Source organism: Gopherus evgoodei, unplaced genomic scaffold, assembly GCF_007399415.2.
Source record: "Gopherus evgoodei ecotype Sinaloan lineage unplaced genomic scaffold, rGopEvg1_v1.p scaffold_66_arrow_ctg1, whole genome shotgun sequence".
Taxonomy (NCBI): Eukaryota; Metazoa; Chordata; order Testudines; family Testudinidae; genus Gopherus; species Gopherus evgoodei.
The window spans coordinates 5,033-145,847 of record NW_022060087.1 but is presented as its reverse complement, the minus strand read 5'-3'; the positions used below and the strand labels follow the sequence as shown (position 1 = coordinate 145,847).

The following is a 140,815-nucleotide window of genomic DNA, read 5'->3' as shown; positions in this document are numbered from 1 at the left end:
TGTGGCTCCAGAAGACCCTCCGCAGGCATGCCTGCGGGAGGACCACCAGAGCCGCGGGACCGGCGAGCAGCAGAGCGCCCCCCCATGGCATGACGTCATGCTTGGGGCAGCAAAATGTCTAGAGCTGCCCCTGCTCCTCCCACCAACTAATGTCCTGGCTGCTGAACTTGCTGCACCAAGGACTATGAAACTACCCCTCCATAATCTTTCAGCAAGGCCTGGCTGCTGACGACCATGTGCATCAACACGTGATCAGCAGCCCTCACCTCAAACCTCATGGCTCTGCTTGCTCACAGCAGGCCATGACAGCATCCCAGGTTCAAAGGTGTTTGAATCACTGTGATGGAGTAGGGACTGTCTGTGTGGGGAGTGGGAGAGCAGGGGAGGACTTTAGGGGATGGACGATGCCAGGGCCTGTAACCTGAGCTAGGTAAGGGAGGGGAAAGGTCAACACCTTTGCTCGGGAAGGGGACAAAGGAAGGGAGCGGCAGGAGGGAAGCAGTTGGAGTTTGGGCTTGGGGCTGTGTGGGCGGAATTCAGGGTATCCTAGCTAGGTTCCAAGCACCCTGAAAGCCCAGAAGGACTCGGTGGAGGGGTCCTGACTGTGCATGCAAGCTCTGCTGTAACCTGTGTTCCTGTTGTCCAATAAACCTTCTGTTTTACTGGCTGGCTAAGAGTCACTGTGGGTCCCAGGAAGAGGGGTGCAGGGCCGGACTCCCCCACACTCCGTGACAACTGGTGGCAGCGGCGGGACGTACTGCACCCCGTGGACGGCGCTTCCTGCAGTAAGTGACTGGGGAGCAGTAAAACGAAGGGGTGACTAACCCCTGGGAGTGTGTGCCCAGTGAGAAGGACTTTGCAGTAACAGGGTCCCCCAGGGGATTGCAGCGAGCGGTCCCAGGGGCGAGGAGTCTGCAGCTCGACCCTGGCAGAGAGGTGGTGACCTCACGAAGGGCTGGTGCACTAGGGGTCCCCCTGGAAACCGTGGGGAGCGGCGAGCACCCCGGCCTGTGAGTGGCCAGCAGGAAGATGTATGCCAAGCGGCGCAAGTGTGACCTGCTGGAGCTATGCAAGCAGAGGGGGTTGCGCCCGGGGAGATGCACCAAGGACCAGCTGATTGCCCAGCTGGAGCAGGGAGACCGCATGAATGAACGGAGCCCTGTCTCTGAGGGAAGCAGCCGAGCAGATGCAGCGCAGGCACCAGTGTCTGTCCCCGCTGGGAGTGGTCAGCCAGCGGACGAGGGCTTCCCGAGACCCCCCCCTCCTAGGCGTAGGGGAAGGGCGGGGAGGAGCCCAGTGTATACCGAGGGCACCGTGACACCCCCGGCCAGCAGGGGATCTGCCCAGCGAAGCTCACCCCCCAGCAGGGGATCCTCCCGGCAACGCTCGGCATCCGTGGAGCGGACGCGGCTGGAATATGAAAGGGAGAAGCTCGAGTTAAAGAGGCAAAAGCTGAAGGAGAAGGCGAAACAGCGTGAACATGAGCTGGAGGAGAAGGAGAAACAGCGTAACCATGAGCGGGAGGAGAAGGAGAAACAGCGTAAACATGAGCTGGAGCTGGCCCGGCTGGCAAACAGTGGGGCCCCGGCTGTGGTGAGTGAGGGGGGACCCAAGCCTACAAAGAGCTTTGATAAGCACTTGCTGCCCCGGCGTAAGGAGGGGGAGGACATAGATTCCTTCCTGACGGCCTTTGAGAATGCCTGCGAGCTGCACAGGGTTGACCCTGCAGACAGGATCGCAGTTCTCACCCCCTTACTGGACTCCACAGCCGTGGAGGAGTACAGCCGACTGAAAGGGGTGGAGGCAGGGGACTACGAACTGTTCAAACAGGCCCTGCTCCGCGAGTTTGGGCTGACTCCTGAGATGTACCGGAAAAAGTTCCGGAGCCAGCGTAAAACCCGTGAGGTCACATACCTACAACTGGTCAACCAGGCGCAGGGGTATGCCCGCAAGTGGACGGCTGGGGCCCAAACTAAAGAGGACCTGCTTGACCTATTCATACTGGAGCACCTGTACGAGCAGTGCCCGTCCGACCTGAGGCTGTGGTTGATGGACCAGAAGCCGGAGAACCCGCAGCATGCAGGCCAGCTGGCCGACCAATTTGTGGACAGTCGGGCAGGGGATGGCCGGGAGGAGTCTCGAAGGAGCAGGCTTGCCTCAACGCAGAGAGAGAGTCATCATGGGACCTCCCAAAGGGGGCCTATAGAGAACCCCCCCAAAAGGGGAACATCCAGTGGCAGGTCCCTCCGACCCACTCAAGGGGACCCACGAGATATGGGCTGCTATCGCTGTGGCCAACGAGGTCACATAAGGGCCCAGTGCCCCAAGCTCAGGGACAGACCAAGCAGACCCAACCCGCAGAGGGTGGACTGGGTAAAAACCCAATCGGAGGAGGGGCTACATTCCCAGGAAAGGGGGGCTGGCAACATACCACCGGCGGATGCTCCAGGTTCCGGGTTTTTGGTTTACCGGGTGGGCGCGGGGCTGCCCCTCCGGAAAGAGTGCATTGTTTCCCTGGAAGTGGATGGGAGGAAGGTCACTGGGTACTGGGACACGGGCGCAGAGGTGACGCTGGCCCGGCCTGAGGTGGTGGCCTCAGATCGGATGGTGCCCGACACCTACCTGACCCTGATGGGCGTGGGTGGGACCCCATTCAAGGTACCCGTGGCAAGGGTACACCTGAAATGGGGGGCCAAGGAGGGCCCCAAGAATGTGGGGGTACACCAATATTTGCCCACTGACGTGTTAATGGGAGGGGACCTTGAGGACTGGCCTAGTAACACCCAGAGTGCCCTGGTCGTGACTCGTAGTCAGAGTCGGCAAAGGGCACTGCTCCCCGACAACGGGGAAGGTACTCGACCCGAGGTGCAGGACCCTAACCCAGGGAGCAGGGAACGCCCAGGGGCACGGTTCAAAGAGGCTGCGGCCTCAGACCCAGCCAGCAAGAGAGAGCCGGTCCCCATCCCTGTCCCAGCTGCTGAGTTCCAGGCCGAGTTGCAGAAAGACCCCTCCTTGCGGAAGCACAGGGACCGGGCTGACCTTAGTGCGGTACAGACCATGAGGAGAGGTTGCAAGGAGAGGTTCCTGTGGGAGAAGGGGTTCCTGTACCGAGAATGGGCTCCCCCAGGGGAAGTAGAGTCATGGGGGATCAGGAGGCAGCTGGTGGTTCCCCAGAAGTTTCGTCACAAGCTGCTGTACCTGGCTCATGACATCCCTCTCGCAGGGCACCAGGGAATCCGGCGCACCAGGCAGAGGCTGCTACAGAACTTTTACTGGCCTGGGGTCTTTACCCATGTCCGACAGTACTGCCAATCCTGTGAGCCCTGCCAGAGGGTGGGGAAGGCCCGGGACAAGGGGAAAGCGGCTTTGAGGCCTTTACCCATCATAGAAGAACCTTTCCAGAAGGTGGCCATGGACATAGTGGGACCCCTCAGCAAGACGACCCGGTCAGGGAAGAAATACATCCTGGTGGTGGTGGATTTTGCCACTCGCTACCCCGAGGCGGTGGCCTTGTCCTCTATTGAAGCAGACACAGTGGCAGATGCGCTGCTGACAATTTTCAGCCGGGTGGGGTTCCCCAAGGAGGTCTTAACGGACCAGGGGTCCAACTTCATGTCGGCCCTGCTCCGGTCCTTATGGCAGAAATGTGGGGTCCAGCACAACTGGGCCTCAGCGTATCACCCCCAGTCCAACGGGCTGGTAGAAAGGTTCAACGGGACGCTGAAGATGATGCTAAAAACATTTATGAACCAGCACCCGCAAGATTGGGACAAGTACTTACCTCACCTGCTGTTTGCGTACAGGGAGGTACCCCAGGAGTCTACCGGGTTTTCACCTTTCGAACTGTTGTATGGAAGGCGGGTGAGGGGGCCCCTAGACCTGATGAGGGACGAGTGGGAGGGGAAGGCCGCTCCCGAGGGAGAGTCAGTGGTGGAGTATGTCCTGACCTTCCGGGAAAGACTGGCCGAGCTCATGGGCCTGGCCAGGGAGAATCTGGCCCGAGCCCAGAGGAGGCAGAAGGTCTGGTATGACTGCACAGCACGAGCCCGTGCCTTCGCCACCGGGGATCAGGTGATGGTTCTCATCCCCGTGAGGAGAAACAAACTCCAGGCCGCCTGGGAAGGGCCCTTCAAGGTGATCAAGCAACTGAATGAGGTAAACTATGTGGTGGAGCTGTCAAACCGGGCACATCACCGTCGGGTGTACCATGTGAACATGATGAAACCATACTATGACAGGGGGAGTGTGGTGTTGGCCGTGTGTGGACATTGGGAGGGGCAGGGAGATGACCCCTTAGTAGATCTATTCCCTGGGACAAAAGCTGGTTCCCCCCTGGAGGCGATTCCCCTCTCTGATCAACTGACCCCGGGCCAGCATGCTGAAATCAGAGGGGTGCTGCATCTGTACCGACAGCTGTTTTCCAACCAGCCTGGACGCACTAATTTGACTGTCCACCGGGTGGAGACCGGGTCACATCCCCCTATAAGATGCCCCCCTTTTCGGGTCACTGGGAAAACTGCCCAGGATCTTGAAAGAGAGGTCAGGGACATGCTGGCTTTGGGGGTGATCCAGCCGTCTTCCAGCCCTTGGGCCTCACCAGTGGTGCTAGTCCCCAAGAAGGATGGGTCAATCCGGTTCTGTGTGGACTATCGAAAGCTCAATGCCATCACCGTATCTGATGCCTACCCTATGCCCAGGCCTGACGAGCTCCTAGACAAGCTGGGAGGTGCTCGGTACCTTACCACTATGGTTCTTACCAAAGGCTACTGGCAAGTGCCGCTGGACGCAGATGCCAGGCTGAAATCGGCCTTTATCACCCCTCTGGGGCTCTATGAGTTTCTGACCCTGCCCTTCGGCCTCAAGGGAGCACCGGCCACCTTCCAGCGCCTGGTGGATCAGCTACTGAGGGGGATGGAGAGTTTTGCCGTGGCGTATATTGACGACATCTGCGTCTTCAGCCAGACCTGGGAGGACCACATGTCCCAGGTTAAACAAGTCCTGGACCGACTCCAAAAGGCTGAGTTAACAGTAAAGGCGGAGAAGTGCAAGGTGGGGATGGCTGAAGTATCTTACCTGGGCCATCGTGTGGGGAGCGGCTGCCTGAAGCCGGAACCAGCCAAGGTGGAGGTGATCAGAGACTGGCCTGCTCCCCAAACCAAAAAGCAGGTCCAGGCCTTTATTGGGATGGCGGGGTACTATCGAAGGTTCGTGCCCCACTTTAGTGCCATAGCCGGCCCCATCACTGAACTGTGCAAGAAGGGGAAGCCAGACAAGGTGATCTGGACTGAGCAGTGCCAGGAGGCTTTCCGGGCGCTGAAGGAGGCTCTGGTTAGTGGCCCAGTTCTGGCAAACCCAGATTTTGACAAACCCTTTATGGTGTTCACTGATGCCTCAGACACGGGACTGGGGGCAGTGTTAATGCAGGAGGATGAAAAGGGGGAGAGACACCCCATCGTGTACCTGAGTAAGAAGCTGCTACCCCGGGAGCAAAGCTACGCGGCCATCGAGAAGGAATGCCTGGCCATGGTATGGGCCCTTAAGAAGCTAGAGCCATATCTCTTTGGGCGACACTTCACCGTATACACCGACCACTCTCCCCTGACCTGGCTGCACCAGAAGAAAGGAGCCAACGCCAAGCTCCTGAGGTGGAGCCTGCTCCTGCAGGACTATGACATGGACGTGGTCCATGTGAAGGGAAGTGCCAACCTGACAGCGGACGCGTTGTCCCGGAGAGGGGGCCCTGAACTTCCCCAGGTCACTGGGCAGAGTGACCCCGCTCAGTTCAGTCTCGAAGGGGGGAGAGATGTGATGGAGTAGGGACTGTCTGTTTGGGGAGTGGGAGAGCAGGGGAGGACTTTAGGGGATGGACGATGCCAGGGCCTGTAACCTGAGCTAGGTAAGGGAGGGAAAAGGTCAACACCTTTGCCCGGGAAGGGGACAAAAGGAAGGGAGCGGCAGGAGGGAAGCAGTTGGAGTTTGGGCTTGGGGCTGTGTGGGCGGAATTCAGGGGATCCTAGCTAGGATCCAAGCACCCTGAAAGCCCAGAAGGACTCGGTGGAGGGGTCCTGACTGTGCCTGCAAGCTCTGCTGTAACCGGTGTTCCTGTTGTCCAATAAACCTTCTGTTTTACTGGCTGGCTAAGAGTCATTTTGGGTCCCAGGAAGAGGGGTGCAGGGCCAGACTCCCCCACACTCCGTGACAATCACAATAATAAATACTCTGTTTTTTTAGCTTTCCTCGTGAATATGAATTGATAGCTGAACCTCAGAACTCGGGGTTGTCAGACTAAGGAATTTAAGGGACTTATTACCTGTGCTCCCATGAGTAATACATGCTAGAACCAATCGCTTCTCCACTTTCCATAGTAGGCAGGCTATATGCCACCTGCGTGATGAGGTAACCAGACCCGATGAAGAAGTTCAGAGCTGCTCACTTATTTCTATTCATGTGGCTGTTTCTGGGTGGGTATAAAAGGGCACCCTGCAGCTATGAGCATGAACGTTATTGGTTGCGAGCTTTAGGGTAAGTGGTGTTGACAAGTTTCTGTGGTTTAAAATGCAGAACTGTGGACACAAAACATTTAATTTCCTCTAACTCATCAGCCTTCTTCCTTGTTCTGACTCAATCTTGTGATCCCTCTCTCATTGGGTTGTCTCTTCAAGACCAATACAGTAACTAAATTCCTGGGTGGGAAGCCTGATCCAGAGTCATTGTGACAATGTACAATGCTGGTTGGAAAAGCAGCTGTCGCAATAACTCCAGAATTTTTGTTGCTTGTGGTTCACAGAAGCCACAAGAAGCATGATTTTCCTTTCACCCCTCTCTGCCAATTGCTATGGTAATACAGTCCCTTAGAATTCTCACTGCAGCTGCATCATTGTTCCTGTGGCAGCCTCTTAACCACAAGTACAGAACCCTGTCTCTCCTACCACATACACTACCCACAAAGAGTCAGGATTATAGCATTGCTGGAGGACTTATGAAACCTAAGGCTGCGGCAGCATTTCCATCCTAAACACCTATCTTTTATAAATATATAACCTAAAAAGAAAATTACCTTTTGGCTTGAAATTTTTCAGTCCTATGTGAACTTTGTGTGTTCATTATTATACAGCTACAGAAATGTCTGTCATGTTCTTTGGGGTTTGGGATTGTTTATATACTGGTAATAAAAAAAAATCTAGGTGACATTATGGGTCTGAATCTCCTCACATGCACACTGGAGATACTATATTGACTTCAAAGGAGTTTCTCCTGGTTTACGTCAGTGCAAACAGCAGAAGGAGAAAGAGCATGAAAAGCCAGGTTACAAGTTATGGAAAGGCTTGGCTGGATACATGTGTGTTGCTGCTCACCAGCTGCTTAGGCATCATCTGCACAAGATAAGCCTAAACCTCAACATTTGTATTTAGAAACCTTCAGCATCTGCGGTATTTGAACTGGGGCTCAGGTCCACCTCTAATTTAAGTAGCTATTTGCGGGGGTGGTTATTTCATTAAACAAAGGAGTCACACTGAAATCTCCCTCTGCTGAAAAACTTAACCAGAACAGGCTCTCACGGGCATTTTCTATCACTAATGCCAGCACTCCCTTTGGTTCCACCCCATCTCCTTGTATCAGTCAAACATGAAACATCTCCAGATATGTGAAAGACAGGGTGGAAAGCTTTCCCTGTTTCCCTACATGTACCCTCATGCCCAGATGCCTCAATGAGCCTCACACTCATGCCATGCTCCTATGAAAGAAGAGCCTAAACTGCAAAGTTTGTGTTAAGATCAAGGTCTACAAAGCTTGGAGGTGCTCAGAGCTGCAGTGGAGATAAAGACCCATCTCTATCCTCTATACCCACCGTTATGTGCCCCACAGATCTTTGCCCACATACACAAGATGAAGTACCAGCACATGTAGGTCAAAGAGTTCTCTAGTTCAGTGGTTCTCAGCCAGGGGATGTGTACCCATGGGGGTACTCAGAGGTTTCTACGTGGTACTCAAATCATCTAGATCAGTGTTTCTCAGCCTGGGAGTTGCAGCTCCCAGGGGAGTCACAGGATGGGTTATGGGAGATTGCAAGTGCAGGGCTGGCATCGGGCTAGCAAACAGGGCTTCAGTCATAGGCAGCAGGGTTTAGGCTTCAAACCAGGCTCAAATAATCACAGATATATAAGTACAATAAATATATTCTAATAGAATTATTTTATTTTTAAATTTATTTTATTGTGTAATTATATGGTAAGAATGAGAAAGTAAGCAGTTTTTCAGTAATAGCATGCTGTGACACTTTTGTATTTTTAGATCTGATTTTGTAAGCAAGTAATGTTTAAGTTAAGTGAATCTTGGGGTTTGCAAGACAAATCAGACTCCCGACAGGGATACAGTGTTCTGGAAAGGTTGAGAACCACTACTCTAGTTCCTCAGTGGAAACAAAGAAAGCCTTATGCCCTTGGATTCCTATACTGGTGGCTAGCAATTCTCCCTCCTCCTTCTGGTGCCCTCACCAATATTCAGCTCTCAGTCACATCTTCCCCAGGCAGGCTGTGGGGAGTTTGTTCTTCTTTTCCCTTTTCTCCCTAATGTGGAATTACCTTTGTTTCCTGAACATTTTCCCCTTTTGCTACCTGAAAACAAAAGCTCAGCTTCAGGATAGCAGCAGGGGTGCAATTTCTCTGCCTGTTTGTGGTGGCAACAGCTTCTGTGCTTATTCAGAACAAATTCCAGAACTAGAGAGTTTTAGACCCATTGTCCAACTTTTCTGATAAACAACAAAGGAACAGAGAAAATAAACCAGTATCCAGATGTTCTGTTTCTTTTCTAAGGTCTAGTTTGCTGTTTGGTGGAAGTCTCTTAACTTCAGATTCATGCCCCTACATCTGTGACTAGAACACAGGATTGAATTACGTTTCCAATAAATGTACCACTGACTCACTGGGTAACTATTTAACCTCTCTATGCCTCCGTTTAACTTTGTTAACTGGGGATAATTATGCCTACCCAACTTTGTAAAGCATTTTGATATTTATAGATAAAAAGTGCTATTGAAGTGTTTTATGTTGTGCAAAGACATTTATAGGAAACAGGGCTACAATGTGATGCCAACAGATAAATGCTAACAAATCTTAGGCACTGCAGCGACTTTAATTCTTAGGAAGTTCCTGGCACTATAAAAGTTCTTAATACAACAACCAGGTTGCTTTTGAAACCAATTAAATTCATTCATGGTGTCTCCATCATACAGTATAAAATAGTGCCCAATAGAAGTTTATATCAAATTTTTAATCTGGATTAAGTGTCATATCCTTCTCATGTTTTAAATGTGATCTCCCACACTCAGGTCTCTGAGCTATTCTCTGCAATTATCTGAATATCAGTGCCTCCAATCTCAAATTATTTGGATTATTAGTAGAACTTTCCATAATCAGGACATATTGTACCCAATTCAGTTTCAGTCCTCATTAAACTCTTAGTGGAAACATCACACCAGAGATCCTAAAATCCCTGATCTCCTCTCCCATCTCAGCCACTCAGAGGGGAGAGGCATGTACTTTGACTCACTCTGCTGCCAACTCATTTCTGCCTTCCACACCTAGCAGTTTCTGCTCAACTCTCTGTTTCAACACCAAACCCAGGCTCACTAGCAAGACTTTTCTAAATAAATCACTTCGAAATGTACAAGCCAGTGGGTGCAGAGCCTGAGGAAACTGAACATTTTCAGAAAGGAAAAACTCACTCCACAGATTTATTGGAACCAAGATCATTGCCAGGAGCTGTGGGATACATAAACTATTGAAAGTTTGGGTAAAGTAGTAAATATTTACATTTGCATATTTCTGAATTCACATACCTAGAGCCAGCAGCTGTATCGGAGCCTGCTACTATAGCATTGGAAAAACACAACACATCTGGCTGTTAGACATAGATTCAAACCAGAACCCTGCATCCAAGCTAAGGTGACCAGATAGCAAGTGTAAAAAATTGGGACACGGGCTGGGGAGTAATAGGTGCCTGTATAAGAGAAAGCCCCCAAAATCAGGACTGTCCCTATAAAATCAGGACATCTGATCACTCTAATCCAAATGCAATGAACTTTGGGAAAGTTTGAAAATTAAATTTGCAATTCAGGCCTATTCCAAATTTCTTCATGACTCCAAAAGGAGCTGAACTAGGAGCAACAATTCTGCACTAGCAGCTTCTTCAGCTAACTTCCTTTAATTACTAATTACTGCATGACCTTTACCAAACAGAAGTAGTGAGGGACAGATGATTAAACAATGAGAACATTATTTCCCCATTACAATCCCATTGTTTTCAGTTATTTTTCTAGAGGAGGAAGAGCAGTGTTCCAGGGGAGAGGAGGAGGAGGAAGGATAGCACTAGGGAAGGATTGTTTGACTGCTCAGATTTCATTCTTAGCAAATCTGCAACTCCTAACTATGTAGACAGAATACAAGCAACATTCCCAGGAAGAATCTAATCCCCATGTGAGGAACTCTGCAAACAGTGGTTCAAGTACACCAACAATAGGGAAGCGAGGTAGGTGCCCCTTATTTCAACTCAGCATAGAACCCAGGAGTTGGGACTCCCAGCCTCATGACTTTAACCACTCCGCTTTTCTTATTGTATTGGTTTTGTTAAAGCACAGAAAGCAGAATCCTGAGCATTCTTTGGGCAGATGCCCACAAAAAGGAAGTACAAGGATTCTTCAGAAATGGATCAGCTTCTACAGTCACAACAACATACAGGGAGTAATAGACACTCATGCCCCATAGACATTTAATCTCATAAATAGTCCCTGTCTCTCCATTTGTAGCTGAAGCAAGATTATAATTTATCCCTAGAGCAGAAAGCCTTTTTATTTGCACCCAGCACTAAGATCTCCTACAAGACAATTGCTGCATCTCCTTATTGCTTTTCTAATTAACAGCTGTACATCCAGTGACTGCATTAGAAAAAGTTAAGTGCTAAATTGCAGAGCAGCCCCTTCTATGTTTCCTATTAACTTTTCCCATAGGGAAAAGCACTGGGCTTTTTATAAGAACTTTTTTCCCAGCATGCCACCCCCAGGGGTAGGGGGCAGATCTTTTAAATGTGGCAGAGCAGCACAGCTGCTGCTCTAAAGTAGTTAGCTGTTGCATCTTCCTTCCAGAGGAGGTGAATATTCTTAGGTTCCAGGGGAGACAGCATGGTATGTTCCTGAATTGCATTTACTGTTTTAAACTAGGAAAATACTGGGTTCTTTATCTTCAAACAGATTTTTTTATCCTAGCACTCTGCTAGCAAAAGTATTTGCCTGAAATACAATGCTGCTCTTAAGTAGGATCTAACTCTTCACCTGTGGTGTGGAAGGCTGTGGTTTGGGTTCTGTTAACAATTAACTTAGGTTTAAACAGAGACTGGGAACGGTTGGGTCATTACACTAATTGAATCTATTTCCCTATGTTAAGTTCTCCTCACACCTTCTATGGGTCATCTCAATTATCACTTCAAAGTTTTTTTTCCTCCTGCTGACGATAGCTCATCTCAATTGATTAGACTCTTCCAGTTGGTATGCATACTTCCACCTTTTCATGTTCTCTGTATGTATAAATATCTCCTGTCTGTGTGTTCCATTCTATGCATCTGAAAAAGTGAGCTGTAGCCCATGAAAACTTATGCTGAAATAAATTTGTTAGTCTCTAAGGTGCCACAAATACTCCTGTTCTTTTTGTTCCTGTGTGGTGTAGAAATTACCAGGTGATGATAATAGCCAAAGCTGCCATCATCCAATCTGAACTGAATCAAGCAGGCCACCAGGATGCAGAATAGTCAGAGCTGGTATGGGCTAGCCTGAGAAGAGGCCCTAATGAGGTCTGCTAGTCACAGCTTGCAGTAGGACCCTGAGAGGCTCCCCAACCCTCTGAAAATAAAGTTTTCTAAACTTCTGCTCTCAAAATTCCCAGTCTCCCCTTCAGTACTCTTGCTGAACTAGCCTCAGAATGAAAGAGCTGTAGTTAGTGGCTCAGGCATGGGACTAAGTACTAACACTAGCATGTGATAATCCTGGTTCTGACAATTACTATGCTGTAATGTGGGGATAGTTAGTTACCTCCTCACAGAGAGGTTGTGAGAATTAGCTGTTTAGGAAGTTCTAAGAACAATGTTTTTTGTGGAATTGACACTGACAGTGAGGGATTTGCAGGCAGCTGCATCTCACACATTTTCTTTTTGCAAGGAAGAAGCAGAAGAAAATGCAGTTTTTAAAAGGAGAAGAATGGCCATAATGACTGAGCAAGTATTCCTTACCCCTACCACAGGAAGGGTGTGACAGGAGAAAACTTACACTCTGGTGCCTGGGGTCCACTAAGCTTTGCTATTCCCTTCTAAGTGAGAGGGAGATTGTATTTCTCAAATTGAGTAACTCACTGCTTGCTTCAAGTGACCCAAAGGAGAAATTGAAACCTGAGCCCCCTGGAAGGTAACTACTACACACAGGAGGAGGATAAAAAAATATTAAGGATTTGTTTCCAATCTCCCAATACTAGCAAATCCATAACGAAGATGGACACTTCCTCCTCCATTTACCTCAGTGCTAAGTTGTTGCAGGACTACATCAGTGCCTCAGGGTACGTCTACGCTACAGGATAAATTCGAATTAGCTTAAACCGATTTTATAAAACAGATATTATAAAGTCGATTGTGCGTGTCCACACTAGGCACATTAATTCGGTGGTGTGCGTCCGTGGTCCGAGGCTAGCGTTGATTTCTGGAGTGGTGCACTGTGGGTAGCTACTGTAAAATAATGAGGCCAATAACGCCGATTTGCATCCACACTAACCCTAAATCGATATAGTAATATCGATTTTAGCGTTACTCCTCTTGTTTTGTAGGAGTACAGAAATCAATTTAAAGAGCCCTTTAAATCGATATAAAGAGCAGTGTAGTGTGGACGTGTGCAGGGTTAAATCGATTTAATACTGTTAAAATCGGTTTAACAGCGTAATGTGGACCAGGCCTGAGAGTAATAATGCCATCTACCTCTTTTAATTTCCCATGCACTTTATAAAGATTATTTAATTAAACACTGATGGGGGAACAGAAACAGATGTAAAATGACTTGTCTAAAGTTGCATAGCAAGTTAGTGCTGGGAACAGAACGCAGGAGTCCTGACTCCCAGCCAGTCCCTCGAGCAACTAGATGTGAGCCAGAAGTAGAATCTAGGCATCCTGATTACTGTTCCCTGGGTTAACCATTAGACCCTTTAATAGTGAAAATTACAGTGATATCAGCAACATGTTAGTGTAACAGCAAAGTTAAATAAGGAGCAGATGCCTTGAACAGAGAAACAAATAAGACATCATCTACACCACAGTACAAAAATAAGCAGCAGAAACCAGTGGATGCCCTAGGCGCCTGCAGATATAGGAGGATAAAGGAAGAAGATGCCTCAGCTCTGAACTTTCCTCCCTTTATAAGTTTTATAAACTTCTCCCCCAGAATGGGACTTTTAATTGGAATAAATACTGACAATTCCTTACCTTCTGCTTCATGACATCTGTAATAACATACATTCTACGCATGCACAGATACCTGTCTCCATATGTGCAGCACCAGTACAATGAGACCCTGATCCTGACCGGGGCTTTTGAGCATTACCCCAGTACAAACAATAAATAGCACACTCTTTCAGGTTGGGGATTTACCATTCACGCTGGTGATGATGGCTGATGTGGCAAGCTGGATAACTTCACAATTCAAAGCAGGATACTTGCTCAGGAGAGAAGAGATGGCCTGCAGCAAATCTGCCAATTTAGCTTCAACAGCTTCTGAAACAACAGCTCCTGAAATAAGAATAGTAATAAACAATTATAAGTAATGAAGGTTATTTGTCTAAAAAAAAAGAAAAGAAAACATCCCCATGATTTAATACTGAGGGATAATTAAAAAAAAAAGGTGAAAGGGGAAAAATTGATGACCAGTGTTTCATTGCATAATTTCCCCCCTCCCTTTCCACAGTAAGTATCTCTCTGCCCCGCAGACATAGCTAAATCCCCTCTGTGGGGGCACTGACACCTTATTGTTCCTACACACAAGTGAAGCATGCAAAAGAGAAAATAATTAACATCCAAGAGAAAAGCATTTCCTCCATATGTGAAAACTTCAATGTAGTAGGTGGAATGGAGTCAGGAAGCAGATCCTTGGAACCTGACCCAAATCCAAGGTTTGCCCACACCTTGAATAGTGGGTGTAGTTCTGCTCACTCCATCTTAAAAAGATATATCAGAACTGGGAAAAGTATAGAGAAAAGCAACAAAAATAATAGGGGGTATGGAACAGCTTCCGTACAAGGAGAGATTAAAAGGCTGGGACTGTTCATCTTAGAAAAGAGATGACTAAGGCAGGATATGCTAGAGGTCTATAAAATCATGGCTAGTGAGGAGAAAATGTATTAAAGTGTTATTTACCCATTCACATAGCACATGAATCAGAGGTCACCCAATGAATTTAACAGGCAGCAGGTTTAAAACAAAAAATACTTCACAAAACACAGGTTCACTGTGTGGAACCTGTTGCCCTGGGATGCTGTGAAGGTCAAAAGTATAATGGGTTAAAAAAAGAACTAGTTAAGTTCATGGAGGGTTGGTCTATCAATGGCTATTAGCCAAGATGGTCAGGGATGCAGCCCCATGCTCTGGGTGTCCCTAAACCTCTGACAGGTAGAAGGTAGGTCTGAACAACAGAGGATGAATCACTCCATTGTTACCCCATTCATTGCCTCTGAAGCATTGGGCACCAGCCACTGTCTGAAGACAGGATACTGGGCTAGCTGAACCATTGGTCTGAACCAGTGTGTCCATTTTTATGTTATATTCTTACGCTGAACAGCACAGGTCCTAGCACAGATCCTTAGGGAACCGATTTAACCTCTTTCCATTGTGAAAACTGACTGTTTATTCCTACTCTTTATTTCTTATCTTTTAACCAGTTACTGATTCATAAGAGGACCTTCCCTCTTAAGAGTCTTTGGTATATGACTTTTTCAAAGGCTCTCTGAAAATTCAAGTTGCTTTATCACCTGGATCATGCTTGTCCACAAGCTTCTTGACACCCTCAAAGAATTCTACTAGACTGGTGAGGCACGATTCTTGCAAAAGCCATTTTGACTCTTTCCCAACATAACGGGTTCCTCTATGGGTCTGATAATTCTGTTCTTCGCTATTGTTTCAACCAATTTGCCTAGTACTGAGGTTAGGCTTACCGGCCTATAACTGCCAGGCTCATCTCTAGAGCCCTTTTAAAAATCACAGTAACTGTCCTCCAGTCATCTGGAACAGGGGCTGATTTAACATATCACTGTTAATAGTTCTGCAATTTCAGATCTGAGTTTCTTCATTATCCTTGGGTGACACCGTCTTGTCACGGTGACTTATTACTGTTTAATTTATCAAATATGCTCCAAAACCTCCTCTAATGACACCTCAATCTGGGACACCTCAGATCTGTTACCTAAAAAGAATGGCTCAGATGTGGGAATTTCCCTCACATCCTCTGGAGTGAAGACTGATGCAAAGAATTAATTTAAGCTTCTCCGCAATGTCCTTTTCTTCCTTGAGGGCTGCTTTAGCACTTCTATCATCCTGTGGCCCCACTGATTGTTTGGCAGGCTTCCTGCTTCTGATGTACTTAAAATTTGTTTTGCTGTTAGTTTTTGTGTCTTTTGCTAGTTGTTCTTCAAATTCTTTTTTGGCCTCCCTAATTATACTTGATTTGGCAGTGTTTATGCTCCTTTCCATTTTTCTCCATAGGATTTTACTTCCAATTTTTAAAGGACATCCTTGTCTCCAACCACCTCTTTGCTCTGATTAGTCATGGTCCTCTTACTGTTTTTTTCTTTTTTTAATTTGGAGTATATGTTTAGTTTGAGACTTTATTATGGTGTTTTGAAATAGTTTACATGCAGCTTTCAGGCATTTCACTCTTGTGACTGTTCCTTTTAATTTCCATTTAACTAGGGTCTTTGTTTTTGTGTAGTTTCCCTTTTTTAAATTAAATGTGGCTATACTGGGTTTCCTTGATATTTTCCCCCATACAAAGATGTTAAATTTAATTGCATTATGGTTGCTATAACCAAGAGTTTCAGCTATATTTCCCTCTTGGACCAGATCCTGTGCTCCACTGAGGACTAAAGAGTTCCCTCTTCCCTTGTGGGATCCAGCAGTAGCTGCTCCAAGAAGCTGTCATTAATGGAATCTAGAAATTTTATCTCTGCATCTTATCCTGAGGTGATATGTACCCAGTCAATATGGGGACAGGTGAAATTCCCGATTATTTTTGGGTTTTCTCTTTTTGTAGCCTCTCTAGTCTTCCTGAGCATTTCACAGTCACTGTCACCATCCTGAGCAGGTGGTCAGTAGTAAAATCCTACTGCTATACTTTTATTATTCAAGCATGGAATTTCTGTCCACAGAGTTAAAGTTTGATTCATTTAAGATTCTTTTTTACTATATTTGACTCTATGCTTTCTTTCCCATATAGTGCCACTCCCGCACCAAAGTGACATACTCTGTCACTCCTATATATTTTGTACCTGATATTACCATGTCCCATTGATTATCATCGTTCCACCAAGTTTCTGTGATGCTTCTTATATAAATATTCTTGTTCAATACCAGGCACTCAAGTTCACCCATCTTAGTATTTAGACTTCTTGCGTTTATATATAAGCATTTATAAAAATTGTCAATATATAGTTCTCTGCCTTCATGTGATGTAATTGAAGGAAACTCCTTTTCATTTGACTGTTTCTCTTCAGTTCCTACCTCTATTTTATTAACTTCCATCCTCTCTTCTTCACTAGGATATAGAGTATCCCCTTTAGTAAATCCTCCTCTAAGAGATGTCTTGTACTACACTGTTTGCTCCTGCACACCTGTCGGCTTTCCCCCATGCTGATGTGATATGCCATTAAACAAAGTCACTTTGCCATTTAGCATAAATGTAGATAGGACCCTCCCTGGATACCATTCATCCTTATGCAGGATATAGTTAGACAATGCTGCTGTTAGCAATGCGAGCTAGATTTTCAGCATCTGCTTCCTTTTAGTGGGTGTTATTCATTGCAGTCACTAACACTACTGTTTAGAACGGCTGTAAATCAGATTTTTCATCCACCAATAATTGCAGGTGCCATCTATAGCACTTCAGTGCCTTTTCTTTTCATTTGATGAAGCAACTGGGTTCTTATTTGCAGAAGTGCTATAAAATGTGCTTGCAGTTATTTATAGATGCAATAAATATGGGTGCAATTAATACAAATAAGAGTACACATTATTAAGTGCCTGCTAAAAAGGGAAGTAGGCATTGAAAGTCTGGTCTGAAATGTCTGAGGGTCATCTGACTTCATTGTTTTTTATATGTAGTGTACCAAAGAATGCTGGGTGCTTTATAGAACAAAGACCCTGGGTCCTGTCCAGACCTTTTCAAGTCCAGCCCAGACTTGGTAGGAGGTTAACTTTAATGTTAGCCTTTCTTGTGAATGAACAAACATACATAAATTTTAGACATTTACCTTCTCTTTGGAAAAGCTCCCGGAGGCTCTGGAATTTGCCATCGATGTTCCTCAGATGTCCAGTTACATGCAGCAGCTTGTTGGTACACAGGTCCATTTGACCAATGCAGTTACCAGAGGTAGGTTTCTGGACTGAAGCCCAAACAGCGGTCAGGAACCCAGAGTCATGCTCAGAAGTGAAGTGCCCATTGTCTGGTGATTTGCCTCCAATCTGAATGTAACTGGCATTGTCCTGTACTCCTGTCCGACTCATGGTAATATTAGTAAGCACAGAGCAGAACCTCTTAGTCACAAATCATGTTTTCTGGTACACATTTCTGGAGTCCTACAAACTTCTGCACAGCTTTCTGTCCCTAAAATAAGTGGAAGAAACATTCTCTACAAAGCCTCAAAATTCAATACAAAATGCCTGGAATAATTGAGGATTTGAGATTAATTCTCAAGAATCATTTCTGTGATCATTTATTTAAATACCATTTTCTATTTCTGTTGCTGCTGCCTTTTGACAGTCTAGCAAACGAGACTGTAGTCACTTCAAATGTGTTGTAAATACCATTACGAAAACTCCTCCTGCATATTTCAGCAAATGGAGATGCAAGTTCAAGAAAGACCTAGGCTTTCCTCAGAGAGACTGATATCAAAGTGAAACTCAAACATCCACATGCAGCAGCACTGTGTTTTCATGTGGGCTCTTTTAGTTAAAGTCAGATTCTTTAAAAGTAAAAGTATTTGTGTTCAGGTGCACTGCTAGAATGTTGTGAGTCACCTTCATTCTCCTTCTCTTTTTAAGTCAGGGGTGGAGAGGAAACAAAAATGACAACCTGTTTGAAAAACCAGTTTGCCGAATGTCCCACGTGTAAAGGCACCTTGCTCTTGGCTGATAAAAATGGAAAATCAAGTAGTTGTCCTGACTCAGTCCCTTGTGGTCCCTTGTGCAGCAACAGCTCTTGATGTTTGCAGCCTCTGAACTCTCCTGATACGCCCCTCAGTCTGAATCCTTTCAGAGGGCACCAGTCCTGGAAGTCTCACTACCGTGTTCTCTGTGTGGGATGAGTCTCTCAAACTCCAGATGAGTGTCAGGCTATGTGGATTTTCCACATTCCTGCTGGGAGTTATGAAATCACTCATTTCCCAGAGTATCTATACCATTTATAGGAGAAAACTGATCCTGCTACTGCTCTTTTGTTAACCCCTTTACTACCTGAAGATCTGTAAACTGCCTTCATAGTAAAAATTATTAGCAAATTGAATTACACAAGAATAACAAGATATTTTATAGGAAGATTAATGTATAGTTCAAAAAGGAATATGAGTTATGCAGACAAGCCAGTTTGGAAAGTTTGGAAAATGAATTGCTCAGAAATGTACTATTACTTGTATTATGGTAGCACCTAGATGCCCCAATAAGTGATTGGGAAGGCCAGTGTGCACTATACACACATAATACAAAGTTTAGTTTATATACATATTCACTCAGATAATACTCAGTATTTTACATAGTGCTTTTAAACTTAAAAAAGGTTTACCGACATTAGGAAATCAATCCTGGCAACACTCGTGATCTGGGTCAGTCAGATACTATTGTTATCCTCATTTCATTGATGGAGAATTGGAGGTGCCGAGAAGTTAAGTGACTTGCCCATGGCCACAGATGTAGTGAATATTAGAGCCAGCATTAGAATGCAGAAGCTCCCTGCTTCTAATCCTGTGCTCTAGCCACTAATGAGCACTGCCTCTAATAGAGTACTTATATGCTATGTGTGCTGACAATACTAAGCTTCTGTAATAATATATTTAAAGTATTCAGTGAGCACTATATAGGGGTACAAAGCTTACTCATGTTTATGCCTCTTTAGTTTTCTCCCTCTCTACCTACTGCTTTTCTCATCATACTTCTAGACTACTGTACTGTCTTTTAAAAAATGTAGATATCGAGACCTATTTGTACACAGTGCTAATCCAGTGTTGAAGGACTTACCCAAATGTGGTTTGAGCATTGGCCTGCTAAACCCAGGATTGTGAGTTAAATCCTTGGGGGGGCCATTTAGGGATCTGCGGAAAAAATCTGTCTGGATGTTGGTCCTTCTTTGAGCAGGGGGTTGGACTAGATGACCTCCTGAGGTCCCTTCCAACCCTGATATTCTATGATCTATGATAACACTCCATCTTAGTTATACAACTATTTCATACAGCATTCTTCATCATTTATATTACCAATAATATAAAAAAGCCTGTCAAATGGGTGCACTTTAACTTTGAGTATGTGCCCAGATCCTTGTTGCACCCTCAGTAATTGGCGCTGTTGGGACTTAAGCTTCTTTTTGGCCCACTGTGGAAACACAGAACTAGGCAGCTCTGGATCTGACATCTGTATACAGCTGGTGACTTCCTTCACAGAGTTTTTGTACCCTTGTTGTCTTTCTGGATCCTGGATAGCTTGACTGAGGTGTTGAGTAGTTGGATCTTGGCATCACTTGCAGTCACACTCTTTCCCTGGAAAGCCCCCATTAGCCAAACTTAGCATGAAAGTGTCTTTCCCAGTAACTTGTGTGAGCTGAACTCTAATTATCCTGAGATGACCTAGCACAACACGACACATGCTCATGCCCATGTGGCTCAACTACCGTAATCCCGTTTTAGCAGGATTTGCAGCCAGGATTCTCTGCTGTTTTGAAGTGGGTACTGGGTGCAATAGCATGTTTGCTCAGTAGGTGGAGCATCCACAGACAATTCTATACCTTGGCTGCTGTCTAGAAAGTGGCAGGTTAATTTAAAGTTGTCCCTGTGCCTCGGGTTTCCAACAGTCCCTTATTACAAGGGACATCCCTTATTTTTCATCTCTGTACGACAAGATCAGGAGTAGCCGAAGGCTGCAAAAAGCAGCAGGAAATACTCCTAGTGAACGTAGGTGAGTTCTTCTTCTTCTTCATAATAACAATATCAGGAGGAGGGGTGGGGTGCTGAGAAACAGTGCCTTATTTCTGAAACATGGTGTTGGCAGTGCTCCAGGCTGTGCCAGAAAAACTCATTAGCTAAAGTGGCACTGTTCACTTACATCACACTTCTCTCTGAAAACTGTGCCCCTGCTATTGTCACAAGTAACTCCTCAGAGCCTGTAACAGAAAAAGGTTAGACCAAACAAATGACTTGTCTCTATTTTTCAGCATGCCAGCACTTTGCCTTTTGGCAGGTTCACTTTTCTTTTGTATAGTTGTTCCATTTCCCCTGTTGTACTCGTGGGTCTTTCAAAAAGTAAGGTAAGAAAGATTTTTTACCAATAGGAAAATAGGATTGTGAAAGCACAAAAATTAGCAGACGGAGTCATGAGTGGGTACAGCATTTGAAAATGGTTATTACTATGTTTTTAAGCTGACGTGAATTCAACTGGAGAGTGTCCTTTCAATAGCATCACAACGTTTGGTGTATGGGAAGCACTATCAATGCTAATTAGTAGCCATAACACTAATACTGGCAGTCCTTATATAGGTAGGTGTGTGTATAAAACCATTATCCTTTTCCTCCTCCCATACGGTAATATTTTTGTTGATTTTTAATTTAGAGGCTTTTAAAATTATATTGGTATAATCATCTGTTGTATTGTTGTACAGTGCCCTAAGTTAACTTGGTACATTGCTTTATTTGAGACTTGGAGTGGATTGGGAAGTCCAGTATCTCTCATCCAAAAGCTACTTTATCCCAAATTATTGTCTTCTGTTTTTATTTTTATCTATTTATTAAGCATCAAAGTTCTGTACAGAACACAGTAAATGTCCCAAAGAGAGTGAACTGGCTGCTGAACATATTGTTCTCTCAAGTAACCTTTAACCTTTGAAATGGTGAAATGCTCTGGCCCTACTGATGACCAGTTGAAAAATAATAAGATGCAACAGGTCATTTACACAGACTATCAAAACCCACATGATATTCTCTTTCATTATTTTTCTCTTTGTATCCTAGAGTATTAGAAATATAGCAAGTCTACAGATACACTCCTTTTACAGACCAGGCAGGACTGCCATAGTGTTAGAGATGAGGGTGGCACTGGGTCCCTTGCAGCCATTCAGTTTACATTTTTCCTCCTCTTTTCCTCTTCTACCTGCCAGTCTTGCTATGTAAATAGAGGGAGGATTAAAAGAGAAAACTAGTTGAACAGGCTGGTCCTGCCTTATGCCTCTCTCTGGCTTCACTAGAAACACACCTTCTTTCAGTTCTTCCATTTATTCATTCAAGCTATTTAAACTGGCCCGCTGGGCAATTTAAGAATATAAAATCAGGCTGAAATGCAAGATTACTGGGTTTTATTCCTTGCTCTTCCATGAGTTTATTGTGGTTAGATCACTTAGGCCAAAATTTTCAAACCCTTGTGCCTAAATTTAGGCACCTAAGTTTTTATTTACACAGCTATCTAAGTGGCTGGATTTCCAGAGGTGCCGAGCAGTTGGAGTTATGGTTGCAACAGGACAGCAGGATTGGAGTTGTGCCCATTCTCTCTGCTGACTCAGCTGCTGAAGTCTTGAGTTATCCAATGTATTAAATAATAGGGACTGGGTTATTTATCAGCCTAGCTGTCTAAAGCAATTGCCTTGATACAAAACTATTTTAATGCAACCTGGATAGTTAATGAGTGAGGCCCCAGGCAGTAATTTGGAAGGGGGCAGTCAAAGACCCCTTATATTGGCTTCCTTGAGACTGTCCCTTGTTAAATCATGGGCTAAAGAAGATAGGATTCAGTCCTAGTTGCTTCTGAGGCAAACAAGGAAAAGCAGTTTCTAATCCCTTATTTGACTGCTTCAGTTGTGAATGAGGTTGTAGTTAGCACAAAAGAGTAATCTAAAAGATGCTAAAATGACTGTAAATTGTCAATCATGCCCTCATTTGTGACTGACAAGTGTTCAGCAATTGCTACTTACTACCAGCACATGGCAACACAGATTAGAGACTAAAACTGAAGTTTATTTATTATTTAACATAGCCCCACTGGGGTGCATCAGCATCACTGAACATAAAAATCAAACAGTGATGGTGGGAAAAAATCCATTCAGATCTTTAAACTGTGTAACAGTTACTAGTGATATGTAAGGTGAATCAGAAACTGTCACTCACACCAGTATCACCTGGGTCCAAAACAAGTCAAGTGTGTTGGCCGGTTCACCTATTCCACAGGATTTGGTTCATAGTCCTTTTAGTGGTCTGTACATAAAACATGAATAGCAACCCATATATACACTATGGTTTTTAAAAATGAAAATGTCTTCCTCACTTTTTTTGGTGAATTACCAATTGCTTTATTGTGCAGAGCAGTATTTCTGAAAGCCACTGGTTGTTCTGTAGTAGTTCATTTTCTGGTTAATTTCTAAGTAAATGAATGGCTGAGATCTCAATGTGAGACTTTCACTAAGGCAGGTTTAGATTCTTGAGCTCAAGAAATCAAAATGTGAGAACTGATACAGTCAGACTGTCATTAATGTGCTGCTAACATAGGGGTGGGCTAACTTTTTGGGCCGAGGGCCACATCTGGATGGGGAAATTGTATGCAGGGCCAGGGGTTGGGGTGTGTGAGGGAGTGCGGGGTGTGGGAGGGGGTGTGGTGTGCAGGAAGGGGCTCACTGAAGGGAGTTGGGGTGCAGGAGGGATGCGGGATGTACGAGGGGGCTCAGGGCAGGGAGTTGGGGTGCAGGATGCAAGAGGGGGCTCAGGGCAGGGAGTTGGGGTGCAGGAGGGCTGCTGGGTGCAGGCAGGGAGCTTAGGGCAGGGAGTTGGGGGGCAGAGTGCAGGAGGAGTTTGGGCTCTGGCCCAGTGCCACTTACCTAAAGCAGCTCCAGGGTGGGTGGGCAGCAGCGCGCACTGGGGCGAGGGCAGGCTCCCTGTCTGTCTGCCCTGTTCCCAGCCCCATGTTGATCCAGAAAGTGCTGCGGCCCCTGGAGGAGAGGAGGGTGGAGGATTCCGCATGCGCTGCCCTTGCCACGCCTGCAGGTAACTCTCCCGAAACTCCCACTGGCTGCGGTTTCCCGTTCCCAGCCAATGGGAACTGTGGGGAGCAATGCCTGGAGGCAAGGGCAACGCACGGAGTCCTCTGCCCCCCCCCCCCCGGGGACCACAGGGAAGTGGTGCCAGCCACTTCTGCAGAGTGGCGTGGGCCTGTGGCACCACAGTGGGCAATCTCGCGGCCGGATACAAAACCCTGAGAGGCAGGTAGTTTGCCCACCCCTGTGTTAACAGAAACTCTCTAGGCAATAAAGGGGTAAAAGACAGTGTGAGAACAGGAAGAAATGTTCTCTGGGACATTTCTGTCCAATAATGTCCCCATTATAATATAAACAGACCTATTATATGAATAGATGTCAGTGAGGAAAAGGAAATGCCTCTCCTCAGGCTGCATCTTTAATCGTGGCATGGCTGTCTCATCTCCCCAGCCACATGTTGTTCCCTGTTTAGAATCCTCCAGTTGCCACTGAGATCCTGAGACTGTGTGAAGATACAAATGTCTGTTCTAACTTGTGCTGCAGTAAAGCTACCCTCTTGTGTCTGGAAACAGTTGAGTCCTGTTTCAGGACAACCACAAGCCTACCAAATGTATGTACCGCTGGAACTTCCCAATTCCATATCAGGACAGAGCACTTCCTTTCTCTCCTTCTTCCTTGTCTTCTTCTCCAGCTTGTACTTGAGGCGGCGGATTGGGTCGGTGATGCTCCTCTTGGCCAAGTCATCAAAGTACTCTGCCAAGAGAAAGCTCCTGTCAACCAGCTCAGCGGCCTCTTGCCAGTTCCTGAAACAAGCAGTGCCCAAGCACCTGATCTCCTCCACAGCGTTCCCAGCAATCACCTCCCCGCTTGGCTTCAGCACCACCACTACAGGTGTGTCGGACACAGCAAACCTCAACTCCAGCTCCCTAGAAATCAACAAGGGAAGAAACCTTTTAAATCACAAAGCCCAGCGGTCAATGGGCAAGGCACTGAAGACACACCCCCTCTGCTGGGAAGAGTGATGGGGTTACCCTTGCTGCTGCCACCCCTCCTGCTGCTGCATTGTGGGATGAATTTCCAAACCCCCTTTTTAGGTGATTAATTGCATGATGTGTGCAGTATCTTCTCTGGGAAGGAAAACACTCCTGACCCCTAAGGGCAGCATGGGAGTGGCCTATGAACTGGAAGTAAGCTAGAAATCCTTCTTTCTTGTCAGGGCACCTGTCATAAACAGATAGCAAAGGGTTAATGTCTCTTACACCTGGAAAGGAGTAACCTGAAACACCTGACCAGAGGACCAATCAGGAAACAAGACTTTTTCAAATCTGGGTGGAGGGAAGTTTGTGTCTGAGTTCTTTGTTCTAGTGTTCTGCCAGTACTCTCTCTCGGCTATGAGAGGATTTCTGTCTCCTGCTTTTCTATTCTTCTGTTTCCAAGTTGTAAGTACAAAGATAGGTTTGTTTTTTTGTATTTACATGTGTGTAGTTGCTGGAGTGCTTTGAATTGTATTCTTTTTGAATAAGGCTGTTTATTCAATATTTCTTTTAAGCAATTGACCCTGTATTTGTCACCTTAATACAGAGAGACCATTTTTATGTATTTTTCTTTCTTTTTACATAAAGCTTTCTTTTTAAGACCTGTTGGCGTTTTTCTTTAGTTGGGAACTCCAGGGAATTGGTGGAAGGAAGGAGTCGGGGGGAAAATCTCTGTGTGTTAGATTTACTAGCCTGACTTTGCATACCCTCTGGGTGAAGAGGGAAGTACTTGTGTTTCCAGGACTGGAAATAGGGAGGGTGGCGTCCCTCTGTTTAGATTCATGGAGCTTGCTTCTGTGTATCTTTCCAGGAACCCAGGGAGGGAACACCTGGAAGGGAGAAGGGGGAGAAATGGTTTATTCCCCTTCGTTATAAGACTCAAGGAATTTGGGTCTTGGGGTCCCCAGGGAAGGTTGTTGGGGGGACCAGAGTGCCCCGAAACACTCTAATTTTTTTGGTGGTGGCAGCTTTACCAGGTCCAAGCTGGTAGCTAAGCTTGGAGGTTTTCATGCTAACACCCATATTTTGGACGCTAAGGTCCAAATCTGGGAATAGGTTATGACAGCACCAGCGCTCCAAGCATGGGCCTGGGGTGGCAAGCCACGGGGGATGGCCTGCCGGTTACCATGAGGGTGGCAGTCAGGCTGCCTTTGGCAGCATACCTGCGGGAGGTCTGCTGGTCCCACGGTTTCGGCGGCAATTTGACAGTGGGTACGCTGAAGGCACGGGACCATGGGACCTCCCGCAGGCACTCTGCCAAAAACTGCCTGACTGCCGTGCTTGGGGCAGCAAACTACATAGAGCTGCCCCTGTTTCTTGTCCTACTTCTCATAATGATTCTGTGTACAGATTTGGGCAGGTCACTTCCGCTCTCTATGCCAGGAAATGGAGCTAATATCATTGACCCACCTCACAGAGGGATGTAAGAACTAACTAGTTACAATTTGTAAGAAGCGTTGAAGCGGTAACATGCTCAGGTTTATTGTCAGGTGGGCAGGGAGCATTTGAAGTCACGACTATTTACATTGCTGTTTATTCTACCACTAATGTGGGTACAGTATTTTGGTGCATGTTTCCCTTTCGCTTTATGTGTTTTCTAGTGTCTCACAAGCAGCCTGGTGGGACAATCTCTCTGTTGGATCCTTTAAGAGCAAGAAATAAACAGACACTATAAAAGAACACAAAACACTCAGTATCCAGATTGCCAGAAAACACCAATTGTAACAAAGCTTTGAGGGTCTGGAAATCAACAGCACTAGAAGAGCCTTTATGGCTTTGACTCCTTAGGAATATATCAAAAAACTGCTTAAAAACAATGATAAATAACACTTTGTACTTATCTAGCTCCCTGTACATACCTAGCTCAGTTCACTCAGGTAACAATGAGCATTGCAAAATGATAAAGCATTATCTCCATTTTGCAAAGCAACAAACCGGCAGGAGGAGTGACATAGCGAGTCTGGGGCAGAGATCAAGAATAGAGTCAAGGTACTCTGCTGCCAAGTCCTCTGGACAACACTGCCTCTCAAAGAGAAGAGTTTGTTGTAGACAAACTGCACTGATGCTGATCCAGCTTTATTTATTCCTGCTGTCTATATTTCTCCAAAGCCTCCCTCCTCATTACACCCACTTTGTATTATTTTCCCTCCCATACAACTGGAATCTCTCCTCACTCTTCTGCATCAGATGGTCTTCTTCCTTTGTTCAAACTATCCTTAAAACTCACTCCTTTCACAAAGGCTGCCAATAATAACCCACCAAACACTTTTAAAATACATGTGCTACCATGAGTCTGAAACCTCAACCTATGACAGCTGGGTCTAGTAGAGTGATCTTAGGACTGGGAGTCAGAGCTCTTGATTTCTAATTCTGGCTATGTCCCTCTGATTCACTGTGTGGCCTTGGACAACTCACTTCCCCTTGCTGAGCTTCAGTTTCTCCATTTATAATAATGGGGACCCAACTCCTTCTGCAGATAAAGAGTGCTAGATAAGTGCAAAGTGCTGTTATCACCTGTGAACTGTTATCTATGTCTGATTAGATTAAATTATCTGTCTTGTTGGTTTATTAAGATCTTACCTTTTGAACTCATCCTGGAAGGGTAAGAACAGCCACCTTTCTGGCATGGTCTTCAGGAACTTTTCTTGCCTCTCCTCTGTCTCATCCTGAGACACGTACACTAGGACCAGCTGGGAAGCCCTTTCCACATAAAATTCATCAGTGAGTCTCACAAAGAAATCTTTGAGGACAGGTGAAAACTGCTGGCATCGAGTGCATTCACCAGATCCAAAATACAGCAGCATCACTTTGTTATCCAGTCTCTGGCTAAGTTCACGCTCAGTGTCCACTTCATCACAGTCCTTGTTGTTTGTAATCAAGGTCTTCCCAGTAAAAAGGGAAACCATGGCTAGCTAAGCCTAGGAGATCAGGCTGATAAAAGGTTAGTTAATAAGTAATTACAACTGATCAATTTGAGGCTCTTTTGCAATGAAGGCAGGATTCCATCCCTGTGTCTGGAAGTTCAGTGTGAGGAAAGATTGCACAGCCTCTTCAGGGAACCGCCACCCTCTTGTGTCTCCTCATGAAGTTTGTTTGCCTCCAGGAGTTTGTCAGTAAGATCATTCCTTCTACATACTGTTCCCTTCCCAATGCTGTCAGAAAATGCACCAGTCCTGCTGCTGCTCAGGCTCTGCTCGGGTTTACTGTACATCCAATAGTCTTCCTGTTGTGCTTCATCTCCCTATTAATAGTATCCGACACATCAAACTCTGCAAAGACTCCTTTAATCTTCTTAAACTGTTGACCTGGCTCCTGTGGGGCCATTCAGAGCAGGTGTTAAACGATCACAGAAATGCACCAGGATCTGTCATTGGTACAAGCTGTAACAATTCCCTGCTAGGAAAGCAGGATAGGGGGATGGTTGTTGCTAAATGAAGCAGGAGAGAAGAGGAGGATCTTTACAATCTCTGGTATGCCACTGAGGATATTCTTAAATAGAGATATTCAATGACAACCCTGTGCATTGCTTTAACACAAAACATATTTTCATGGCGTGAGATGCATCTTATAAGGATGATGATGTGAATCTGATTTCCATCAATTGTATTTTCATATGAACTCTCCTCAAGAGGACAGAAAAATTGCTCTTTAAAAAGAGAAAAAAAAGTTTCGGTCCATTATGCTCATGATCTTTGAAGAGGAATAAGTGTTGACATGAAAAACCATTGTAAGATCTCAAATCAATAACATACTAGCCTGATAAGTTTATACAATGTTGTATACAATAGGTAAGCTCCAGCTGTGTTCAGTGCTATATGATAAGCTTATGTCAAAGATATATGGAGTTTAATACCTCGTAAAATAAAATATAAAACACAGATTTTCTAATATTCACTTGCAAAATCTTGAGCTCAGAGTTGTTTCTCTTGCTACTGAGATCACAAACACCTAAAGTAGAGGTGCCAATGCAGAGAAATGTTTGTTTTAGGTGTTTATGATATCAGGTGCTCTGGCAGGAAAACAAAGAACCCTAGACTTAGGACTTGACAATAAAAATAACTGATTTTCAAATACTGTTTAATACATATAGTTAGGGCTGTCAAGCGATTAAAAAAATAATTGCAATTAATCGTGCTGTTAAACAATAATAGAATATCATTTAAATTTTTTGATGTTTTCCACATTTTTAAATATACTTCAATTTCAATACAGAATACAAAGTGTACAGTGCTCACTTTATTATATTTGCACTGTAAAAATAAGAAATAGTATTTTTTCAATTCACTTAATACAAGTACTGTAGTTCAGTCTCTATCATGAAAAGTTGAACTCACAAATGTAGAATTATGCACAAAAAATAACTGCATTCAAAATAAAACAACGTCAAACTTTAGAGCCTACAAGTCCACTCAGTCCTACTTCTTGTTCAGCTAATTGCTCAGACAAACAAGTGTGTTTACATGTGCAGAAGACAATTCTGCCCGCTTCTTGTTTACAGTGTCACCTGAAAGTGAGAACAGGCGTTCACATGGCACTGTTGCAGCTGGCATTGCAAAATATTTACATACCAGATGTGCTAAAAATTAATATGTCCCTTCATGCTTCAACCACCATTCCAGAGGACATGCGTCCATGCTGATGATGGATTCTGCTCAATAACAATCCAAATATGTGCAGAACAATGCATGTTCATTTTCATCATCTGAATCAGATGCCAGCAGCAGAAGGCTGATTTTCTTTTTTGGTGGTTCGAGTTCTGTAGTTTCTGCATTGGAGTGTTGCTCTTTTAAGACTTCTGAAAGCATGCTCCACATCTGGTCCCTCTCAGATTTTGGAAGGCACTCCAGATTCTTAAATCTTAGGTCGAGTGCTGTAGCTATCTCTAGAAATCTCACATTGGTACCGTCTTTACATTTTGTCAAATCTGCAAAGTGACTTAAAAGAAACAACATGCTGGGACATCATCAAAGACTGCTATAATATGAAATATATGGCAAATGCAGGTAAAACACAGAACAAGAGACATACAATTCTCCCCCAAGTTGTTCAGTCACAAATTTAATTAACACATTATTTTTTTAACAAGCGTCATCAGCATGGAAGCATGCCCTTCAGAATGACGGCCAAAGCATGAAGGGCATACAAATGTTTAGCATATCTGGCATGTAAATACCTTGCAAAGCTGGCTACAAAAGGGCCATGCAAACACCTGTTTTCACTTTTGGGTGACATTGTAAATAAGAAGCTGGCAGCAGTATCTCCCGTAAATGTAAACAAACTTGTCTTAGCGATTGGCTGAACAAGAAGCAGGACTGAGTGGACTTCTACGCGCTAAAGTTTCACATTGTTTGTGAGTGCATTTATGTAACAACAAAAAAAATCTACATTTGTAAGTTGCACTTTCATGATAAAGAGATTGAACTACAGTACTTGTTTGAGTGAATTGAAAAAAAAATTATTTTCAGTGCAAATATTTGTAATAAAAATATAAAGTGAGCACTGTACACTGTATTCTGTGTTGGAATTGAAATCAATATATTTGAAAATATAGAAAAACATCCAAAATATTTAATTAAATTTCAATTGGTATTCTATTTTTTAAGTGCAATTAAAACTGTGATTAATTGCAATTAATTTTTTATTGTGATTAGTTTTTTTGGGTTAACTGCAATTAATAGTCAGTCAATTAATCAATATAATTCATATTTACTAGATATTAAAAGCATAACATACCACATACTGACAACAGCGCCAGGATCAGGGACAGCTCTCCAATATCATAGCTTTTATGATGTCGCATAGGATGTAATGACAGTGAGTTACATCTTAATGATATCACACTGCTTCTCGTGGTAACTTGTTTTCTGTGTTTTAGACACTAGTGCCTCAGTGGCTTCATCCTACAACCATGGTGGATTTGTCCCTCAGCCTGTTTCAATTTCCAGTCTGTTGCATATAACGCTGTTAATATATTTGGGTTATAATATATGTGTGTATATCTATATGAATTTCTTTTGAGTTCTGTAATAAAACAATTCACCAGAGTAAGCTATATTATATCAATGTTCATACAATCACCATAAATAAAATACCAACTCCATCTGGGCCCAAGAAACTGCAAGCAAATTGTTTACCCTAACATTTAAACATACCTCACACAGTAACTATGGGTGCAAAAATACACTCAGATGCAACTGATAAATAATCTACAATTACTCCCAGAGTCCTGTTACTTTAATATGTGATACTCACTGCCTCTGCAACATTGTATGAACATTAAACCCCATTTTTAAACAAACAAAAAGGAAATCTCCCACAGACCAGATTCTGAATGCAATTATATCTGTGTAACTAAGAAGTAAAGTCACTAATTTAAATGGAATTACTCTCGATTTATGCCATTTTGATAACAGAATCTGGTCCTATGAGCTCTGCATAGTCATATATTTTGTGTTTGAGAATGAGAGGGAATCAGGGTAGCTCTGGGGGAATCTGATAAGGGGAACACCTAAACTCACCACAAATACACAGCCCACAAAATGTTTTAAGCTTTTTTGTTTCCCTAGCTGTAACTCTGTTCTAGATTATTTCAGTTACTTTTGGAAACGGTCCCATTGTTTGCCATGTGTGTCACCATTGCAGGGCACCCACTAGAACTGCATGATGCACCTCTGCTTCGCACTAGCTTGGGGCCCTGCCAGGCTCATACATCAGCCTGTAGAGCTGGGCCGAGGGGAAGGGTCACTGCTGTCTGTGCCTGGTGCAAGCCCTGTGTCCAGCAGAGAGGCCTGACCCAAGAAAACCAAAAATGTTACCTCAGCTCGGTCCTCCCTCCAGCCCCGCCCCCAGGTTCTCTGTGCTCCTCCTTCCGGCCCCTCTCTCCCCTCCCCAGGCTCTCTATGCTCCTCCCTATATCCCCTCCCCTGGTTCTCTATACTCCTCCTTCCAGTCCCTCAGTCCCAAAAAGGGCCACCGCAGGCCCACGGGGTCTCCTTCTGCATGCTGCTCCTGCCTGCAAGCACCGTACCCACAGCTCCCAATGCCCCTCCAGCTCCCCTAGCTCTCTATGCTCCTCCTTCCAGCCCCTCTATCCCCTTCCCAGCTCTCTATGCTCCTCCTTCCAGCCCCTCTATCTCCCCCAGCTCTCTATGCTCCTCCCCAAGCCCTTCTATCCCCTTCCCAGCTCTCTATGCTCCTCCTTCCAGCCCATCTCCCCCAGCTCTCTATGCACCTCCTTCCAGCCCTTCTATCCCCTATGCCCCTCCTTCCAGCCCCTCTATCTCCCTCAGCGCTCTATGCTCCTCCCCAAGCCCTTCTATCCCCTTCCCAGCTCTCTATGCTCCTCCTCCAGCCCTTCTATCCCCTTCCCAGCTCTCTATGCTCCTCCGTCCAGCCCCTCTATCTCTACCAGCTCTCTATGATCCTCCTTCCAGGCCCTCTATCTCCCCCAGCGCTCTATGCTCCTCCCCAAGCCCTTCTATCCCCTTCCCAGCTCTCTATGCTCCTCCGTCCATCCCATCTCCCCCAGCTCTCTATGCACCTCCTTCCAGCCCTTCTATCCCCTATGCCCCTCCTTCCAGCCCCTCTATCTCCCCAGCGCTCTATGCTCCTCCCCCCAGCCCTTCTATCCCCTTCCCAGCTCTCTATGCTCCTCCGTCCAGCCCCTCTATCTCCACCAGCTCTCTATGATCCTCCCCCCAGCCCTTCTATCCCCTTCCCAGCTCTCTATGCTCCTCCGCCCAGCCCTTCTATCTCCTTCCCCCAGGCGCTTGGTGCTCGTTCTCTCCGGTCCCGGAGCTCCCTGCGTATTCCTCTCTATGATCGTCTAGAGCCTGTGCGCCGCTCGGACCGTTTCCGGCGAGGGGCCCAGGCTGGCGCGGGGGTAGAAGCCGCTGGAGCATGACAAGGTACCGGGGAGAGGGAGTCGGAAAAGGTTCGGGTGAGCGCGGTGTCCCCCGGGTTGGGGGCAGCGGGTAGATGTTAGGGGGCAGGCACAGGGCTGGGGATAGAGGTTGTAGGGCCGACCCCAGGGCAGCGGGTAGATGTCAGGGGGCAGGCACAGGGCTGGGGATAGAGGTTGTAGGGCTGACCGGGGGGGCAGCGGGTAGATGTCAGGGGGCAGGCACAGGGCTGGGGATAGAGGTTGTAGGGCTGACCCCAGGGCAGCGGTAGATGTCAGGGGGCAGGCACAGGTCTGAGGGTAGAGGTTGTAGGGCCGACCCCAGGGCAGCGGGTAGATGTCAGGGGGCAGGCACAGGGCTGGGGATAGAGGTTGTAGGGCTGACCCCAGGGCAGCGGTAGATGTCAGGGGGCAGGCACAGGTCTGAGGGTAGAGGTTGTAGGGCCGACCCCAGGGCAGCGGGTAGATGTCAGGGGGCAGGCACAGGGCTGGGGATAGAGGTTGTAGGGCCGATCCCAGGAGCAGCGGGTAGATGTTGGGGGGGCAGGCACAGGTCTGGGGATAGAGGTTGTAGGGCCGATCCCAGGAGCAGCGGGTAGATGTCAGGGGGCAGGCACAGGGCTGGGGATAGAGGTTGTAGGGCTGACCGGGGGGGCAGCGGGTAGATGTCAGGGGGCAGGCACAGGGCTGGGGATAGAGGTTGTAGGGCTGACCCCAGGGCAGCGGTAGATGTCAGGGGGCAGGCACAGGTCTGAGGGTAGAGGTTGTAGGGCCGACCCCAGGGCAGCGGGTAGATGTCAGGGGGCAGGCACAGGGCTGGGGATAGAGGTTGTAGGGCCGACCCCAGGGCAGCGGGTAGATGTCAGGGGGCAGGCACAGGGCTGGGGATAGAGGTTGTAGGGCCGACCCCAAGGCAGCGGGTAGATGTCAGGGGGCAGGCACAGGGCTGGGGATAGAGGTTGTAGGGCCGACCCCAAGGCAGCGCGTAGATGTCAGGGGGCAGGCACAGGGCTGGGGATAGAGGTTGTAGGGCTGACCCCAGGGCAGCGCATAGATGTCAGGGGGCAGGCACAGGGCTGGGGAAAGAGGTTGTAGGGCTAACCGGGGGGCAGCGGGTAGATGTCAGGGGGCAGGCACAGGTCTGAGGGTAGAGGTTGTAGGGCCGACCCCAGGGCAGCGGGTAGATGTCAGGGGGCAGGCACAGGGCTGGGGATAGATTTTGTAGGGCTGACCCCAGGGCAGCGCGTAGATGTCAGGGGGCAGGCACAGGTCTGGGAGTAGAGGTTGTAGGGCTGACCGGGGGGCAGTGGGTAGATGTTAGGGGGGCAGGCACAGGGCTGGGGATAGAGGTTGTAGGGCCGATCCCAGGAGCAGCGGGTAGATGTTAGGGGGACAGGCACAGGGCTGGGGATAGTGGTTGTAGGGCTGACGGGTGGGCAGCGGGTAGATGTCAGGGGGCAGGCACAGGGCTGGGGATAGAGGTTGTAGGGCCGATCCCAGGAGCACCGGGTAGATGTCAGGGGGCAGGCACAGGGCTGGGGATAGAGGTTGTAGGGCCGATCCCAGGAGCACCGGGTAGATGTCAGGGGGCAGGCACAGGGCTGGGGATAGAGGTTGTAGGGCCGATCCCAGGAGCAGCGGGTAGATGTTAGGGGGAGAGGCACAGGGCTGGGGATAGTGGTTGTAGGGCTGACGGGGGGGGCAGCGGGTAGATGTCAGGGGGCAGGCACAGGGCTGGGGATAGAGGTTGTAGGGCTGACTGGGGGGCAGTGGATAGATGTTGGGGGGCAGGCACAGGGCTGGGGATAGAAGTTGTAGGGCTGACTGGGGGGCAGTGGGTAGATGTTGGGGGGAGGCACCTGCTCAAGGTATAGGTTGTAGGGCTGATGCAGAGCAGCAGGTACAGGTCTGGGGGTAGAGGTTGTAGGGCTGACCTAGGGACAGTGGGTAAACGTCAGTGGGCTGGGTACTGTAGTTGATACAGTACTGTGGGTAGAGGTCAGGGAGTAGGTAGAGGTCAAGGAGTAGGGGCAGTTCCTGTGGGGCTGGCTCTACGGGGCTGCACATGGTGCCCCTGGGTGGCCTCTGTGGGGCTGAAGGGGTTTGAGTTTGAGGGTTGGGGTTTGGCATGGTCCCTAGGGAATGGAGTGTGGGGGTAGGTTCAGTAATCCAACTGTCATGATCCTAGGGAGGGGAGGAGAGGTGTGGGAGGGTCCTGACATAGTGTAGGGGGAGCATGGTTGGGGCTTGAGATTGTGAAGCAGTAGGGCTGGCATGATGTCTAGAGGTGTGTGAAGTCTGAGGGGTGCTGACACACCCTCTGGGGAGGGGGGTATAACCTGAAGGGGGTGACACAGTGGTGAAGGTAGGGAGAGTTGAGAGGCATAGTTTCTGGATGTGAAGTCTGAGAGATCCCATGTGGTGTCTAGGGGAGGGTGGTAAGATGCCTGAACGGTCTTTGTTTTGTTTGGTGAATGATTTTTGTCTTTTGGTAATTGAAGTAAATATAATTAAATCCAGATTCTGTATCAAAATGTTCTCATTTAGTTTGTAAAACTGCTATTCAAAGCTGTTTTGGGTTGTAATAATTTTGGCCTGTGGCTAAATGTCAGTTGGGTTTTGGCATGTCAGCCATTCGGAAAGAACTTGTGAATCTAAACACTTGCATAGTCCAGAAATTTGTGAGAAATAATGGAAGACTCATGTTCCCAGTTATCTTGCCACTTTCACTGTCAGTCACTAAGCTCATTTATAAATGAGTCCCGTGAACAATGTGATGGCTCTGTGCCTCTGGTTTCTAGGATGTATCCCTGGATTTTTGTTTGTGGTCAGTTAGGAGGTCTGAGTCGAGTCTGGCAATGATCATATTTAAATTTCTCTCTCTTTCTAGAATGCACATGATTGGGGTTTGCACTGCTTCCCTGGGCTCACTTGGGCTTATGCGTTTTTTTGATGTGCCCTGGTCATGGAGTCTGGCAGCCACACTGGGCATTTACATTGGCAGTGGAGGATGGAGGTTTCTCCGTATCATCTTAAAGACGGCTCTGAGGGATCTCTTGTAAGTGTTGCTTTGTGGGCCTTCATCTTATTCTGTAATGTGTTGGTTTTGTGTTTCCATAAAATAACCTTTCACTACTAACAATAAATCTGTATATATTTCAACTCTAACAACTTGCATTAGCAGCATAGCAGGGGAATTATGACCTAGAGTGTTGGAAATATACCTATGGAGACTATAATGTTCCTGGACCCTAGCTGAAACCTTTCCACCTTATAATTCCTGAAATGTTTGGAAAGGTGCTTGGAGTAAGAACTTATAATAAATTGGTTTTGTGTCTTTAAGCTTGAACATTTCAAGGTTTAATTTGCCGTTAGAGTTTTTTCTGTTTATTGTTTGTTCTTTATGTGAAGGGAAGTGAATTATGGCTTGAAAAGCTTAGTTTATTTAGGAACACAGATAAGTTGAATGGCTCAGAATGAGTACTTGCATTAAGGAAATGTTCTGACTGTGAAATGTAACAAGAGGTTTGTAAAACATTTACATTGTTAAAGTGTGTGGAAAGTGTTACAGAAGCAAAGTATCTTGTTCCTGCTAAAGTTTAAGGGACAGTCAGTCAAGATTAAGTGTATAGATTTTAAAAAATAATTTGTGATTCAGACATCAGTCTCTAGTCTCTCCCCTACGTCCTGGGGCAGCCAGAGACTCTGTAATTAGTGTCTCACTTAGTTCTGTTCCTCTTGGGCTTCTGTGAGGGAGCTCCTTTGTTCGAAAGGATTTAGGGCTCTTGTGATCACCAGAGACTGCCTAGCTTTACTGTGGCTGTCACTGGACTTTGAAGGACTGTTTCCTCCTGATTGCATGGCAAGTGAGGAATAATGGCAAAAAATAAATAGAGAGAATAAAGCCCCTTCAGAATGTGAAAAGGGTAGCTAACAAGTGAAAAGGCTCATCTGTTCTGTCTCTGGCACAGCTCAGTATAGGGTCACCATGAAAGGCCAGCTCAGTCTCACAAAATGTCTGCAACTTGTTTTTAAAACAACCCCTCCCCCATCCTTTGGCTTTGCTGACCAGGGTTCCTGCTGTTGACAGTTATGGGGATGTAAGGCTTTTACAGTGATGGTAATTAATAACCTTTCAACTTTTTGGGGCTTCTTGCAAACTCCTGTTGCACAACTATTTCCTATTTGATGATAGAGAAAATACAGCCACCACCTTCCTCCCCTTTAGGAAAGTAGGGTCCAGGTGGGTATTCTTATTTGAGTGTAGATGCTATGGTAGTATGTTTTAGCATATTTATTTCTCTGCGTGTTGAGAAATTGCAAATTGAGACAGACCGTGAGTGTCTTCAACAGAAACAGAACAATATAAGTGTGAAGAATCTAGAGTTAAATTTTAGGAAATGAATTTCTGCCCCATAACCGCTGTAATAGAAACTAGAGAAATCAGAAAAGACCACTCCTTTCCTTGTGAGACTATTCCAGGGTCTAGTAGATTTCACAGTCTGTGGATTTTCAGTTACTCAGCCTCAATTTTCCCTCTGTTCATTTTATCCACTAACTTCTAGTTATGCTGCCTCATAAATCCTAAACAATTTCTTCCCTCCCCCCCCTTTAGTGTTTGCTTCCTCCAGTTATTTGTAGACTATTGTTTTATCCTCTCCCTCTCCCAGGGCCTTCTCTACTGTTTTTGTCGCCCCAAGCAGCACCTAATTGCCACTGCAAAAGGCCGGGGCAGTCCATGTGCCCTTAAGGCGGCTCGCGTGTTTCCGCGACAGCTGAAGACAGAAGCTGCCGCCGAATTGCCGCCGCCGCTGAAACGTGCATGCCCCCTAACAGCACATGGACTGCCCCCGCCGTTAGCGGCAGCAATTCGGCGCTCTGCTTGGGGGCAAAAACACAGGGACTGCCACCTCTTGCAGTTTGCCGCCCCAAGCACCTGCTTGGGATGCTCGTGCCTGGAGCCTGCCCTGCCCTCCCCCACAGTCTTCATTTGGCAGCATCAAGAGACCATCTCTCATCACCATTCCTGGAACAGTTTAGGGGTTTGAATGGTAAGAAGATGCATATGAAGAGCAATACACTGGAGGTTTTTCTCTGACTAGAAACAACGTCCCCAATCACAGTTGTATGGCTTTTCTACATGGGAAGTCTGCCTCTGTTCTCTTAAAGCTCAGAGTTAGTGATACATGTCCAAGCTGTGGTTTTATTTTTAAACTTTCTTTATGGAATTATGGAAATACTTTTGTGTGCAAATTACTGAGCTTATAACATACTACTAGGACATTGCAAAGCATGGTCTGGCAGGCAAGCGTTGTTCTAAAACAAAATGTATTTGCAATTATTTCCTTGTTGAGAAAGCAAGCAAGCTCCCCATTTTCCAGTCCCCCTAAATGAAATCCTTAAAATAAGGATCTGTAATATAGTCTCATCCATGTCTTCTGTCAACATGTCTTTTTTTTTTTTTTAATTTGGTTAAGGTATTCAAATTAAATTTGCTGTAGATTGTGTGTGTGTGGGGTCTGTGTGTATCTAAGTGTCTAAAGAGGCTGACTGTGATGCTCCCTGTCTCTCCAACATAACAGAAATATAGCCAGCAATCATTGTTCTGTGTGGGACAGCAGTGGTCCAGACTTCCAATTAGAAAACACTGCTTTAGCTGGCTCAGGCCAATAGCCTATGAGTCACACTCCTCTGTGGAATGTGTGTTTTTCTTTCTTTATGGAAGACTGGCCTTAGGATCTGGAGGCATCTCTGAGAGTAACTTTAGAGTCCCATTATGAACTCAAGCTTTGTCTACACTAGCACTTTTGTCAGCAAAACTTTTGTTGGTGAGGGGTGTGAAAAAACACACCCCTGACTGACATAAGTTACGCTGACTAAAGTGCTTGTGTGGACAGTGCTACGTTGGAGCATGCCGCTCATTGGGGTTGGTTTAATTATACTGGCAGGAGAGCTCTCCCCCGCTGTCAAAAAGTGGTTGTGTGGGAGACCTTACAGCGGTGCAGCTGTAGTGGTGCGGCTGTAAGGTCTGTAGTGTAGACAAAGCCTCAGTGTTTATCCTGACAAAATTCTTCCACTTTATTGGTGTTCAGCATAACAAAGAGAAATAGACAAATCAGACCTAAGAAGTCTTGAGGCTTGAGGCCAAATAAAACTGGTGCATAAGTATATAATATGTTCCCATCGGCTGTAACCAATAGAGATTTTTATTTTGTGTTGTTACGCATCCTCCTAATTTTGTAGGGATATTTCATGGCTCACTAGATTTTTGCCGTCGCTAGATGAGGACTGAGAGGTCAGATACAGAGTGATCGCTTTGTGAAAAGTGTTCACCTATAGATGATATGGTGTTTGTCTTTTATAATTTTTCATTCCAGAGTGTAATGATTGTCTCATTTCATCCTCAAAGGAAACCTGCACAAGAGGAGCCTGGGAACTGAAATTTTTACTCTGCTAGACACCAAAAATCCTGGGCTCAATAGACACACAGGATTTATGATTTATTACAACAATCTATAATCCACTAACTCCCTCCCACACACACACACTTCCCCCCACCCCTTCCCCTCTGTTACTGGAAAGGTGTTAGCTGGCCACTTCACCTTTAAAGGTCCCTTGAAGTGTGTTAACTTCGTATGCTAAACAAACTGTTCCACCTTGTGTTTAGCTGTGACACTCTGAGTATGTTTCCCAAACCTGAGGAAGAGCTGTGTAAGCTTGAAAGCTTGTCTCTCTCACCAAAGAAGTTGGTCCAAGAAAAGATATTACTTCTCCCACCTTGTCTCTCTGTCTATTCACTTTCATTTTGAAGTTGCAAGGGGCAGCAGAGGCCCAGAAACTGTAGGAACATGGCAGTGCACTGGGTCACATTTGTAAGTGCTGAACTATAAGGACTAGAAAAAAACTTGCTTTATTTAACAATAAACCTTAGATTCTGCAGAAATTAATAGATTGGGGCTCCCAACTCTTCAGGGACAGATTCCCCCCTACCGTCCCCCCCCGGTGAGCGAGTGAAATTTTCAAGCTGCATACAACAGTGTAGAAGCATGAGTCAAAAAATATCAGACTGTATGTTAAACCATGTGGGGGTGTTGTACTTTCTGTTGGAATTATGACTTTCCTCTCCTTGCTGCAGTGGCCTCTCAGTGCTGCTACGAGTCAAGTATGAGTTGCGAAAGCATCAGCGAACCAAAAACACTATTCCAAAGATCTTCCACGATGTCGTCCGCAGGCACCCTGACAAAGTGGCTCTGATCTATGAGGCCAATGATGAGAAATGGACATTCCGGCAGCTGGACGAGTATTCCAATGCCGTAGCTAACTTCTTCTACCAGCAGGGGTTCCGTCTGGGTGATGTCATTGCCATCTTCATGGAGAGCCGTCCCGAGTTCGTGGGCCTCTGGCTTGGGATGGCAAAAGTTGGTATTGAGGCAGCTCTCATTAACTTCAATTTGCGTCTGGATTCTTTGGTTTACTGTGTGACAACCTCAGGAGCAAAGGCTGTGATCTTTGGAGGAGAGCTGGCTGCAGGTGAGACACCTGAGAGTTGGCACACATTAAGGACTAACTCCTGAAGTTCTTTCTTAGCCCTGATTGAGGCAAGCTCTCGCTGAAGTTGGTAGTTGTTCTGAATAAGGACTTAGGGCATGTTTCCTAGAAAGGTTCCTCTCCTCCCTCACTTGGGTTTCACTGGGAACAGAATGGGGTAACTGAGTCACTGCTGACCAGTTACTAAAGGGGAAGAAGTCTGTAACATGATGGATAAGAGTAGTATTGTGGATAGGGTGACCAGATGTCCCATATTTAAAGGGACTGTCTGGGTTTTTTTGGACTTTTTCTTATATAGGCGCTTGTTATCCCCCACCTTCTGTCTCGTTTTTTCACAACTGCTATCTGGTCACCCTAATTGTGGGTAGCTACAAATATTACTTCTGCTCTTATGTCAGTGTCTTCCTGGTATTGAATTGCCCAGAACTGAGTTCATTAGTTAGGTGCGGTCCCCTTGGAATTGTAAAGAGGATTAGAAACTCTGCACTCCAGGAGTTCTGCATCTGTGCACAGAGAGAAAAGGAAGGCTATCTGTAATGTTAGGTGTATTCATTTCCTATCCTGATGTGTTTTATAATCTCTGATTAACTTCACATTGTGTGTCCTCTACGCCAGTGATTCTCAAATGCAGCACCAAGGACTTCGTATGCGGCCTCCATGACTTTTGGGGGGCATGCAGCAAGAAACTTTTAAAAAAAATACTTTGACATACTTCATAATAACTGTGTAACTTTTGTGGTATTAATAGTACGTACTCTTTACATTAAAAAGATTTATTATTTTATGTGACACTTCCAAATAACCACATGATTAGAGTATCACTAGTATAATTTTAACTGTCAAAAACTGCAGCCATTGTGAATTTGCAGTGGCTGCACATGCAGTCACAGCAAAAATTCATTTGAGAACCAGTGCTCTACGCAATGAGTTTAAGTGTATGGACTGGACACTGTTCTTTATATTGGACATGGTGCATTATATTGCTGTTGAACTAAACTTTCTTCCACAGTTTATTAACATAACTAATTTGGGAATTCTGAATGTGTCTTTGAACCACTGGCTTTGAAATCCTTCTAGATTGCTGAGCTGCAGCTCATGCGACAAAAATGGACAAAAAAATAAATTTGCCTAAATTTGCTGTAAGGTCTCATGTTGGATCTAGGATACCAAGATCATGATAATTTGAGCGTTACTGAAATATTGAGATACCTATCCAAGTAAATCTCTGGCTTTTCTGGTCTTGGCATTGCAGATGTCTTATTAGATGCAAAGAAAGAATAGGTCAGTATTGGCAATGTTGTTGTTGTGGCCCAGAGTGTTGTGCTTGTTGTAACCAAGGTAGTTGTGTTTTGCAGCAATATCTGAAGTGAATGGGATGCTGGGCAAGAACATGGTGAAGTTCTGCTCTGGAGATTTTAACCCAGACTCTATCCCTGTGGAGACTAAATACCTTGATCCTCTTCTGAGTACTGCATCAAAATCTCCTCCAGATCAGATTACAGCCAAAGGTTTAGATGGTAAGTTTCTCAGTGAGCTTATTTTCCTGTGATAAATGTATAAGTGTAAGACGTGGAACTTGAGGAGTCCTTCTTTTGGGACATGGTAATGACTGAATGGGCAACTAAGCAAGCAGTGAAGGAGAGAGTAATCCTAACCCAACTTTGAACCACCTTATATAAAAGAGAAAAGTGAGGCTAAAAGTTGGCAAAAGGTAGCATTCTAACTGCTATATATTCTGGGTGAATATCTGTCACTGGAGTTCATTGGTTTCCTAGGTTTAGAGCAGGGGTCAGCAACCTTTTCTGAAGTGCTGTGCCGAGTCTTCATTTATTTGCTCTAATTTAAGGTTTCGCGTGCCGGTCATACATTTTAATGTTTTTAGAAGGTCTCTTTCTGTAAGTCTATAATATATAACCAAACTATTGTTGTATGTAAAATAAATAAGGATTTTAAAATATTTAAGAAACTTCATTTAAAATTAAATTAAAATGCAGAGCCCCCCCGGCCTGGTGGCCAGGACCTGGGCAGTGTGAGTGCCACTGAAAATCAGCTTGCGTGCCGCAGGTTGCTTACCCCTGGTTTAGAGAATGGGTATGTCTTACTAGCTGAGGGAAGGAGAGTGCCGTTGCCCATGATCTTCAGTTCCAATCACTATTACTGGTCCTAGATCCAGATGAAAGAGGAAGGACTGTTTGTGTGCGTGTGTGTGTGTGGGTTTGAAAACCCAAGAGAAACCAGATGAGTAGCCTGCTCGTATTTAGGAAAGGTGAAGAAGGGTTTTCCTGTTTATAGCGATTCCCTCAATTTTCTCCTAATATGTAGGCTGTGTGGTTTGGTTTCATTACTAATGACCTCACCCTTCTCTATTTTTTTTATTTTACTTGTGGAGAAGAGGAGAAAAGAAAGGAAGGGAACTGGCTAGATAGTAGAGTTTCATGTTTAATAGAATCAGAAATAGGCTATATATTACACTTGTGAGATGAGTAACACTGTTGGTGAGTGTATCCTCCCATTTTAGTAACTGTTACTGTAGGACAGTGGTTCCCAAACTGGGGTTCGTGAAATGTTACAGGAGGTTCTCTGGAAAAAATTCCCTAATGGCGGACAGAGCTGTCCCTAGGGACCCTGGGCAGCATGGGGCCAGCAGCCTGGACTTCCAAGAGCTAAGCAGATCAAAGCAAGCATATCTCTTGCACTGAGGAGATTTAAACTTCAAGACTCCTTATAAGAAATGGAAAGGGAGGTGGGTATTTTTTGCTGTTTTTAGAATTAAATACTCAGCTAGTATTGTTTTTTAAATTGTTATGAAGAACAAGTTTAAGCTTTGTTGTAACATGCATTGTTTGCTTGGACTGCTCAAGGCCTGAATACTTGTGAAGGAGGAACTCTTTGAGTTGGCTTCTTAAATACCTTCATGCTGTTTCACATCTGATACTCCTTGAGGAAACAGAGGAGCCTTGTCTTATAACAGGCTTATTCAAAGTGATACAAGCTATGAAAGTGAGATCTTGGAAGACTATTGCCATTTTAATAATGTTATAAAAATACTGTAATGATTAATAAGTGATAATAAATAAGTATGTAATAAGCATGTCATAAAAACAAATTTTATATTTCCAAGATCACTGCTTTTATAATTTATACTCAGGTAAAGGAGAGAATCCCTGGAAATATTCATTTTTAGGAATGGGTTCGTGAAACTTAACATTTTAGTGAAAGAGGTTCACAGGTTGTTAAAGTTTGGGAACCACTGCTTTAGGATCAATAACTCCTGCTGCATGGAGAAACTTGATGCTTTGTAATGAAAGCTTGCTGGATTCTTTACAAAATCTCAAAAATCTTGCTCTGTGCTCTTCTCTTCCTCTTCACAGTGTAGCTTGTCTTAGACACCCTCACCCCTGTTTGAAGTGACCTTTCCTCTAGATTCATCTCCCCAGTAAAAAGAACAGGAGTACTTGTGGCACCTTCGAGACTAACAAATTTATTTGAGCATAAGCTTTTGTGGGCTAAAACCCACTGCATCGGATACATACAGAAACTGCATGCATCCAATGAAGTGAGTTTTAGTCCATAAAAGCTTATGCTCAAATAAATTTGTTAGTCTCTAAGGTGCCACAAGTACTCCTGTTATTTTTGCAGATACAGACTAACACGGCTGCTACTCTGAAATCTCCCCAGTAGCATTTGAGTCAGGCAGCTGGCCTAATTCCAAGGCTATTTGGAGAGGGAGGAGAAAAGTGCATGCCCTTAGGGCCCTGCATTCTTGATTAAAAGATTAGAATTGGGGCTGCCTTTCACCCTCTGTTTTTATGGGTGAAGTTTACTGGTTTCTCTTTGCGAGGGCTGTAATGTGGCTTCTATGCTAACCATATCAGTTTACCCTCTCCTGTGCCAGCACTAGATCAAAGCAGTCACTTGTGATCAGCAGATCACTGACAGGAGCAAAGCTAAAACCTCGTCCTGCACAGAAAAGGGGATTAAACAGCTGAAGAGAATCTGTCATATGCCTGGCTTGTGTTTTTGTTCTCCAGATCGGCTCTTCTATATCTACACATCTGGCACAACAGGAATGCCAAAGGCTGCCATTGTGGTGCACAGCAGGTGAGGAGCTGAAGAGAAGCTGCTCTTCATTCAGTGATACTCAGGCTATGGCTACACTTGCAGATGTAGCACTGGGAGTTAAACCAGTCCTGGGAGAAAGCAGCAGGGAAAGCGCTGCCGTGTGTTCACACTGTCAGCTGCAAGCACAGTGGTGTGTCCACATTAACAGCTCTTGCAGCGGCACAGAGAGCAGTGCATTGTGGTAGCTATCCCAGTGTGCAAGTGGCTGCAGCATGCTTTTCAAATGGGGGGGATGGGGTGCAGTGTGTATTGCGGGGGAGAGAGTGTGTGTTTTGAGGGACACAGAATGTGTCAGCATGCTGTCTTGTAAGTTCAAACAGCGGCAGGGGGAAATCCCGACATCAGCCGCCATCCTCTGTCTCTCACACACACACACCCACTTCTACCTCTGCAGTAGGAGCATTCCACAATAATGGTTTGCTTTGTGTCTCGGAGCAGATAAGCATGCTGGCTGTCAGAAACAGAGCTTTGAAAGGGGATATACGCATGCCTGCAGCTGAGTTCAAAACAATGACCAGAGTGGCCATTTGACTTCAAGGTATTATGGGACGTTTCTGGAGGCCAATCACAGTGCAGTAATGCAATACGTCGTCCACACTGACACTCTGGCATTTCAGCCAGGGCGCAGCCTCTATGCCTCTCGTGGAGGTGCATTACCAGGGGTGTTCCAGCCACGGAGTCCAGGCGCTCTACGTGCCTCGCCAGTGTGGACACTTCAGGAGTTAGGGCGCCCACGGCTGATTTAATGCGCTCTAACTTGCAAATGTAGCCAAGTGCTGTGTTCATTTCCATTCCTTAACATCCGTTGTGTTCTTGCAGGTACTACCGCATAGCTGCCTTTGGGTACTATGCCTACAGAATGTGCCCTGAGGATATCCTCTACAACTGCCTGCCACTCTATCACTCAGCAGGTATACTTCCTCCTCAGGAAGCAAAGGTTCACAGTATTGCTGCCTATCCTAGTGCTTCTGGTGCTGTTGAGGATCTTCAAGTACTGTTGTAAATGAATTTATCCAAAGTGATTGAAGCCAGAGCCAGCACTGATATCCTGCCCTGCTTTGTCTTCCAGGTAACATCATGGGAGTCGGCCAGTGTCTAATCCATGGCCTCACTGTGGTGATCAGGAAGAAGTTCTCAGCCAGTCGCTTTTGGGATGATTGTACAAAATACAAATGCACAGTAAGCAGTGTCCTGAATTCTGCCATGTCTCTGCAGCCTGCAGTATATGGGAGCAAATTAATTTGGCAGTGGGATTATTTCTAGCTTCAGCAGGGAATCTTCAGATATCAGCTCTGACTTTTCCCTGCCATCCACCTCAAGCATTCAACTGCAAGCCCTCTTACTTCTTCAGCTAGCATCGCACCTCAGCTCCATCTCCCCCCCACCCGAGACTTTAGACTGTAAGCCCTTCATTGCCAAATCTGTGTTGCTTCCAGGTCTTGATGACTACAGGTGACAGACAAGAAGTGGAATCTGGGTTTCCCACCTGATGATATAGAGCATGCTTACTAACCCGCTGGACTAACATCAATCAATCTAACATCTTTAGCCAGTCCATTCCTAAATGAGCAAAAGAGGAATATCAGGAAATATAATGCATAGAGATGAAGTGGTAAATTCTGCTCCTGAACTTCACGATTCCAATTATCTTAACTTGCCACTGGACTTTTATCTATAGTCCTGTTAAAATACAACATAGAAAAATGAATTATCAGATTCATAACCTCCATATAGCTATAAAACATGAGCACGCCAGTAGTCCCTTCCCAGCCCTGACACCTCTGACTTTTGCAATAATGCAATTAATAATACACATGTGTAGTATCTTCAAACATTATTTGGAGCTAGACAGAGAATGGGTTGCTGGCACGTGAAGAAGAGGAGTCATCTGAATTCTCTCAGCTCTTGGAGGGTTTCTTACTTGACAGAAAGCCTGTTCCAAATGTCTATTTTGGGTTCTGTGTGGAAGCTTAAGAGAGAAGATAAATCCTGGCTTTAAACATGACTGTCTCTTTTCTAATAGCAGGAAGATCTGCTACAGGAGGATCTTCTGCTTGATACATAGCATGACAGGCACAATACAGGGAGGACTGGACTGATCACAAGTCTTCTTTCTCCTTCCCCCACTGGCATTGCTGTTATGTATCTCAGAGGCTGGTATTGAAAGTTCTGTGTATATTGCCCATGGATCCAGATGCTTGTTCTGAACCACTTTTAACTGCATTCTGACCCCAAAAAGCAGCATTCCCATGAGCCCCTGCTCTTAAAAAGACCTTATGATTAGGAGCAGCCCATTTTTGGATAGGCATAAGCTTCGCTGGGGTTCAGGATAACAACTGTAGGGGAGAAGCAGAACAAGTTCCTCCAGGGGTGAGGAGAAAGGGGCTTATCTGAGATCCTCTGATGCAAACTATAGTTAGAGGAAGCAGAACAGGACTTTCTGGGGTGAGGCCAGCCAGGACTGCTCAGCAGCAGCTGCAATGCAAGAAGGGGAGGTATGTGCAGGGTCTTTGGACACCAGTATTATCAGCATACTGCACTTTATTTGAACTCTGGGTATTATTTCCCCTCTGCTGATTGGTGGTTGGTCCAACCTCCATTCCCCACCCTTCTTGGCAGTCCCTTTACTGCCAACCTTGCCACTTCCCCACCCTCTGTGCTCTTCTCCATCCTTACCTCCCTACCACACATTATCCCCCTTCCTTCCATTTCTGTATGGCCTTAGTCATATTAACTCCTTTCCTTGCTCCACACCATGACTCATAATAAATATTCAGGAAATGGCACTAGCACTGTGCCCCCATCACCTTAGTCACTTTGCTTGCATGCAGTACCCCTTTTCTCACTCCTTGTCTTCTTCTGTCTTTAGAGTGGAAGCACTTTGGGGCACGGACTGTTATTTTATATTTGTGTATACCCAGCAGAAGGATACCCAATTATGATTAAGGCTTCTGGGCATTACCATAATACATTTAATAATGGAGGTGCTGAGATAGGTAGCATTAATTATGGATTACCTATGTTTCAACTGTTCCCAGGGCATCATAAAGGTCTCCTGGAGACTGATCTATATTTGTTTGCTTCCTCAGATTATTCAGTATATTGGGGAGATCTGTAGGTATCTTCTGAACCAGCCAGTACGGGAGGCAGAAGCACAACATCACGTGCGACTTGCAGTGGGAAATGGGTTGAGACCCACAATATGGGAAGACTTTACAAGGCGCTTCCGAATTAAACAGATTGGGGAGTTCTATGGAGCCACAGAATGTAATTGCAGCATTGCTAACTTGGATGGAAAGGTACGCAGTGGCTACAGTGCAAGGGGAGAAATGTATAGTAAGAGGGATGCAGTACAGAGGGAGATGTACCTTCAGCCTGTTTTCTTGGCTGCTCTGCGCAGTGTCTTTTGGGACCCTATCACTGGGCTGCAGGGAGCTAAATCTGCGCCACTTTTACAGGACAAATTCTCTTTTGGTGGTGGTGGGGGATGATTTCCTTTTTTAATAGAGAGTGATAAGAAAATTCCCACCCACACCTCTTTTAGGAGAAGGTAGACAGCCAGATATAACAAGGAACAGGCAACTCAGAGGCTAAATGATTCTTTTTAGCCCTTCACTTCCTCATGTGTCTTGGGCCATCTCTTGAAAGGTTGGAGCCTGTGGTTTTAACAGCCGGATTTTGCCCAATGTTTATCCCATTCGCTTGGTGAAGGTAAATGAAGACACCATGGAGCTGATCCGTGACTCCAGCGGGCTCTGCATCCCCTGCTGCCCAGGTAAGTGTTACTGTGTACACCATGTTCTCAAAGCTTTAACTGTTCTACAAGAATGCCAAATAGGCATTAGCTGGTTCAAGGAAGGAGTGATGGGATATGGAGCCTTTCACTTCCAGGTCTCTGCTTCAAAAGTAGCCCAGCTCAACAAAATATATTGTACAGCAATATGGTAACCTGCATTAAGTAAGTCTGTGTTGCAAAAACTGCTTGCACAATGGCCAATCTTGTTAGCAGATGTGATCTCATAGGGTCTTGTCCTGTTTTTTCTAGGGGAGCCAGGCCTTCTTGTGGGTAGAATAAACCAGCAGGACCCCTTGCGCAGGTTTGATGGCTATGTCAATGAGAGTGCCACCAATAAGAAGATTGCATGCAATGTGTTCCAAAAAGGAGACCAGGCATACCTTTCAGGTACTGTCAGAACAAGTGCTGGCTTCATCAGTGTTCAACACAGATATGTTTCAGTCACTGGACAGGGGAAATGACTCTTAGAGCTTCCGGGGTTTAATCAGCTCTTTGTAGAGGCTGACAAGAAATCTTATCTTATCTTAGGGTTTTGTTCTGCTGCCATCTGCGTAGTATTCTAGATTCAATATAGAATGTATGAACTACAAACAGAAAACCCATAGAGATGGATTCTCTCTACTCCACCCCTTATTGCTTTAGGTTTTCTCTCTCGTTTCTTTCCCTCATCCTGTTACAGCTGCAGATCCTGTAGGCACTGGGGAAATGGCCACGGATTTAGCTCCACACCCTTGGGAGGTAGGTAGGAATAGTATTCTCTTTAACTGCATGTGCTGGACCTAGATGGCATATTCAAGGGCTGAAAAGCAGGGCCTAGCGCCGCTTAATCAAGTACTGATATTGATTGTGGCTTCTCTCCTCTGCAGGAGATGTGTTAGTGATGGATGAACTTGGTTACATGTACTTCAAAGACCGTAGTGGGGACACATTTCGGTGGCGAGGGGAAAATGTCGCCACCACAGAAGTAGAGGGAATCCTGAGTCACATCCTCAGTCAAACGGATGTTGCAGTGTATGGAGTAGAGGTACCAGGTAACTAGAGACCTAGAACTCCCGAGATTCAGTGGGGAGGCAAGTCAAGCAGTTATACAAGTTTGTGTCTTATTCCCTGGGACAATTTGAAATTGACTATCTTTGCTGGAATAGGGTGCCCCAAAATGGGGGAAGGTAGGCGGGGCAACAGAGTGGTCTGATTTGACCAGCACTCATCGTGAGCAGTGAAATGAAGGCCCCAGGGATAATTCACTAATCAGTACTTGTAACTTATGCTGCTGTTTGGTGAGATCCGTACACATGGGGAAAGGTGTGATCATTAGTGGTTGAATCCAACTAAGAAGCAATCTGTCTGGGTGCCCAGAGAGCTCTGATCTCCAGATAATCCAGCTCAGTGTTGGAGTATTTAGTGCATGCTTTCCACCTTGGTTTATAATGACTTAATCTTAAAAAGAAAGGTCTTGTTTAAGGATGAGAAATAGGAAGGAGGAGACTCATGTGTTTCATGTCTCCGCCTATTTATAGTTTGTGCTCAGCAGAGATTCTTGGTGAAAGTAATCTTCAGGATTCCATGGAGACTCCTGTTTGATTCCATACAGGAACAGGCATCTTGGTATGATCTCCAGGGGAGTGGGGATGGGGTTGGAGGGATGCTTGTCACTGGGCTCACTTTGGGAGCTGCCACTCCAATGCTGAGAGACTTGTCTGCTATATCTCCCAATAGCTATCAGTCATGAAGTCTGGGTCTCTCCTGTGAGGAACTGATACAGAACAGAATGATCCTTTATAAAACATAAATAAATGCCTCTTAAATTCTCTGGGCACAAATAAAGGGTCTGGAGAAAGCTACACTGAGCAAGAGGAAAAGTCCCTTTATGAAAAGGGAAACTGTTTCAAGCAAGTGTCTGGTTGGAAAGTTCCCATTAAATGGCTGTTCAGTCTCCTTGGTTTTATCGCAAACTCAGTCTGGGTGGAAGAGGAAGCTTAACAAGATGGAGTTGGATTAGCTTTCTGAGATATGGACATTGTGACCTTACCTTTGACTGAGGAGGGCTGGAAGTGGTTTCCTTCCAAGTCCATCAGAATTGCAAGGAATTCCGTACCATAATGGTTAAAGCATGGTACCTCTTCCATGCTGCCCTCACTTGCAACTGAGGGAGAGAAGGGTAAGGTTCAGGTGGGTATCTGTATTTACACCTGTACCAAGTGTCTAAGGTCCAATCCAGCACCATTCTCTCTGTCCTGTACACTCTGTGAGTTCTGCTGTTTTATTTCAGGGATTGAAGGGAAAGCTGGAATGGCAGCAATAGCAGATCCAAAAGTGAAATTGAGTCCTAATGCTTTGTATCAGGAGCTACAGAAGGTGCTGCCTCCCTATGCACGGCCAGTCTTTCTTCGGCTCCTGCCTCAAGTTGACACCACAGGTACTGATGGGTCACTTCCAAGTTCTTTTCTTGTTAGCAATGCATGTGTCAGTAACCTTCAGACCCCAGAGCTCAGCTCAAACTTGGAAAGTGTCAAAGTTGCTGCTTTCTTAATTGTGCTATGTAGCAATAAGAAACCTGCACTTAGTCAGATGGTTTTATTTTGAGTTAATTGGCTGCTGGTATATGTCTGCCTGTCTTTTTCTTTCATAGATTACTTGTGATTCTGCTGGATTTTGCACGAGTGAAATAATGTCTGTAGTTGAATTTTATACAGCAGAATAGCTGGACCAAGGCCATTAACTGAAGAGACCATTGCAGAGGAAAAGATTTTTGTGCTTTCTAACACTTGTTCTGAGTTCAGTGCTGTGGTATAGGCCAGCTCTATATATGGGTCAGTGGGAGCCTTTGCCAGCAGTAAAGTGCTTGGGAATATAAATGTAGCTATCTATCAAACAATCTAAAGGGTCCTTGTTATCTGCTGAAGGAATTTCAACACACACTGGGGCTCTCGCAACCCCCTCGCTCAGTGATACTCAGATTGCAGCTCGTGAGCTGCAAGTGGCTTTTTAAGCTCTTTGCAGCACATTAAAACACACTGTGATTTTACTTATTAGCCAGTCAGGATGCTTTTACTATGTTATTAACCAACTAAGTTATCAACTTAAGTTAATAACGTATTTTCTGTGAGAATAACATATATACACACATATATACCCGGGGTGGTCAAACTTACTGACACTCCGAGCCGCATGCGATAATCTTCAGAAGTTCGAGAACTGGGCTTCAGCCCCATAGGGTGCACCTGCCAAGGTTTGGGGCTTCAGCCCTGCACCTGCTGAAACCCTAAGCCCTGGCAGGTGCCTCCTGTGGGGAAGAAGCCCTGAGACTCCCCCCCTCCCCCAACCTAGTCTGGTAAGTGGAGAATGGAGTGAGGGTGTGGAGAGCTCTGTGAGCCACACTTTAACTGTAAAAGAATTGCATGAGGCTCCCAAGCCATGGTTTGGCCACCTCGCTATATACACTAAATATTTCTACTGTCATACTGTTTAAATATGACTAGTACTATAGTAAATGGAAAAAATGAATTCACATGACTGTGGCTCTTTTGGGTAATATTGATCGCTAATTTGGCTCCTGAACCACTGAGGTCTAGTTGCCCTAGCCACTCCATCTTGCACAGAATATTTAATACCTAATCATTTGCCCTCATTTATGCTGGAGATTTTGCAAACATTCACGCTCTCTCATATTTTGAATAACTGCCTGATCAGCTGATTAAACAGCTTTAGAGGTGGCTGTTGTCTCTTTTCCAGGAGGATTCTTTTTTAGTCTTCTGAAGAAGTGGAAACAAGAAATTACATAGCTCACACATAGTAAATATCAACTAACTGTAGATGACAGAAATAACAGACCAGTATGACACAAGATCTATAACTGAGATCGTGAAATAGTTACAAACCTTTATTAATTATTAGACAGAAGCTACATGAACTTTCAAACTGAAAATTAAATGGCAGAAATTTAATCACTGTGCAGCAACTACCAGATGCATCAAAAGGCTGATCTTCCTGGTGCATCTCAGCCTTATTCTAAGGGATGTGCTGTCAGTCGTTGCAGCCAGGAAGATGTCAGTTAAATTTTCAACATGACGGCTAAAGACTGACCTTGTAATTAAAGCATCAGGATTCCCACCTCCACTCTTTCCACACACCATAATCTCTAAAGCAGCAAATAGGTTTAACTGAGCCACTGAACTCCTCAAAACTTTGCCAATTGGATTCAGTGCTATAGACAGCACTTACAGGAATCCAAATATTACATTTTTACAACACCTGCAATATATTGCACGTTGCATCATGAAATCTTTTTACAAACATGAACAATGCCTCACAGGGTCCCTGTAATGAAGATTTGGGCTATAGCAGTGGTCCCCAAACTTTTTTGTCTGTGTGCCCCTCCCCTTACCAAGTCGTGTCCCCTCTTCCCCCCCCAGGTTGGGAGCTAGGCCTCAGCCAGGAGTAGGGCCAGTGCTGCAGCTGGGGCCTCTGCTGGGGGCCTGCAGCCAGGGGCCCACAGCTGGGAGCCAGGGCCAGATCTGCCGCTGGGGCCAGAGTGGAGCTGGGGGCAGAGCGGAGTTGGGTGGCGCTCCCTTCCCACCCACTGTGGGGGCTGGCCCAGGCTCCACCATGCCACCCCCCCCAAACATTCCTCAGTGTCCCCCTCAGGGGTGCATGCCCCACAGTTTGGTGACCACTGGCTTAAGTCAAGAACACATTGCACAGTTGAAATTGCACAGATCCTGTACTGTGAGAGGTTGGTGGAGAAAGGAGAAACAAAACCTATGGTGTTTGTAGCACATACACCATGAATGGATCGTGATTTCTTTTGTACTGATCCCAAGGGATCTAGGGCCTAATTCATCCTGTCTCATACCAGCCAGTGGAGTTATTTTTGATGTATGGTGGTGAGAAGTATCTGGCTTCTAGGTGTAACACCAATAACAAGTAGTGTGTTGGTTCACATTTATCTTCCTAATCCTGTTTCCACAGGTTTCCAGCTCTGAAAATTTTCACGTTAGTGTTTTCTTTCTCTTTTCCAAGGCACATTCAAAATCCAGAAAACCCGTTTACAGAGAGAAGGATTTGACCCTCATCAAACATCAGACCGGTTATATTTTCTCGATCTAAAGTTGGGAAAATATGTTCCATTGGATGAATGCCTCTTTGAGAGGATCCGTGCCAGAAAGGTTGCTCTGTGATCTGGTCTGGGATGTGTGTCTTGCAGGAAATGCTGCTGACTAGCTTAAGAAGGGACCCTGCCTGTGAGAGTGAGGGATTCCTGCTAGATAAATAGTGCAAGGTCCTCGTGCAATGCATCGACAACCGTGACAAATTCACTGGGGTGTAGGACATTGTCCTCACATGTGTTAAGCACATTAATTTGTTCCCTATTCCTGTCCTGGGCATAGACATGCCATTTCTCTACTGTTCTGTATCTAGAGATTTTTTTTTCTCTTTGTAACCACTACAAACTGAGGGACTCTGTGCAACATGGGAGGTGTTTATGGTCTGAATTATTTATTGTAATTGAACAGAAATGCTATGCCCTGAGCAGGTTTCCTTTTGCTTTCTCTTTCAACTTTGTTGCTATCTATAGACCTTTAGTTAGTAGCATGTTTGCTTCAGGTAGAGCATTTGATTGTCCCATCTCACATTTCTTTTTCTTAACTACACATCTAAGATTCGCTGTAGTGGGAAGTCTTGCTCTGAAGTGTCTATCATTCATTTACCTAAGGTATTCTGTTTGTGCAATGGGGCCTAGCACAGTGGGGGCCTGGTCCATGACTGGGGCTCTAGGCATTATAATAATAAATAATCATAGGATTGGGAATTAATCAGATTGTTGACCAGTGGAGTGCAGTCTCTATGAATCTTCACAAATTGTGGTCTGCAGAATAAACAGGTTGTTAATTCACTGAAGGAAGTCAATTAGGTGTAAATGGCTACAAAGCATAAATAGGGGCACAGGGCCACTGCCTAGGGACATTGTTCACTGGCATAATGTATTTAAACTTGTTACTGGCCTACGTGATAATGAGGCAAATAGCTGGACTTGACAGAGGAGTCACATGGGAATGTTATACCTTTTCATGCTAATGTGAGGTTTTAGAAAATGTTAATTTTAATGCTGCTGTGTATTTTCTTTAATTTTATTTTTATATTTACTGGTGGTTTTCATCTTTAAATTGTGCTGCCGTCTGCTGGAAATTAGTGGCAATTGTTGAACACCAAGGAAGGCCACCTATGACAAGACAAATCGGAACATAATAATTTTAATGTCTACTCCAACCTCTATTAGAATTTTATCTTCTGTTTTAATGTGGGCAAATCCATTAACAGACACTTCCGGATGTACTTGTTTTCCTGGTGCTTTTGCCGTAATTAGAACTAAATGTAACTCTTAAAATTGGAGAATTAAAGTGTTTGACCTTCACAGATGTGTGTGCATGCTGTGCTTCCACCTGTCCTAACAATGGATTATTTTCTCATTTTAATTGTGTAGTCTTGAGCAGCTGGTCATTCCCTTGTTTTGGAGGCATTTGAATTTACCATATCCGGTAATGGCAGCTACTGCTGGTGTATCCAGCCATGTGATTGATGCCTTAAGGAACTTTCAGTGGACTAGTACTTTTTATGCAATTTATACTGGAAGGACCATATTCTGTTGCATCCTGTGCAGCAGTTCCAATTACAGCACTTCGATGACACTACATGGAGCATAAGAAAAAAATTCATTCTGCTCTTTCTCTGGTGGAGTTAATGCTTCGTCTAAAATATTTTTATAAAGTTTTGCGGATGCTTTTGAAACACGTTTGAATAGTTAATGCACTGAAGAAACTGGACCTTATCAATGGTTTAAATACTGATTTTTTTTTTTCAATCTGGAATGTGCCTTTTATTAGGACAGACATTGAAGAAAGTCATTCAGGGTAAGAATGAACCTAGTTACCTGGAACTATAATATACTCAAAAACAAAATGAGGGAGTCTGCAGCTTGGGAACTGAACTCACCAGCCACTGGCTATCACTTTAAATATACTAAAGTTTCTTGTAGTTTAAAGGATGTCATGTATTGACTAATTAAACTTTTAAAACAAAATTGGTTTCAAACTGATCACTATATTGTCTAATTTGTTTTTACCAAACTCAGAAATAAAAACAAACACACTGATTCTAAGTTTGTTTTAATGTAACTTTCATTTATTTCCATTTAGTATGATGGGCTCTTCTGTACTAGAAAATCCAATCCATTAAATTAATTACTTTATTACTGTTTATAATTGAAGAGGTGAGAGTGAAGTTGAGAGGGGTTCAAAGTGATAGCCCTGAAAGATGATTTTTGATTATAGTATTTTGGATGGATTGGGGGGGTTGAGAAGAGAAGGCGAGAGCAGTGGGGTAGGGGACTTTACTGTGTCTGCACATGGAAGCTGCGGTCCTTCTTGAGGAACGTTCACTGCCTCAGATGGACCCTGTGAGTGGCACTGGCCCTTTCTGAGGCCCAAACAACACCTTGGGACAGGGAGTCTGGTGATATTTGGTGTTTTAGGTAAAGCCCCAGCTCCTGGCAGCCTAAGACATGAGATCAGGTATCAGAGGGTAGCCGTGTTAGTCTGGATCTGTAAAAGCAGCAAAGAATCCTGTGGCACCTTATATTCACCCACGAAAGCTCATGCTCCAAAACGTCTGTTAGTCTATAAGGTGCCACAGGATTCTTTGCTGCTAAGACATGAGAGTTCTTTCTAGCCTGTGCGAGGGCAGCGCAAAGCAAAGCCTGCAAGATGAGCGCTCAGAGACTCCCACATCTACGGCTGCCGCGCCTGCCCGGGGGGACGGAGAACCACCCCCCGGTACGGGCCAAGCTGCCCCCGGGCCCTGGAGACTCGCACAGGGTAAGGGCGGGGCCCCTCTTCCTGCCCGAGGAGCCCCTCTCCTAGGGCCGAGGTTGCCAGGCAACTTGGCAGCGTTTTCACACATCACTTCCGGTGTTGTGCGGTCTCTAATTACTCGCTGCTTCCGGGTGTGTCTCATGGATGTTCGTCCCTTTCCGCACTGTGCTCCTGGTTGCTTTTCGCCCGCTTCCGGCTGTCTCTCGGTAACTGCCCAAACTTCCGCTCCGCCCAGTACCCTCCGCACCGCTGTTGCCTCGCCCCGTGCCCTGCTCCAGCCCCGCCATGCCTGGCTTCGTGCCCCGCCACATCTCGGTGTTCCCCTCCCCGCAGGAGCTGGGCTCCTCCCTGGCGCAGCTGGTGGCCCAGCGGGCGGCCGAGTCCGGCGGTCGCTTCTCGCTGGGGCTGTCGGGCGGGAGCCTGGTGCGGATCCTGTCCCAGGAGTTGCCCGAGGCCGCCGCTCTCTCCGGCCCCGCAGCCCCCGCCCGCTGGGTCCTGGCCTTCTGCGACGAGCGGCTAGTGCCCGTGGAGGACCCGGAGAGCACGTACGGCTCCTACAAGGTGAGGGGACTGCGGGGACCCGCTCCTCGAGGGGGAGGGAGCTGCAGTGACCCGGTCCGCACGCGGGAGAACCCCCTGGGGGGGGCCATCTGGGCGGGAATATAGAGAAGACATTCGTTGCAACAATTCTAGATTTTCCTGCGAAGACCAAGGTAACACATTTTTCCATGGACAAAGCTGTTTCTACACTGAGTTTTAAGTCGGTATAGCTATAGTACTCAGGTGTGTCCTTTTTTTTCACACCCTGACCAACCTGGCTATGTCAGCCTAACATTTAAATGTATATGAGGCCTTAGGACATGGGTAGGCAACCTATGGCACGCGTGGCACTCACACTGCCCGGGTCCTGGCCACCGGTCCGAGGGGCTCTGCATTTTAATTTAATTTTAAATGAAGTTGCTTAAACTTTTTAAAAACCTTATTTACTTTACATAGAACAGTAATTTAGTTATATATTATAGACTTACAGAAAGAGACCTTCTAAAAATGTTAAAATGTATTACCAGCATGTGAAACTTTAAATTACACTGAATAAATGAAGACTTGGCACAGCACTTCCGAAAGGTTGCTGACCCCTGCCATTCCCATTCACCAGCAGATGCTGTTATCTTCAAAAGTTATGAAAGTAAATGTATTCTGATTTTGTTAATTGGTAGTAGGGAAAAATCCCATTATGTAAAACAATATAGCTCAACTTCTTGGTTAGAATTTTGAGCGTCTTAATTATTTCGTTCAGACTCACCTCCTCTCCAAGATCTCCATCCCAGAAAAGCAAGTGGTTATCATTAATCCCTCACTACCCGTAGAAGAGGCTGCTTCAGATTATGCTGAGAAGTTAAAAGAGGTACAGTGGAAAGTTTTGTATATCAAACTTCTTCAAGTAAGCGTGAAAGTCACTAATTTACTAAATAGGTTCCACTGGCTGTGTTACCAACCACTGTTCTGGTAATCAAACAGAGAATTTTAAACACTTAATTTACTTTTTATTGCTAATGTTACTTGCTTTCTTACTACACTTCAGTTAGCTAGGGGAATTAATTCAGACTAGTTTTTATATATTAACATGAAGTTTTTGTTTCTGAATTGACAGTGCTGTAGGGGAATGTGCTACTTAAAATGCAAAAAAAGTCATTAAAATGTTTGTTAATCATAGATTCTGTAAAACTTTTATGTTTTGCAAGTTCTGGCAGGAGGGGGTTCTCTGTGGTATCCCAGCTCATCAAGTGATAGTCTCAAGGAAAAACAAATGGAAATTGATGTACAATTTGCCCGGGAAAAGGCTGCCCTGGAAAAAGAAAAGGCTGTGTACCAGTCTGGACTTAAGAGACAAAGCAATTAAGACCCAGAAGCATAAACTGGCTGTAATGAAGTGGAAGAGGTGCACATTGACATGTATCCTGAAGCTGGAAGTTGGGGTCCTGGTAACTACTGCAGTGGGAACAAACCCCAAGAAATCTAGCTGGAAGCAAACCCAACCTAACTAAAAGTGGGGAGCGGGATTTTGCTGGTCAGTGTCTTAGCTGATACTGTGAGCCTACAGCTAGATCAGGGTCTCTTTCCCTTTTGGGGGACACATGAGTGTCTGCCCCATAGGGGAGCCCAAAACCGAATTTTAGGAATACTGCCTCCGCCATGGTCAGTGTCCAAGTCTCTGGCAGTAAGCTCAGGGGAAGAGTGTGACGTTGCACTCTATATGATTTTATAAAAATTTGATGAGTAAATATGTAACTGGAATATGCTTCATGCAAAAGATCTCTTGTAAAGTATCATTACAAAGCTTATTGTCTACTGAGTGTGATCATCCTATTTGTATAAAGGTATCACTCCTGTATCTGAAACTAGAAATATAACTCTGAGGGCCTATTGTAATTATGCAAAGTGTGGGCCATTAATGGTGGTTTGGAATCTTAATGGCTCCCATCAACCAGGACAATTGACTGGATGGCTCTGTTTGCAGGCAAGTCTTCCTGTAAGTCAGGCTGGGAGGAATGAAGGCTTGGGGTCTTACAGTGACATGTGATCATGTCACATGAACTAAAATCCATCTTTAACCTGGTGCTTTTCCAGTGAGGGGGAGTGAAAACCCAGAGGGACAAAGGATTCCCGCCTTATGCAAAATATATATAAATGGGTGGAACAGAACAGAGTAAGGAGCCATCACGAAGAATCCCCTAGCTACCACTTGAGCTGGAACAAAAGTTGTACCAGGGGAAAGAATTGTGGCCAGGCCTGGAAGGTGGCCAGTCTAAGGAAAAAACTTACTGAAGCACTTCTGAAGGTGAAATTATCTGTAATCAGTTTGATTAGACATAGATTTGTGCATTTTATTTTATTTTGCTTGGTGACTTACTTTGTTCTGTCTGTTACTACTTGGAACCATTTAAATCCTACTTTCTGTATTTAATAAAATTACTCTTTACTTATTAATTAACTCAGAGTATGTATTAATGCCTAGAGGAGCAAACAACTGTACCTATCTCTCTATTGGTGTTATAGAGAGCGAACAATTTGAGTTTACCCTGTATAAGCTTTATATAGGGTAAAACGGATTTATTTGGGTTTAGACCCAATTGGGAGTTGGGCATCTAAGTGTTAAAGACAGGAACACTTCTGTTAGCTGCTTTCAGGTAAATCTGCAGCTTTGGGGCAAATAATTCAGACCCTGGGTTTGTGTTGAAGCAGACGGTAGTGTCTGGCTCAGCAAGATAGGGTGCTGAAGTCCTAAGCTGGCAGGAAAAGCAGGGGTAAAGTAGTCTTGGCAGATCAGGTGGCAGCTCCCAACAGGGTTTCTGTAATCCAACCTGTCACAGTGCTTTTGGAACAAATTAATTTAACAAGACCACTCTTGAGTTGACCAAGACATTGAATTCCCAAAATAAACTGGGGAGGCCGTCTTGGGAACCCAGGAATTGGTGTCCACTTGCATAGACTGGAATACTGATAAGATTACAGAAATTTAAGTTCACTTTCATGTCCTATATGATTTTTTAAAAATATCTCTGTGGATGAGATGTGTTTACTGTGGTATATATGTGATGTGCGTACTCAGGGAGGGAACTCTTTAGCTGGTGAAGGTGGTGTGTGTTAGTGGGGAGTCTTTCTGGTGGAATGTATATGCTGTTTTTAAACTAATGATGTATAATGTGTTTGAGTGGTTTCTAAACCAAAGGTATACAGCCTACTGCTGAACTTCTGCCATTGTAGCCCAGCTGCATTCTGTGACAGTGTGTTCAATTGTGAGATGCCAGAAAGCTGTATATGTGAACAGAAATTCATTGCAGTGTGTGAGTGCCCTGTGTTCAGCAGTTGTATAGCCTTATTCCTGATGTGATTTATACTTCTGCAGTGATACCTCCTTTTTCTGTTCAGTGTGCTCATTTGTGCTTTCCTCTGTCTAATCTCTCTGGGTTTTTGTTCCTTCTTGCAGGCCTTTCAAGGTGAGAACATGCCTGTCTTTGATCTGCTGATTTTGGGAATAGGGCCAGATGGTCACACCTGCTCCCTATTTCCAGATCATCCACTTCTCCAGGTGATTTTACAGACCCAGGGAGGGGATACTGTAAACTGGGATAAGAATGTGCATTTGTTCACAACTGTGACCGGCCTTTTTTTTCATTTTGTCTCTAGTTGGTAAGTTCGAGTGCATGCGCGTGTGGTTGTTTTAGGAGTTTGATGAACAGCTCTGAGTTACGGCATTAGAACTTGGCAGTTGCCAGTATTTGGAATGTGATTTTTAAAAAAGGAAAGTGGGAACAAGAGGAAAAGCAGATGGAATTTGGCTCTTTCCTCTTCGCTTAGCCCTGATCCTGCAATCCGATTCATATGGGTGTAACCCTGTGCCCATATGGAGCCCTGTTGACTTCAGTGGAGCTGTACATGGATGCATGAGTCTGCCTAGAAAATGTTAAAGTTGATTAATGTTGACCAGGATCTGAGGCCTGATAATGATCTTTGGTCTCCTTTCACTGGCTGCTTAGTCATAGTTAAATAGCACAAGCTTGAGTTTGGTGAGGCTGTCCTTTGCTTTGACTCCTATCTCTGCACTGTTCTGATCAATTTTGGCTTTGTTTTCATGGCAGGAAAAAGAGAAGATAGTTGCCTCTATTAGTGATTCTCCAAAGCCACCACCTGAGCGGATAACTCTAACATTGCCTGTTCTGAATGCAGCACGGACTGTTGTGTTTGTTGCTACAGGGGAAAGTAAAGCTGCCATCTTAAAGGTAAGGTTTAAAAATGAAGAAAATTGATGAAAATTTAACAAAAACAATCCATCCATCTTGTTAAAGCCATTTCTCATTGAAAAAAACATTCTGATGGAAATTTTTTTGGACAATTCTAGAGAGTTTGTTTGGCATAGTGAACACTTCCATGACTGTCTCATTGCACTATGATCCCCCTAGATTAGTGAGACAGGCAGTGTTAATGCTCTGTTTCTTTGGACAGCGTATTTTAGAAGGCGATGAGGAGAATCCCCTCCCTGCTGCTCTTGTCCAGCCTCATACTGGGAAGCTGCACTGGTTTCTGGATGAGTCTGCAGCCAAGGAGCTGACTGTTCCCTTCGAGAAGCACTCTATCTTGTAGAACCAAACACTTGGCTGGGTTTCAGGGTGGCGATTCAGGAGCACTGGCTGCAGTTCCTGCATAGAGCCAGCTCTACAACATTCCAGATTGAGGACTCTGGTGTAATACTTGAATGTGGCACTAAATTAACACTGTCTTTTGTTTCTCTTTTTTTAAGCAAGTGGTACTTTGTGGAGCACTGTAATAATCTGTAGTCGGGGAGGGGAGCTATAAGACTCTCAAAGCTGGTTTCTAGCTGCAAATGGAAATATTGGAGATTGCAGAGGAGGACAGTATGATGCAGTCTGTCTTGTGAACGGTTAATGTGGTGTAAAGTGAATGCACATTATTAAAGATGTACATTTCAGTTTTTTGGCTCTTGTTTTATCTTCAGGTAGTACTTCTTGCTTAAATATCAAATAAAGGCATGATCTTTCAGCCCTTATTCTTGTGAGGAGAGGCTGCAGGAACAGCCTTGGGATTTCGGAAACCCTTGACTCTATGGTATTTATACTTCTTTAAGGGGAAGCGATGCAGATGCCATGGTGAGGAGGTGAAGTCTGAGGTCTGCTCACAAATGTTTTCTTGGAAATGCTCCAAACAACTTTGGAGTCAGGATAACTTTTTGTTTCACTTGACAGTTTTGTGGATCCTTTTCAGGCTCTTGTTCTCTCTCTACTGTTATCTTTTCATTGTCCAGCAGACCTGGTCCATCACAGAACACGGACGTCAGTAGTACTTGCATGTTTTTGGACCCTGGTTACACTGTGAATGGACTCTCTCTCTGGAGAGGTTCTCTCCTCAGGTTTGCACTGACTGCTGGTCAGAGTTACTCTGTTTGATTGGTTCCGTTATGTTGTGCATAAATCTGGTTGCTACGGGATCGTATACATCAAAGATCCTCATAGGTACACTTTGGGTTAGTGAGATATGAGAGAACCATACTTTTAAGCATCTTGTCATCTTGCATTTCAGACAATCATGGCCTTATGTCCTTCTTTTCATCTGTGACTGTTTCTGCTGATGTCAGCATTAAGTTCTCAGGAACATACTCCTAGGACTGCAGTCAGTCTAGGAGGAATAATAATCTGTCAAAGAACCGATTAATATTATATTGGCCTCAGAACTACCAGTCCTGCTTTTGGTTCTCTGGAACCAAGGCTAGAAGCTGGTAGTAATACTACTACTACTATACACATATATAGCCTCGAAGTGTCTCCAAGTGATTTATAAAGAGGAATAAATATTATTTAGTCCCAATTTACAGTTGGAGAAACTGAGGCAATGAAGTAAGTGACTTGCCCTAGGTCCGCAGCAAAACTGGCAGAACTGGGAATAGAATATAGGAGTTTAGGACTTCTAAACCGTAGATCATACATATTATGTAAATATGATATACAGAAGCTGGACAGAACTTTGATGGGCATTTGTCTGCAAGCAGAGCTATTGAAGCCAGTACTATGATCCAGAACATCAGTCTCTTCTTCCATGGATGTTTTCCTTTCCTTTCCTCCAGGTAGATCTGAGAGAGTGAGCCCTACCAGGGCATTAGGATGAGAAGTGTTTATACCTCCATTAATAGATCAAACCCACAGTTCAATGTCCTTTCTCATCAACCAGTACTGTATAAATATGCCACCTTCCTCCCCAAAAAACCTCCATGCGTCTCCTGCATGGTTCTACAGCTTCTTGATTTGTGGTGCACAATCTTCTCTTTTAGGGCATGAATTCCAGTAGGCTGGGCAGAGTGTAGGGCTTGTTAGTGAGCTGTATGCTCTACCCTTCCCTTAGGTTGTTAAAGTTAGTTTACAGAGATCCAGATAGCCTCTAACAATATTCACAATAAATAAAAAATATTCACATTTGGGGTTCTTACCACTTCTTGGCTCAGACTCTTCTCTCTAAAGGCAGCTGCAGTGCACACTCTGGAACAGGAAACAGATTTACTAACAATACTGTGAGGAGGAAATGCACCTGTACTTTTCTGCCTCATCTGACTGAGTGAAAGCTGGGTTGGGGGACTTGGAAGCTTTTTTGTTTTGTATTTTCCCCCCCCAGCTGTTAATATCAATCCTCTTGCTTTATTGCTGCTTTCATCTTTCTCCCACTCAGGGTGTAGGTTCACCTCATGCTTCTCCCTGTGTCTGGAGCAGTCCCCCTCTGTATCTACCAAATTTTATGTTCTCTTAGTCTGTGAGGTGCTGAATTCCTATTGACTTTTGTTGGACTGGAAGGCACAGAGCACCTTCCAATATTAGGCACGTAGGATAGAAGCTCTTAGGGGCAGAGGATGAGACTTGCTGTGTTTTGTAAAGCACCTGGTACTTTTATGCAGCTGTGTAAGTCATTTTACAGAGTTCCTTAATACTATTTTAAATAACAGCCTCCACCCCTTTTAATAGGATTCTCATTGTACATCCTTCGCAGAAAAGATGCAGCTACCTATTTCGCCATGGATTTATTTAAACAGCGTGAGAAAGTGGGATCTCCTTGGAACTTGGGATTGGTTCCGTGAATAAAAAAGAACTGAAGTCATATTTTATTCATATTAAACTTGGAAACTAACATAGAACACGTGCAGAATGGGACTTTCAAACACCAAGAATCCTGGTTATTGCTAACGCACATCTCTTCAGACATATGAAACACACTTGTCCTCACTCAGGACTCTTACAAGCTGGAAGTTTTAATAAGCAGTTTTTGAGCTACCTGAGTTCTAAGAAAGTGTTTGGAAATGCTTCTTCATTCCATTAGAGGAATTAAGTTTGTTTCGTCTTACCCTCTAATGTTGTGTGAGATGTTTTTATAGACATTGTAAGCATGTCTCTTCTGCACTTGCTGTGTGGTCCTGGATCACCTTTCGGGTGATTCTTAGGCCCCTTTTATATTTGTTTATTTAATCGTCCCTACTGCTCTGTCATGCATAAAGGGTTATCTTGCTTTTTATCTAGCACAGGAGCTAATGTCAGTGCTGAATGCTTCAGCTTAAAGAGAGGGTGGAAGATTTCCTGTTTCTACATATCCTGGAAGGCGTCACTGAAACTGGCTGTCATATAATGTTAAAAGTGGAAGGTTACTGAATTAATCTTAATCAGGAGAAACTAAGTACAGAAGGGAACTGAGAGTTGAGAGCAGGTGCTGAGCACTGACCTGTGACATTTCCATGCGAAATCAGTCTTTAAATAAATGCTGCTTTCGGGTTCAGAAATACTTCAGAAAAGTCCCACAGTGGCACTGCTAGATTCAGTCATTGGTGCCTGGTTTGCAGGTCAACTATCTCTGGCTTTTGGTGCAGTTGGAGGAAGCCCCTGAATCACTGTGAAATGCTCTGTATGGATGGTGTACAGAAGGATATAGAGCGGGAGGATGCCCTAAGTGAGCATAGGACAGAAGTGGGCAAACTACAGCCTGCAGGCCACATCTGGCCCCTGGGACTGTCCTGCCTGGCCCCTGAGCTCCTGGCCCAGGAAGCTAGCCCTGGCCCCTCCCCTGCTGTCTCCCCACTCCTCTGCAGCCTTAGCTCGCCGGCGCAATGCTCTGGGTGGCAGGGCTGTGAGCTCCTGGGGCAGCGCAACTGCAGAGCCAGGCCTGACCCAGTGTCTGCGCTGCGCGGTGGCGTGGGCCGGCTTCAGCCGGGCGGTGCAGCTGTAGCACCGCCAGCCACCAGTGCTCCAGGCAGCATGGTAAGGGGGCAGGGAGCAGGGGGGGTTGGATAGAGGGCAGGGGAGTTTGGGGTGGTGGTCAGGGTGTGTGTAGGGGTCGGGGGAATAGGGGATTGAATGAGGGCAGGGGTCCTGGAAGGGGGGTGGGGGTTGGATGGGGCAGTCGGGGGCAGGGGTTCTGGGGGCAGTCGGGACAGGAAGTGGGGGTGTGTGGATGGGGCAGGGGTCCTGGGGGGGTCGTCGGAATGGGGGGGTTGGATGGGGCAGGAGTCCCGGGGGGGGGAGGCAGATAGGAGGTGGGGGCCGGCCCACAATCCTCTCCCTTAACCAGCCCGCCATACAATTTACGAAACCCGATGCAGCTAGGGTGACCAGACAGCAAATGTGAAAAATCAGGACGGGGGTGAGGGGGTAATAGGAGCCTATGTAAGAAAAAAAGACCCAAAAATCAGGATTGTCCCTATAAAGTTGGGACATCTGGTCACCCTAGATGCAGCCCTCTGTTCAAAAGGTTTGCCCACCCCTGGCATAGGACATCCGTGGATAAATTAGTTCATTACAGCCTGTTAGTTTATAGCTCTCGACTCTTCAGCAACTGAAATCCAAATTCTGGTGCAATTGGGCTTTGACAGAGAAATCCTTTTTTGTTTCAGTAAGTGGAGACAAGATGGGTAAGGTTTTTTTTTTTTTTTATTGGACCAATTTCTGATGGTGAAAGAGACAAGCTTTCAAGCTTATGCAGAACTCTTGTTCAGGTGTGTAAGCAGAGGATTTGCTAGGACAGAAATTGCAGTTTGCACTTGCTGTTTGTTGAATCAATCTGGGATTTTCATTCTTCAGTATAATCAAAGTTCCATCATTTCCATGTTTTGTGAGCTCGTTCCACTCTGTTACAAGAGGGAGGAAGTCTGTATGAGCTTGGGTTATATCAAGCACAGACACAAGACACCACACGGTTTACAAAAATAGAACCTCCAAATAGCTGGAACTCTTTTAACGTTAAAGGTTTAGGGATATTTTGAGGCCTGTTTCTGTGTCGGGGTGTGTTTCATAGGCCGCAGTGCTGCTGCCCCTTTAAGGCCTGTTTGTGTGTAGGGGTGTGGGTGCAGGGACTGCTCTGAGACAGAAACATTATTTGAATATTTATGAGCTGATGCTCTGAAGGCAAGTGTGACAGAAAAAGTCAATCCCTGCTGCTCTTGGAGCCTAAAAATCACTTTACCAGGCAGCTTCTCTCTGCCAAGGACTCTGACTGGAAGCACTGGAAACAGGCAAGATACTAAAGTGGAAGATGGGAGGAAGGTATTCAAGTCCACTGGACGGAAGACAGCGCAGGTACCTGAGAGGTAAGGAAAAGCTTTGATGATTACCTTTTCCAGAGTGATGTTCCTTTTAAAAATAAAACTGTACAGTTAGTTCAACGTGTAAACATGTAATCTGAGGTGGCTGTGTCTGCTGGTTATTGGGATAGGGTAGATTACCATAAATCCATCTCTGGGGCAGGAATGCTAAACAAAGAGGACGGGAGAAGGGGGTTCAAGATGCATCTAGTGGACAACAGCAAGTTGAAACATAAATGTCCCAAACAAGTTATGTTGCAGATCGTTCAGATATAGTGGTTACTACTTACGGTGACTTCTGTGCAGGGAAGCTGATGGCAAATAGATTTGTTACAATAAGGAAAGAAGACTTTTTACACCTGTTTTCAGAAGTGCAACCACATTTAAAAAAAAACAAAAACCAGGAATGAAAATGCACAAGTCCTACAACCATGTTGGGAGGGATAGTTAAAAGATCCTCCCACCATGTTTGAACTGTTGCTTATTTGATAACGACATTAAGGCTGGAAAGAAATATGGATCAACAATGTTCTACACAGTGGTTAAATCTAACTTGACATGACATGACAGTCAGGTGAACCTCTAATGTAACTTGTGAGTCTTAGTGTCATATGGGAATTCAAAAGTTGGAGCCTGGCCATCAGTTAGATATCAGTACTCGCATTTTTGCCAAGCTATAATATATGGTGCTGAGAATCCATGCTTGTCAGCAGAGTTGAGGAGCCTTTTATGAGCACAGAGGCACCAATAAAGTTATCACATCTGTCTACATTGCTTCAGCTGTATATCACAACCTGGCACCATATGTGAGTATCTGATATTGAATCACTAAGGTTCCCATCCTGGTATCAGTCCAGTTTGCCTCTGCTCACAAGGGCAGCTGGAGAATTTGTCTGAAAATAGCTGAATTGTAATCAGAGCAACAACTCATCTTTGTTTTTACGGCCTGTCTATGTTACAAAACTACTATGTCAGAGAATCTGGTTACAATACAACTAAGACAGAAAAGTCTTTCATCTTGTAGTGTAAACAGGAACTGGAACCACATTTTTAATCATGCAAGAATTGTGCTGCAGCCCTATTCTGCCCATGGCCATTTCTCTGCTGTAGTGTTGGAGACTCTTTCAGGTGTGTTCCAAGCTCCAAAGTGTTTTACAAACTATATATAGAAGAATCCCTTCACCACTGGGCCAGGACAAGCACCTGTGGGTGAAACAAAGCAAGAGTGTAATGATACTTGGCTTTAAAAGTACAGTGCTTTTTAAGTATTCAGTTCCCTGCAAGGTAGGGTTGTATAACTCCCTTAAAAGGTTGGTATTATTAGTACTAAGTTAGTAATTACTTTTATTATTTTACAGATGGGGAAACTGAGAATCAGAGTTTAACGGCACACAGCACAACTAGACACAATAACTTAGGACAGAAAGAGAAGACCTGGCAGGGACCTTTGGGTTATTTGGTTCCCTGTGGAGCATTGAAAAGGAGCATCTATTAGGACCAGATGGGAGTATCCCATATAACTGCCTGTGATTGTAGGAGTGCAGGTATTGGAGGATCTGTTCTTCTCATTTTATATTTCTGTGTTCCTGCCTGAGCGAGTTTGAGCAGACAGGGTGTAATGGTCTGAGCTGCAGTTTGGCCAGGACACTATTGTTAATACCTGGGCTCATACAAACAGCACACAGGACCTTTAGTGACCATGGCTGGACAGAACTTTGGTTTTATGTGTCTAATCCAAACTACTGTTAGTTCTCAGGTTAATTTTAAAAACCTCCGTTGGCTTGTGGAGGGTGGGTGAAGGATACAGCAAGAGAGAGAAAGAAGTCATCTGAAGTGACTAGGATGGTATTCACCATAATGATTATTTACCTCATGTAAAAACACAGATGTCAAGATGTTCCTCAAACATCAAGGGGTGAAATATACCCCTAATGCAATTTGATTAACTCCTTCCTAGATACACCAGGGACAGCTATGGCCAAGTTGTGTGTCTTGTGGGGTGTTGTTCCTTCTCTGACATGACTGTAGCCTCCTCTTTCTAAAAGGATTCTGTCATTCAAACATCATTCCTCCATCACCTCTCTTATGAAGATCACTGTCATAGAATCATAGACTTAAAGGTCAGAAGGGACCATTATGATCATCTTGTCTGACCTCCTGCACAACGCAGGCCACAGAATCTCACCCACCCACTCCTGTGACAAACCTGTATCTGAGCCATTGAAGTCCTCAAATCATGGTTTGAAAACTTCAAGGTGCAGAGAATCTTCCAGCAAGTGACCCGTGCCCCACACTGCAGTGGAAGGCGAACCCCCCCAGGGCTTCTGCCAATCTACCCTGGAGGAAAATTCCTTCCCGACCCCAAATATGGCAATCAGCTAAACCCTGAGCATGTGGGCAAGACTCACCAGCCAGACACCCAGGAAGGAATTCTCTGTAGTAACTCGGATCCCACCTCATCTAACATCCCATCACAAGCCATTGGGCCTATTTATCACTAGTAGTCAAAGACAAATTAATTGCCAAAATTAGGCTATCCCTTTATACCATCCCCTCCATAAACTTATCAAGCTTAATCTTGAAGCCAGATATGTCTTTTGCCCCCACTACTCCCCTTGGAAGGCTGTTCCAGAACTTCATTCCTCTGATGGGTAGAAACCGTTGTCTAATTTCAAGTCTAAACTTCCTGATAGCCAGTTTATATCCATTTGTTCTTGTGTCCACATTGGTATTGAGTTTAAATAATTCCTCTCCCTCCCTGGTATTTATTCCTCTGATATATTTGTCGAGAGCAATCATATCTCCCCTCAGCCTTCTTTTGGTTAGACTAAACAAGCCAAGCTCTTTGAGGCTCCTTTCATATGACAGGTTTTCCATTCCTCGGATCATCCTAGTAGCCCTTCTCTGAACCTGTTCCAGTTTGAATTCATCCTTCTTAAACATGGGAGACCAGAGCTGCACACAGTATTCCAGATGAGGTCTCACCAGTGCCTTGTATAATGGTACTAACACCTCCTTATGTCTACTGGAAATACCTCGCCTGATGCACCCCAAGACTGCATTAGCTTTTTTCACGGCCATATCACATTGGCAGCTAATAGTCATTCTGTGATCAACCAATACTCTGAGGTCGTCCTCCTCCTCCTCAGTGGATCCCTTTCCCATCTAGGCAATAGCCACCTCTAAGTGTGACAGCAGAGTTGCAATGTGGATTAACCAGCTGAAGTTGCTGGCTTAAATTCACTTGTCATGGAGCCCTGTTCTCTTTCTGTTGGGCCAGCAACCCTGGCTAGCATAGACTGTAGGCTGGATACCTTGCTTGCCCTCTCACTGTCTGACTTTCAGTTGCACTGCAGAAGCTACAGTCTCTGTTTAAAATCCCTTGGATGTACTCAGTGGCTTTTGTTTTGCTGGGCATTTTGCGGGGAGGTGCTGAGCAACTGCCACTCCCAGTAACTTCAGTGCAGGTTCAGTGCTCAGCATCCCCCAGTACCCTTTTAGTTTCTTCTGAAATTAGCCAGTTGTGGTTTACTTCAAAATATTATCCATAGCCACCATCATCCTGGTAATAACTGTATGGAACCACAGGGGAAACAAAAGGTAGGTTACTGCATGGTGTTCAGCCATTATTCAGGGACCTTACAAGGTTAAACAAGTAAAATGGGAAAAACATCCAGCACAGGCAGGGAATAGGAACAGGAGATGCCTTTTGCTCCACAATAGGTTGAATATCCTCCTGGGTCCCAACTTTAATTAACTTGTGTATTTGTTACATAGGGTGTGTTTGCACATCAGCAGGCATTGCTGAACTCTGGGCCAGGGAGACGAGACTAGTTCATAATCTCTATCTAGATTGCTAGGCACTGCTGCCAATGCATGTACAGGATATCTAGGTCAGGTGAGAGAGGCTTATAAGAGAGACATGACTATCCTTAGGTAGTTATTATGGTTTCACTAAACACTAGCACATTCATAGATGTATAGATTCTAAGGCCATTGTGATAATCATCTGTGCCCCTATAAAACAGGCCATAGAACTTCCCCAAAATAATTCTTAGAGCAGATCTTGATTTACAAATTGTCAGTGTGGAGAATCTACCACAACCCTTGGTAAAGTGTTCCAGTGGTTAATTCCTCTCGCTGTTAAAGTTTTATGCTTTATTACCAGCTGGAATTTGTCTAGCTTCAACTTACAGCCATTGGATCATGTTAGACTTTTCTCTGGTAGACTGAAGAGCTCATTATTAAATATTTGTTCCCCGTATTGATACTTATAGACTGTAATCAAGTCACCCCTTAATCTCGTCATTAAGCTAAATAGATTTGTTTTCTTTGAGTACGTCACTATAAATGCATGTTTTTCTAATCCTTTAATCATTATTGTGATGGGTTAGATCACAGAAACCCCCTTGGGAACTGCCAACTGATGTGCCAAGACTACTTCTGCCCTTGCTTTCCCTGCCAGCCTGGGACCCCAGCACCCTGTCTTGCTGAGCCAGATGCGCCAGTCTGTTCCAACACATACCCAGGGTCTGAACCACGTGCCCCAAAGCTGCAGACTTAACTGAAAGTAACTTGAGAAGTGTTTCTGTCTTTAACACTCAGATGCCCAACTCCAATGGGGTCCAAACCCCAAATAAATCCGTTTTATCCTGTATAAAATGTATACAGGGTAAACTCATCAATTGTTCACCCTCTATAACACCGATAGAGATATGCACAGCTGTTTGCCTCCCCCCACCCCCGCTGGTATTAATGCATACTCTGGGTTAATTAATAAGTAAAAAGTAATTTTATTAAGTACCAAAAGTAGGAGTTAAGTGGTTCCAAGTAGTAGCAGACAGAACAAAGTGAATTACCAAGCAAAATAAAATAAAATATGCGAGCCTCTGCCTAATACAGTAATAAAACTGAATACAGATAAAATTTCACCCACAGAGAAGTTCCAGCAAGCTTCCTTTTACAGAGTAGTCTCCTTCTAGTCTGGGTCCAGCTATCACTCACACTCCCTGTGATTACTGTCCTTTGTTCCAGTTTCTTTCAGGTAGTCTCTCCACCCCAAGGATCTCTCAAGCCAACTGAAGACCAAAATGAAGGGATCTCCCAGGGGTTTAAATAGACTTTCTCTTTCTCTCCTCTGTCCTATGCAAAGTCCAGCTCTAAGATGGAGTTTTGGAGTCACATGGTCAAGTCATATGTCCATGCATGACTCATTTTTTTCAGGCAGCAGCCATTGTTTACATGCTACCCTGAACATCCTCAAGTAGACTTCTGATGTGGATTGGAGCCTTCCAAGATTCATTGTCCTTTAAGTGTTTCTGGACTGGGCACTTAATTTGCACATTCCTTTCTCAAGAAGCTGACCAAATGCTTTACTAAGGCTACTTAGAAATCAAGCAGGGTACACAGCCAATATTCATAACTTCGAATACAACGACACATGCATACAAATAGGATGAATATATTCAGTAGATCATAACCTTTACATAGATGTGTTACATGGCATATGTAGCATAAAACATATTCCAGTTGTATCATATATACATTCATAAGCATATTCCCATGAAGCCTTATGGGGCATATGTCACAATTATCTTGGCTCTTCTCTGAACCCTCTCCAATTTATCAATGAGTCCCTTTGTTAGTGAGCTCTCACAGATAAATCCTTCTAACCTCTGGTGAGATTTCTGCTGTTGCATCATCATCTCCCTGGGCGGGATGAGTGGGCCCACAGGAAATTTTAAAAAATGAGGAGCTCTCCCATAAAGCGTTGGAGTGAGTGAGGACTCAATCTCAGCTTCTATTTTTCTGTGCAATTTGCTGTAATGATTTGGTCTGATAAGAAATAAGACAGTCCCCCAAGGTTTTGACTAATCAGTCTCCTACGTCCTTGGAAGGGGTTGCACTATTTGCACTATTCAGAGCACCTTCCTGAGGCCCATTTTGCTGGCCTCAGTACAGTGGTCTGAAGCTCTTTCCCTCTGATTTCAGGTGCTCACTTTTCATATTTTTGCATTTGAGGTTGAGGGTAGAGGTCTGTTTAACTGACCTGAATCTGTTGGACCTGATTGTCCCCTGCCTGGTACCTTGTGTTGTCATTTACACCTGTGCAAAGTAGTTGTAAAATGTTGCTGTTCTGATTTGGTAGCAGTCTGCATTCATTTTGCAGAGGTGCAGATGACAACGCATATGGTGCATGGTGATGGAAAAGGAGGTTCATTCATCAGCTGTGCTAGGTCACAGATGTGGTTACTCCAGCTAAAGCTGTTTGTGTTGCTTTGGTGGAGTAGCTGTGGAGATTTCAAGTTCCTTTTTGCCACTGCAGTCATTGGCTTTACTGCAAATTCCACCCTCAGGTCCATTTAAGCAGCTTTAGTGATACCATCAAATTCAATCCAGGACTCCATAAAGAGGATAGTGCAGTAGCATACATTGTCTTCCTTCCAGAAGCTGGCAGACTTTTCCAGCGGTCAGTATGACCACATCCCACAACTTGTTCTGAATTTTTGGAAAACTACTAATGCTGGCTGGTATCAGAGGGTAGCCGTGTTAGTCTGGATCTGTAAAAGCAGCAAAGAATCCTGTGGCACCTGAGTGCTCACTGAGGTCACATTTGGGCTGTGAAACACCAAATCTAATTTAGGGTTTGATTACTTTTCTTTTCCATAGTAAATCAGCCAACAGTTCAAAGGCATTAAAATATGCAGGCAAACACACACAATTAGTTTGACACTGAGAATGGCCGCTGGTGGGTGGGTGTGTGTGTGAGAGAGAGAGAGAGTTGGGAAATGTCTTGTTTTTATACTTTTTGTTATTCCTTTTTTCCCCACTCACTGTTTGAGCCACATTTTTCTCTCTGCCTCTTTTTGAGTTTCCAGGCTAAAGGGGGTGAGCTGGGGAATGTATCACAGGAAATCTTCAGAAATTCATACTGTGGCAGCATTGTCAGCTTTGCCTGAGGTCACAATAGAATGCAGGCATGACCTTTCAACAGCTTCTCAGTTATTAGTGAATTTGCTCTCGTTTTATTCTCCTCTTCTAGACTATGGAGAGAATCTGTTTGGAGAAGCAGTGGCACATAGGAATCTTTTATCTTTTAATTGCATCAGACCCTCTGACATTCAGAGCCATCTTCCTAATGCTTCACTGTTTGCCATTTTCACAGGCTGCTTTGGTTGGCTTCTGCTTCCCGCAGTGTAGAAGTACAGCAGTTCAGGAGTGTGATCTAGTGGTTAGAATAGGGAACTGGCAGTGGGGGTACCTGGGTTCTCCAGGCTGTGGTTGACCAGGGAAGGTTTCTTCATATTTCTCTGCTTCAGTTTCCCCACTGCAAAATCACACTAAGCTACCTCGTAGGGCAGCGTGAAGCTAAAATGTCTGGCAATCGTATTACAATCCATGCATCTGACGAAGTGGATATTCACCCACGAAAGCTCTTGCTCCAATACGTCTGTTAGTCTATAAGGTGCCACAGGACTCTTTGCTGATGTTACAGTCCGTGACTGTAGGTGGAAAGAACCTTTGGGTTCTTCCCATGCTAGATTCTGGTGGGGCAGTGGCAAAACTCTTCCAAAAGAAATTTACTGTCAGGCCAGGGCAGGGAGCATCTCCTTTCTACATTTGTACAACAGCTACCACCATGGGGTCCCAATCTTGACTGGAGTTCTTGGGTGCTACCATAATATACATGAAAGCAGCAAAGATGTCGACATGCATCTAACGAAGTGGGTATTCACCCACAAAAGCTCATGCTCCAAAACGTCTGTTAGTCTGTAAGGTGCCACAAGATTCTTTGCTGCTTTTACAGATCCAGACTAACATGGCTACCCCTCTGATACATAATATATGTGTAATAACACCAGAGATGCTATAGTAAATCTTATATCTCAAGTCTGGCTCCTCTGTTGTGGTGCTTCCCCCATTCCTCAATGAAAGTAGAAGATTCCTGCCCCGCGTCTGCACACCCTGCATCATGTCAATGTTCCTTGGTCAAAGAAGGTTAGGTTCCGACAAGAGATTCCATCTATCAGTGCTGCTGCTCCTTACTCAGCTGCAGAGGTCACTGCGGGGTGACAAATTTCCTTCCCCCATGCCAGCTGAACATGCTCCTCCTTATGTTTGGTAGGCACACTGTACTCATCAGCAAAGAGAGGGACATAAAGGCCCATGGCGTGCACCTCCTAGGCACTTTTAGAGTCAAAGGGTTCCCCAGCATTTTCTGTCTGCATGTTGTTTATTCTGATTCTTCCTCTGATGAGCATTAGTTGCTGTTAGAATCTGGTGGTAGCCTTACAGTGATCCTGAGAATCTGGAATATGTGTAGAGAGCCCAGATTAGAACTTCCACATAGGGGTGCTCATGAACTTTGGAAAGGTTTGGATCTGGATCTGAACTTGTTGGCCTCATCCTTGGGGGCCCACACTGGCAATTCACAAGCTATTGGGTGAGTGAACAATGCTAATTAGACACAGAAGCCTGCATCACCTCCCTCAGGAGAGCACTGAAACACCATAGTCATCTCTCTTCTCACTTCCCAGGTCGCACTGATGCCACAGTGAAGAATTTCATGCCCTATTATCAGAGGCAACTTGCAACCACCTTTCTGAGACGGGTCTCAAAGGAGCTGGACTCGCAAGGCAAACCTGCTGTACAGCTGCTGCAGAGCAAAGTAAGTATCACACCTCCTGTACATGACACACTGCCCCTACTACAGACACCTGATCCCAAGGGCACCGGTGTCCTTTTCATGGCTCCGTTCCCCCAGAAACAACATTCTCTTAGCAAAAGCAGCAAAGAATCCTGTGGCACCTTATAGACTAACAGACGTTTTGGAGCATGAGCTTTCGTGGGTGAATACCCACTTCCTCAGATGCATGTAATGGAAATATCCAGGGGCAGGTATATATATGTGTGCTAGCAAGCAAGCTAGAGATAACGAGGTCAGTTCAATCAGGGAGGATGAGGCCCTGTTCTAGCAGTTGAGGTGTGAAAACCAAGAGAGGAGAAACTGGTTCTGTAATTGGCAAGCCATTCACAGTCTTTGTTCAATCCTGAGCTGATGGTGTCAAATTTGCAGATGAACTGAAGCTCAGCAGTTTCTCTTTGAAGTCTGGTCCTGAAGTTTTTTTGCTGCAGGATGGCCACTGAGCTTCAGTTCATCTGCAAATTTGACACCATCAGCTCAGGACTGAACAAAGACTGCGAATGGCTTGCCAATTACAGAACCAGTTTCTCCTCTCTTGGTTTTCACACCTCAACTGCTAGAACAGGGCCTCATCCTCCCTGATTGAACTGACCTCGTTATCTCTAGCTTGCTTGCTAGCACACATATATATACCTGCCCCTGGATATTTCCATTACATGCATCTGAGGAAGTGGGTATTCACCCATGAAAGCTCATGCTCCAAAACGTCTGTTAGTCTATAAGGTGCCACAGGATTCTTTGCTGCTTTTACAGATCCAGACTAACACGGCTACCCTCTGATATTCTCTTAGCAGTTCTGTAATGTGGAAACTACAGCTGCTTCTTCCTAGGCTCTAGCAGTCTCATGTAATTATTTGCTAGAGTGTGGATCGCTGACCTAACAATAGGGGCTTCTTTGGCTTCTCATGCCCTGGAAATAGGTCTTTAGGGATATATTTTAAAATGCAGATAGCAGTAGTGTGTGTGTGTTTTTAGGAGCAGTTTCTGCATGTCAGAGGCCAGTGGTGGCATGGCTCAGTTCACTTTTGAGGGACTGACTAAAGTTTCAGATAATTCAAAAGGTCTTCTCTTCCTGTACACCACCCCCTCTTTCTCCCTCCCTCACTGATCCCTACTGACTCCTGTAGGAGCTGTGAGCTTGGAGAGAGGGCAATGTATGGCTGTTGTTAGTGTTCTCAGAGATTTCTTTTTCCCACACACCCCTGAGCTGTTGCCTTCTCCCTGATCTGAAGACAACTTTGCCTTCCTTCCTCATTCTCTCTAGCATCTTGAGGTTCTTTAGGGCTCCAGTGCTATTAATCTCTGACACATAATTGTGTGTGTTGCTGAATGAATCAAGCGTGAGGATACATACCCTGGTGGCCCAAGCCCGGGAATAGGAGGTGGCAACTCCCAAGTTCTAATCTTCACTGCTGCCCTGCTGCCACTAGAAAGGTTTAAAAATTGCCACTCACTGCTACTTGCTCATGCTATCTTTCATTCCGGCTAAAGAAACAAGGTGGGTGAGAGAATGAATATATTTTACTAGACCTACTTCTTCTGGTGAAAGAGAGAAGCTTTCAAGCTTATACAGAGCTCTTCTTCAGGTCTGGGAAAGGTACTCCGAGCATCACAGAGTGTTAAGCATAAGGAGTTAACACATGTTGCAAGAGAACATTCATGGTGAAGTGGGCTGTTAACACCTCTGCATGTGTCTCTAATAATCCCGGGATGAACACAACTAAAACACTGCAATTCCATACTACATATAGTTGTATAATTTGATATACATAGATGTAGCTGATTAACCAGAGGAGAGGTCACAGTTTGACTGAAAGACCTTGTAAGACCTCTTCAGAGCTACTGTGACTGTAATTACGGTGTGTGGTGTTGTAGATGTTTTATTTACTTTTGGTGTCCGCTAGATTTCCTCATTCAGTTGTCTCATTATTTATATTGTGGTAGCAGCCAAAGGCCCAGTCAGGGTCCGCTTGTGCTAAGCACTGCATAGACACAGATGACACGGTCTCTGTCCCAAAGAGTTTACAATTGCATCTGCACTTTTACTGGGACTTCTTTCCTGTCCTCTTCTCCATTCCCAGCTCCAGAAGCCACCTGACGCTCTTCTGCATGAGGGATTCCTGACGCAGTATAATGGGGACACCTGCAAGTGGAAGAAAAGTTATTTCATTTTGCTGGGAAACTGTACCCTGGAGTGGTTTGATAGTAAAGAGGTAAATGTGCTGCTTCAGCTGCTTTTGTCCCCACTTTATGGGCTGTAAAATGTATATGGATCTTACATACTGTTACCCCATTCAGATATGTTTCTTGCAGACACATGTACACCCAGACATCTGAACATGGGTTCTCCTTCTCAAGGGACAGTTTGTCCCACTGTTCTGGAAAGTTTATGTTCTGACCCCCGCTAAAATTCCTCCTTCTGGCTTATAGGGTTACATTCTCCTCCTTCATTTCCTCTCCAAAATGAACGTGTGGTGTTTATTAAACAGCTACTGAATTCCACCTCCAGAGGTGGCTGTATGCTGTCAATAGATGAAGTTTAGAGAGAGAGATTTGCTGTCAGTCACTCAGACCCTAAATACTAATAGCAAGGTGTGTGTGAGGAGTTTTGCCCTTGAGCCCTCATTAAGATAATTCTGTTTGCATTTCTTTTCCAGGCCCAGGGAAAAGGATATAAGCCCAGAGGATCCACCTCTCTGTCTGGATACTTGCTGGTGACCTCACTGAGCGAATACAACAGGCTGATTCATAGTCTCTGCCAGGGATTAGTAGGTAAGTCTGTGATGTGCCCTGTTTGAGAACTGTGCCACGACCCAGAAGGGAACAGTGTCTTACTGGTCCCTCACAGCATTATACAGAACAGCAACTTCAAGAACTCTTCAGCAACACCAGCTCTAAATAAAAAGGGCTCCATTTCTGAATTCTGGATTTTTTGTTGTTGTTGCAAGGATGGTAGAGTCCAACATATAGAAAGAAGAATATTGATTATACATATGCAGAAGCCCCATTGCTCATGGGGCTGCTGTACTGTTCAAAGCTAGAGACCACAAAATAAACTGAACGTACTGATGTATCTCAAACACAAGGTTTTCAGGACCTTGTGCTGTTTAAACCTGCTTTCCTTTTGCCATGCTGTTCTGTCCCTCCTTTTTCTCTCTTTGAAGGAGTACATTTGGTAGTGTTGGTGGGTTACAGGGCTTTATTCAGCCAGATGACGAACCCAGGTTCCATAGTGAAGTGACATGAAATTAGAAGCAGATGCGGAGAGATGTTGCCAATCCCTGGACTCGTCTGAGACAGCTGCTCTGTTCCATTTCTCAGTGCTACTTGCCAGCTCTGAAAAGAAAATGGCAACATACCCTGAAAGTTCCATCTGTTTGTAACAATATGTAGAATGCTGATCTTTTTATTTCACACAATACACATTAAAAATGTCTAATGAAGCAGGAATCTTTCCTGTCTGCTCAAGAAAGGAAGTGTGACTTCAATAATCACTTTCAGAACAGAACAGATTTTGTTAATGGCAGAACAGAAAAAATCCTTAGTGTATCATTTTGGCACAATATTTTCTAGTAAATACTAACTAGAAAAATGAACATGCCTTAAAGTGACTGTGCAAGTCTCAAGCCTGAGTCAGTGCATTCAGATTTCTCAAATTATGGGCTGAATCTTAGCAGGTACTGATCACATGTAGTTCCCTCTGATGTGTTAGAAGTTGTTGGTGCTCAGGTATCTGTCAGCAGACAGGATTTCCTTCTGGCAGTAAACTGGCAGCTGTGAGTGAGAGCCATTAGGATCATTAAGAGCTGTGGAGACATTACACAGTATTTCTAGAAACAATCAATTCTAACTCATTGTTGGAAGCATGTTCTGTATTTTTCTTTTCAAGTTGACTACACCCACCAAGACCAAGACCCCTTAAATGGGCCTCCAGAAGAGTTTCTGCTGTTCCTTTATCATCCGTTCCGAAAGTCCTTCTGTTTCTGCACAAACTCTGCAAAATCCCAGCATGCCTGGAAATCTGTCCTTCGAGATGGGATCCGATATTGCAGCACAGGTAACACCTGGAAGTGCCTGCATTACTAAATCTGAGGCAACATCTGCAAATGGGGCTGACAGCAGGAGTTCGCTGCTGACATGAGGATCCTTTCCTAAAATTGTGTGGAGTCCATTTAGTGAGACATCACCTGTGAATTGAGGGCCCAGTGAAATCCTGAGGACCACTGTAGATTCTTGGGTTTCTGAATCAGATACGCATGTGATACTGATGAAAGTCCAAAGAGTGTGAAAATTTCCTACATTTTTCATTCTTCGTTGGATTGAATTTATTATTTTAAATTTGAGCAAGTTCAGGTAGTTAGGCTTTCATTTCTTTAAAGGGAGAGGTTGGTGCACTCAGATCCACAGAAATTTCCAGAGGTTCTTCCCCCTTCTTTGTTGTTAGTGTAATGTTAGTCTCTATCATAGGTTTTATATAGTACTTATTGCCATAGCATTTAAGCACTGCTTGTAACCAGCAATCTTAGTTACATGTAGCCAGATTTGAGTTTGGAAAAAAGAAGACTGAGAGGGGACATGATAGCAGTTTTCAGGTATCTAAAAGGGTGTCATGAGGTGGGAGAAAACTTGTTCATCTTAGCCTCTAAGGATAGAATAAGAAGCAATGGGCTTAAAGTGCAGTAAGGGAGGTTTAGGTTGGCCATTAGGAAAAAGTTCCTAACTGTCAGGGTGGTTAAACACTGGAATAAATTGCCTAGGGAGGCTGTGGAATCTTCATCCCTGGAGATATTTAAGAGTAGGTTAGATAAATGTCTATCAGAGATGGTCTAGATGGTATTTGGTCCTGCCATGAGGGCAGGGAACTGGACTCGATGACCTCGAGGTCCCTTCCAGTCCTAGAGTCTATGAGTGTGCTGAGAGTGGATTGGACTTTTCTGATTAACCTCAGCTAAATGTTGCTGGGACTGACTGGTATTTCGGATTCAGTTTTACAGAGACAGGACTCCTTTGAAGTAGAGGCTTTCCTGGAAGCTGTGCGATTTTACAGGCAAGAGAAAGGTTGTTATGGAGCAGGGGATCTCCTCCTGGGAACAGAGCCTGAGGTTTGTAAAGTGCTGAGCATTCCAAAGCTGGAGTATTTAATGCATGTTCTCTGCTGGTAACTTGGTGAAGACGGTCTTTTTCTTTGGATTTAGATTCTCAGTAATGTGCTGATGGAGGATTTGCTTCCAGTGCTGCAGTCTCAGGTCCCCCCAAATCTCAAAGGATCAGAAAACAGGAAGAAACAGACCTGGTGCCAGGTAAGTCCACAGAGCAATGCTTACATTTGAAACCCAAACAGTGATGTTTCAGGAACTAACAAGTGACACACAGCTAACTTTTTAGACTCTGGTTGCGGAGACCACATTAGGAGTTTGTACTTTGTGTTTAGTTGTCTGCCGCAGAGCAAAGAGCAACTCCATTTGCTACTGCTCTCAAATCCAGCCCACAGCTTCTGCCTTTCATGTCTCCTGTGAAACTGCTGCCTTTGTTGTAGTGTGTTGTGCAAAATTTAAACGAGGTATTTGTGGGGAGTGAATAGCATCCTGCTATCTATAGCTGCATGTAGCTACCAAGTAAATGATGCCCCAGGAGTGATTGGACTGGCCTTTGAGTTGGGTCAGATGGCTCTGCATGAGTCAATTAGAGCCCCATGCTTACAGATGTAATATAAGTAGAAGACAGTATGCTAATCAGCTGCAGGCAGAGTTACCTGACAAGGACTGTGCGCCCAGCAGCACCACCAGAAACTTCTCCTGATCTCTGCACGTGGCTTGTATGATGCCTCTTACTTTTCCCGTTTTCTCCTCTCCTTTTGCTGATCTGGTCCCTGCTGTGGGTGGTCAGTTCCTAGAGGAGGTTTATACATTGGTCCTCAGCCAGATCTCCAGCGAATTTCTGGATTTTCAGAGGGAGAATGAGAAACTCCACATTCAGTTGGAAAAGAAGATTCGCCCTGATCTGGATCAGATGCTGATTTTAAAGGATCAGATATCTATAAAACTCCAAGGTGAGAGGAAAGGGGGTGAAGGGATGGGGTGTTTGGTTCTCTTCTGTTAATCCACCGGATTTACTTTGTTTTAGAATTCTAACTCTCTTAATTGTATTTGAAATTCTTAGTAGAGTATGCAGCATTATCTGCCACTAGAAAGGTTGGATTGGGAATGAATTCATTATGTCTTACTGTTTTAGACAATGCTATGTGAGTCTTGATTACTGTATTTATGATTAGATGCTATTGTGGTGGATACCCTAGATTCATAGAAACTGCAGGGATGGGCACATCAGAAATAAAGGATAGGTGGATGAATAAGTATTTCACATTCCAATACCTTGCAGTCTTCTTCTTGAACCTAATTAATCCAGGGCAACCTGAGTTCCGCTGTGATTCTGTCAGGCTAATTGAGAGGTTTCCATCTTGGCAGCGGTGATCCAGAACCCAGTGGAATCCTGCTGTCACCTTGGAGTAGAGCCTGATCTGGACTGTGTGATGGAGGAGCTCATACGCCCCATCAGCTTAGGATTTGATGTGGTGCGTTCACTCTTCACAGACAGAATTGATGAGATGATCAGACACGTGCAGAGTTTGCCTACCACAGTCTTCCAGGAAGAGGTAAGATATAGATGATATGAGAGAGGGACCATTTTGTCTTATTCCTCTGGAGGCCACGTTACACGTCCACTTTCAACATTGTGGATGGCAACTTAATTCCATCTATCCCATAGACCCCAGAACACCAGTAATCCACCTGCTCCAGTATCCTGCCTCCAACAGTAACCGATGTAGAATACTTGTAATCTCCTCATCACAATGATGTATCTAAATTGTGCAGAACTGTACAATGAGAGGAAAAGTTTCCCTGACCACCAGCTAGAGAGGAAATTATACCCTGAACTGTGCAGATCCTGAGCTCTTGTAACTTTCACCTAACTGCTGTTGTAACTGCACAGTGTAGCTCATTCAAGTCAGTGCCACATGCTGTTTTGAATCTGACTACACCACAGAGGCAGCTTGATAAAGGGAGGCAACTTGGTTAGACAAGAATATGGCATCTGAACTTGTCTGAGTCTGCTCAGGTATTCCACTGCCTGTTCATGGATTACCCATAAACAGGTTTTGTGGGACAAACATGGCTCCAGAGACAAGTAGTCAACGTCTTTCTGCAAAGAGATGCCTTTTTTTCAGTTTTACATTGCTTGGGCATGGATAATGGCTTTAACTCAGATCCTTTTCCATATAATATTAATTCTTAGCATTTAGGTAGGCTTTCACTGCCTCTAGGCACTGTACAGACCTTAACTAGTTGACTACTGGTCTGATGCAGGTTCTCACGCTTGGGGAAATGCCCTGGAAACCTGGATTCATGGAGCCATGTTACGAGGAGGCTAATCTCTACAAAGACAGTCTGCAAGGACTGAAGGAGAAATTTGGCTTTCACGGTGTGACAAGTTTAGTTCTCAGAGCCCAAAACCTCATGCAGCAGGTAAGTGGTGATACCGTGAGAGAACAGACTGGGGTGAGTCAGCCTCTTAGTGGAGGTGAAGGGAAGGGGCAGTGCATTCATTCCCTGCGTGTTCAGCTCTGAGCTGATCTATTTTTACCTTTATTTTGTGTGGGGTCTGCTTTTTCCCTTGGGCATCAGCAGGATATGAAGGGATTATTTAACCAATCTTAGAGAGAAAGCAGGTTGCATTATCCAGATCGTGGCTGCTGAAGATGAGGAACTGAGTCCTGACTATGGTCTCTGAATGTGCTGGCTCTCCTACTCATCTGATGATTTTTTCTTTTGTAGCTAATGCAGAATTCGGTCCATACATTCCACCAGCTTTCAGAGCAACATCTGAGCTTGGCAATTAACCACAACCAAATCACCCAGACTCTGGAAAAGATCAAAACTCGTGTGCTGAAGGTAAGGTGTGTGATGTTCTTACCTTCTGTTTGTATAAAGTCCTATTTCGTTGGATCATATTCTCTCTGCACTTGTTGGCCTTTCTGCTCTGTATGCTGCCTTGGACACTGTGTTCCTCACATGTCCCAGTCCCTGAGCTGCTCTGGGTGAATAGATGCAGAAGTTGTTGTGGGGAAGTTTCCTGACTATTGCGCTGATTCTTTTTTCAATTTGGTTGTGGTTGGTTTTCAGAAATTTGACCATGACAGCAGTTCCACCAGGAAGCAGTTTGCACAAGAGTGGCTAGTTCAGATCTTTCTTCCCTTTCTGCTGAAGAATCTGGAGCCCAGATGTAAACTGGTGAGGCCTGATTCTGAATGAAGGTGAAGGAACCCAAACCCCATATATGAACTGATGGCGCTCATACAAGCTGAGTTTATCTTATCAAACTATTCCATTTTATTCTTCAGAAAAGCTTTGCTAGCCCAGTGAACTTCAGTGGGCTGATAGAATTCCCTTCCCCTCAGTGTCTTTCATAGAATTTAAGACCAGAAGGAATCATTAGATCATTTAGTCTGACCTTTCATTATAGCTGTCCAGAGTGGCAGGGCTGGACTGTGACTCCAAAGGGTATGTCTACATCTACAATTTTGCAGCGCTGGTTGTTACAGCTGTATTAGTACAGCTGTATAGGGCCAGCGCTGCAGAGCGGCCACACTTACAGCAACCAGCGCTGCAAGTGGTGTTAGATGTGGCCACACTGCAGTGCTGTTGGGCGGCTTCAAGGGGGGTTCAGGGAACGCGAGAGCAAACCGGGGAAGGAGACCAGCTTCGCCGTGGTTTGCTCTCGCGTTCCCCGAACCCCCTGCAAACCGCAGGGAAGGAGACCTGCTTGCACGGGGGTTCGGGGAACGCGAGAGCAAACCGGGGAAGGAGACCAGCTTCGCCGCGGTTTGCTCTCGCGTTCCCCGAACCTCCCTGCAAACTGGGGAAGGAGACCTGCTTGATTACAAGACGCTTCCTCAGGTATGCTGGGATACCTGCTTATTCCATGGAGGTCAAGAAAAGCGCTGGTAAGTGTCTACACTTGATTACCAGCGCTGGATCACCAGCGCTGGATCCTCTACACCCGAGACAAAACGGGAGTATGGCCAGCGCTGCAAACAGGGAGTTGCAGCGCTGGTGATGCCCTGCAGATGTGTACACCTCCTAAGTTGCAGCGCTGTAACCCCCTCACCAGCGCTGCAACTTTGTGATGTAGACAAGCCCAAAGAGAGGAGAGGACTTAAGCAGTATTATAGGTTCTTCAGTGTCACCAAAATGCAGGCCACTCTCACCAAGCAGCCAATAAACTCCCTCCAGAGGGCCATGAACCTACTTCTATTTCACATCATGACTCTTACTGCCATGTAAATGTACCCCCCAATTTTCCCTTCCGTTTTATCATTTTTCTGCACTGCTACCACCCTAACTCAGTACCTCGTACCAGGACAATGGTTAAGTTTGACTCCCTTTGAAGGTAGTCCTGGTGCATGTCAGTGGGCTATTGGTGGTAGAGGGCACTGTGTCCTGAAGAGATTTAAACTTTGTCTCTAGTTATCAGGAGTCTGGGAAGCTTGATCCTAAACTTGGTTAACTTTCCCCCAGACTTCTGGAGAGTTTGAACTAATTCCAGTGAACACTTTCCATTCTGGCTGTTTAACCGTGAGGCTCCACTTTCCTTCTGAACCTGTAAATACACACAAAACATTGTGCAGGACCAGCATTAAAGGTTGGGCAGGCAGTTCAGATGCCAGAAACTACAGGGTGCCATTGGAATTTCAGGTGACTATGTATTCCAAGGTGAGGGCAGAACACCGTATTTTGGCTCACTTCAGGTGCTGTGTAATCCAAGGCTGGCCCTGCCTATGTGTGTGTGTGAGGTGCATCTGTAACTGACGTTGGCTGATTTTCGTCTCTTCTACCTCTTTTGGTAGGAGCTGCCCAAGTATGAAAATTACGTGTTTGCTGACTTCAGTGGCATCATCAATGTTGAAAATATTTATGAAGAAATGGTTCTGGCTGTTTTGCAGCAGGCAGTCACCAAAGGTGAGTAGAATGGGTTCCATCCTAAAAGAGGCCAAAGTCAGCACTGTTAGGTCCTTGTCCTCTGCTGAAGACCGGACAGATTATCCTGACCAAAAATGTTTACAGTTGCCAGGCCTGTAACTTCCCCTCTGTTGACTACTGTTGGAGTTTTTTTTTTTTAAAGCATTTTGTGATGTTTTGGGGTTCAGTCTAGACCAATAATAGGTTGTCATCGCCTGCCTTGGAACTTTGGGTGCCTTAAATGCTGGGTTGCTGTGAGTCACTGCCCTGACACTAACAGCCAGTCTTACAAGCATGTAGGCCACACCCTGCTTGCACCAGTCAGTTAGTGTTTGCAGAGTGACCCCAACACCCTGCCCCCCATTCTGAATTTCCCCCAAACTGTGTTCCTGCAATGTCCAGCCCTCTCATGGAACACTCAAGACTCTTTTAAAGAGACAGAAAAAACAGGTGGTTATCTTGACTTAACAATCACTTCAGTTCAGCCAAAGCACTGGGTTGGGTTTGGTAAAGAGTAAAATAAGTTTATTCAATCAAAAAGAGAGAGGTTTTAAGAGTGTTCAAGTATCAGGAATAAAGAGAGAAAAGAGTTGCAAACAAACACAAGTAAAACTACACTTTCTAATGGCTAAGACCTATCTTAACAAGCTACGGTCTTTGTTCAAGGTAGTTTCCTCACCAGTTTTCCTTTTCCTGCAACAGCTGACTAGCTCTTAGTCACGATCCCCACAGAGTCCAAGGTGCTGATTTTCCTTGTCTTCTCAGGTGAAGAATAACTTTGGGGCTCTTTTCACCTCTCTGTATGTCCAGTAAACCTTAGAAAAGTCTCTCTCAAAGTTCATTGACCGTGCTTCATGAGGCAGAAAGTCCCTCTCCTCTCCCCCCCCCTTCTGATGGTTTTGTTTGCCTGGCATGCAAATGTGATTTTCATTGATCACACTGCTCAATTTACATGGGAGATACATTCAAACAAGTGGAACCGCATTCCTCTGTCTGGGGGGGAAAAAAGTGTTTTTCATCTCCCCTGACATGCCTGATTTAAACACATTTTAGTTGTAATTCCAGCACAGCTGAATAATCTTTTTGGTTGACCTTACAGACACCATGTAAGAATATTAGTGATCAGTGTGTTATTGGGTTTTCCAATGATGTATAACATAACACCTTTTAGATACAGATCATAACAACAGAGAGTTGGAGTAAACCTGAGCTGGTGAGGCCGGCTGAAACTCACTGCTGGATACCAGGGAGCCAGTTGCCTTCTGGTATAGGAATGCTCATATGGTCTCACATATCTATAGGCATCTTTATGCTTTCCTGTTGAAACGACTTTCCATATGTTGTTTGTGGTAAATTCCAGTATTCCTATGTTGAAATATCTTTCTTCTGCCAGACTCCGCCTTCTCTTTCTCTTTCCACTCTGATTGTAGCCAAAACATTTCCCACTGGCTAGTGTGGTAGAAATAAAATCCCATTTTACAGACACGATGTCATTGCAGGGCTGCATGTTAGTAGTTGCTTTTCAAGTGTTAAAAACAAAAGAGCTTTTATGCTCAGGATAAATGGTTAATGTGGTCATTTTAAAGCCAGGCATCCTGCTCATCTGCTTGCATTGACTCCTCTGATCAAACCATGCCCAGAGGCTATTTTTAACAGTTCGATATGTTTTTGGTTGGGGATAAGCCAGATGGAGCATGTGACAGATCTTTCAAAGCCTCCAGGGCAGTCACAGACCCTTGCTCCTGGCTACCATATTAGAGCTGGGGATAACCTGGCTTCCCCTGTGGAAAGAAAAATGTCAAGAAGGGCTCATAAGAACTATGACACAGGACAGATGGAATATTAATGTTTGGGTGTGTGCTGCACGGGGAGCATGACTATATAGACACATGCAGTAGGGAGGGAGTAGGGATAGAGAGCAAAGCAAGATTTGGTATTTCTTTCTCTCACTTTCTGTTGTTTTTTGTTTCAGCCTTGAAAGAGGCTTCAAGTCAAAACAGACATAATCTTTACAGTGACAGCTTCTCCTGTGTTCTGGATAGCGTGGACAACTTGCTGCAGCAGGACAGAGCCCAGGAACACTGTGAAATAAGGACAGGAGCCTTGGATGGTAATGCCACATCAGACACCATGAACCTCATGTCCTGTCAAGTCAGTGAGACCACTTCAGATAAGAAAGCATGGAAATATGAAGGAAGCTCAGCTGGGGCTGCAAATCCTCCCAAAGATAAAGGGCAGTTCTGCCCAGTAACTTCCCATTGCCATAAAGAAGCAGAAAAATCATTGAAGGTGTTGTCTGATGGTAGGAATTGGAGACACAAGAAGGCCTTGGAACCAGACATGGGAAGCAGCTGCATTACTGAACCTGCAGGACATGTTGCAGAGAAGATTGCAGTTGTGTCTGAGGCTGAAAACAATATGTGCACAGGGGACCCAAATAAAAACAAGTGTAATTACAAGTCATGGAACCCTTTTGCAAGGAGCAAAGATCTACAAGAGCCACAGAACATCATAAATGAACATTCTGTAGACAAAGCTGCTGTAGAGAAGATACAAGAGGAATGGGGGAGGGTGGTGTTTGAGCAAGGAGGTCAAGGGCAAGACGGAGAATTAGAGTTAAATCCAGCTTGGATTAAAGGAGCAGGACAGAGTGGTAAGAATAACCAAAAATACAGAGAGTTATTGCAGGATCAGGAAGGTCCCTGTGAGGAATCTTGTAACTACACTTCTTTTGCAAGTACAAGTATGTCCAAGAACCAGAGTCCAAGTCCAGGCAGTACAAATTCTGACAACTCTCAAGCTAAGTGTTGGCCTAATACGAATTCATTGCAGGTTATGGGTTTGGACAGAGATACATATAGGGACAATGGAGGTTTAACAGGGGGAAAATTACAAATATCAGCAACAAATCATGTGGCATCAATTGAGTGGGATGGAGACAAGTTAGGAGAAAATCAGAGCAGTTGGGAAATGCAAACAATATCAGTGGGTGAAGGCAAATGCAGGGTCAGGGAAGCTTGCAATGGGCAAATGATCTCTCCCGGTCAATTTTCTGTGAAAGAAACGAGGGATGCCACTTGGACACACCGACTTCAGGAACGTGGTGATGAAATGATCACAGAATTACATGTCCAAAAGTTGGTTCCTCTGGAGGGTCTGGAAAGAAAGATCTGTCAGCTGGAGCTAGGACACAACGTTCAGGAGGAATTCAAGGGGCATAGGCATGCAGGTGGACTGGATGAAGGTAAGTCTGCTCCCTTTTTACTCACTGGAAGCCTGAGATACGAAGATGAGCATGAGGGTCCGGTCCCTGGGCACCAAGAAGAATCTAGTCAAGTAACCTGCCAGACCTTGCAGTCCCAACAGGAAATGAACAAGGAGGAGATGACAGAGGCAGACTTCAATGAGCTAGACAAGACTGCTTTTCTAGAGTGTCTATCCATAGCTATTGAAATGGAAATCTTCCAAACAGATCTGCTGGAAATGGATCTCGAAGGCACCAGAGATCAGGAAAGTGGTTGTCAACAAACTGAACCTCTGAAATAGAAGTACAAGGAGCAAGACCCAACTGACATTGACCATCATGGAGCAGAGACACGACAAAGCTTAATACACACATTCAACTTTCCTGATACAATGATGGATGCTTCATATCCCTATATTAGCAAATAATGGAGAGTGCCAAGGCAACTGAGGCTATGAATGGGTTGCCATTTGCAGGTTATCACAGGTGGTTCAGTAGCACTGACCAAGACTTAGTGGGAGATGCAGAGATTTTCAGTCTCAAGGCCTTACGAATGTGAACTGAAAGAACTGGAATTGGTCTGGCTTATCAGAGCAGAAAACTAAGCAAAAGTTGAGGGATTGGAAAGGAACGAACTGCTCCTTTGTGAACATTTATGTAAGACGTAATATTTATGCATCTCATATAGTGTATCTTAATACTCTCATGCTCTTAATTCTCACCTTTCTGCCCTTTGTCCCGGTGTGGCTTTTCATTCTATTAGTAAGTGATAATACTGAAGGTGTTCGTAAGGGGCCTTCAAGTCAGGGTATGTACACAATACAGTATTCTGTGGTTATCTCATGGTTTTGATGTCCTGAAACAGTGTTTCAGAGAGAGACAACAGAAATTCTGCAGCTACAAAAACATCAGTAAACCTTCCCCAGTTTCTTTAAACAACAGCATACACTGATACAGTTTCTGTCCTGTTCCCAGGGCCAGCTGTAGGCACCAGCGTTCCAAGCATGTCTTGGGGCGGCACTTCTCAAGGGGCGGCACTCCGTTTTTGTTTTTGTTTTTTGCTTGGGGCAGCAAAAAACCTAGAGCCGGCCCTGCCTGTTCCACTCCCTTTGTGACTCAAGAGAGTGAAGCCTAGCCCCATTCTGCTAACTTGGGGCTTCCTGCGAGTACAGAGCTGACACAGTCAGATCCTCTCACCCTCCTTGGAGCCCCCAGTGCAGTAGCGGGGATGGAGGTTACTAGGAATGGAAGAGGAAGTAGCTGGAGTGTGCTTCGCTACAGCCATGCTCAGGTGAAAAATTGGGGCTCCACGTTATAAACTGCCAAGCATAAATTCAAAACAAAAAATCTGCTCCACTGTATCTAGCTGCTTCGTATTTGTTTCTTCCAAGGCAGTTATAGCAGGGGAAGACAGTGAAGTGGGGTCATCACTGATACTCTGGGCCCAACCCTGCTGCTGTTGAAATTAACTCACGGAGTTCAATGAGCAGGATTGGGCCCATTGTGTAATAAGGCTGAAGGAGACTGTCTTACAGTGACCACAAGGATACCTATTTAATCCGTTTATTACATGTTTGCTAAGCTGGACTGACCCACAGAACCTGAAGTTCATTGGAATAGTTGCCATAACAGAGGTAATATCTGTTTTATATGTAAAACTTCACCCCAAAATAGAAGCTACTAATTTAAAACTTCAGATATGTAAAAACCCCTTAGTGAATTTTTAATAATGTTCATGCCTCATGCTGACCTGTAATTTGCTAAGAGAAGGGAACTCTGTCTAGTATAATCTTTTTCTAATCCCCATCATGCTGTTAAACTTTTAAGTTTTTAAACTTTTATTACAATATATGGCTTATTATTTAATCCATAAAAGCCTATGTATCTTATACCAACAGGTATTTACAGTTAAGTACTAATATCGTTAGTGGTGTAAAAATATGTAATCTGGTGTAGTTATTTGAATAAACCTATTAACATTCAAAGTGTGGTGTTTACAAAACTCTCACTTTATAATTTTGTGCTTTTCAAAAAGGAAACAAATGCATTCATGTTTCTGTATTTGATAAACACAATTTCTTGTGCATCCACCCCACTGAGATGACTCTTAACTGATAGTCAAATGATACTAACCATTTTCCATGTACTGAATTTGCACTGATTGATAAGAATCAAATCACCGGCTTTTAGGTTGCAATTACTTTACTAACTGCATTCAGTTCACATCTTGCACTTTGAAATTTGGTCTTATTGAAACCATGGTCTTTTAAGACCCCAGTGCTAACCTAGTTATTCATTCTCTTCAGTACAGGTTTTGTACAATTCCACATGGTCCATTTGTAGGAAACTGAAATGTATGCCTTACTTCTTGTTCAAAACACCTGTTTTCCAGTTCAAATTGGTTGCATTAGTGAGTTGGTGGTGGTTGGTTTTGGATGATATTGCATTTTTGCTGTATATTTTTAAAGAGAAAATGTAACATTAGCCACTGTTGTCAGCTGATACTGACCTTGACCACATGATGAGTTTACTTCTTGCAACCCTCCCGCCTGCCACAAGATGGGGGCTAGGAAATAAAGACCACTCTAACCAGTAGGCCTGTTTCTGTCACATTTCCTGTCTGGCATTAAATATGAGGCAAGATAGTATAGAGTTATTCATTGTATTGATTAAGCTTCATAGTATGAGCACATTTGGTAGTGGATTAAGTGATGTGATTAACATCTGTCACATAGTGGTTCTCTCTTCCTCTCTCCCTGGGGGAAAAGTGTGCAGTGGAATTTTGTTCTGGAATTTTTTTTTTATAATATATATACACTGTTGAAATAATTGAGCATAAAAATTTAGCCAAAGTGTAAACTCAACTGTCAAAAGTATATAAAAGTTCATAACGTTACAATAAATTATAAGAAGTGGTGATGAGAAAAGTACATAAGGCAGACAGATTTCAAATTAGTGCAAACATACTAGGCCAACTCAATATGATTCAAGGACTGTGTTGAAGTGAACACTTGTTAAAAACAGGAAATGTAGAGCTGGAAGTTAAGGAGCCAATTGGTATATTGGATATTAGGCCTGTTGGAGGGTATAGACCATCCCTTCGTTATTTTGTCCACCATCACTCTCTTTTTGGGTCCTTAAAAGAAAGATTGTGTGGCGAAAGTGTTAAAGGACAGACAGAGGCTTCTGGAATGAGCTTCACCATTGTGGCTGCTATCCCCACTGTTTCCTGGGACCCTGGGCCTTTGTCACCCTGATCCTGAGACAGGGGGACCCAGATCATCACCCCTACAAGCTCCACATGAATCCCAAAATCACCTCGGATAACAGTTATCATCATCTTTGGTACCAGCAATGAGACTGTCAAACGAGGGCTTTTCCTTCTAAGATTGGACTTTGGCAGCAGCAGCAAAGACATCTCCAGCCAATCACAACTACTTCTCTTTTCCTCAGAAAGACAGTTACCACCATGTTTGGTAACATCCAAGATACTGTCAAGCAACAGGGGCTTTTTCCTTCTGAACACTAGATACAGCTAAAGAAAAAAGGAATATTGTTAAACTAAAGCCTCCCTTAATGCTACATTTCAAATGCTTTTAACTGTTTTTTCTTCTTTTCTCTAGCTTTAATAAAAGGTTAACATGATTTCTAATGGTGTTTTTGCCATAGTATAAGTAGGGTGATGTCTGTATTCCAAGCTTTGGATCTATTTAAGCATGTTTAATGTTGTACACTTTCTGGGTTATGTTAACACCTCTGATGCATTTATTCCATCTAAATTAAACAAAGCACCAGCTGGGTGGTTGTATTATCTCAGAGAAGGCAAGGTCAAAGAAATGGTCCTTGCCATTGGAGAAGGTTGGGAGGTTTGTGATAGACCTTGTTTGTGGGGGAGTTACTTCCACACTCTTGGCTGGGACCTCCAGAAATCTGTCTTCTACACAGATAAGCTTTATTCTCACTGTATACCCTGGGGGAATTCTGTAACAAAAAAATTAAATTCTGCATGCTATTTTAAAATTCCATTTTTTATAACAATATAATCATGCCAGTTTCAATTCTTTAGGTAATTTCAGAATACCTGTCCACAAGTATGTCTGTAACAATATTAGAACAAAAAGGGATTCAGGAAATGTTTTTTGGCAAATAGATTCCTTATTAGGCATAAGAACAGCCATACTGGGTCAGACCAAAAGTCCATCTAGTTCAGTATCCTGTCTTCTGACAGCCACTGTCAAATGCTTCAGAGGGAAGGAACAAAACATGTAATCATCAAGTGAGCCATTCCCAGCTTCTGGTAAACAGAGGTAGGGATAGCATCCCTGCCATCCAGGCTAATGTCCATTGATGGACATATCCTTTGTGAATTTATCTAGTTCCTTTTTGAACCCTGTTATAGTCTTGGCCTTTACAACATCCTCTGGCAAAGAGTTCCACAGGTCGTGCGTTGTTTGAAGAAATACTTCCTTTTGTGTGTTTTAAACCTGCCTATTAATTTCATTTTTGACCCCTTAGCTCTTTGTTATGAGGAGTAAGTAACACTTACTTATTGACTCTCCACACCAGTCATGAGTTTATAGACCTATCATATCCCCCCTTACCTTTCCAATCTGAACAGTCCTTATTAACTACTCCTCCTATGGAAGCTGTTTCATACCCCTAATCATTTTTGTTGCCTGTTTCTGAACCTTTTCCAATTCCAATATATCCTTTTTGATGGGCGTGACCACATCTGCACGCAATATTCAAGATGTAGGTGTACTGTATATTTAAACAGGCAATATATTTTGTCTTAGCTATTCCTTTCTTAATGATTCCTAACATTGTTAGCTTTTTTGACTGCATATTTATATGTAACTTAGTTAATTTAAACTACAATACAGACACTATTTCCCACACCCCTCAGAAGCTGTGCAAAGGCTTGGGAGAGTCAGGGTTAAAGGAAGAGCTGAGGGAAAGAGAAGTAATTGCTGGGAAGGAGCCTGGGAATGAACTTGGACAGTTGTTGTGCATGGGTGGGAAAAGTGTGGAATAGATTTTTTGGGGGGGGGGGGGAGAAATTGTTAGAGAGCATCCCACCTGCGGACCCTGGCTGACCCATTCAGTCAGGCATATAAGCCCCTGTGTCCCTACACCCCCACCCAGCCACCCCTTCTCCCCTCATCCGCATGTCCCTATACCCCACTCAGCTACCCCCCATCCCCATGTAGCCTTGCACCCCCCTCCCCCCACTCCAGCTGAATGCTGTCACCTCAGTTGCTCCTATGCCCCAGTCTGTCTCCCCCACATTAACCCTTCTGACCCCTAGTCTGTGGAACACCACTCCCCCCCACACACCCTGTAGTCCCCACTCTGTCCATCCTTCCTCACATGGTCCCAGGAGCAGGGCACTGTGGGGAACTAGCCTCTCCCCAGCAGGCTGCTCCACCTCCCTTGTTCTGGCAACAAAGCAGCCTCTGGTGGGCGAAAGGTGTAATTGCAGCACCTCCCCAGGAGAACGTATTTTCTGTGTGTGTGTGTGGGGGGGGGGGAAGTCTGCAGGGGACAGGGGCTTCTGCAGGTGCACAAGTATCAGAGGGTAGCCGTGTTAGTCTGGCAGTGACTCACAGCCCCCCCCCCCCGAAATAAGAGTTCAGCGGTAACCAAACTTCATTAAAAGAACAAGGAGTCCGGTGGCACCTTGAAGACGAACAGATTTCTTTGGGCACAAGCTCTGGTGGGTAAAACACCCACTTCAGCCTGGTGCTACCAGACTCCTCCTCGGTTTTGCGGACACAGATTAAGCCGGCTACCCCGAGACTCAGACTTCACTGCACTGCAACCCTCCTGTGGGGGCAGAGCCCGAGCCCCGCCCCGCCCCGGGCCCCAGCACGGCCCATGCTGGCTCTCGGACCCGGTAACGGGGCCAGGGCGGGAGCGTTACAGCCCCCAGGCGGCCCCAGGCCCTGCTCGTCCGGGGCGCGGTCCCCACCGCGGGCCGGGGACAGGTTCGTGCTCCGCCCCCTGCGCGGCAGGGAACGTGGCTCGCGCCGGGCGTGGGGGGCAGTCTGGCCCCATCCCTTTAAGCCGTTACGCGTAGGCTCTAGCCAGCCCCGCGAGAGGCGAGGGGTGTCTCTGGACTTTTTCTGTCGGCGTGTAAGAATGCCTGTTAAAGGGGAGGTACCCCCCTGAGGGAGACTGCAGCCAGTACCGGGCTTGTCTTCCCTTTGCCTTTAAGTTCCATTTCTTGTCGGAGGGCAGCTGCGCGGATCGTCCGACGCACCATGGCCCCGGCCGCCGGGCTCTGGCTCCTGCTGCTGCTGGCCCCGGGCGGCGCCTACTTCCCCGAGGAGCGGTGGAGCCCGGAGTCGCCGCTGCAGGCGCCCCGGGTGCTGATCGCGCTGCTTGCTCGGAACGCGGCGCACTCGCTGCCGGCGGTGCTGGGGGCCCTGGAGCGGCTGCGGCACCCGAAGGAGCGAACGGCGCTGTGGTGAGAGCCGCCCCCGGGCCCCCCCCGCGGCATCCGGGACCCGCCCAGCCCCCGGCATCCGGCCCCCGGGCAGCATCCCTGCCTAGTCCCCCGGGTACCCCGCATCCATCCCCGGGGACCGGCCCATGCCCCTCCCGCATCCATCCCTGGGACCCGCCCAGCCCCCCGGCATCCGGCCCCCGGGCATCATCCCTGCCTAGTCCCCCGGGTACCCCGCATCCTGCATCCATCCCCGGGGACCGGCCCATGCCCCCCCGCATCCATCCCTGGGACCCGCCCAGCCCCCGGCATCCGGCCCCCGGGCAGCATCCCTGCCTAGTCCCCCTTGTACACCGCATCCTGCATCCTTCCCTGGGGGCCCGCCCACGCCCCCCCCGCACCCATCCCCGGGGACCGGCCCATGGTCCCCCCGCATCCATCCCCGGGGACCGGCCCATGGCCCCCCCGCATCCATCCCTGGGACCTGCCCAGCCCCCGGCATCCCCCCCGCCCCACGTAATCCGCCCCCAGGCATCATCCCTGCCTAGTCCCCCCTGTACCCCCCATCCTGCATCCTTCCCTGGGGGCCCGCCCACGCCCCCCCCGCACCCATCCCCGGGGACCGGCCCATGCCCCCCCGTATCCATCCCTGGGACCTGCCCAGCCCCCGGCATCCGGCCCCCGGGCATCATCCCTGCCTAGTCCCCCGGGTACCCCGCATCCATCCCCGGGGACCGGCCCATGGCCGCCCCGCATCCATCCCCGGGGACCAGCCCATGGCTGCCCCGCATCCATCCCTGGGACCTGCCCAGCCCCCGGCATCCGGCCCCCTGGCATCATCCCTGCCTAGTCCCCCTTGTACGCCGCATCCTGCATCCATCCCCGGGGACCGGCCCATGGCCCCCCCGCATCCATCCCCGGGGACCTGCCCAGCCCCCGGCATCCGGCCCCCGGGCATCATCCCTGCCTAGTCCCCCGGGTACCCCGCATCCTGCATCCATCCCCGGGGACCGGCCCATGGCCCCCCCGCATCCATCCCCGGGGACCGGCCCATGGCCCCCCCGCATCCATCCCTGGGACCTGCCCAGCCCCCGGCATCCCCCCCGCCCCACGTAATCCGCCCCCAGGCAGCATCCCTGCCTAGTCCCCCTTGTACCCCCCATCCTGCATCCTTCCCTGGGGGCCCGCCCACGCCCCCCCGCACCCATCCCCGGGGACCGGCCCATGCCCCCCCGTATCCATCCCCGGGGACCGGCCCATGGCCCCCCCGCATCCATCCCTGGGACCTGCCCAGCCCCCGGCATCCGGCCCCCGGGCATCATCCCTGCCTAGTCCCCCGGGTACCCCGCATCCTGCATCCATCCCCGGGGACCGGCCCATGGCCGCCCCGCATCCATCCCTGGGACCTGCCCAGCCCCTGGCATCCGGCCCCCTGGCATCATCCCTGCCTAGTCCCCCTTGTACACCACATCCTGCATCCATCCCCGGGGACCGGCCCATGGCCCCCCCGCATCCATCCCCGGGGACCTGCTCAGCCCCCGGCATCCGGCCCCCGGGCATCATCCCTGCCTAGTCCCCCTTGTACCCCGCATCCTGCATCCTTCCCCGGGGACCTGCCCATGCCCCCCCCGGCATCCATCCCTGGGACCTCCCCAGCCCCCGACATCCCCACCCCCCCCCCCGTAATCCGTCCCCGGGCATCATCCCTGCCTAGTCCCCCTTGTACCCCGCATCTTGCATCCATCCCCGGGGACCCGCCCATGCCCCCCCCCACATCAATCCCTGGGACCTGCCTAGCCCCTGGCATCCCCCCCCCCCCGTAATCCGCCCCCGGGCATCATCCCTGCCTAGTCCCCCTTGTACCCCCCCCCGCATCCATCCCCGGGGACCCGCCCATGCCCCCCCCCGCATCCATCCCTGGGGCCTCCCCAGCCCCCGGCATCCCCCCCCCCCCCCCCGTAATCCACCCCCGGGCATCATCCCTGCCCAGTCCCCCGGGCACACACCCCTCCCGGCATCCATCCCCGGGGACCCGCCCATGCCCCCCCCCCCCCGCATCCATCCCCGGGGACCTGCCCAGCCCCCCGGCATCCCACCCACGTATTCCGCCCCTGGGCATCATCCCTGCCTAGTCCCCCAGGTACCTTCCCCGCATCCATCTCCGGGGACCTGCCCAGCCCCTTGGCATCCCTCCCATGTAATCCGCCCCTGGACATCATCCCTACCGAGTCCGCCTTGTACCTCCCATCCTGCATCCATCCCTGGGGACCCTCCCAGCCCCCCGGCATCCCCCCCACCCCATGTAATCCGCCCCTGGACATCATCCCTCCTTAGTCCCCCAGGTACCCCGCATCCTGCATCCATCCCCGGGGACCCGCCCATGCCCCCCCCCACATCCATCCCTGGGGACCTGCCCATGCCCCCCCCCCGCATCCATCCCCCAGTACCTGCCCAGCCCCCTGACATTGTGCCCCCCTACATAATCCGCCCCTGGACATCATCCCTACCTAGTGCCCTGGGCACTTCCCCCTCCGGCATCCATCCCTGGGACCTGCCCAGCCCCCGGCAACCCCCCCCCCACGTAATCCGCCCCTGGACATCATCCCTGCCCAGTCCCCCGGGTACCCCCCCCCTCCTGCATCCATGCCTAGGGACCCGCCCAGCCCCCGGGCATCTCCTCCCCCACGTAATCCGCCCCGGACATCATCCCTGCTTAGTTCCCCGGGTACCCCCCATCCTGCATCCATTCCCGAGGACCTGCCCATGCCTCCCCCCCGCATCCATCCCTGGGACCTGCCCAGCCCCCGGAACCCCCCACCCCACGTAATCCGCCCCTGGACATCATCCCTGCCTAGTCCCCCGGGTACCCTCCCCGCATCCATCCCTGGGACCTGCCCAGCCCCCGGCATTCCCCCCCCACACACATAATCTGCCCCTGGACATCATCCCTGCCTAGTCCCCCAGGCGCTCCCCCCCTCCGGCATCCATCCCTGGGACCTGCCCATGCTCCCTGGCATTCCCCCCTCACCTCATGGCACCCCCCCCAGGCGTCATCCCTGCCTAGTCCCCCCGGCGTCCCTGCCCACCCTGGGTATGCATTCCTGAGACCTGCCCAACCCAGCCCAGGCCCCCCCCCCCGCATCCATCCCTGGGACCTGCCCATGCTCCCGGCATCCCCCCCACCCCACGTAATCCACCCCTGGGCATCATCCCTGCCTAGTCCCCTGGGCACCTCCCCTCCGGCATCCATCCCTAGGACCTGCCCATGCTCCCTGGCATTCCCCCTCCACCTCATGGCATCCACCCCCCCACCCCGGGCATCATCCCTGCCTAGTCCCCCAGGCATCCCACCCCCGCGGTATCCATCCCTGGGACCCGTCCGTGCCCCTGGCATCCTGGCACAAACCCCCAACCCCCCGCGGTCTCCGGGCATTGTCCCTACCTAGTCCCCCCCAGGCATCCTCCACCCCTGGGCATCCATCCCCTGGAACCCGCCCGTGCCCCCCACCCCGGCATCCATCGCCCGGGACCTGCCCAGCCCTTCCCCCCGCCCCTTCAGGATTCCCCTCCCACGTAATCCACCCCTGGACGTCATCCCCGCTTATCCCCCCCCCCCCCCCGGGCATCACCGCCCAGCCCCCCAGACCTCCATCTCTGGGAATCTCATGCACACGCTAGCAAGACACACCCAGCGGCCGCTGGACTTTCTCCCTCACCTTGGCCACCCAGGTCCCTAGGATCTCCTTGGCTTCTCTCCACACGTACTTGTTTCTTTCCCTGGCCCTAGCAGGAGCTGATGGTGCTTGGGACCCGCCTGAGATTTCCTCCCCCTGCCGTTCTGGGGGCTGGTGAGATTCAGGCAACTCCCTTTCCCTGCTCCCCGCAGCCCCACGCTGGGGGCCTGAAGCCTTTCTTGAGCACAGACAGGAGTCTAGTGAGACCCTGGGCCAATGTGGGTATCGTTGGATGGGAGGGTCCTGTTACCTTTTCTAGGTTGCAGATTAGCATTTTAAAGCCACCTTGGCCCCAGTGAAACGCTTGCCAACCTGTCCCAAGTGTCTGGACATTAACAGCTTCATGTGCATGTAGCCAGCACTCGGTGCACGTGGCTGTTACATGGACAAGCTGGGCAGGTAGTGTTTTCAACAGGGAAGGTATCTTCCCCAAGGGATTTAGTACCTGCTCTGAAATTCCCACTGGAGCTTGTGTTACAGCAGGAGGAAAGAAAGGCACTACTGCAAACTCTCTACCACTTTGAGGTAAGTATAGACTGAAGAAGAGAACTTTTCCTGCCACTTCATGGTGGCTGAAGGAGCGGTCCCAGGGCTCCGTGAGCCCTTTTTCCATGGTGGCTGAATTGTACGCTTGGAAAGAGGAGAGTGAAGATACACCCACCTCCCACCCCCATTAGCTAACAGGGTTAAAGACAGCTGTGCATCTTGTGTTAGGAATCCATTCTCAACAGGACTGGGTTGGAGTAGGGTCTGGGATGCTGATTGCCTGGTTTTATTGCATTAGGGCAATACCTTGCACTAGAGAGGGTGAGAGGCAAGAGGCTCCTGGTTCAATGGATATGAGGAGGAGCAGGGTTAGAATGGAGAGCCCAGAATTCTGGGAACATGGGTGTCTCCTGTGGGCTGAGTGGAACCTAGAGGGGAAATGGGCAGCTTTGCGGATGAGAAAGTATTTGAGATGGTGGGATTTACCTCAAACTCTCCTGCAGGGTGTGAGGGGAGGCAGCATGGACTAAGAGTAGGGCTCCATGTCTGTCATGGAGGTCGCGGAAGTCACAGATTCAGTGACTTCTGTAGTGGCCAGTGTGGCTGATCTCAGGGCCGCCCTGGCTCAGCCACACTGGCTGCTGCTAGAGTGGTTCTGCAGCCAGGCGCTTGGGCGGTCTTGCAGCCAGTGGCACTGGCTGCTGCTCTGGTGGCCCTGGGCAGCTGGCCCCAGGGACCACCTGAGCAACTGCCAGTGCGGCTGGTCCTGGGGCTCCCTCATCCCTGGCAGTGACTGGAGCCGCAGTGGGCCTCCCAGAACTCCCCACTCTGCCCCTGCCCCCCATCCCCCCAGGCAGCAGTCAGAGCGATGCCCCACGAGGCTTCCCCCCTCTGGCAGTGCCAGGTCCCCAGCTTTGCCCCCGCAGTGCCCCCTGCCCCAAGATTCAATCATGAGTATCTTTAGTAAAAGTTATGGACAGGTCCTGGGGCTGTGAATTTTTTTGTTGTTGTTGTTTTTTGCCCTTGACCTGTCCGTTACTTTTACTAAAGATACTCACGATTAAATCGTAACCTTAACCAAGAGCATTGCTCCAGCTTCCCCTGCAGGGCGTGGGGGAAAGTGCCAGGAGGGTTCATGTTCCTACTTAGCAGTGTGTCACTGTTGAGTGTTTTTCAGGGTGGCAACAGACCACAACACTGACAACACAACGGCTGTGCTACGAGAATGGCTGATAAATGTGCAGACTTTGTATCACTCTGTGGAGTGGAGGCCGATGGAGGAGCCCAGGTGAGATCCTGCCTCAGAGACTGTTACCAGCACCTGCCTAAACTTGGGAAGAGAGACAGCTGCACAGGTTTATTGATTTCCTCAGTAAAAGGGTAAATTAAAAGGTTGAATACTTGGTTAAAGATGGAGTTAGCCTCTGTGGGATGGGTAGGCATTGGAAAGAACCCAACTGAGCCCTGTGAAAGACTGCCCCAGGGCCAGGGAGCAGATAGGGTTTGTTGATAAGCCTTGTTTCTGTGGGGCATGTGATTTTGTTAAGTTTCATCTTAGCCCCACTGAACTCTCAAAGTGAGGATGGGTGAATGTCTGAAACCCCTTTCCCCCCAGCAAGTGCCCTGGCTCCCTTCGAACCATTGGCTTCCTTCCCACAAATGACCTCCCTTGACCTCACAGACATGCACTCAGATAGTGAGATGGGGTGCTAGGGATGGGAGGATGGTTGATGCAGTCTTTGCTCCAGATAGGAAAGTCAAGCTGCCCCGCCTTGCAACTGTCAGAAGCCCACCCTGGTCATACAACCTTGCAGACCTACCTGCAAATTACTGAACAGAGCCGGTCTCCAAGTGCTATTGAGAATCCCATGTAAATACTTCAATAGTCTCATTTTTTTGAACATAGAAGTAAAAAATCTGTTTTTCCTTTTCAAAATCTGCAGACACCAAGGAGACAGCATTAAATTCTGCCGTATCTGGTCTTGCTTGTTTTAGAGGATTCAGGATGCTTGTCACTTGGGAGTAGTGCGCTGGAGAGCAGGTCAGGGCTCTGATAGAAGTCACTGTTTGTGGCAGGATTGGATTGGCTGCAGTTCTAGACAAGATTGTTCAGAGACGCTCATAAACTGGTGGGTCAGAGCAATTGACTCTGCTGCATCAATGATCTCCACTGCATATAGAGGATATTCTGTTAGCCCAACGGTTTAATTGGATCCATAGAGACCAACAAGACATGTCTGTCTGTCAAATGCCTTCCCTTTTCTGTAGAGTCTCAGGGGCCCCCGTGACATTACTGAGCCAAAATCTTGCTGTTGTCTATGGAGAAGACTCCAAAACCAAGCAGGAGGTCTGTTAGTTCCTTGGCAGAGAAGGCCACTTGGATTGTGTGGCTAAAGGGGGGCGTGGCGTCTTTTACAACTAGCTTGCCTTTCACCTCTCAGATTTGGCACTTGTGCTGAGTTCATTCCTGCTATATATTCACATCATGTAACTTTTGGGAAGGGAAAGCAGTGAGGAGAGATGAACCCAGCTGGGTCTCTAACTGAGGGTAATCCCTGGCAGGTCCTATCCAGATGAGGAAGGCCCGAAGCACTGGTCAAATTCTCGCTATGAGCATGTGATGAAGCTCAGACAAGCAGCCTTGAAATCTGCTAGGGACATGTGGGCTGACTACATCTTGGTAAGAAAATCTCCCTGCCTTTGGTACTGTGGTGACAGATGCTATGTTTATGTCCACTCATTTTCAGTTTGCAAACCAAATCCAAGTCCAGTTGTGCAGGTTTCTGTTTGCCTCTCACCTGGGCTAATGCTGCTGATTAAACTAGCCTGGCCCTGCACAGCAGAGCTGCTTGAGCACAGGAATAGCCAGACAGCATCCAGGCAGGCCATGGCCCATTATCCATGTACTTTGGTGTCTTGCTTTTGGCAGCAACCAAACGTATGATGATAACCTAGTGGGTGGCAATAATCCATATGATGTCCTTGACTGGATTACTGCAAGCACTCTGTGTCCCTCATCTGCATGAAGTTGGGCTCTGCTGGTGCCTCTGTTTGACCAATGAATTGCTATCAATGCAGTAATTATGTTGGTGACAGTGGCATGAGAATGAGTGTTTTGTAAATGTTCCTGGTGTCTTCCCCCCCCTCACACGCACCCCCAAATGCAGCTGGTGCCAAGCACTTGTGTCTGCTGGCACTGGGTGCCTCTGCCTGCTTGGAGAAGTGGAAGCATCTTTAAAATATTGCTGTTGTGAAGATGATGTTTCAGACCAGGAGGGCTTGGAGGCTGTAGCCTTCTTTAGTAGCTTTATAATCTAACTGGCTTAGGTATAAATGTAGCTAATGTACATATAAATGTCTGTCACAGTTATCTTTGTGTTTCTCATGTCTAAACAGGAAGGACTGTAGTTGAATTTAAGGAACTTCTCCCTTGAGAGTGAACTTCTTAAGATGGGTCTCTTTCTCTGTTTTGAATAGCAGCTGCCTTTAAGGGAATTTTGTGACCGGGCTTTAGGTAATAAAAATCCATTTGGACTCAAGTACTGCTATGCTATACTGATGTGCTGGCATGGGATATTTTGTAGCTCAGCAGTCCACGTGTTTCCAGGTTTGACTAATGGATCCTGCCTTTCAGGTCTGAGAATGCCTGAAAAAAACAGAAATGCCTGTTTTTATCAAAATGAAAGCAGTAATACCTAGTTATTGAGGAGAGCCTAGGGCCAATGGACATCCTGAGAATATCTTTAGGAGTAGTTGGAAAGCATTCACAAGGTTTACACAGTAATGGCTCGCGGTGGAGCACACCAGGCTGATGCAGGGACCAGACTGGCTGCATTAGAATTGACTGTGCTTGTTGTCTCTCTTTGCTGTTTGCAGTTTGTGGATGCAGATAATCTCCTGACAAACCCAGACACCCTGGGCCTGCTGATGGCAGAGAACAAGACCGTAGTGGCGCCCATGTTGGACTCTCGTGCTGCCTATTCTAACTTCTGGTGTGGAATGACTTCGCAGGTAGGAGGAGGCCTGGGTTCTGACATATGTTCCTCTTCCAGTCCCTGTGTACACCAGCACTTTGCACACAGGATCCGTTGCGTGCATGAGTAGCTCCCAGCTACCCCTCTCCCCCCATAAGAGCTCCTGCAAGACTCTCCTTTTCCCCTTTTTTAGGGTTATTACAAACGCACTCCTGCCTACATTCCCATTCGAAAACGAGATCGCCGTGGCTGCTTTGCTGTCCCCATGGTACACTCCACTTTCCTGATTGACCTGCGGAAAGAGGCCTCCCGGGACCTTGCCTTCTACCCACCACACCCAGATTACACCTGGTCTTTTGATGACATCATTGTCTTTGCATTTGCCTGCAAGCAGGCAGGTGAGTTAATGGATATTGCTGCTCATGCACTTCTTGCTAGCATAGGCTGGGTGTGTAGCTTTGCTCTGGACTGAGAGATGAGGAGCCTGCAGCCATCCTTTTCTGAAGGCAGATTAGGTTGTCTGCTGTGTTGGTAATGGGTTGTCTTGGGCCCAACAAGGGATAAGATATTAACAAAACCCTTGTTTACTGTTGCAGTGCTCAGTAGTTCAGTTAGGAGACCCTCAAACCAAGCCTACCAAGTAATTGCTATGGCCCCTATTTTTGTAACACTCACCGTTATAAAATCTTTTAAAGTCACAGAAAAAGAAGGAAAAAACAATGAAAGGATTTGAAATGTATTGCATGAACTCAGACTTTCATTTTAATAGCTTTCCCTATTCCTTTTAGTTGTTGTATAGAGTATTTTATGGGGGGAACACTTGCTTTACAGTCTTTTAGATGGTATTAGCTGTCCTCTTGTGGGAAGATGAGGGAGAAGAGAGAAAGTTAGTTTAGATGATCTGGAGCTGCTGCTGCTATTGAAAATCCTGTTTCCTTTCATACCAAACAAGATAAATGGAAAGAGAGAAGAATAGAAAAGATAGAAAATGCAACATCTGTCTCTGCTAGGTTTTGTGAGGGTTTGGATTTTGGCTTGCAACTTTGCTGCTGGGAAACAGGACCAGTGTACGATCTTATCAGCTACTCTGAGACATGGCAAACGTTTACCAGTGTTGGTCTGTTTAAAGAATTGCTTTTTGTTGCTTCTCCTGTCATACCAGTGTGCAAATGTGGAGCTGTCTTGGCCAGTTAAAGCCTGACTCTTGTTAGGCCAAAGGCAAAAAGAGATGTTAGAAACAGGAGAAATAAGACAAGGAAGGAAAATGACATGAGGGAGGAACAATAGCTAGAACCTAACTCTCAGGTATTCAAGGTTTAGACAAAGCTGATGGAGGGGATGTCATTTAGTTCCCTTTCTCTGGCCTGGCCAGATCACAACATCTTTCAGGATCAAGGTGACAAAGGCCCAATGGTGTCATGGCGCATCCCAGGGTTCCAGGAAATGGTGGTGGAGCCGCAGCCATGATGGTGAAGCTTGCTCTTCCCTGTCCCTCTGACCCTTTTAGTGCCATAGTGAATAAGCAATGTTCAAAAAGGAGTGGAGACATTATTCCATGAAACAAGAAACAGGAAAACCCATTTAAGTGATTTCAACTACAAACATTTCCTTTCCCAACTCAAACCAACCCGTGACTTTAGCACAGCTCTTCCAGCTTAACAATCCAGGGAGTGTCAGTCTGTCTTATACTTGTATAAACAATTGTATATAATGGGCTGCTTTATTGTACATTGGCATTTTTGTACAGGTCACTGCACAATACACCCCTCTAATGCAGTTGTCTCATACAGGCCACGTGAGGTCTTATTGGGCTGACTTATGAACCCAAGGACATGGGTGCCTTATGCAGTCCCATGATGTGGGCTGAGTTTGCCACTGAGTGGGTTTTGAGCAGCATCTAGCTCACTCTGTGTGTTCACTTCAGAGGTCCAGATGTTTGTATGCAACAAAGAGGTTTATGGCTTCCTGCCGGTGCCACTGAGAGCCCACAGCACCATGCGGGATGAGGTGGAAAGCTTCATGCACGTGCAGCTGGAGATAATGGGTAAGTGCTGGATGCCACTAGAAACAGAACGTTCATAGGCTTGGATTGGGAATTGCTTAGACGGTTTTCCTTCTTCCCTCTTACTTCTGACATTCTGAATTTGGGACCTGTCTGTCCTGGAGATTCAGCAGTAGCTGCCTCAAAGCTGCTGGTTGGATGGAAGGAGGAAAATATATTGAGGAATTGTAAGAGCAGGATGGCTAGAATGGTAGTTTCTATGGAAGCTCTACCTCAAATGATTCCACAGTTCCCTTGGCTATGTTGGAGCTGCTTGTAGTGAGGGCGTGGCATGGTGTCTTGCCTGTTGACATCTGGGTAAATTGTTCAGCTCCTGTGGTTGCTGTTTGTACCACTTAAAAACAGAGAGCGTTTCTTCCTGACTTGACTGTGTTGCTTTTTCCGCTAACCTTTAGGGCCCCTCATCTCCTGTGACTGCAGTTTGCCACACAGTCCTCTTTCAGTTTTTCCCCCTCTCTTGGCCTCTGGTGTCTGCAGGGCCTGTGTGGCAGTGCCCATCCACCCTGTTATGTGTGGAGTAATCTGAATTCTGGTGTGTACAGTATAGGGAGTGTGTTGGACTCCATGTTTTCTTCCCCTGGGTACATTCCTAGGTACGGTTCACAGTATCTCTTTTATATTTGGTCCTGGCTGCACAGAGATTGTTTTACTGAAGTTGAGTATCTGACCTCTCCCTATCAACACTTAAAGGGACGGGGACTGATTCCTAGCCATTTAAATACACGTCTCTGTAAATCTGAGTAATGCAAGAGGGAGAGCCCAGGTCACAGGATAACTATTTTAAAATAATTTTATGTGTCTGAGAATTTGATGCCAGAGGTTTATTTCTCTGATTTTTCCTTTCCCCTCCCCCCTCCCCCCCCGCCCAACCCTTGGCTGCACACAGAGCATGGCTTCAGTTGCACAAGCTTGCATTCTCCTTGTCTTCAGAGACAGAATATTTCTGTAAATGCAGCTCTAGACAGTGGTTTCCTGTTCAAATCTGCCTGCAAATGTTCTCTAATTGGCTGAATACTCTTTGCTCACTCCTTGAGACTGGAGCATCTCCTTCCAACAAGAGGGAAAACCTGAAGTAAATAATAAATGAGAGAGCAGTATGTCAGTCAACAGGACTAATAAGCATAAATATCCCTGTCAGGCACTCGGGGGGCACTGGCCAAAGGCTAGCAACGAGAAAGGGTGTAGGAGATGGGTCGTGAAATAGAAAATTAGAGGTTCCTTTTCCTTCTCAGGCCCCAGTGGGTTGTTCGTACCTGGTTCCTCTGTGGTGGTTTGTTTGGACGGCTATTCCTAGTACGGTGGTAGCTGTGCCCCATTTGGAGTTGTGGTGGCTAAGAGAGGTCCCTTGGCCTTATGTCTGGAAGATAATGTCTTACAGAAACCCATTCACATTCCATTTCTTGGTTGTCCCTTAGTGAAGAACCCTCCAGTGGAACCTTCAGAATACCTGTCCATCCTGCCCAAGGTCCCTGACAAGATGGGCTTTGATGAGGTGAGTCAGGACTGTTCCATACAGGCACATTACTGAGATGAAGAACACTGTTTAGTTTGCACAAGCTGAGCCTATGGGCTTCCTCCTGTGGTCACCTCAGACTCTCTAATGCCTGAGCTGCATTTCTAGGTCTTAATAAAGCACAGGTTATCTCTTCCTTTGTGTTCAGTGCAGGATGCATCAAGGTTGCAGTTGAGTTCTTGCCTCCCTGGGTGTAGTAGGGACCTCCCTGCACATTCATGGCCATGGATTTTATTTCCTCAGGTTTTCATGATTAACTTAAAGCACAGGGCAGATCGACGAGAGCGAATGCTGCGGACGCTGTATGAGCAGCAGATCGACTGCAAAATCATTGAGGCTGTGGATGGAAAGTGAGTGCATCCAAAGAACAAGCATTTGCCCAGTCCAACACCTGATAATAAGGAACCAGGATATTGCAATGAGGATTCCTGAAGGGTGTATTTATGGGGAAGAGCTGATGCTGTTTCTTGGAGATGCAGGGAAGCAGGGCAACTCCCTTGCTTGGTGGAGGGGAGAAGGAGGAGCCAAACGCTCTGGGTGTCAGTGCTTTCCAGTCACTTCATAAAGTTCTCTGCTGTAGGAAGGCCCCTTATGAATTGTAAGGCGTTGTCTCCTTTCATCCCACCCTGTCAATGGACAAAGAGGCTGCTGAGTGAGTAGCCTGTATAGTTCCTCTAATAATGTCTTCCCTGCATGTGCACACAAGGCCCTTCAGGGTGAGGTAACAAGATAATGGCTGTGTAGTGCCTTGAGGTGTGAGCTGTTGCCAGAACAGCTGTTGTAATGACCTAAATTGCCTGCATTCTTTATAAACTGGCTGTGAGAATGAGTAATCCTAGGATCTTCTGTTCTGTTTTCCATCATCTCTTCTGCAAAGAGAGAGGCTTAAAATAAAGTGGCCTGGAGATTTCTTGGGGAGAGAAGCTGCATTCATGAGCATTAGCAGAGACTCCAAAGGCAGCTGCTGCTCTGTGCTGATGGAGGCATTAACCACTTTGTGCTTGTTGCAGAGCCATGAACAGTAGTGAGGTGGAAGCTATGGGGATTCAGATGCTGCCAGGATATAAGGATCCATACCATGGCCGTCCACTCACCAAAGGGGAGCTGGGTTGCTTCCTCAGTCACTATAAGATCTGGAAGGAGGTAAGTGAGTCTGCATACTCAAGAGAGCTCCAGGGATCTTGGTGCTTCTGACCCCTTCAGGACACTTGTTCTGTTTGGGTGTAATAGCCAAGCCAGGACCTTTTCAATTTGTGCTCCTGCCATGGTTCTACCTCTTCCAGCATTCCCACTGCTCTTGGCAGGGTTTGCAGTCGCACAAAGAATAAGCAGGGACATATGGTCTGGTGGGGGTGGGGGTTTTTGCTCAGGACCATCCAGAGACTTGAATCATCCCTGCACTGAGCAGAAATTCACATGCTGATGCTGTTATTTTAGCTGGGTGAGAGGAGTGTGTAGGTAGCAGGGTGGTGCCCTCCTCTGTTTTTTTTTTGGGTTACTATGTGAGCCACAATGGGTATATTTATACACAGCAGGTTGGGAGCAGTCTTGCATTTCTCATGATTAAGGATAAGATTGTCATGGAGGCCACAGGTTCCGTGGCTTTCAGAGATCTCCATGACATTTTCCTCTACAACCACTGTGAGTGGCAGGGCTCCCTGCAGTGGGGTCCAGACTCTCATTACTTCTTCCCCCACCCCTGTGCTCAGGCTTCAGTCATCCTCTTGTCTGGCCTCCCCTCATTATTTTTAGTAAAAGTCACACACAGGCCACGGGCTTCCATGAATTTTTGTTTGTTGTCCGTGACTTTTTCTAAAAATAACTGTGACGAAAATCTGAACCTTACTCATGATGCCTAGATGTGCCCTAGAAGTGGTAAAAGGGAATATACATGGAAGAGGTTGGGAGGCAAGAGAGAGCTAATTCCTCAGCACTAAAAGTCAATAGATACCAGTGCTGTGAAAGAAGGGGATATAAATTACATGTCATGGGGGGAGGGGCGAAGGAGGTGCAGGCATTTCAGGTTCTCTGATTTAGCTTCTGTTCTGCTAAATTGCTAGATTGTGGAGAGAGGGCTGGAGAAATCAGTCGTGTTCGAGGATGACCTGCGGTTTGAAATATTCTTTAAACGACGGCTGATGAATCTGATGTATGACCTGGAAGAAGAGGGTCTGGATTGGGACTTGATGTAAGTGCAGAAGATCAGAAGGTTATATGGATGTTCTACTGAGCTTCCCTGGGCACTTGTCTTTAATTATCTGTTTACCTCTGGCAGTACACTCAGTGTTGTAAAATACATAAATCCTGCCCCAAAGAGCTTGCAGTCTAAAAGAGAGAAGAGTAAGGGAACAATGGGTGATAACCTACCCTTTGATTATTATAAACTTGCTTTTTGTAGGCATTAGTAGGAAGTGGCATTCTGAAAGGGATTTGAATAAGGGGAGGGTGATACTTTGATGGCTTGGCACACTGGAAACAAAGAGGTCATTGATTTCCCTGTTACCAACAGCTCCAATGGAGCAACTCTGATAGAGCCTGGGTGTTGGTGAGAATGCTGAGCTGCACTCTGTTCAGAGCATAGGCTCACCCACTGATGATGGCAAAAGATTTCTGTACGGCAAACACTTCATCAGAGAGGACCACATACCCTGTTAACCAGAAAGCAGATTTATTTTTATGCCAGAAGTTGTTGGCCTATGCTACAAGGGCACCTGCCACCTCTGTTCTCCACCTATGCTGACTGATTCCAGGCATGGGGACTTCATAATTTTTTTTAATTTTTTTTTTTGAGGCCAGCAGGGACTATTACGATCATCTAAAGCTGGCCAGGGAATTCCACTCAGACTTTCCTTCATGAGGCCCTAGCTGCTGCTTGCAGCAGTTCTCAAACTGTGGGTTGGGATCCCATTTTAATGGGGTCACCAGGGCTGTCTTGGACTTGCTGGGGACAGGGCCCAAGCCCGAGGGCTTCAGCCCTGGGTGATGGAGCTAAGGTTACAGGCCTCCTGCCTGGGGCTGAAGCCCTTGGACTTTGGCCTCAGCCTGGGGCTGTGGGGCTTTGGCGTTGTCCCCTTGCCGTCCCCACCTCTCAAGTGGTCCGGCTTGAAGGAGCTCAGGCTTTAAGACCCCAGCAGGGGGACTGTAGTAATTTTTGTTGTCAGAAGGGGCTCGTAGTGCAATTAAGTTTGAGAACCCCTGAGCTAGAGTGTAAGTCTCTTTCTAAAAGATAATCTTGTGCTGCTGTCTGTCTCCCCCAGTTACATTGGGAGGAAGCGAATGCAGGTGGATCACCCAGAGAAGTCTGTGCCTCACGTGCGGAACCTGGTGGAGGCAGATTATTCCTACTGGACTCTAGCCTATGTGATTTCACTGCAGGGTGCCCAGAAGCTGCTGGCAGCTGAGCCGCTCTCCAAGATGTTACCTGTGGATGAATTTCTTCCTGTCATGTTTGACAAACACCCTGTGTGAGTCTGGACTGCATCCTCTGGGGCCTAGTGCTGGGGAAAGAAGGGTGTATCAGCCTATAGGAACGGTGGGTGCATGGGTGAAGGGAGCATTGTGTTCTGAAGTGAGAAGCCTGTTGCAGGCAGAGCTTTGAACAAACACTCTTTGCTGCTGCTTCAGCAGTAGTCAGAGATGGAGTCTGTAGTCAGCTGCTGTAGCTGAACAGGGATTAACCCCTGTGTTCTGAACTTGGCAGTGAAGCCTTACATATCCCAGTAGTAGCATATGGAGTTGGTGTGAGGATTACTGAAGAGTTTTCCTGCTTGTTCCTGGAAACAGAGGTTCTAACTAGAGCTAGTTGGGAAATGTTTATTGTTCCTGTGATGGGTTGGACTCTTTGGGAAGCCACCTGATGTGCCTAGATACCACCGAGTCTACCTGTTCTGCCAGCATGGGCCCCCTTTAGCCTGTCTTGCTGAGCCACGGTCTTAAAACCTCCTCTAACACACACAGGCAGGGACACGCCCAGCTGCAGATCAGCTCTGGGAAGAATCAGCTTAAGGGACTTGCTCCAGCACTCAAATGTCCACCTCCCTTGGAGCACAGACCCAAAGATATACTATGAAATTTGCCCCCTCCCTCAGTATGGAGAGAGATGTGCACATTTCTCCCCCTCTCCCTCCCCCCCGTTAGAAATTACAGAAAATGGGTTTAATAATCAACAAATTTTATTAACTATAAAAGGCAGATTTGAAGTGGTAAAAGGGGTAACAAACAGAACAAAGCAGATTAAGCAAATGAAATCAAACACGCAAACTAAGCTAGTTTCACTAAAGAAACTGGTTACAAATAGTATTTCTCACCCTAGATATTGTTGCGGGCAGTTTGCAAAGCTTCTGTGGTTCAGAGTTCCAGTTATAGTCCTTTTCAGACTAGACCCCTGTCTGTCTGGCAGGGCCAGCCCACAACATTTTGGCACCTGAGGCAAGGAGCTCAAATGATGCTTCCATGTCCCCTTGCTTGGGCCAAAACTTTGAAAGGTCTCAATTCTGCGTTCTTCCTGTTCTCCTCTCGTGGTACTGCTCTGCTGCCTACCCCAATAAAGGAGAACTAACAACTTAAAACGCCTTGTTCAAAAATTTTAAGTAACACTTACATTTGCTGTTCAGACTTTTTTTTTTGTCTGCATAGTAAACACTGGCGTTTTAATCTGTTTTGAATAATCAAAGTGGTGCTTTTGGTGCCTTCTTGGTTCCAAAGATTTGAACTGCTTCCTGAAGGTCCACGTTCTGGGCCAGCTCATGCTCTGTTGAGATGGTTGCAAGGCCGACCAGCCTCTCCTGTGTCACTGTGGAGCGTAGATGTGTTTTTATTATCTTCAGCTTGGAGAAGCTGTGTTCTCCACTGGCAACTGTTACAGGACGTCTTAGAAGTATGTGCAGAGCAACAAAAGCATTTGGAAAGAGAGTGGTCATCTTATTTGTGCACGTATATTCCAGAACAGCCTTTGGAGTTGATCCTGCTGAAATGCATCTTGAAAGGGCTTTCAGTTAATCACCTAAATCACTCGCATCAATATCACACATGTCATCATGTGTCAACACCATCTCTAGTGCCCTGCATTGCTGATGTAGGTCTTCTTCAGGTATAGTGAGGAGTTCTGGAATATCATATACAACATCCCATATACACTGCTGTGTTCCTTGAGCTGCATGAAACATTCAACTGACTGTATTGCACAATCTAGCATCTGGCTAAAGAATTTAACTTTGAATGGTTGTTTGGGGTCTCTTATGGGATTATCCCGTGCCTCGTAATCAAGATGTCGTCTTCTTCGGTGACTGTTATTCTTGAAAGGGTGGGAAAATAGCTTCAGTGTGAAGTTCCTCTGCCAACTTCTGTGCACTCTTCAGAATGTTTTGAAATCCCTCATCTGACTGGTAAGACTGTAGGTATGACTTTGCTTTGTCCAGTTGTTCCATTGCTCCAGATATATCAAGTTCACCTTGGAGTCTCTTGGAGTCTCTTGCTTACAACATTGGAGTCTCTTGCTTACATTTATTTCAAACAGTATGTCATGCCACAACACTAAGCTGCACAGAAAATTGAAGTTATGTATGTTTCTGGTGATTCCATTTCCCTCTGCCACTGTTCTCCCACGAACAGTTCCTGTCATAGCATTATCCTCCATACTGGCAACTATAGCATCATCTATCTTCCCAATTTAGTGTTTGATAGGCTTTATCGCCTCCACTGGAGTTTCCCATCATGCGGCACTCAGTGGTTTCAGTGTTAGAGAGGATGTTCCCAGATGTTGCTTCAAAATTTTCCATTGATGAGTTGATGCAGAGAAAAATACATAAATGCTTTGAATTACATTAATATAATTCGTGATTGGGCAACAAAATGGCAAATGAAATTTAATGTGGATAAATGTAAAGTAATGCACATTGGAAAAAATAACCCCAACTATACATACAATATGATTGGGGCTAAATTAGCTACAACGAGTCAGGAAAAAGATCTTGGCGTCATCGTGGATAGTTCTCTGAAGATGTCCATGCAGTGTGCAGAGGCGGTCAAAAAAGCAAACGATGTTAGAATCATTAAAAGGGGGATAGAGAATAAGACTGAGAATATATTATTGCCCTTACATAAATCGATGGTACGCCCACATCTCGAATACTGTGTACAGATGTGGTCTCTTCACCTCAAAAAAGATATTGTAGCACTAGAAAAGGTTCAGAAAAGGGCAACTAAAATGATTAGGGGTTTGGAGAGGGTCCCATACGAGGAAAGATTAAAGAGGCTAGGCCTCTTCAGCTTGGAAAAGAGGAGACTAAGGGGGGATATGATAGAGGTATATTAAATCATGAGTGATGTTGAGAAAGTGGATAAGGAGGAAAAGTTATTTACTTATTCTCATAATACAAGAACTAGAGGTCACCAAATTAAATTAATAGGTAGCAGGTTTAAAACAAATAAAAGGACGCTCTTCTTCACACAGCGCACAGTCAACTTGTGGAACTCCTTACCTGAGGAGGTTGTGAAGGCTGGTGCTATAACAATGTTTAAAAGGGAACTGGATAGATTCATGATGGCTAAGTCCATAAATGGCTATTAGCCAGGAATGGTAAAAAATGGTGTCCCTAGCCTCTGTTCATCAGAGGGTGGAGATGGATGGCAGGAGAGAGATCACTTGATCATTGCCTGTTAGCTTCACTCCCTCTGGGGCACCTGGCATTGGCCATTGTCGGTAGACAGATACTGGACTAGATGGACCTTTGGTCTGACCCGGTACAGCCGTTCTTATATTCTTATATTCAGCAGCCTCACTAGAAGCTGATGTTGCATCACTGACCACCAAATTCAATGAATGAGAACTACATGGGACAAAAAAAGCTCAAGGGTTTAACTCTTGGATCTGTGTCTGCACTCCTCTGTTCTTTTTTTACTCTCGTGTTGGCACCATATTGTAGCCCTGACCTCTGTCAGCTATTGCAATTCCCAAATATTAAAATAATAATAATTGAAGCTATACCTATCTCCTAGAACTGGAAGGGACCTTGAAAGGTCATTGAGTCCAGCCCCCTGCCTTCACTAGCAGGACCAGGTACTGTATTTTGCCCCCGATCCCTAAGTGGCCTCCTCAAGGATTGAACTCACAACCCTGGGTTTAGTAGGCTAATGCTCAAACCACTGAGCTATCTCTCCCCCCAAATCTTCCAGCTTTTTAAGAAGCACTTTTGTCATACCAGCTCCTGTAATATGATGAATGTCAATAAATTATAGAAAATGCTCTCTGACAATCACCATTGCAGAGACATTTTCACTAGGTTCTGTTGTCGTTACAAAACGCACCATTCAAGTAATTTGTTCTGTATGGCTGATGTCAGGTGTGCAGTCCCGAATAACAGAGTAATATCTTGCTGACTTCAGATCTGCCACAATCTTCTCTTTGACTTTTGCCAGTAACTGTATGATCTCCTTTTGAATTGTTTTTCCAAGGTAGTGGTGTTTGTATATTTCTTGGGTTGTGACTCTTCTTTGATGCTGTACTCTAGGAGCATCTAACTCAGCCATCAGATGCACAGTTTTAAGGAAGTTTCTGTTGTTTGGCACGTACAGCTGATCTGAATTGCCACACAGTGCTAGGTTTTGGGTAGCAAGCATTCTCACAACAGCAATGAGCCTTTTCAGAACATTTTGCCAGTAAAGAGACTCTGATGCAATCTTCTCTTGATGCTAATCTATGGTGGCCTTTAATCTTAGTCTCATCTCAAGCTCTTTCCACGTATGGAATGCTCTCTGGTGATTTACTGCCTTCTCATGGCATGCCAGATTTCTAGCCAGATTTTTCCAGTCCTTGGAACCCAGTGTGGCTAGAACATTAGACTGGAAGAGTTTGCAACCAAAACAGTATGCAGCATTCTGGGTTTTTGAGTACATAAGCCATGGCCTCTCCACTTGTCACCATTGGGGATTTCATACCGGTAATGTGTTGGATAGAAACTTCTGTTTTCATTGTTTTTGGGGAACATGAAGTTTTTCACTTGCTGTGGCCCATGCAATACAAAGAAGTCCCTCAGGCTACTGCTCAAGTGAGTCCACAGTCCTGGATCATCTAGACTTAAGGAACTAAACTCAGCAGCAGCTGTTTCTTGCGCCCCCACCACACTCTTCTCTGACATACACTTTTCTTCAGGAATGTGCATGGTGACATCCATTTGAGATGGAGATATGGATGCTGCAGTAGCTGCTGGGTCACCTACACTCTGCCTGATCTTCCAGTCATCTCCTCACCACTTACATTCTCACTGGGGCTGGAAGGCTCACCGTGAACATTTGTGTCTATGTATCTCAGGAGAGCTTAGATAGAAAAGCTTCCTTCGCTTTCTTTCTTTTTCTGAATGCTACTGCAGAGGGGCATTTTCTTCTTTCACTCATGACTGCTGTTCTGTGCCAGCTACAGTGGCTCTCAACACTCAATTGAAGGGGACAAATAAGCAGGCTGATAGCAGGCCTGAGTGAGGGAAGATATCAGCGTCTTAAGGGCCTAACTGGCTCCTACTACTTCAGTTCTCCTGAAGTGGGTTCAGGGAAGCAGCAGGAAACAGGAAGCTCCCTGAGAAGCTGGTGTGAATCAGGCCAGGCTCTTGGGGGTGCTAGAGAGGTGCATAAGAGGGCAGCTGCTCCTCTGTCTCCCTGCAGCTCCTGCCGCTTTTTTTTATTCCCTCTCACCTCTTCTCCTGCCTGCCTGTTATGTCTCTTGTGCCCTCCTTCCTCCAGCACAGCACTCCACCATCTCAGTGCCTCTAGAGCAGAGAGAATACATATGCACCAGCAGCAGACACAATTTTCTACACTCTGGGTCCTAGTGGTGCCCGCCCCCCCCCCCCCCCCCCCCCATTTTGGCACCTGAGGCAGCCATCTCAGTTCGCCTTATGGTAAGGCCAGCCATGCAGTCTGGACTCCCACCTTGCCCTCTCTTTTTCAGTCTTTCTTCTTGGGCAGACAGGCCATGAAGGGGGAGGAGTCTTGTTTGCCTTCCTCCCCACCCTTAAATAGGATTCACATAAGCTGGGAATCCTTTGTTTCCCAAGCTTGATCCCCCTTCCCTTACAGTGGAAAATTACAAGTCCCAGGTAATGTTTAGTATCAGGTGACAAGACCACCTGATTCTGTAGGATCACAACGTCCATGAGTCAGTGGCAGTATGGAGCGTCCACAGGAAAGCCAAGCTTTTCACAGATCATTGTCCTCGCTGATGAGACATCCACCCTATCTGGCTTTTCCATTATTGTATCTGAAGTGTTAGCAGTGGGCGTCACCCAAAGTAGCATAGTTGAAATACATAGTCAATGTTTCTAACTTCCCATACAGAAATGATACAGGCATACACATAGGATAATCACATTCAGTAAATCTTACCTTTCCAATGATATCTCACATGAGCCCTCTGGCATAAAGTATATCTCAGTTATGTCATTCATATGATAAGCATAATTTCATAAAGAATATGGAATGACATCACAGTTCGTATGTAAAATTTGAATGAAAACTAACATTTTTCCAGGGCTGTTGCACAATTAAAAAATTAATAAATTTCAGTTGGTATTCTATTGTTATAAGTGCGATTAATCATGATTGATTTTTTTTTTAGTTAATTGCATGAGTTAACGCTGATTAAAAGACAGCCCTACATTTTTCTTAAAGCTTTTTTATTTTTTTTTATTGAACAACCAGAAATGTTTTTGTCTTCAGCACCCATGGAGTTTTTTGATGAATACCTGAGCAACTTGGGTGAAATCAGACACTTCCTGCAGAATTTTCTGTTTTGACAAAAATGCCATTTGGAGTTCCTGTGCAGCAAAGGCGTGAGCCTGCTCTAGCCCCATCACTGTTCACTGGCTTGATCACCGTACTTGCAGTCCAGGCTGCTCCTTGTTATAGCTTCTAAAACCTGCCACTTTACTGAGGGCTTGTCTACATCAGAAAGTTGCAGCGCTGGTGAGGGAGTTACAGCGCTGCAACTTAGGAGGTGTACACATCTGCAGGGCACCACCAGTGCTGCAACTCCCTGTTTGCAGCGCTGGCCGTACTCCCGTTTTGTCTCGGGTGTAGAGGATCCAGCGCTGGTGATCCAGCACTGGTAATCAAGTATAGACACTTACCAGCGCTTTTCTTGACCTCCGTGGAATAAGCAGGTATCCCAGCATACCTGAGGAAGCCTCTGGTAATCAAGCTGGTCTCCTTCCCCGGTTTGCTCTCGCATTCCCCGAACCCCGAGCAAGCAGGTCTCCTTCCCTGAGGTTTGCTGGGTGGTTCCGGGAACGCGAGAGCAAACCGCGGCGAAGCTGGTCTCCTTTCCCGGTTTGCTCTCTCGTTCCCCGAACCCCCGAGCAAGCAGGTCTCCTTCCCTGCGGTTTGCAGGGTGGTTCGGGGAACGCGAGAGCAAACCGCAGCGAAGCTGGTCTCCTTTCCTGGTTTGCTCTCGCGTTCCCCGAACCCCCCTTGAAGCCGCCCAACAGCGCTGCAGTGTGGCCACATCTAACACCACTTGCAGCGCTGGTTGCTGAGCTGACATCACACCTTCAGACCATCTTGCTCAACACTGCCTGGTTCGAGCAGGTTTTAGAGTAGCAGCCGTGTTAGTCTGTATCCGCAAAAAGAACAGGAGTACTTGTGGCACCTTAGAGACTAACAAATTTATTTTAGCATAAGCTTTCGTGAGCTACAGCTCACTTCTTCGGATGCACAGAATGGAACACGCAGACAGGAGATATTTATACATACAGAGAAGATGAAAAGGTGGAAGTATGCATACCAACTGGAAGAGTCTAATCAATTGAGATGAGCTGTCATCAGCAGGATAAAAATAACTTTTGAAGTGATAATTGAAATGACCCATAGAAGGTGTGAGAACTTAACATAGGGAAATAGATTCAATTAGTGTAATGACCCAACCATTCCCAGGCAGTGTTTTTCCTGACTGTCCTAAACTCATTCCCACATTGCAGTAGTAACAAGCTGGCTTCTGGCTTTACTCGTCTATTTATGCCCCAGGAGGCTGAGATTTAGTTGGAGCTACTTGGGTGGGGGTTGGAGAGGGCTCTAAAACACTCATTTCTTAGGAATTGTTGGAGCTGCGATGTTTTTCCACAGCTGCTGTTCTTTTAGGGAAAGGGAGCGGACTGGAAGGGTTGTGAATTAGAAGATTAAGTAACTTGATGTGTGGTTTGAATGCCACAGTGGGAGGATGAAGGGTGTCTGGAGTGAAGTAGGGTAAATGGAGGGATTAATGCCGCTGGTGCGGGAAGCTGAAGATGGACTGTAGGGTAAATGCAGAAGATGTAACACACACACCCCTTTTCTTTTTCCCCTTTTTCTGAACAGCTCTGAATACATGGAACATTTTGAAAACCGGAATTTGCTGGCCTTTTCAGTGGAACCACTGCTGGTTTACCCAACACATTACACCGGTGATGATGGTTACATCAGCGACACTGAGACCTCTGTGGTTTGGAATAATGAGAGAGTAAAAACTGACTGGGACCGTGCCAAATCTCAGAAAATGAAAGAACAGCAGGAGCTCAGCAAGGAGGCCAAGAACTCTGATGTGCTCCAATCACCTCTTGACAGTACAGCCCGGGATGAGCTATGACCAGAGCAGGCCCCTTCTAGGAAATGGATGAAGGGACTGACCGTGATAAGGAAGGGTGTGTGTTGGAGCCGGGATAGAAAGCAGGGAAACAGTTATAGCAGCATCCATCCATGGGGATTATTGGAGCTTCGGTGTGTCCAAGAATATAATGATAAAGTCACTTAGATGACAAAGCCAATGAGGGTCATGGCTGAAGCCCTTCTGACCTCTGCTATTGCAGGACTCTCAGAGAGAATGCTGGAGAAAGTCAGGTTTGCTTTGTCCATCAATTCAGCCACTGCGCTGTGGTTCAGCACAGATCTTTACGCAGTTGCTCGTTGTAGTGGAGAAGTTTTATTCTTTGGTTTAGGATATTGGTGCTTGATAGGACATTGGTCTTCCCGCCTCTGTTGCCATATGTGTATCTCATGACCAGGGATCCTAGTTTTCTCTGATTTTTTTAAAAAACAAAACAAAATTCTCCAATTAAAGAACCATAATTGTGGGGGGGGGGACATGGATTTTTAAAATGAAACACTGAACGTTAGTTTCCTCAGCCACAATATCTATAGATATCAGTTGAACACAATGGTTTATTGATATATTTACAGTTGTAAAATGCTGGAATGATCCAGTCACAGTGCACCATTTCTTTACTGATGTCGAGGGCCCTGCTGTTTCAGCCTCTTTCATTTCTTTTCAGTCAGTTTAGCTCTTTCCATGTGTTCTGCGATTGTCTGCCTTCAAATGTCATCTACAGCCTTGCTGCATACAGTACAGAACAGCAGTTTACCATCAACATTAAATTTGTCCTTACCAAACTCAGTGACAGTCTTTGGGGTGACTTTTAAAGTTTTCAGCATCTTTTTATAACTTTAATTACTCATGTGTGGAGGCTGAAGTGAAATTTGAGATGCATTAAAACGCGAGCCGCTATATGGCATTAAGTAACTGCTGTATGCCGCAAGCAGTTTATTGGCATATGTTTAGCTATGGCCTGGTCTACACTACGCTGTTAAACCGATTTTAACAGCGTTAAATCGATTTAACGCTGCACCCGTCCACACTACACTGCTCTTTATATCGGTTTAAAGGGCTCTTTAAATCGATTTCTGTACTCCTACAAAACGAGAGGAGTAACGCTAAAATCGATATTACTATATCGGATTAGGGTTAGTGTGGACGCAAATCGACGTTATTGGCCTCGTTATTTTACAGTAGCTACCCACAGTGCACTGCTCCAGAAATTGATGCTAGCCTCAGACCATGGACGCACACCACCGAATTAATGTGCCTAGTGTGGATGCGCACAATCGACTTTATAATATCTGTTTTATAAAATCGGTTTAAGCTAATTTGAATTTATCCTGTAGTGTAGACGTAGCCTATGTTAATTTAAAGCACATTCAAAAATCAACCACAGGAGTGGGAGGTTGTGCACATTGAAAAAGTGACACTGGTACTTGCAGTAAAATTGAGGGTTTTGTTTTTTTCTCAGTGTAAAAACTAAAGATTCTCTGTAAAAACATCATTATACGTTTTTTCCCTGGCAAATGGATTTCTGGGATCCGTATTCATGACCCTTGAATGTTCTCTTCGGGGGTGTCTGGGGAGGAGGGGTGAAATGCTGCCAGATCCTGCAGGTTCCTGCTAATGATGTGCCCTAATGTAAGCTGAAGTCTTCTCTTTCTGTAAGACCAAAACACTCTTGGTTTTTATAAAATCCTTTGGCTATGACTTAAACTGTCTCTTGCTTCTTCATAAACAGCCCAGAGTGCTGGGGCAGGAGCTAGGCGAGAGCTGACTTCTTCAAGCACCAACTTGTATTTTAATCTAGTGCTGGCTTCACAGCCCTGGAGAGTGAAGTCTTCTATTGATCAGCTTGGCAGCAGTGGTACAAACTTCCTTGCACTGCATAACCCATGTACCTCAACCCTGACCTGGAAGAGCCCTAGAAATGAGTGGAGCCTGATTTTCCCCATGGCCCTTTCACTCCGTGGTTTCTGCTGAAGGTGGTGCGATACTGGCAATTGCATTGTGGGTCCCTGTCCCAGGAGCTGGAGTGAGAACACTGATTTTTCCCATAGGCTACTAAATATGTGGTGATTGTTGGGGTGCATTTGTATCAGTGACCAGAAGAGAGAGGTTATGAATCCTGGAAATGTCAAGCAGGATGGAACTGATTGGTTCAGTACTTGAAATGTAATTAGATCTACCTCTACAACACTTAAAAAGTGCCTCCATGTTCCAGGGCTTCTTCCTCTGTGCTGACTTGAGGAATCCTCCAGGAAAGGAGCTGTGTTGTCCTCTTATAGGGAGAGAGTGGCTGCCTGCTTTCATGTGTATCCACTTTTCTTCTTTGTGAGGGACTTGAGTGATATTGCAATCATTCAGTGAACCCACTGGTTGTTTAGCAGCTTCCTGCTTCTGATGTACTTAGCAAAAAAATTTTGTTATTACTTTTTGAGTCTTTGGCTAGCTGTTCTTCAAATTCTTTTTTAGCCTTCCTAATTATATTTTACACTTTATTTGCCGGCGTTTATGCTCCTTTCTATTTTCCTCACTAGGATTTAACTTCCACTTTTTGCCTTTCACTGATTCTTTTACTTCGTTGTTTAGCCACAGTGGCACTTCTTTGGTTCTCTTACTATTTTTTAATTTGGGGTATATATTTAAATTGAGCCTCTATTATGGTGTCTTTAAAAAGCTTTTCCATGCAGCTTGCAGGGATTTCACTTTTGGCGCTGTATCTTTTAATTTCTGTTTAACTAGCCTCTTCCTTTTTGTGTAGTTCCCCTTTCTGAAATTAAATGCTACAATGTTAGGCTGCTGTGGTGTTTTTCCTGCCACAGGGATGTTAAATTTAATTATACTATGGTCACTATTACCAAGTAGTCTCGCTATATTCACCTCTTGGACCAGATCCTGTGCTCCGCTTAGGACTAAATCAAGAATCGTCTCTCCTCTTGTGGGTTCCAGGACTAGCTGCTCCAAGAAGCAGTCATTTAAGGTGTCAAGAAACTTATCTCTGCATCCCGTCCTGAGGTGACCCAGTCAATGTGGGGATAGTTGAAATCCCCTATAATTATTAACTGTTTTTGTTTTAATAGCCTCTCTAGTCTCCCTGAGCATTTCACAGTCACTGTCACCATCCTGGTCAAGTGGTCGGTAATATATCCCTACTGCTATATTCTTATTATAAGAGCATGGAATTATTATCAATAGAGATTCTATAGTACAGTTTGGTTCATTTAAGATTTTAACTTCATTTGATTCTATGCTTTCTTTCACATATAGTGCCACTCCCCAACCAGCATGACTTGTTGTGTCCTTCCAATATATTTTGTACCATGGTATTACTGTGTCCCATTGATCATCCTCAGTCTTGGGGATTAGGGTTATGATATACAGAGATATGCACGCTTGTATAGCATGCAGCATGCACCACACACACACACTCAGGCCATGTCTACATCTAAAATTTTGCAGCGCTGGTTGTTACAGCTGTATTAGTACAGCTGTATAGGGCCAGCGCTGCAGAGTGGCCACACTTACAGCAACCAGCGCTGCAAGTGGTGTTAGATGTGGCCACACTGCAGCGCTGTTGGGCGGCTTCAAGGGTGGTTCGGGGAACGCGAGAGCAAACCGGGAAAGGAGACCAGCTTCGCCGCGGTTTGCTCTCGCGTTCCCCGAACCACCCTGCAAACCGCAGGGAAGGAGACCTGCTTGCTCGGGGGTTCGGGGAACGAGAGAGCAAACCGGGAAAGGAGACCAGCTTCGCCGCGGTTTGCTCTCGCGTTCCCCGAACCACCCTGCAAACCGTAGGGAAGGAGACCTGCTTGTTCGGGGAACGCGAGAGCAAACCGGGGAAGGAGACCAGCTTCGCCGCGGTTTGCTCTCACGTTCCCGGAACCACCCAGCAAACCTCAGGGAAGGAGACCTGCTTGCTCGGGGTTCGGGGAACGCGAGAGCAAGCTGGGGAAGGAGACCAGTTTGATTACCAGAGGCTTCCTCAGGTATGCTGGGATACCTGCTTATTCCACGGAGGTCAAGAAAAGCGCTGGTAAGTGTCTATACTTGATTACCAGCGCTGGATCCTCTACACCCGAGACAAAACGGGAGTACGGCCAGTGCTGCAAACAGGGAGTTGCAGCGCTGGTGGTGCCCTGCAGATGTGTACACCTCCTAAGTTGCAGCGCTGTAACTCCCTCACCAGCGCTGCAACTTTCTGATGTAGACAAGCCCTCACTCACACTCTCTCTCTCTCTGAGGAATATAGCCAGTGTGGGATATGATGGCTATGGACAGTGAGATTGTTGGCTCAGACCGCATAGACGACTGTGGTGGCAGGTTTTGAAGATAAATGTTTGTCTACATGCCATAGGGACCCAGTGCACAACAGGCCATGTGTTTATACTGTTAAGATGGCAGGCTGTTGCATTCTGAACCAACAAGAGCTTTTTTCATAGTTAATTTCTACAGCCCAAAACCTGGTTTGTTGTATTCATTAAGCCTGGAGGTTATGCTGCAAATCAGTGTTGTGAAAGGAACAGAGTACCTCCCAAGGCTGTGGGTTAGCTGTTGTGCAGGAGGATTTCTGAAGACTCATGGCTTCTTGTTTTACAAATAGAAGAGTGTGTGCAAAGTCCAGTTACCACTGAAGTTCGTTTATGCTGAACAGCGTAGATCCTAATGAAGTGTATCCTTTGATTTACTGACAAAATCTTAATTAATGCAGAGTTACAGTTGCCTGGAGGTAGCTCGTCCCTTTCCAGAATGTCAAGTCCAACAAAACTCAAACCTCTGAAAATCAGGAAATAGAGTTAATGCGTGTGCCAAGTCAATCTTAACTCTTCCTCTCCTGAGCTGGCAATAGTCACTGGGAATTATCTGCATGCACTCTAGCTGCATTCAGTATTAGGTCTAGCTGTACTGAATGGTGCAAGCATTAGATGAAGCAGCTTAGTAGAGATTTGACTGTGATATGAGGACATATGGGGATTAGTTTGAATGTGAGATCTGGGTCTGAGGTGCCCACCTTCACCAACACACATTTGATGAAAGGAAAGAAGTTTACATGTATGTTGAAGGACCCAGTATGCATCATTTCAGCAGTGAGTTGTGTAAGTTGAGTCAGTAGCAGGGCACATGGGTGTTCTTACCCTGAGGGTTGTCAGTAATGAGGTGGGGTATGACAGCATTGTGTGTCTAATGAGGAGTAGGTGAAAGTATCATTTTAGATGGAATCCTGCGAGTAAGGGTGAAAGGGGTGTAAAATTTAACAAGCGTAGGGTTGTTTTTGGGGAGTAGGCTCAGTGTTGGAGTTTAGAACATGAATAGATAGCTCCTGTTCAGTACAGCTCACCTACAACTAAGTCATGCTTCAGCAAAGAGAAGGTATTTGACTCTGGGCTACAGGTGGCGTGTGGTCTATTCTGAGTGATATCCACTATCTGCAGAGGCAGAGTGTGAGTATTAGGTCATCACTCAAAGAGGGCAAAGTTAAGGTTGCATTGCTGAGTTTCCTGGTGTTCTGAGGTGTGAGTTTTGCTGAACTGCATCTTGGAAGGGCATAAGATACCATCAGCCAACCTTAATTCTGCATTAAGAATTTTATCAGTAATAGTGTATATTTACAATGAAGTAGCAACTAAAGATTTTATAAGATGTAACCTTATGCAGTTTTCAAATAAAGTTATTACTCTTGTAAGAAAGGTGATTGTACTGTGAGTGAAGGGCAGGTAATGGTGATAAACAAACTGAACAAGACAAGATATTTATCCTAGGGTAGGGTGTGACATTCCCCTCGAGTGTTATCTGGACCATCCAGTCCTTGACTTTGGGAGCCAGCCTTACCCTGCTCTGCTGTGAAAACCCCCATTCCTGGCTCTGGCATGTAAACTGCTCCTTGGATTGTGTAGCTGGATGACACTAGCCAATATCTCCAGTCCTGAGACACAACCCTAGGAACCTCCATCTTGTAGTGTCCAGTTCTGCCCACTGGACACTGCAAGCTTATGAGAGTTCATCAATTTAACAAAGAAATTGATAAGTACCAGGCTTATTATCACGAGGGCAGCCTCTGACCTGCTTCAAACCAAATACACTGCTTCAGGTTGTCACGGAGTCACCGGGCGATGCTCTGGAACTGCTCCCCACAAAGCCAGGCAGGACTTTGGGGAGCCTCCTCTCTCTTGGAGCAGACTTGTTCAGGGCAAGAAGCTCACATGGCTTCACCTCCTGGGTCTCTCCTTGGCGCATTCTGCATCCTCTGCCCCTCTGTGTGCTTCCCCCAGCGAGTCGCCCAGGCGGGATCCTGGGGAAGCCACAGCGTCCTGCACCCCCACTGTGCAGTCAGACATGACTCTCAGCCAGCCAGTAACACAGAGGTTTATTAGATGACAGGAACAGGGTCTAAAACAGAACTTGTAGATACAGTGAACCGGATCTCTCGGCCGGGTCCATTCTGGGGGGCAGTGAGCCAGACCCTCGCGTCTGCACTTCACTCCTCCTCCCCAGCCAGCTCCAGACTAACAACCCCCTCCAGCCCCTCCTCTCTGCTCTGCCCCTTTCCAGGGCCGGGAGGTCACCTGACCTCTTTGTCTCCAACACCTTCAGCTGGCACCTTTGCAGAGGAGGGGCCCAGGCCATCACTTACTAGGAGACAGAGCGTCACGCATTTAGGTGCACTGGCCCTTTGCTCTGCCAGATACTTAAGAACTGCCTAGGGGACACTGAGGCACCAATACAGTATTCAGAGAAAACATTAAGAACATTCTCAGTTTGTCACATCTCTCCCCCCTTCAAGACCGAACTGAGCGAGGTCACTCCAACCAGAGTGACCTGGGGAAGTTCGAACCCACCAACATTCCCATGGATGCTCCAGCATCTCTCCCATTCCTCGCTGTGAGTTACACCAGGCTCTTCCAGTCTCATGCCCTCCCTTAGGTCAAGTGTGCTTGATGGCACTCGCAGGCCGCATGTGGGAAGGTTTATGTGGCTTGAACCCTTTTGCTACCCCAATACCCCTGGGGTTCAAACTGGGACCGGGTCTTCTGCCAGCACTCTGGGCTGCGATTCGGGGTCTCTTGGTTAAGAGCCCCCATCTTGGCCTTGGCCAGCTCTGGGCTTGGGCAGCCACTCCTCACCTTGTGGCCCAGATACAACACCTCTGCCATTCCCACCTTAGGCCACATCTACACTACAGCATAAAATCGAAATTATTAAAACCGGTTTTATAAAACTGGTTTTATAAAATCGATTTTACGCATCCACACTAATTGGGTGGTGTGCGTCCATGGTCCTAGGCTACCATCGATTTCTGGAGTGATGCACTCTGGGTAGCTCAGTAAAAGAATGAGACCAATAACTTCGATTTCCGTCCACACTAACCCTAAATCGATATAGTAATATCAATTTTAGGGTTACTCCTCTCATTGGGGAGGAGTACAGAAATCGATTTTAAGAGCCCTTAAAATCGATTTAACGTGCCTTGTAGTGCGGACGGGTACAACGTTAAATCGATTAAACACTGTTTAAATCGATTTAACGCTGTAGTGTGGACCAGGCCTTACACTTTCCAGCTTTTACCGTCAGTTCCACCTCCTTGAGGCAGCCCAGCACCCTCTTCACCTGGGATACCTGTTCCTCCCAGGCCTGGCTAAAGATGCACATGTTATCAGTGTCTGCCAGGCCAAGTTCTCCATTGCCCTTTGCTTGTCTAGAATCTCCCCTGGCCTAGGCATGGGGTTGGCATTGGACCCCGTGATGGCTTTAAGCTTCCAATGGTCCCCACTAAAGCAGATCATCCTGTCTCCCACGGGTGAGGCCCATGCGCTGTTGAACAGCCGGATCACATCTAAAGTCAGCATGTCCTTGACCTCTCTCTCCAGATTCTGGGCTGCTTTCCCAGTGACTCTGAACGGGGAACACCTGATGGGAAGATTGGCTCCCACCTCAGGGAAGAGATCCACTAGGTGGTCTTCCCCCTTCTCCTCCCAATCCTCCCTTTCCGGGTCTAGGGGTCCCCTCACTCTCCTCCCATACAGTAGCTCGAAAGGGAAGAACCCTGTGGATTCCTGGGGCACCACCAGCTGCCTCCTGATTCCCCCCAGTTCTACTTCCCCTTGGTGAGCCCATTCCTGATACAGGAATCCCTTCCCCCGCAGGGCTCTGTCCTTGCAGCCTTCCCCAAGGGGGTTTGCAGTGCTGTGGCCAGCAAGTTCCCTCAGCTTCTCCAAGGAGGGATCCTTCCACAACTCGGTCTGGGATTCAGCTGCTGGGGCAGGGAGTGGGACCTGCTCCCTCTCGCTGGCTGGGCCTGGGGTCACAGCCCTGTCATAACATTTCTTCCCAGATCTGGACCTTAGCGTCCAAAATATGGGTGTTAGCATGAAAACCTCCAAGCTTAGTTACCAGCTTGGACCTGGTAATTGCTGCCACCAGCCAGGAATTATACAGTGCCTAGCTCACTGTGGTCTCCCCAAAACCTTCCCAGGGGACCCCAAGACCCAGATTCCTTGAGTCTCACCGCAAAGGGAAATAACCCACTTCCCTTCTCCCTCTTCCCCTCCAGGTGTTCCCTCCCTGGGTTCCTGGAGAGATATACAGATTCAAGCTCCATGAATCTAAACAAAGGGATTCCACCCTCCCTGCTTCAAGTCCTTGAAACACAAGTACCGAGAGATCTAACCTCTCTCTCCCCTCACCCAGAGGGTATGCAAAGTCAGGCTTAGTAAATCTAACACAAAGAGATTTCCCCCCTAACTTCTTACTCCCACCAATTCCCTGATGAGCTGCAGACTCAATTCCCTGGAGTCTCCACTAAAGAAAAACTCCAACAGGTCTTAAAAAGAAAGCTTTATATAAGAAGAAAGAAAAAGGACATAAAATGATCTCTGTATTAAGGTGACAATATACAGGGTCAATTGCTTAAAGGAAAAAAAATGAATAAACAGCCTTACCCAAAAGGAATACCATTTAACACATTCCAGCAACTACACACATGTAAATACAAAAAAAAACAATATAAACCTATTGTCTTCCTATCCCTTGTACTTACAACTTGGAAACAGAAGATTAGAAAACCTGGAGGTAGAAAAATCACTCTCTCAGAGCCGAGAGGGCATAGACCCAAGACAAAGAACAACGACCTCACACCCAAAACTTCCCTCCACCCAGATTTGAAAAAGTCTTGTTTCCTGATTGGTCCTCTGGTCAGGTGTTTCAGGTTACTGGTTGTTAACCCTGTTATAGGTGAAAGAGACATTAACCCTTAGCTATCTGTTTATAACAAGCCCCCCTGAGCCCTGTCCCTGGCAGCTCCCTCCCTGCTGTGTAATCACTTCCCAGCAGCACGTCTGGACCAGGCAAACCTGGTTGGCAGCTGCCCTGCTCTGCCTGGGTGTCCCCCCACTCAGCTGGGGTCTCAGCTCCCCCCGTGCTCAGCCCCCTTGCTATCCCAGTGGGGACAGGCAGCGAGCTGCTTGCTTTGGTCACAGCATCAAAGCCAGTGTGAGCCCCCTCTCTGGTGTGCAGGGGAGCAGGGAGTATCTCTCCCTCCCACTCAGCCCCAGGGGGCTGGTTACAGGTAGGCAGATATCCTAAGCCCAGCAGCACCCCCCACCCCCGCCGCCAGCCAGGTCATTTGCATTTTCACTGACTATTTCCCTCTTAGCCAATTGGTTCCCTGGATTTGAATTCAAACCCTTGGCCGTTACAGGAGCAGGGCCTGGATCCTGTCCCAAAGAGATACAGTCACCCCCCAACAGGGCCTCCCAGCCAATATCCTGGAGAACCCCAACTACCAGCCAGCCCGACCCCTCTTGGGTCTGCACAGAGGTCTGGGCCATAGGCAGGGTGAGGGGCTTCACCCTGGGGACCTTCACCAAGGTCCCACAGCCCCTCAGCATCTGTGGCTGCACCACCACAGTTCTCCCTGTCCCAGGTTCTCGCCACCCCAGTGTGTCTCCCCATTGACCCCTGAGAAGCCCCCTATGCCTCTCCGCTCCACCATCGCCAGTCCATGCTGCTGCTGCTTCTCCTGCAGCTTTTTCTCAGCCTCTTGCTCTCTATCATGGTCCTCTCGCTCTCTCGGGCTCTGCTCCAATCCCATCCATCTCCGATCCCCTGATGGGGAACCCGATCGTGAAGACTCTCTCGTCTGGTTGGGGACCAGACTCTCAGGGATGCCTGGCTGCTGCTCCAGCTGCTCCCAGATCCTCTTGTAGCCCCATCTGGGTCAAGAATCTGCTCCTCAGAATGGTCCTTTTCCTCCAGCTGCACGATTAACTGTGCCTTGGTGAACGTCCCCATGCGTAACCCTCTCTTTGTGCACAGGATCACAATGTCCTTCTTAAGGAGATGGTGATAGGCCATCACTTCACCGTTCCCAAGTGGCTCTGGACTCACAGGCCTGTGTGCTCTTGGCTCCCCCATGGTTTCCAGGAAGAACCCCTGGTGCACCAGCCCTTCTCGTGGTCACCACCTCTTTGCCAGGGTCGAGCTGCAGATTCCTCCGCCCCTGGGACTGCTCGCTGCAGTCCTCAGGGGGACCCCGTTACTCTAACAGTCCTTCTCGCTGGTCACACACTCCCAGAGGTTAACCGCCCCCTGAAACCGTCCCACTCTGAGCCTTCAGCACACATGGTCCTCATTATCCCTCCTTTGTTTTACTGCTCCCCAGTCACTTACTGCAAGCAGTGCCATTCACGGGGTGCAGTACATCCCACTGCTGCCACCAGTTGTCACGGAGTCACCGGGCGATGCTCTGGAACTGCTCCCCACAAAGCCAGGCAGGACTCTGAGGAGCCTCCTCTCCCTTGGAGCAGACTTGTTCAGGGCAAGAAGCTCACATAGCTTCACCTCCTGGATCTCTCCTTGGAGCATTCAGCATCCTCTGCCCCTCCGTGCGCTTCCCATAGCGAGCCTGCCCCAACGGGGTCCTGGGGAAGCTACGGGGTCCTGCACCCCCACTGTGCAGTCAGACGTGACTCTCAGCCAGCCAGTAACACAGAGGTTTATTAGATGACAGGAACAGGGTCTAAAACAGAGCTTGTAGATACAGAGAACCGGACCCCTCGACCTGGTCCATTCTGGGGGGCAGTGAGCCAGACCCCCACGTCTGCACTTCACTCCTCGTCCCCAGCCAGCTCCAGACTAACAATCCCCTCCAGCCGCTCCTTTCTGCTCTGCCCCTTTCCAGGGCCAGGAGGTCACCTGACCTCTTTGTCTCCAGCACCTTCAGTTGGCACCTTTGCAGAGGAGGGGCCCAGGCCATCAGTTGCTAGGAGACAGAGGGTCAGGCATTTAGGTGCACTGGCCCTTTGCTCTGCCAGATACTTAACAATTGCCTAGGGGACACTGAGGCACCAACGCAGTACTCAGAGAAAACATTAAAAACATTCCCAGTTCGTCACACAGGTAGAATAAACAAACATGTTTATTAATGATGAAAGATTTTAAATGACTATAAGTCAAAGCATAAGTCAGATTTAGTTAAATGAAATAAAAGCAAAATGCCCTCTAAGCTGATCGTAACACTTTCAATGCCCTTACAAACTTAGATACTTCTCACCAGAGACTGGCTGGTTTCTCTTTAGCCAGGCTCTCCCCTTTGATCAGCGCCTCAGGTGCTGGGTCGTGATGTCTGTGTAGATGGAGGTGGAAGAGAGGAAGAGCGGGGCAAACATGTCTCCCTTTTATCATGTTCTTTCTTCCCTCTTGGCTTTGCCTGCCCCCTCTTTGGAATCAGGTGCGCAGTAGCTCATCGCAGTCCCAAACTGACCAAAAGAAAAGGGGGAGTGACTCGCTTAAGAGTCCAACAGATCCTTTGTTGCTGGCTAGGCTGGTGTCCTTTGTCCTATGAGGCTGGGCTGGGCTTGTCCCATACATGCCCTGATGAGATGTGAACTGCACCTCTGCTTCTGGAGAGTTTTTGCCTGGGCCTGCTTTAAGCCATGAGGATGCATTTTCAGCCTCATAACTATACACATGAAATTATAAATATACAGAGATATACCTATCTCATAGAGCTGGAAGGGACCTTGAAAAGGTCATCAAGTCCAGCCCCCTGCCTTCACTAGCAGGACAAAGTACTGATTTTTACCCCAGATCCCTAAGTGGCCCCCTCAAGGACTGAACTCATACCCCTGGGTTTAGCAGGCTAATGCTCAAATCACTGAGCTATCCCTCCCCCATAACATTGCTATAACAACAATGCTCAGTATATCATGAGCCTTCTGAAGACATCTGACATGACAAACTTTGCATTTAGATACCACACAATCATAAGGATGAACATGGGGGTGCTGGGTATTCCCCCAAGGCACAGAACGTCATACAGGGATAGTCAATAGGTGGAATGCAGACTGCCAGAGGCTTTTGGCCGGACTGCAAAACTCTGGAGGGCGATGGGTAGTTACTGCGGATAGGGTGGCTAGTGCAGGTAGAGGAATGTGCTGGTAGACTTGGGGAGGAGCTGGTACCGGGGTTGTAAATGGAGGTGTGGGGGTTGGTGTCCCACCCCAGATTCCCTAAATGGAGCCCTGCCAGGCATGCTGGGGCTCAGGGCTTTGGCCCCCTATCAGGCACGCTGGGGCTCAGGGTCTCAGCTGAAGCCTTGAGGCCTGGTGTGCCTAGCAGGCTCCATTTAGGGAGGGGGTGACATCTGCCTCCCCCCATTACAAGTCAGTCCAGGGTGCCATCTCCCAAAAGCCAGCCAGAACATGGCTTCACTCTTCTCCCTGCACTAGCCCTAAGGTTGCCAAGAGTTGGCTACTGTGACTTTATTAATATAACCTGTGACCATACAGATCATTGATGCAACCACTTATATATTTGAAGCAAATATTGTACAAGGATTGTTGTGTCAGGTGTTTATTGAAAGGTTATGATTCACTAATTATGATTATGCTATCTGTGTGTATCTTTTTTTTTAGTTGAAGTTATGAATATTGGTTATGTACTTGTATATCAATGTATTTTTGTTCTAAGTAGCCCTAGTAAAGCATTTGGTTAGCTTCTTGAGAAAGGAATTTGCCCAATCAAGAAACACTTAACTGATAATAGACCTTGGAAGGCAATGGCGAATGGCTACCACCTGTAATGAACTGAGTCATGCATGGACATGTGGCTTGCCCATGTGACTCCAGGCGCTATCTTGCTGCTGAGGGCAGAGGATATAAAAGGCCCTGAAAAAGCTATTTAGCACAAATTATACCTTCTATCCCCATTCTTGTTAAAGCAGATCTTGTCAAAGAGGAAGATTACTTACCAAATCAGAGAGTGAATGTTGTAGTCCTCTATGAGTTTACTGTAAGCATGCCTTTAGCCAGAATACACCTTAAATGGAATGGTGCTAAACATGAAGTTATAGCTGGGATAAGGAAGTTATTGCCTAAAGATCTTTTTATTGGGGAAAATATTAAAGCTTTGTTCAGTTCAAGTAGCCAGTCACAGGAAAGGAATGATCTTAAACCTGTGTCTATTATGGGCAATGATTTGCCAGGGGAGGGTTTCTCCAAATGTTTGTCTGTGAATGAAGTTTCTTGATGTCTGTCTAATGTCTCAGAAGTGAATCTGGAATTAGATCAAGCACAGAAAGAGCTCATTGGTCAGGAAAATGTTTCTCAGGAGCAGTGGATGGTCAGGTTAAAGCCCTAGCTGAAGAAGGAAAGGGTTGATTTTTGATGGGTGATGGATTATTGGCTAATACCCTTTTCAGGTTCACTTTTATAAGCTGTAACTGTGATTTTGCTGGAAGTAGCTCAGTGTAGTGAGAAACCAGCAGTTTAGCTGTTGGGAGTGGCAAAGTACCTAGTAAGGAAAGTTTGGATGAGCCTAGGCAGCCTTGGGAGATGGCTTTATCTAGTCAGCAGTTTGGGAAGGCAAGGATAGTGAAAAATGAGTATCCTTATACCGTACAATTAGCCACACAAGAAGCAAGTGACACTGGAGGAAATATGCCTGTGTCTGTTGGGTATTGACTTGCCTATGGAGAGAGCTACCTCTGGTCTCCAACCAGTTGTCTGTGACCAGCCCTGTGTGCTGGGACAAAGAAAGTGAGATCCCAAGCTGTGTGGCTGGTAAAAGAGAATGTGTCTCCGGCTCTTCTTTGTCTGTAAAGCAGACAGAAGGTGCCTTTCAGCCTATGATGGTTGACAATAGTGCAGTTGTCTCAGAGTTGGTTCTAGATTAAACTAAAGCCCAGGAAGGGAATGGTCCTGAGTTTGCATCTGTGAGGGAGAATGGTACTGTAACTAGGCTGCATCCAGTTAGGCCTTGTCTACACAACAGAGTTGCAGCGCTGGTGAGGGGGTTACAGCGCTGCAACTTAGGATGTGTACACACCTGCACAGCATGGCCAGCGCTGCAACTCCCTGTTTGCAGCACTAGCTGTACACCTGGTCGAGCCTCGGGTGTAGAGGATCCAGCGCTGGATCACCAGCGCTGGTCATCAGGTGTAGACACTCACCAGCGTTTTTGTTGACTTCCGTGGCATAAGCAGGTATCCAAGCATACCTGAAGAAGCCTCTCTGGTAATCAAGCAAACTCCACTGCCCTGGGCTCACCTGACCCCTCCTTTAAATGCCCCGGGAATTTTAAAAATCCCCTTCCTGTTTGCTCAGCCAGGTGTGGAGTGCAATTAATCTATCAATCACTCAGCGACCATGCCTCCACGCACCAAACGAGCCCCAGCATGGACCAATGCAGAGCTGCAGGACCTCATTAGTGTGTGGGGAGAGGAGGCTGTGCAAACACAGCTGCGCTCCAGAAGGAGAAATTATGATACGTATGGGCAGATATCGCAGTCCTTGATGAGAAGGGGCCATGAACGGGACGCCTTGCAGTGCAGGGTAAAAATTAAAGAGCTGAGGAGTGCTTACTGCAAAGCCCGTGAGGGAAATCGCCGCTCAGGAGCTGCCCCCACAACCTGCCGTTTTTACAAGGAGCTGGATGCCATACTTGGGTGTGACCCCACTGCAAATCCTAGGAGCACGATGGAGAGTTCAGAGCAGGGAGAAGTGGGGGAGTTTGTAGAGGACGGAGACAGTGAAGCTACTGGCGTGGAGGGAGACACCCCGGAGTCCCAGGACACATGCAGCCAGGAGCTCTTCTCAAACCCGGAGGAGGCTAGCCAGTCGCAGCAGCTGGAAGTTGATGTTGAGGAGGAAGCTGAGGATCGTGCTCGGGGTAAGTAGATTTCTATGTTTTGGGAGAGGAGGATTTTGGTTATGGCTGCCTGCATGCATGCCTAAACATGGAATAGCCCATTGATTTGCTCTATCACGTCTCTGTAATCTGCCTCGGTAATCTCTTGAAATGTTGCTGCAAGAGCATTTGCAATTTGCTTTCTCAAATTGATAGGGAGAGCCACCGTGGTCCCTGTCCCGGTCAGGCTAACTCGTCCGATCCACTGTGCAGCAAGGGGTGGGGGGACTATGGCTGCACACAGGCAAGCTGCACAGGGGCCAGGGCGGTATCCACATTCCTGTAGAAGACCCTCCCTCTCTTCCAAGGTAACACGCAGCAATGATATGTCTGGCAGTAGGAAACCCTGTGGAGAGTTTAGGGATAATTGAGTGCAGGGTGCCAGGTTCGCATTTCCCCAGCCCATGGCACTCTGTTTTTACCCCCACCTTCCCAGCACTTAGGCAGCCATGCGGTGCACTCCTGTGTTCCCGACCCCCCCATCCAAGCAGGCATCCAGCAGCGTGGTGTGTTCCCGTGTTTCCCAGCCCCCCCCCAGCACGTAGGCAGCCACGTGGTGTGTTCCTGTGTTCCCCACACCCCTTCCAAGCAGGCATCCAGCCCCGCGGTGTGCTCCCGTGTTCCCCACACCCCTTCCAAGCAGGCATCCAGCCCCGCGGTGTGCTCCCGTGTTCCCCACACCCCTTCCAAGCAGGCATCCAGCCCCGCGGTGTGCTCCCGTGTTCCCCACACCCCTTCCAAGCAGGCATCCAGCCCCGCGGTGTGCTCCCGTGTTCCCCACACCCCTTCCAAGCAGGCATCCAGCCCCGCGGTGTGCTCCCGTGTTCCCCATCCCCCCCTCCAAGCAGACATCCAGCCCCGCGTTTCTCCCCCCCCCCCCATCACCAGCAGGACGGCGTGAACCCTCCCCCCCCAAGCAGCTAGCTCACCACCTTCCAATTCACTACTGTCCCCTCTTCAGGACACCAGCTACCTCCTGTACCCATTGCTGATAAACCCCAGTGACCCACTGGTCAATTCCCACTCCCAACGGGAAATCGGGGCAAAACCACTCACCCCATTGCTCACCATGACTTAGCTTGCCTGCCCTCTCTGTGTTATGTGAGGTATGTGAGAAGGATGCTACCAAAAGTCTAAAAAGTCCTTCACCAAGTGATAATAAACAATGTAGCCTCTGTGTATTACATGTTTTTCTCTCTCTTTTTTCTAGTGACCTTGACTACTGCAGCCGGATCACCGGCCTCACATAGGTTGCAGAACTTGAGACGGAATCCTAGAAAATCAAAAGAGGAATTGATGAAATCTGTTATGAGCCACTACAACAGAGAAAGTAGGAAGACAGAGGAATGGAGAGAGAAGACCTATGAATGGAGAAAGACTGTACATGAATGGAGGCAAACAGAAAGCAGGAGAAAGGAATTGTCTGCCAAAAAAACCACAAAGCAGATGATAAGCCTCCTGGCTCGCCAAACTGAGTCTTTCGAGTCTATTGTAGCCATGCAGACAAATATGTACCATGGTAACCCACAGCCCTCCCAAAGCCCTCTTCCTTGTTCCCCAGTATTTCCACAAAACAACTTTCTCCAGCAGCCAGTTCCTTATTATCCCCAGCTGCCCCCAACGCCTGTAAGATCACCTACCAGCCCTGATAACTATAATTCTTACCCTGTTCACTCCACTCCCATTATTCTGCAGCATAGTAATCCTGAAGTGCAGCAGACATTGAATATTGATCAAAATAGGACATATTAAAACCTGTAAATGTACAGTCCACCACCCCTACCCCCTTGCCTGTTATGTACTGTATGTTGAATAAAGTTTTTTTTTCTATTTCTTTCACTACGTTTTATTGTTGCTGGAAGTGGTAAATATTATACACCAAGGTAAAGCAAAGCACATCAAATGCATCAAACATTACTGTTGGCTCTCAGCATCAAATTGCTCCCTTAAAGCATCCCTAATCCTTGAAGCCATTTCCTGGGCCTCCCTATTAGCCCTGCTCTCTGGCTGAGCAAACTCATCTTCCAGGCGTCGAACCTTGGAGGTCCATTCCTCACTGAATCTTTCACTCTTCCCTTCACAAATATTATGGAGGGTACAGCACGCGGATATAACAGCGGTGATGCTGCTTTCCACCAAATCTAGCTTCCCATAAAGACAGCGCCAGCGAGCTTTCAAACGGCCAAAAGCACACTCCACAGTCATTCTGCACCAGCTCAGCCTCTAGTTGAACTGGTCCTTGCTCCTGTCAAGCTTCCCTGTATATGGTTTCATGAGCCATGGCATTAAGGGGTAAGCGGGGTCTCCAAGGATCACAGTGGGCATTTCGATGTCCCCTACTGTGATCTTGTGGTCTCGGAAAAAAGTCCCGGCCCTCAGCCTCCTGAACAGGGCACTGTTCCGAAAGATGAGTGCATCGTGCACCTTTCCAGGCCATCCTGAGTAAATGTCAGTGAAACGCCCACGGTGATCCACAAGCGCTTGCAGAACCACGGAGAAATACCCCTTGCGATTAACGTACTCTGATGCCAGGTGGGGTGGTGACAGAATAGGAATATGCGTCCCATCTATTGCACCTCCACAGTTAGGGAACCCTATTTCTGCAAAGCCATCCACAATGTCCTGCACGTTCCCAAAAGTCACGGTTCTTCTTAGCAGGGTGCGATTAATGGCTGTGCAAACTTGCATCAGCACCATTCCAACGGTAGACTTTCCCACTCCAAACTGGTTCGCCACCGATCTGAAGCAGTCTGGAGTTGCCAGCTTCCAGAATGCAATAGCCACCCGCTTCTCCACTGGCAGGGCAGCTCTCAATCTCGTGTCCCTGCGCCGCAGGGTAGGGGCTAGCTCAGCACACAGTCCCATGAAAGTGGCTTTTCTCATCCGAAAGTTCTGCAGCCACTGCTCATCATCCCAGGATTGCAGGACGATTTGATCCCACCCCTGAGTGCTGGTTTCCCGAGCCCAAACGTGCCGGTCCACGGAGCTGAGCATGTCTGTTACTGCTACAAGCAATTTACTGTCTTCACAGTGAGGCGATTCAATATCATCGTCTGACTCCTCACTGTCACTGTCACTGTCACTCTCACTTTGCAGCTGAAGGAATAGCTCCACTGCCAAGCGTGATGTGCTGGCAACATTCATCAATAAGGTCGTCAGCTGCTCAGGATCCATTTATAACAAAAATAGCAGAAAAAGCGCTGTACAATCACAATGCTGCCACACTGCTCGGAATGTGTACCAAAGCACCATGGGGCGTTGGAACAGGAAGCGGAAAGACAATCACACTTACTTCCCCTTCCCACAAGCCACAGCGCCGAAATGGGACGAGGTGCTCTGTGGGATAGCTGCCCACAATGCACCACTCCCAACAGCGCTGCAAGTACTGTTAAATGTGGCCACACTGCAGCGCTGGCCCTATACAGCTGTTCTAACACAGCTGTAACTACCAGCGCTGCAAAACCGTAAGTGTAGACATACGCTTAGTGTCTGAGCAAAATCCCAGAGACCAAACTATTCTGGTGCTTGTATTTTGCCTGTCACTAGTGCGTGGTTGAAAAAGGATGTAGCAACTCGGTCTAATCAGGGCGATATCCTAGCCAGGGCACAAGAAGAGCATAAAGGTAATTTAATTTTGTTATGTACTGACAGTTTGGAAAATTGTAGCAAGGAGGAAGATTCCTAAGCTTGTGTGTGGCAAAGGAAAGAAAAAGCTTCTATCCTTTTGCCTATGAAATTTAGCGGTTTACCTGAAAGGAGATTGCTCAGGAAAGTGTTCCTTTGGAGCAAGCCCTAGGTGAAGAGGGTAAGGGCAGAATTTCTGTGAGGGGTAAATTGTTGCTTAGAAAAGCTTCTTGAGAAAGGAATCCTCATAATAGTCTTTGCAAGCAGTTTACTGCAACTGGAGGCTGTGAAAGTGATTTAATCAAGGAAGTTTCAGTTCCTAACAGCCAGACATTTTCTGTGGTGAATGGAACCACTGACTTTCCTTTTGAAAGATCCAGTGTGAATAACTTTGAAAAGGTCTCAGCTGGAGTAAAAGCTGTTAAAGTTGAACAGCCCTATAACCAAGTGGCTGTGTTTGGCCAGCTTGTTGGGGAGCCAAGATTGTTGAGAGAGGAATGTCTCCATGCTGATTCTGTAAGTGACCCATCTGTATCAGGTTCAGAGGGAAGACTCGGTAGCTAAATCTGCAGAGCAGAACATCTGGGCAATTACTCTCTTGAGAATGCAGGGGATGGCAGGTATACTTTCATCTCTTGTAGTCTCATGGTGAACTTAACAGCTGATTCCATGTGGAAGCAGAGGTTGGTAAGGGAAGGACAACAGAACTTTGAGTCTAGCTTGCTAGTGAAAATGGATGGTATTTCTTTAAGACAGAGTCCAGCCTTGGAATTGGTAGCAGTTAAGGATCTAAAAACTGAAACAGGCTTCTGTTTGTGTTGATGCAAATTACCTGGCTGACAGTGAGAAGAAAGACTTGCTAATAGCTGTTAGCACAGAAAGCACACCCAGTCGGACAGTGAATTCTGTTTCCTTCAGGACGAGGAAAAAGAGAACTTACTTTCACGAAGAGAAGCCACAGGTTGACCCTAAAAGACCCAAACCAAGCCAAAGGTGTGGAATAACAAACATGATTGTAAATGGACACTTGCAATGAATGTTATTGCTAATGGTGATTTTTGTAACTAATGTGTTGCTAGTACCAAGAATTGTAAAAATGTATAATGTGCCTAATCTTTTTGGATTTGAACATGTTAAGTGATACATGAGAACACACTATGTTAAAAAGGCCTTGTAATGCTAATGTTTCACAGTTAACACCTGTCAACAGTATTGGAACTTTTCACAGGGAAAAAGTGATTGCAGACCTAATGTGATGTATGAAAGGGGAAACTGAGGCACACTCCCATATTGCTTTCATAGTTAAATGCCAAGATTCCTGTACTATAAACATTAATATCTACTTTGACTTGGTGTTGGGTTCCAAACATGTGCCAGAACTTATATGGTGTCAGGGTTCCCTCCCCACTCGGGTACAGATGTGGGGACCCACATGAAAGACCCCCTAAGCTTATTTCTATCGGCTTAGGCTAAAAACGTCCTTAGGGCAGTAATCCTTTTGTTCTTGGATGAGTACTGCTGCCACCACCACATGATTTAAACCCGGGATTCTCAAACTGGGGGTTGGGACCCCTTGGGGCGGGTCACAAGATGTCAGCTTCCACTCCAAACCCCGCTTTGTCTCCAGCATTTACAATGGTGTTAAATATGTACAAAAGTGTTTTTATTTTTGAGGGGGACACACAAGCTTGCTATGTGAAAGGGGTCACCAGTACAAAGTTCAAGAACCAGTGACTTAAACATTCAGGGAAGGCTGCTTGGAGGCCTACCACCCCCAAAATATCCCCCACAAGTCCCTACACCTCTTTTCCTGAGGAGGCTTGAGAATAATATCCTAACCAATTGGTTACAAAGTGAACACAGATCAACCCCCCCTGGGTTTTTAGGACACTGAAAAACAAATCAGGTTTTTAAAAGAAGTTTATTTAAAAAAAATAAGAGAATTACCTTTGTAAAATCAGGATGGAAGATAACTTTACAAGGTAACAAAAAGATTCAAAAACACAGAGGATTTATTTCCCTTCTAGGCAAAACTGTCAAGTTACAAAAACAGGGATAAACCTCCCTCTTAGCATAGGGAAAATTCACAAGCTAAAACAAAAGATAATCTAATGCATTTCCTTCCTATTATTTAGGAATTTGTAATCTTAGAGGCCTTTAGTTCAGGTATGGCTTTGGGAGATGTATTTACCCTGCCCTAATTCCTCGCTGACCCGGAGAGAACACAAAAGGGACGCAAAACAAAAAACCTTCCACCACAGATTCAAAGGTTTCTTCTTCCCTTATTGGTCCTTTTGGTCAGGTGCCAACCAGGTTACTTGAGCTTCTTAACCCTTTACAGGTAAAAGAGGAATTTGAGGCTACCCTTAGCTGTATGTTTATGACATATGGACAAAGTAGTGTGGCAGAGCTCCAACCTTGCCCCCGTGGGTCCTGTGCTTCTAGGCAGTTTTTGCTAGTCTTAGTGGCTCACTGTGACCCTCCACATAGCCCTTCTCTCTGTAGGGCCAGGGTTACAGTCTACTGAGCCCTTTTCATCATATGCCAGCAAGGAAGTTGGTGAGAGAACTCCCACACAGTCTCACTTGTCCCTGGGGGCTTATTTCAGAACAGTTTAGCCTCCTGTCCTGACAGGGCCTGACTTCCCCTGCTAGGAGATGTTCCTGTAATGGTGGGTTGGGGGGAACCCAGGCCCACACTATTCCAGGTTCTGGCCCAGGGACCCTACTGGTAGCAGCTGTTAGTAGCCACTCTTTCACTGCTAGAGTTGCTACATTTCCCTAAGCCACTTCCCCACAGCTCTCCTGCTTCTCTCTTCTTCACCCTTACCTTACCTTACCTTACCTTACCTTACAGCTCCCTAAATGAAGACTTGAGAGTGTCTTCATTAACCAGCCCTTCAGCCACACTTCCTCTTGTCTGCCTGACTGGAGTGAGCCCTTTTTATAATATCAGCGGGGCCTTAATTAGAGTCAGGTGGTCACATTAGCTTAATGGCCTCACCTGACTCTTTGCAGGTTAATTAGAGTCAGGAGTTCTCATTCGCCTGGAGCAGCCTCTGCTTTGGTCAGTCAGGGAACAGAAAACTGTTAATCCAGTGGCCAGTATATCTGCCTTCTGCTATACCCAACTGGCCTGGGTCTATCACAGTAGCTATGTTCTTTAGCTCTTGGCAAGATCATATAAGACATACAGGACCCATGCTGCAAGAGCAGATCCAATCCACTATTGTTCTAACCAAGCTTTACATTGAGTTTGTAAAGAGATTCAATCATGTTATTGAACATGACTTTGTTAAACCATTTCTGTTATACACTAATACAGCTTCTAACCCAATACTAGCTATAGTAAGACAGAACCAAGGAAGGGAGCTCTTGGGATGTATTCAGTGATGTTTGTGTCATCCCTTCCTGCATCAATTTTGCATTGGGGGTGTGACATTAATATAACCTGTGACCGTATAGATCATTGATACAACCACTGTTATATATTTGCAGCAAATACTGTATGAAGGTGTTGGGTCTAAACTTTTGGTGAACTTTGGGGAGCCAAAACACACCCAGACTGGCCGTCTCTGCATAATCCTTTCTGAACCCTTTATCGAACAAAGCACTGACCTGCAAACTACTCATGACACCCCCTTTCTCAAGTAGCCATTAGCCTTTATCTCTATGCATTTACTTGTTAAACTTGCTTTTCCTGTAAAATCTTGATTGATTATGCATGACCATTATCTTTTGTTAATCACTTTGTTTACTTCTGTGTATAAATATTGATGCTCACCCCTAATAAAGGGGCCACACTTAATCTAAAGCTTTGAGAGCTAAGGATAGTGTGAGCCCGTTGATCAACGCATTGGTATCTGGTCTCTGACAGAATTGTGTGCCCATACCAACTCCGCACGAACTCGGGTGCTGGAGAGGTGAGTGAGGACTTGCTTTATTACCTAACAATTTGGGGGCTCGTCCGGGATTCCTTCTGGTGCGGTACCTCTGTCCAGTGGTCAGACCACTCATATATGAATTGGCAAGGCGCCACAGGAGATTAGCCAATTCAATATTGAGGGGTCGTGTATTGGACAGCAGGGTAAACGCCAGTTGGAGGGCTCCTGTCAGACACCATGGGTCAAGGGACTAGCGTGCCTCTTGAGAGTCCGTTGGGGATTGTAAATAAGTTATGGAACGAAGGGAAACTCCCAGTACAGACAGGAATGTCTAGGAAGAAGTTGTACACACTATGTGTAAGGAATTGGACTGGGTATACCGCGGTATTGGCCGACCCGGAGATGAGGTGGCCTTCGTATGGCTCTTTCGAACAGG

The 140,815-nt window shown here is 46.4% G+C and overlaps 5 protein-coding genes across 17 annotated transcripts; 4 read left to right on the top strand and 1 right to left on the bottom strand.

Moving 5' to 3' along the window:
- Positions 1-23,299: 23,299 nt before the first annotated feature.
- On the bottom strand, positions 23,300-31,402 carry NXNL1 (nucleoredoxin like 1). Of its 4 annotated transcripts, XM_030547656.1 has the most exons (4): positions 31,353-31,370; positions 30,271-30,558; positions 27,118-28,183; positions 23,300-24,429 (listed from the first exon to the last, which is right to left on the bottom strand). In XM_030547656.1, exons 3-4 carry the CDS (start codon positions 27,441-27,443, stop codon positions 24,105-24,107), a joined length of 651 nt encoding a protein of 216 aa, XP_030403516.1. In that variant the 5' UTR covers positions 27,444-28,183; positions 30,271-30,558; positions 31,353-31,370; the 3' UTR covers positions 23,300-24,104. The 4 variants fall into 4 exon arrangements, with proteins under 4 accessions (XP_030403516.1, XP_030403517.1, XP_030403515.1 ...); XM_030547657.1 differs by having other exon boundaries at positions 27,118-27,964; positions 30,271-31,402; XM_030547655.1 differs by lacking the exon at positions 30,271-30,558 and having other exon boundaries at positions 31,353-31,381.
- Positions 31,403-31,438: 36 nt separating this feature from the next.
- SLC27A1 (solute carrier family 27 member 1) lies at positions 31,439-55,059 on the top strand. Of its 4 annotated transcripts, none has more exons than XM_030547653.1 (13): positions 31,441-32,444; positions 35,328-35,495; positions 39,573-39,967; positions 41,341-41,502; positions 44,017-44,086; positions 44,927-45,018; positions 45,177-45,286; positions 47,197-47,406; positions 47,756-47,882; positions 48,153-48,290; positions 48,770-48,934; positions 50,173-50,319; positions 54,385-55,059. In XM_030547653.1, the coding sequence occupies exons 1-13, from the start codon at positions 32,437-32,439 to the stop codon at positions 54,423-54,425; spliced, it is 1,833 nt and encodes a 610-aa protein (XP_030403513.1). In that variant the 5' UTR covers positions 31,441-32,436; the 3' UTR covers positions 54,426-55,059. The 4 variants fall into 4 exon arrangements, with proteins under 4 accessions (XP_030403514.1, XP_030403513.1, XP_030403510.1 ...); XM_030547650.1 differs by having other exon boundaries at positions 31,442-32,444; positions 52,923-55,059; XM_030547651.1 differs by lacking the exon at positions 31,441-32,444 and adding an exon at positions 32,455-32,476 and having other exon boundaries at positions 52,923-55,059.
- An 835-nt stretch (positions 55,060-55,894) lies between these two features.
- PGLS (6-phosphogluconolactonase) lies at positions 55,895-61,262 on the top strand. The gene is made up of 5 exons (XM_030547689.1): positions 55,895-56,332; positions 57,069-57,176; positions 59,760-59,861; positions 60,412-60,552; positions 60,776-61,262. Exons 1-5 carry the CDS (start codon positions 56,057-56,059, stop codon positions 60,911-60,913), a joined length of 765 nt encoding a protein of 254 aa, XP_030403549.1. The 5' UTR covers positions 55,895-56,056; the 3' UTR covers positions 60,914-61,262.
- A 3,154-nt stretch (positions 61,263-64,416) lies between these two features.
- NIBAN3 (niban apoptosis regulator 3) lies at positions 64,417-91,789 on the top strand. Of its 3 annotated transcripts, XM_030547682.1 has the most exons (16): positions 64,417-64,575; positions 65,780-65,900; positions 67,253-67,438; positions 74,432-74,562; positions 76,680-76,811; positions 77,256-77,370; positions 78,488-78,655; positions 79,585-79,700; positions 79,794-79,898; positions 80,485-80,647; positions 81,063-81,250; positions 81,963-82,121; positions 82,431-82,547; positions 82,779-82,886; positions 84,503-84,614; positions 86,587-91,789. In XM_030547682.1, the coding sequence occupies exons 3-16, from the start codon at positions 67,396-67,398 to the stop codon at positions 88,158-88,160; spliced, it is 3,231 nt and encodes a 1,076-aa protein (XP_030403542.1). In that variant the 5' UTR covers positions 64,417-64,575; positions 65,780-65,900; positions 67,253-67,395; the 3' UTR covers positions 88,161-91,789. The 3 variants fall into 3 exon arrangements, with proteins under 3 accessions (XP_030403542.1, XP_030403541.1, XP_030403540.1); XM_030547681.1 differs by lacking the exon at positions 67,253-67,438; XM_030547680.1 differs by lacking the exons at positions 64,417-64,575; positions 67,253-67,438 and having other exon boundaries at positions 65,046-65,900.
- Positions 91,790-94,102: 2,313 nt separating this feature from the next.
- Positions 94,103-118,487, top strand: COLGALT1 (collagen beta(1-O)galactosyltransferase 1). Of its 5 annotated transcripts, none has more exons than XM_030547674.1 (12): positions 94,103-94,327; positions 99,704-99,814; positions 101,089-101,206; positions 102,403-102,537; positions 102,694-102,898; positions 104,425-104,544; positions 105,978-106,054; positions 106,319-106,425; positions 107,086-107,218; positions 108,136-108,263; positions 109,451-109,539; positions 117,416-117,656. In XM_030547674.1, exons 1-12 carry the CDS (start codon positions 94,122-94,124, stop codon positions 117,559-117,561), a joined length of 1,575 nt encoding a protein of 524 aa, XP_030403534.1. In that variant the 5' UTR covers positions 94,103-94,121; the 3' UTR covers positions 117,562-117,656. The 5 variants fall into 5 exon arrangements, with proteins under 5 accessions (XP_030403534.1, XP_030403531.1, XP_030403532.1 ...); XM_030547671.1 differs by having other exon boundaries at positions 94,106-94,327; positions 109,333-109,539; positions 117,416-118,487; XM_030547672.1 differs by having other exon boundaries at positions 94,241-94,327; positions 99,704-99,906; positions 109,333-109,539; positions 117,416-118,487.
- Positions 118,488-140,815: the final 22,328 nt, after the last annotated feature.

What these genes read in the sequence shown, in the direction of transcription:
- NXNL1 (XM_030547657.1), bottom strand. Translation starts at nt 27,443, where the DNA reads ATGGTTTCCCTTTTTACTGGGAAGACCTTGATTACAAACAACAAGGAC. An exon ending in TTCCAGGATGAGTTCAAAAG is followed by an intron (nt 24,430 to 27,117) that starts GTAAGATCTTAA and finishes GTTGATTTCTAG; the next exon opens with GGAGCTGGAGTTGAGGTTTG.
- SLC27A1 (XM_030547650.1), top strand. An exon ending in GCCATTGTGGTGCACAGCAG is followed by an intron (nt 44,087 to 44,926) that starts GTGAGGAGCTGA and finishes GTGTTCTTGCAG; the next exon opens with GTACTACCGCATAGCTGCCT. An exon ending in TTGCTAACTTGGATGGAAAG is followed by an intron (nt 47,407 to 47,755) that starts GTACGCAGTGGC and finishes ATCTCTTGAAAG; the next exon opens with GTTGGAGCCTGTGGTTTTAA.
- PGLS (XM_030547689.1), top strand. Translation starts at nt 56,057, where the DNA reads ATGCCTGGCTTCGTGCCCCGCCACATCTCGGTGTTCCCCTCCCCGCAG. An exon ending in GCACGTACGGCTCCTACAAG is followed by an intron (nt 56,333 to 57,068) that starts GTGAGGGGACTG and finishes TATTTCGTTCAG; the next exon opens with ACTCACCTCCTCTCCAAGAT. An exon ending in GTAAAGCTGCCATCTTAAAG is followed by an intron (nt 60,553 to 60,775) that starts GTAAGGTTTAAA and finishes TTCTTTGGACAG; the next exon opens with CGTATTTTAGAAGGCGATGA.
- NIBAN3 (XM_030547681.1), top strand. Translation starts at nt 65,846, where the DNA reads ATGGGAGGAAGGTATTCAAGTCCACTGGACGGAAGACAGCGCAGGTAC. An exon ending in AGTGGTTTGATAGTAAAGAG is followed by an intron (nt 76,812 to 77,255) that starts GTAAATGTGCTG and finishes TTTCTTTTCCAG; the next exon opens with GCCCAGGGAAAAGGATATAA. An exon ending in CCCAAAACCTCATGCAGCAG is followed by an intron (nt 82,122 to 82,430) that starts GTAAGTGGTGAT and finishes TTTCTTTTGTAG; the next exon opens with CTAATGCAGAATTCGGTCCA.
- COLGALT1 (XM_030547671.1), top strand. Translation starts at nt 94,122, where the DNA reads ATGGCCCCGGCCGCCGGGCTCTGGCTCCTGCTGCTGCTGGCCCCGGGC. An exon ending in AAGGAGCGAACGGCGCTGTG is followed by an intron (nt 94,328 to 99,703) that starts GTGAGAGCCGCC and finishes AGTGTTTTTCAG; the next exon opens with GGTGGCAACAGACCACAACA. An exon ending in GGTCTGGATTGGGACTTGAT is followed by an intron (nt 108,264 to 109,332) that starts GTAAGTGCAGAA and finishes TGTCTCCCCCAG; the next exon opens with TTACATTGGGAGGAAGCGAA.